Genomic DNA, 144179 nt, shown 5'->3' on the forward strand with positions numbered 1-144179 from the left:
CTCTGCTCAGATTTTAATATACATTAAGCCAGAGGTTCTTAGTTTCAGTTGCACATTGGAATTACCTAATATACTTTATGCCTGGGCCTCCACTTCTAAGGAAGGGTGAATTATAATTAGTCTAGGATGCTGCTTGGGCAGAAGAATGCTTAAGATCTTCACAGTGACTCCAAGATTGAGAACCACTTTCCTTCTTTGGTCAATGTTAAGGAAATTCTTTGGTCAATGTTAAGAAATTTCATGGGGGTGCTGCAGGACCTCTGACCTCTGAAAGAGTCAGAATCTTCACATATCAGGCAGGAAACCATCGGGGCCTACCCTAGGAGTTACTACCTTTTCAAGACACTGGGAGGAGCTTCATGAAAAGGTTGAATGATCTGCTAAAAAGGGAGCAAACCCCGCAGATTAAAGATTACAAAGTGCTCAATGGCTGTGCCTCATGTGGGTGTAGCCTGGCCCCAGTGTGCACTTGGCATGGTGCCCTTTTTGAGATGCACAGCTTGGCCCTGGATTGTCATCTATTTTTTCTATGCCTGTCTCCCCAGCTAGACTCAGCTTCCCTGGCATTTTTAAACACCCAGTTAAACTTTGTGAAATAGATTTGGGACACTTTCCCGAAATGTCTTTCAAAAGTGCTTGATTCTAACCGACTTTAGAGTATGATTGAGGAAAATGTTTAAGCAGGCCCAGGAAGAAACATTTTTAAACATATCACCAGTTTTTACAGGACAATGAGGATGTTTTGCCTTTAAAATATCAACAAATAGATCTTTAGGTCTTGGTAAACAAAATTAAACAGCAGCTAATGGATAGATAATTGTATTATTAATTCTTCTGTCACTTTAAACATTTTCTAGAACAACATAAAAAATAAATTAATTTAAAATTGGCAAACAAGGAGATAGATAAATGAATTAATAACACTGATTTCTCATTCCCTTACAATACTGTTTTCAGAATCATTTTAAAACTGTTCTTCAAAACAAAACAAGACAAAATAAGACAAAACAAAAGTGTTTCTTCTTGTAACATTTTCAGGATTCCCACTTGTCTGATCTAGCCCTAGGCAGAGTGTCCCTACACTAAGAAGTCAGAGCTTAACGTGTGGATATATTGGATAGCTTGTTTTTAGAAAGAGACATTAAAAAGTTTCCTTTTTCAAATTTTTTAATCTAGTGCCTGTCAAAAAGTTATTTACTTCAGTTAAATTTAATCTTACCTACTGCATAGTAATCATGGCATTTTAGGACAAAAAGACACCTTAGTTTTGTCCATCAAATGGCCTTACTTTGCAGATGAAGAGACTGAAAACCAGAGATGCGGAGGAATTTGCCCAGAGCTGCCCATGAGCTATTGACAGAATAGGGCTCTGAATTAAGCCTCCTCAAGACCCCATTCCTTGCTTGATTCATATCACATATTGTAGATTTTCAAGTTATTTGTTTTGAAAAAAAAGGGGAAGGGAGGAGCAGGAATATATTTTACATCAAGTATGGACTTGTGAACTCCTGGTTATTAAGTCATCTTCTTCCAGATAATCCTCTTTGAGAAAGTCCCTTATTTTTAGAAGACCATAATTGTGCCCACGCCAACCCACCCTGGGTGGCATCCATCTTTTCTTTCCTTTTCTTCCTTATTATTGCATTTGCCTTGAGAATACAGCACAAGGCCACACCAAGAAAAGATGGAGAGAGAAAGAAGCTATTGTGTAAAAAAGAGTAATGAGGCTGACCTCTTCTGAGTGAGTGCAGTGCTGATCTAATTGGTAAGTCTATGTCATGTCTACCTCTCTCACCCTGTCTTCATCATTCTCGTTGAGTTCCCACTATGTACGTGGCCACATGTACTTCTGAGGCAATTCTTCCAGCAACTGAAATAAATAGCAGCGAACTCAGCCAAGGAATCTGCAGAAATTGATAGCCTCCTAGAAGAAGGGTTGGGCAGCAATGACGAATCAGTGCCGTCCATCAGCAGTCACTGGGAACAGGGAAAATATTTCGCCCAGTGTCTTAATCAGTCAGAGGGATGTCGTCTGCCTGATTGAGAGCAAGAAGAAAATGAGTAGTTGTTTCAATTATAATTTGCTATCAGCCACTGATCTAAACAGAGAAAGTTAAGTCACAGCAGCTTGACCACAGATCAAGGCAGGTGTTTTGTTTAGCCCTGTGAAGAGATGCTAATTCAGGAAAGAGAGAAATGAGAGCTTTCTTCCAGATGCTCTGTTATTACATTTAATATAAAATTTATAGCTTTGCTTACACAGAGGATCTAGACCACTAGAATGGAGATCAGAAAAAGGAGCACCACATTACTTTCTGGGTGTGGGAAGAAGAAGAAGGGAATTTTGTCCTTTCCATCCTGTATTCTGAGCTCATTCCTAGCACCTTTCCCTGGCTTCCCCACCCATCATGCCAGGGCTGCTGCTTCTGGGCAGGGCGGCCTTCTCTGACCACTCTGTGCAGGGTGTCCCTGGTCCCAGACACTCCTATCACATCGTCCTGTTTTCTTGTCTTTGTGGCATTGATCATCATCCAGAATCATCTTAATTTCTTAACCTGTTTCCCACTTTTAGAAAGTAAACTGCACAATAAAAAGGGAACCGATGTTGCTTTTGTTTTTCCTGTCACGTACAATGGAGCCTAGAAGACAGCAGCTATTTGATAAGAATTTGCTTAATGAAATAATTATTTCATACGTGGTATTAGCTTAATTCTTTCCAAAGAGCTATCATCGGGTTGGTTGTAGAAGCAAAGGGAGGGGGTTTGCAGAGCCAGGCAGGCCTCAGAGCTCAGGTGATCAGGATGTTGAGAATGGAGGGGTACCATCTGATTTAGACTCTGGGGTAAGGAGTGTTGGGGAGACACTGAGGAGTGTGAGAGCAGCTCCAAGGCAACTGAGACCAGAAAAACCTGGAAACAAGCAAACTCATGCTTCACCTTAGAATGTTTCTACCTTTATTTGTCCTTTGAAGGCAAGAAAATATCACTAGGACTCACTAGTGTAAGACTTGCCTTTGTTGGTTCGGTGAAATTCCCTGGCTGGAAAGGGAGAGAAATAGAGAAGAAGAAATTCTAATAGCAGGCCCTTGTTAATCTTCAGTAGGCTTTGCATAGACTGCTACTCCCTGGGTTCACGGTCTTTCATGACTGGACACTGAGGGAGCCACAAGATAAAAGCTAATCAAAAAGAGTATAAAGCATTCTGATTGGCATGTAGCAGTCAAGGTGTACAGACTAATACTCAGCAATGGTGCAGGCTTTTCAAATTAACGGTGACATTTCCCCATAACTTAAATGCACCCTCATCACCACCATTTAATAACACTAAACATTTAAAGTGTTCTCATTAAACTAGGGAAGTCAGATTCTTGGGAGGGCATATGTTGTGCTAGGAGATAGTCTAAGCATAAATATGTGTCACCTTCTCAGCATTGGTGAAACGAGGTTGAAATTTTATATTTTTAAACTCATGAAAAGTTTAGTTCTAAAGATAGGCCATGAGAATTTCAAGAAATGTGCTGGTGGCTAGGCTGTTTAGGATGGAGCCTCTGGTCTCAACAATTCTTGCCTGAGCCCCTTCATAGTCATTTAGAAGCAAGCTACATCCCTCATTACCTTTATCATTTTGGCACCTCTTTTCTCTTATGGATTTGGAATGTCTTTGTCTATACCAATTATGAATGAGATGTTCAGGGGCAACAAATATTTTATGTGTTCATTTGAATTTCTCAGCCCTTGCCATTAGGATGCAGACAAATAAGCTTTAATTAATGGATCATAAGTAGCAGTGAGGGATGTCAATTTATAGCTGAGGCAGTGAGGAGAAGAAAGCAATTTCTCAGCTCCTTCTTACCCTTCTGCCTTCCTCAGTAACCTTGGGAATTCCATGTTGAGATGGTGGAAATGGGACATGCAAGGAGCGTGGATCCCTGAGTTACAAGGTGGAGGAGAGATCCCATCAACCTGCTTCAGATTCTTCATGAGCCAGAAATGCACTTTTATATATAAAAGTTTAGTAATGAACCACTGAGATTTTATGATTTTTCGGTTGCCACAGCATGGTCTAAGCTATTTTTTTCTAATACTGCACTTGTAATCACATCAAATTATAGGTACCAGCTGAGGGTTATAAATCTTTGTTTTCTGACTGATCATGGAAATGTTGGATCTCAGTGTGTCTGTAGAGACAAGTTTGTAAAGTTCTGCTTCTGAGACATAGGAGACTAGGCAGGTTTATTCAAATGCCCTGGTAGGAGTTTCAGTAGACCCCCAAAGTAAACTTTAAGTTATTCTTTGCTTAATTTTTCAAACTAGGTCTGACAATTCTTAAGTATTCATTTAAAATTGTCTGAGTATTAAAGTCCTTGAGCTTTAAATAAAAAGGGTAGTGAGGGACTAGAAATACAAAAAAAAAAAAAAAAAAAGTTAGGCCAAGTATATCAGAATCACAGTTGCTGTTTGAAAGGCCTCATCTCAACAGAGCTGAAAGAGCATGCAGAGCTTTCTCCATAACAAGGGGACTTAAATCATATTCCCCATTGGCGAGAGTTCCCAATCTATTCTATTGAGCTGCTGCTATGCCCAACAAGAATATTATATTGCCTCTCAGGTTAAATTGTATTGCAGGAGGCTGGCAAGAAACTCAGTGTGCAAATCAAGCTTCAGATGAACACACTTGATAGAAAATAACTGAAACTTGATAGAAAAGGTGAGGAGTTGTAAGAGAGTAGCAGAGCTTTGGAAACATAGGGCCCTCAAATATTTCACCATTTGTCAGAGGCAATAACGCGGAATTATACACTTTAGGAAATGAACACAGTGAGCTAATCTTCCTCTTGAGAAGTGAATTACTTGCTCATCTTTTGATGCGTGTATTACCTTTCTCCAGGCATAGGATTCCCTTATAAGCAAGGGCTATGTCTTAAAAATTTATCTTTGCAGAAACCCAATACCAGAAATATACTTATAACAACAATGACTATTTACAGAGCACTTAATACAAGTCAGTCTCTACTGTATGTATTATATGTACATTAATTCTCAGAATAAGCCATATAGTAGGGGTTATTTTTAACTCCAGTTTATAGACAAAGAAACTAGGAACCTCAAGTACAGGAACTTTAAGTAAATCGCCTGAGGGCACGCATCTAATGAATAATGAAAATGGATGTGAACCCAGGTAGCCTGACTCCAGAGTGTGAAACTTAACTATTGTGCCCTAGTGCCACTATTAAGAATATTAATCAATGAGAAAAGGGAAGAACATAGGCTGGATCAATGGATGAACGTAGGGATTTTAAAAGATGATCAAAAAAAGAATGAAAGAAAGGAGGAAAGGAGTACTGGAAAAAGGGATGGAAAGTCGACTAGAAAGCAGCATGGAGGGAGGAGTTAAAGGAGGGATAAAAATGGATGAAAGAAGGGTTGGAAGGAGGGCTAGAAGGCATGATGGATGGATGGATGGGTGGATGGAAAGAAACTGATATAATTGGATGGATATACATAACAAATAGAAATCTTTTTTTTTTCTCTGCCTTAATAGAGTGTCCAATATTGCTGCTGAGAAGACTCCTGATACCCACAAAATAAAGATTCAAGGCAAAGATGATCGGAGCTTTCTCGAGAACCATGCAGTTTGATTAGCAACTTTTCTCTACCCCTCTCCTCATGAATATTAAACCTGTCTGTTATCTACTGCCCAAGATTTTTTCCTTCAAGGCTACCCTGGTTTATTTTTTAACTGGATATTATCTTCATAAAAGGCACTGGAGACCCCAGGGTCCTGACTTTCCTGTGCTCCTCAAGGATGCAGAAAAAACACCTTAAATACATCAGTTCTGGTAGTTACAGAGGAAGATTGTACAGCTCTCTGTACAGAGGTGGTGTTATTAAACTTTTCTTGTAAAAAAAAGATTCTCTGCACTTAACACCTCGGCCTTTTGATTCTCCATTCAATCTCTCTCCATCACCTGCTGCCAGTTGCTCAACACCCTTTAAAAAAAAAAAAAAAAGAATGATTTTGTGTGGACATCTTACACAAGTACTAAGAGATTCGTAGATAAAAAGGCAACAGCATAAGAGTTGTTTATCAAGTAAAACTGCTTAGATTGGTTAAGTTAAATATTGCTATGATTTGAATATTCCCTCCACAACTCATGTTGAAACTTAATTTCCAATGTGGCAATATTGAGAGGTGGGGCCTTTAAGAAGTGATTAGATCATGAGTGCTTTGCCCCCATAATGGATTAACTCATTTATGGATTAATGGATTAATGAGTTAATGGATTAGTGAGTTATCCACTAATTGCTCTAATGGGAGTGGAACTGGTGGCTTTATAAAAAGAGGAAGAGAGGCCTGAGCTAGCATCACACCCCTTGGCATGTGATGTCCTGCGCTGTCTCTGGATGCTGCAGAGTCCCCCCAGCAAGAAGCCCTTCACCAGATGGGCCCCCTCAACCTTGGAATTCTCAGCCTTTGTAACTGTAAGAAATAAATTCTTTTTCTGTACAAATTGCCCAGTTCCAGGTATTACGTTATAAGCAACGGAAAATGGACTAAAGATAAGTATTAAAGGACAGAGTATGTATTGACAAATGTAATGATTGAATGGTCTTTCAAGGATCTGAAGAGGTACTGCAGCTGTCAAAATAGAACCATTTCCCTTCCCCGCTGTGGCCCATTGCAGAATTTTAGGTGAGATAGTGAAGGGGGGATGTCAAAAAAGCTAAGCTATCAATCAAGTTACACTATGGGTGACTGGAACTTAATAGCCCTAGAGAACACTGATAACATGTATAGATATGGACCCCAGGGCTATCCCACCTAAGGCATGAGGGACCTGGTAAATTTACATAGCAATTTCCATTCATCATTAGTTGAAGGCTGCTCTGATGAAAATGGGTGCCTCGCTTTCCAGCATGTCCTTCATGCTACATGGGTGTCAAGGGAGGCTCCAGCAGCCAGAAAAAGACCTCAGGCAAGGAAATGTAGGTGCTGGGGGTGGTAGTGGGACTGGCATGCCCTGAGTCTATAAGAGCACAGCCATATGGGCAGAGCAATTAGTGTCCCAGACAGGGCTTACCCAACCTCATTCAGGACTGAATGAAGAAGAGGAATAATTATAACTGTTGCTTCTATAGTGTCTCCAAATCACTTAATGTCTGTAGAGTCTTAACACAGCATTGTGAGCCCTGTATTATTAAATCCGGCTTAAATATGTGAAGACTCAATTCTTCAAGAAGTTAGTTGCCTTCCCCAAAGTCACAAAACTACAAAGTGGTGGCATCAAAACTGTGTCTCAAATCTTCTGAGTTTGCATTCAGGCAAAGTCAGTATAAAATACAGTATAAAATACTGTACAATACAGTATAAAATACTATATTTATATGGTATTACACAGACAGTCCCAAAGTTAGGATGGTTTGACTTATGATTTTTCAACTTTATGATGGTGCAAAACTGTTATACATCTATTGTACTTGAATTTTGATTTTTGCTCTTGTCCCAGGCTAGTAATATGGGGTAGGATACTCACTCCTGATGCTGGGCAGTGGCAGCAAGCCACAGCTCCCAGTCAGCCATGTAATTACAAAGCAAACAACCAGCACTCTACAGCGCACTGTGTTGCCAGATGATTCGCCCAATTACAGGCTAACGTAAGTGTTCTGAGCACGTTTGAGGTAGGCTAAGCTAAGCTATAACGTATGGTGGGTTAGATGTTTTCAATGCATTTTTGACTTAGGATATTTTTTAATTTATGATGGCTTTATCAGGACTTGACCCCATTATAAGTCAAGGAGCATCTGTATGTATGCTGTCTGTGCTAAACTCAAATGGAAGGTATACCAGAGCCTTCTGCCCTTCACTAAAATCTAAACACGGAAAAGGACAGTGTTATTCCCAACTCCCAAGTATGTGCTGTGATTACTCAAGGTTCATGGAGGATGTGGCCATGCTGCTGTGGATGGTTCAATCTCCATGATGATTGCTTTGCCACTTCTTAGTACTACATCCTATTACAGCTTTGAGTTCTTTGGGAGAAGTATTTAATTTTAGTTTATACTTTAGATAGAAAGGAAAGCAAAAAGGCTGTGAAATTGAGACATGGGGTGCATTACATATGAAGCTATTTATCAGTGTATTTCTGGGAGACATTGGGCAGGGTAGACAGAGACAATAAATGGTAAGTGGAGGTTGGGTACTGGGGTCATGTAATTGAATCTGAAGGGAGAAGCTGCTACAGCGCAGCCTCCGTTGGTACTCCCTCTCTCTCTTGACCACCCAGGGCTTTCTCCCAGAGAGTCCATTTGGGCCTCCCATACCCCTTGCAAACACTCCTTCAAACACATCTGTCTATTTCCTCCAGGGACCTTGCTCTCTGCCTCATAACTGGAATACCAATCCATGTGCATCACCCACTGCCTAGGAGGTTTCCCTTCCCAAGACATTCATCATCCTTACCTGATACTTTCTAGAGATATAAAGGCTTCCACCAAAGGAGGAGATGAGCAGGACATGAGGTGCAGGAGAGAGCTCTCTGGAGCTCTCTGGAGTCAGGAAACCTTTTGGTACCTCCGCAATCAAATAATCTTTCAGGCTATAGCTACTATTGTATAAAGCTACATAATCTCCTGTCCCAAAATTCTCACGACATTCCAAATCTTGGATAACCATAATCTCTCTCTATATATATATATTTAAGAGTGTATAGATATGTATGTGTATATATATTTATATACATGTATATATATATTTATAATTTCAATAACTTTTGGGGCAGAAGTGGTATTTTGTCACATGGGTGAATTATGCAATGGTGAATTCTGACATTTCTGTGCAACCATCATCCAGGTAGGGTACATTGCACCTAATGTGTCATTTATTTTATCCCTGGCCTCCCTCCCACACTACCCCCTTCTGAGTCTCTACAGTCCATTATATCACTCTGTATGCTTTTTTATATTTGTACCTTAGCTCCCACTTGTGAGAACACACAGTTTTTGGTTTTCCACTCATATGTTATTTCACTTAGAATAATGGTCTCTAGCTGCATCCAAGCTGCTGCAAAAGACATTATTTTATCCCTTTTAGTGGCTGAGTAGTATTCCATGGTGTATCTAGAGCACATTTTCTTCCTCCCCTGATTAGTTGATGGGCACTTAGGTTAGTTCTGTAAATTAGTACTGTGCTATTTTCATAAAAGTGATTTGTTTTGTCTCTAGTCATGGGTTGATATCTATACTTTTGTAAGTCTTTTGATGGAAGCAATCACACATTAGAACAGATTCTTTAACCAGACCATATCTTAATTTATATTTATAGAAAGTCATTTCAGATGCACAGGTCCACACACCTGGACATTCTGCCCTGCTCATTCTTCACTCTTAACTAAATTACCCAGCTTTCCCGCAGCTCACATGTGACTGAAACCAGGAGAGTCTGGCAGGGCAGAAGGAAGCCAGACCTGCTGTAACTCTGGGGTATGCACTGCCAGAAGGCTAACGTTACAGTTTATAGATGTTAAACTGGCAAAATGCATAGTGTGTCTTATGTACATTCAACAATTTCTAACTACTGAGAGTAGGATGCATGTGTAATCTATATGTTTCCTCAGTGCCACAAGTCATGAAGAAAGGAAAGGAGGAGGGGCGGGGGGGGCACAGGAGGGGCGGGGGGGGGCACAGGAGGGAAGGGAGAGAAAGAGGGAGAGAAAGAAGGTCAGAGAGAGAAGAGAGTCCTATTTCCTATGGCAGTTCTCACACAACAGTTTAATACAGATTCACTCCACCTGCCTTCTGCAGCTTTTTTTTTTTTTTTTTTTTTAACTTCTCTTATGTTCTCCTTCTAGAGGTTTGACCGAGGAGGAAAGAATGGCAGTTCCACATCATGACTGTCAACTGAGCATCTCAGCTAAGCCATGTAACAGGTGAACTGGAAGTGTCTTTCCTGGTGGGTGAGCCAGGCTTCTAATTTTTTAGTTTTTATCCTATTGCTGTGAACAAGTCTGTGACTGTTTTCTTTTAGGCTACACCTGCTCTGGGTAATGGAGGGAAATTGCATGAAAAAGAAGTTGCCCATTGCAATTTCCAGAGTAACAACGGGCTTGGGGAAAAATAAAATCTATTTAAAACAATGTACTTTTCAATTATCTTGTGCCTTGTGTACTGCCAATGGTACTGCTTGTCAATTGCTATTAATGAGGATAATTCTAATAACAGTCACATTCATCTGTGATGTTTCTCAACCAACTATGAATAAACATGCCATAGGTCTTCCCTGTTTCTCTTGATGGCACAGTCTTGGTGATTCTTGTAAATGTGAATCTGCCTCTGGGCCAACTCGACAGACCAGTGTACTGGGGACAGGTGCTGAAGCCAGGCAGGAAGGCAGCTGTCTTCCTCAAAGAACAGGCACCAGCCTAGTTGCAATTCTCTTCCCATCACTAGAGGACTCAGGACATTTTTGTTCCTTTCAGAACAGGTTGGGGAGAAAAGGAAGAAGCAGCAGCAAGTTTTCCCCAGAGAAAGAGGACTGGCAGTGTCTGCAGCAGGGAGGCAGCACGCTGGCTTGGTTTCCATCTTCCTATAATCCCAAATATATCCATGAGTAGGGAGACAGTAGTGGCTTTCCAGGGGAGATGGAGAAATGATGCTAGTCAATGTCCAACACAAGACATTAAAAAATAGAAATAGTGCCTCTCCCTTATTCACTCTGTCATAAAATTACCAGAAGCTGAAGTCTTGAGAATGGCTGGGGAGCTAGGGGAGAGCATGGGTGTGACCATGCAGGACCCATGGCTGGAGCCACCTGGGGGCAGCCAGTTATGTCCTGGCCACACAAACTGCAAAGCCCACTACTCTTGTTTCTTTCATTTGAAGTGTGGAGGGGACGTGATAAAAATGGAAATGACCCTTTTTTCAACCAAGAGGCTGACCAAACCACCAACTGAGGCTTTGATTTAAAACTTGCCTAACTCACAATCAATTGTGGTAAACTGAGGCCCACTGAGACAGTAGTTTATTTGTGAGAAAATAAAAAATAAGGGTTTGTGCCTATTTTTAACTGGCTTAGGATTATTAAATATCCCACAGCACCTGGGGAGGGTTGGGGTTAAATTTCATTTACTTTCTTACTATCGGCATTTAGTAATTAATTTAAAGTCTCTTGGGCATTCACTATTAAAGCTATTTGGACTGTATAAAAGGTGATATGAATACTGATTTTTAAATACATGTGCTATATTTGCCATTACTGTAGAATTTTTTAGGTGACAAGGATGAACTACATCACCAGGTTGACATTCCAATTCAGTGGGTATCATGGAGGGACTCTGTGATGTTCCAGAACCTGCAGCTGCTATTATTATCTGATCTGTCTCATGTGCTAAAGTGGATATTTGCCCAAACTCATATAAATTTCTCTGCAAGGTCTATTGAATGTCGCTGGTATTTGTAACATAATAATCAAAATGAATTGTTGCTCTGGTGGTAGAATGAATACACAGGGCTGATTAATCCACTTGCAGAAACCCTGAAATGAAGATGAAAAACATAATAACAGCCACCCTTAACATTAACCCTGTGGGGCTTTTTATTAATTGGTCCAGATTTAAGCACAGCTTTTAATCAAATTGGAGGCTTTTAAGTCTACATCACCAGAACTGCTTGTTCATCTCCAAGAACAGTGAATTAAATGTTGAACAAATGTCAGGGAAGGTCCTTTTAAGAGAGCTCATCTTAGGACATTTCATCTACAACCACATCTTATAATTAAGCAGTACAGCCATGCACCTGATCAAGCCCATGTCTGGAGACAATTTGCTTTCAATTTTTCATAGAAGAAGGAAGAAGGGATATCTCCATGCTGTGGATGAAACATTCCTGAATCTATACCTGGGTAATTTAAGCCAAAACAAGCACTCTTATGAGAGAGTGGTGTGGGGAAAGAAATCTTACCCAGACAATGGATTCAAAACACCAGGATAATAAACTGGCCAATAATGTTGATTTTAGCAGAGGTCCTTACATGTTTGAGTTTCAAGGAAATCTTTGAAACGTTCTCTCCGGAACAATGAAAATATGAACATATATATGTCCCAAATGCAAATGAAATGCAGGGGGTTATGGATACTTGAATGTCTACCCTCTGACTGAAAGGTAAGACCCAAGTCAGATATTTTCATAACAACTAGTGGTGTTTATTTGATAGGCCTCTCTACATCTGTTATTATTGGTTTGTTGCCTGTCTTTCATGTTGGCCTATAAGCTCTCTGAAGGCAGAGGCTATGTAATCTGGGTTCCAAACATGATACCTCAAGGCATGGTGCCTTGGCATGCTGCATATTTTTGAGCTGAAGGAGATTGTGAGGGTTGCAGAAACACAAGATCTCTCTGCCCTTCTCCCACTCTACTTTCTCCTGTCCTCCTTCTCCCCCTTTTGGGTATAAAAACTAGAACCCCTTTCCCCAGAGAACCAAGCCATACAACCTAGGAAGGTCACTGTTTGGCCTCCTCCATGTGCCCCTGAAGATCCTCTTGTGACAGGTGTCCTGTTCTTCGTGGGAAGGAACACCATGCAGAGACACAGACAAGCATACGAACTTATAGACCTTGCTAAAGTGTCCCACAGTTTATTACCATTAGATCACACCCCTTGTGTCCAATTATATTTCCCCACAACCATCACTTATTTCATCAGACTTCATATAAAATACATCGTTTTCCCTGGGTCTTTGGGTCTTCATTTCTGAAGACTCCCATGTCACATCAAATATTGTTAAGTAAATTTGTCCTTTCTCCTGTTACTCTGTCTTTTGTTATAGAAGCGTCAGCCATGAACCTTGCAATGGGTATATAAAAGATGTCACTTTTTCTCCCTTACAATCTTTTTTACTGAATCCCCAGCATATAATGCAAGGCCCAGGACATATGTAGAAGTCAACAAATATTTATGAAATTATAAGGAAGAATATTTCTCTATTAAATGTTTAAATTTCTTGTCTAAGACAAAATAATGCTAAGATTAAAAAACAGAAGAAACAAATTTCCAAAATTAAGAGAAAATTGATTATTCCCAGGCCTCCAATACACATGGTTAACTTTCACTGTAGCTGATTTACCTAATGATAATGAACTCATGGAAAGCAGTGTTTGTAATTATATCTGATTCATTTAGTTCTCTAATCAGCACTGTTCGAACCTCAGCATGCATAAGAGCTACCTGGAGAGGTTGTGAAAGCATAGATTGCTGGATTTTACCCTCAGATATTGTTATTCTGGAGGTCTGGGGCTTGAAATTCTGCTTTTCTAACAAGCTCCAGATGATGCTGACACTGCTGGCCCAAGGACCACACTTTGATGAGCAAGGTTCTAAATTAGCCCGTGAAGCAATTCTAATGATCTCATTTTACAGATAAGAAATCTTGAGAGTCACATCAGCCCCAGGTAACACAACAGAGCTGGAGGTCTGAAGACAGACCATTAGACTATAGTTTCTGTTTGTGAGCTATTACTCTATGGTGCAACTCTACATGTTGGCCAGAAAAACATCTTCTTCACATCTGTACTTTGTATTTCTCATAAGGTTCTTCTTTAGGAGATATGACTACAAAGTAATTAAGCTCTTAATTTGTTTTATTAGAGAAACACTGTAGCAGAAACACTTATAGCAGCATTAACTCAATTTTAAAGAAAAAAAGTACATCTCTCTAAATCTCTCAATTTTATCAGAGGTTTATTTTTGCATTTTTGTCAAAAGCATGGTAATTTTTAAATGAATGTAATCATGGTGAATGTAGAATTTATGCTCAATTTTATTTAACATATTGAGCATTTTTCATTGGGTTGCATTTTTCATTACGTTGTATTATTTTGATGATGGTTAAATAAATATACTAAGATATGCATGTGCAACTGAGTGTTATCAGTTCAATATAATTACCTTGAGGGGCTATATAGGTCTACTCCACTGCAAGGGAGTTACTCAAACATATTTAGGATACATCTTTTGAAAAATTGTCTGATTTAAAATGTCATTCTTATGAAATACTAAATTCAAATTCATTCGTGAGCCGTTTTCTCTTCCACTAGCCCTCTTTTATGCATGTTTTAGAGAACTAGTTTTCTAGAATAGCAGTGTTATTCAGCCTCAATATTGGTTTTGATTATAAAAGGATTACTCAAGTTACCCATAATTATTAAGCTTGCTTGGCTCTGAAGGACTTTTGCCATTTCCAAAATGCAAATGTATCTTCAGGGGGTCAATACTGGCCACTACTGAGGATGTTTTAAACATGCCCTGGGGACATGGAGAAGACTTACATGTTGTGGTGTGGACGGTTCCCTATTTTATGGTGTCACTCCAAAATTGACCTGTAAATCCCTATAAAAATGTACTTTCTTTAGAGTGGACTAGTCTAAACTTCTTATGAAAATATAAATATATGCAAATGATATATTCTCATGTATTTACATGAGCAATTCAGTAGCCTAGGTCTACTGGACTCCATAATGCTGCAATAATGAAATCATTTTGGTACAGGAGCATGCACAAAAATAGGGTGAATGAAAGAGAAAAGGGCTCACAAATGAGTTTGAATTCACTATTTCATAAGAATGAGATTTTAAATCAGTGTGAATTGATAGATATTTTAGTTTACGGAATTGAGACAATATTAGCTGGATATTTGGAAATAATGTAGAGGAACTTTATCTAAATTGCTGCATTGAAAAATAATGCAGATGGGTGGGAGTGGGGTGAGGGTTAAAAATGTACCTACTGGGTAAAATGTACCCTATTTGGGTGATGGGTGGATTAAAAGCCCAGATCTTCATCACTATGCAATATAATGCCTTTGTACTCCTTGAATCTATAAAAATATAAAAATAATTTAAAAACTCAGATGCAACAAAGATTTGAGCACTTAAATAAAGCTAAACTGTAAAACTACCCAAAGAAAATATGAAAGACTAATACATTTGACTATACAAAATGCAAAAGTTCAGTGTGGCAACAATGGCATATTATAAACAAAGGTCAAAAAATGATAAACCTGGAAAAAATATTCTTAACATGTAAGAACAAAGAGTAATTTCCCTTAATATATAAAGTATATACCCAAAGGATTATAAATCATTCTACTTTAAAGACACATGCACACCTATGTTTATCGCAGCACTATTTACAATAACAAAGACTTGGAACCAACCCAAATGCCCATGAATGATAGACTGGATAAAGAAAATGTGGCACAGATACACCATGGAATACTACACAGCCATAAAAAAGGATGAGTTCACGTCCTTTGCAGGGACATGGATGAAGCTGGAAACCATCATTCCCAGCAAACTAACACAAGAACAGCAAACCAAATACTGCATGTTCTCACTCATAGTGGGAGTTGAGCAGTGAAAACACATGGACGCAACACACATTGGAGATTGTCAGGGGGTGGGGGGCGGCTAGGGGAGGGATAGCATTAGGACAAATACCTAATGCATGCGGGGCTTAAAACCTAGATGATGGGTTGATAGGTGATATGCTGCATTAAGCTGGCTAATTGGCCAGGGTTTGAACTTATCTGCAAAGCCTGGAATGGCTGGACCTCTCTCTCCACATGGCCTTTCACCTGGGCTCCTTCCCGGGGTGTTTCTCCATATCATGGTGGTCTCAAGATGGCATTCCAAAAGAAAAGCCTCGATGCACAAGAATTTAGCAGGCTTCTGCTTGCTTCAAATTCATAAGTTTCATGACTTATAGGAGAGTCAACTTGGAAATGGAAAGCAGGAGGTAAGATTTTCTGGGAGCCATTATTGTATAAAACTATGGCAAGATTTGTATAATCTCTTCCTTTCTTACTAATGAGAAAACCCCAGGCTTAGAAAGAATTAAATGACTTGCCAAAGGTCACATTGCTACTAAGGAGCAGAGTGGAAAGTTCACCCTTGATCTTTTGGCTCCATACAATGTACTTTTGACCAGTACTCTGTATAGAATCCCACTGTTTTCCCTAACTCAAACCACCTACTTTCTCTTTGTATCTTTAATTTTAACTTCAGTTTCCTTTGTGTACCATTTTAAACCAGCTGTTTCCAAAGCATACTCCAACTTCTGCTTTCTTTCACGTTTGGTTGATCCGATTAGACTTCTCTTGGAGCCTTATTGTTGCATTTTGTTGTTGTTGTTTTTGAGACAGAGTTTCACTCTTGTTGCCCTTGCTGGAGTGCAGTGGCATGATCTTTGCTCACTGCAGCCTCTGCCTCCCGGGTTCAAGCTATTCTCCTGCCTCAGCCTCCCAAATAGCTGGGATTACAGGATTCCACCACCAAACTCAGCTAATTTTTGTATTTTTAGTAGAGATGGGGTTTCACCATGTTGGCCAGGCTGGCCTGGAACTCCTGACCTCAAATGATCCACCCACCTTGGCCTCCCAAAGTGCTGGGATTACAGGCGTGAGCCACCGAGCCTGGACATTGTTTGTTTATATGCTCTGCTGATAATGGTTTGAATTGTACTCCTATAATTCCCATGTGTTTTGGGAGGGACCCAATGGGAGATAATTTGAATCATAGGAGCAGTTTCCCCCATACTGTTCTCAAGGTAGTGAATAAGTCCCACAAGATCTGTTGGTTTTATCAGGGGTTTCCACTTTTGCATCTTCCTTACTTTCTCTTGCTGCCGCCATGTAAGAAGTGCCTTTCACCTCCCACCATGATTCTGAGGCCTCCCCAGCCACGTGGAACTGTAAATCTAATTAAGCCTCTTTTTCTCCCTAGCCTCTGATATGTTTTTATCAGCAGCATAAAAACGGACTAATACACCTGCCTTTCCTCAACTCTCTGCATTTAACTGCCTACTGGAATGTCTTCTCCTTTCATAACTGCCTCTCAGAATCCCAGCAATACTTCAAAGTCTATTCTTCATATCATACCTTCAACTAAGTTTTCTAACCCCAAGGCAATACTGATTGTTGCTAATGATCTAACACTTTATATTAACACTCTTAACATACATCACAATATTTAGGTATGAAACTTTTATGTGACTTTCAGCCAGCAAGATTGCAAGCTCCTTAGATGTGAGAGGTCTGGAAGAATACATTTTTGCATGCACCATTTTGCTGACAATAACATCTTATAAATGTAGGGCTTTGACTGAATGACTGTGAAGATGCCTTTTTTTCTGATTTGTAGTCCCTCTTTAAATATTCTATAACAGTGATGTTTAGACTCCATTGTGCATAGGAATCAGTTTTCAATGAATGGAATTGAGACAGGTTAGTTAGATATTTGGAAACTTAATTTAGTTGTTCTGTATCTAAATTGGGCAACTTATTAAAATGCTAGTAGTTTCTGATTCCATAGATCTCTTTTAGGGTCCAATATTCTGAATTTTTGACAGACTTCTAAGCATCTAAGTGATGCCGATATTTCTCATCCACAGACCATACTTTGAGTAGTAATATCCTATAAGACACAATTCTTGGGGCCCAACCCTAAAATAATACAGCAAGAGTACTATAAAGCAAGCTAGTATCTATAAAACAACCAATAAAATAGTTAAAGTGAGAGTATTCAAGGTAAATTCAGTACAATTCCCACCACCAATTACAATCCAATGTTTATGGCCTTTGAACCCTCTGCTAATCCTGGTTTTTGTTTTGACTGAAGATGTAAAAAAAGCCAATAATGTAGACTTGAATGTCTCGCTAGTTTATATTTTTCTTAGTTTATCTGAGATGATTTCAAAGATGAACGTATCCTTACAGTTTTCCCACCTTCAGTGTAGTCCTGTGTTAGTCTAGTCTCCTAACTGCAGCCAACATGGTCACATTACAATGCAAATATGATTATCTCTCTCTCTCTCCCTCTCCCCTTAGTTAAAAACCATTGTGTATTGTTCATACACAGAGTATGAACTCTGTGTATGGCTGGCATTGCCACTGCTTACCTCTCCAGTTCTTTATATTCCATAATCCAATTGTATCATATGTGATAGTCTAGGTTTATGTTGAATAAATATTCACACATACCTCCTCAATGAGGGAAGAGTGTATTCCTCCATCTCATGGCTTTGGGCTTAGACACAATGACCTGTCATGAGAAGAATATGTCTGAGTGATTGCTGCCAGTAACTGCTGGGTAATTTCAGCATGGTCCCTAAAATAAACACATGGAATAATGCCTGACTGCAATCCACATTTGGACCTAGACCTAGAAGAATGACAGTCTAAATCTGAGACATCCTTCTGAGCTCATTGTAGGTCAGCCAACCTATGAATGCAAGAATAAATGCTTATGGTAGGAAATCACTGAACTTTCAGGTGACTTGTTACACAGCATTCTTATAGTCATAGCTGACTGATACATCACCGGCCTTTCATTTCCTATCATTTTTCTATCTCTATTTCTCCTCTGGGATTTTATACAGACCATAACTTCTGCCTGAACCACTCTTCCCCTTACCACTCCTGGTTTGGCTATCTTCTCTTTATCTTCATGGTCCCAGCTTTGAAGAAACTTCTTCCTCTGAAAAGACTTCCTTGCTCTGAGATCTAGATAGCGTATCCTCATACATACCTCAGCATCATGATGTACTTCCCTAATAGTTTTTCTTATCCATTATAATTGCATAATTAATTTTCTTTCTCTCTCACTCAACTGTAAACTTCCAGAGAGCAGGAGGTATATCTGCTTTGTTAATTTTGGAATCCCAATGCCTACACAACAGGACTGGGACATTTTAGAACTATTGATGAAATCTTGTTGAAACACTTCAATTTAGAGTATCTGCATTTTATTGTGTGACCTTGTTTATGTCCCATAATGCCTTTGCTCTTACCTGAAGTTAAAGCAAGGTTGATAACTGTTAGTAGTAATTTAATATTGATAACTACTAATTATAGAAAGCAGAACTATTTGGCATTAAAAAAACAACAAACAAGCAAATAAGAAAATGAGCAAAAACAAGGAATGCATTTGAATAATAATATACCATGTACCTTATACCTTCACATGAGCTGGGAAGAAGGAGAGCTATCAACTACTCTATAAATAAGACAGCAGCTGGTTGCATTGGAGATACTCATATTTCATCACTGTTGAGAGGTGCGTTTTGAGCAATGAGATTCACGGAGACACGAGTTAATTTAACTCCTGTCAAAAGGCGATAGGATAGGAATGCCAGTTTGTCTAGGAAAAGAGATGGTGACCCCTTTGGGGGAGACAGCAATGGATTAAAACATCCCATATTTTGTTGAGAGAATCTTCACGTTAGATGTTAACTTTCTCACTGGAACTTGCATTCTTATATAATTTCATGATATTTCAAGGCATCTAGGACATTTTATCTGCTCCAATTTTAGATCTGCTTTTTGTGCTGAATTTCTTTAAGTCCCTTGGGAGCTGCAGTCATACCCATGAAACATGCCATATAATCAATAACCAACCGGCCAGCCAACCAACCAAAGAAATAATATTTGCCTGTATTTTTAAAGTATGTCATTGTTACAAAAGACAAAGAAAAGCTGAGCAGCTATCACAGATTAAGCTCTAAAAATAAACAACAGCTGAAGATGGTATATGATGTTGAGTTAGGTTCAAACTTTTAAATTTTTTTCATGAAAGATATTACTGGGACAATTATTGAAATTGGACTATGGACTGCAGATTATTTGGAAGTGTTAAATTTAATGTTAAATATCCTTATTTTGATAACTGTTTAGTTTTAGTGAGAAATTGTCTTTGATTTTAGGAAATATGTATTAAAGCATCAAGAAATAAAAAAGCATGTTGTCCTCAACCTACCATATAATAGTTCAGACAAGAAAAACAGACTAGTATAGCAAAATGGTAAAAGTCAATGAATATAGGTAAAGAGTGCATGAAAGTTTTTGTACTATTCTTGTAAGTTTTCTGTGAACTTGAAATTATTACACATATTTTTAAAGTTAAAAAGGAACAAATTTCTAGATTTGTTAGCAGGTCTACAGGGCCCATTTTAGTGAGCTTTCTGCTTTTGGAATTCAATGAACCACAAGGGGGCTCTAAATCCTATGTTCCTATACAACATCAAACTCCAGGGGTCCCATGCCAACGTCTGCATAAACTTCAACAGTCTAGTATCTGCTCTACTACTGGAATGTGCTGATTATTCTCAGATAGCTGGAGCACAGCAGAACAGCTACAAAGCCCAGAGTTTATGCTGGAATCACAAACTAGATCCAGATAAAGCAGTGGTTCCAGAGTTTCTGTATGATGGGAGTTTGGAGGCCACAGTCACCATTGGATGAATGTTTAGGAGTGCCTTGGGAGATAGTGAGAGAATAAGGGGATAAACCCCTGAAGAACACTTACTGGTGCTGCTGCTGGTTCATATATTAGAATAGATTTTTTTTCTTTTGCCCAGATGTTACTGCAAGGCCAAAAACAAAGAGCAAGTACAGCACAAGGTTCAGAGCAAGGAACGAGCTGAGACTATCTGAAACAGAGTTAGCATCGCCGAAGTCATTTCATAAAAAGAAATTACTAGAACCAAACAGTGCTCCTAAATGAACAATAAAATATACAATAACGTTAGCTCTCATTTTCTATATATGCAAACATCCCCATCAAATAAAACTCTTAGAGCTACATGCTAGTCTGTTAGCAAGTAATTTACTTTTTTGTGTAACTGATCCAAAAACTTATTTTGCTCTCAACTTTAACTGTTTACTTTCTCTAAGGCCGTTCTGAAAACAAGCACACAGACACATACCAAAAAATTAAAATCCTTTATAACACTTGGCCTGTAATTTTAAGGATACATTATATGTTAATATAAAAAGTTTTATGTTGCCTTTATAAACCATTCATTTTACATTTTCCTTCAAATTGGGCGATTTATTTACTCATTTAACATTTATCCAATACCTACTCTAGTAGATATGTAAGTGCACCACCATAGCCCCTTGGCCTTCCCTGGAAATTGTCTACAGATTTATTAAACAATTCCCACTTTTAGCATCTGGGACTCTCAGAAAAGTTAAAGGCTTTCTGTGGCTGCAAGCATGGGCTGAAGGGATAGACCAGAAGTGATGAGAAGTTAATGTTCCGTGTAGCAAGCATCAACCAATGAGAGGTGGGAACCGGTGGATAAGAACTTCAGCTTTTCACTGCCTCAGTGAAATAATTCTGAGGTGTGTCCCATGCAATTTTCCCAGTGGGGTTATCCAGTTGCACATGATGGAGACCTGCTCAACACCACACCCTTTATTGGCTGTCTTCTCTTCCCTCTTTCACTTTGCCAATCCCTCACCTCTGTTTCCTGGGTTGCATCTCAAAGAAATTACCTGAACCAAAGTTATTGTCTGTGTGTATTCAAACCAAGCCACCTTCTCTGCTCAAGAGAGTGGTCTAAGCATGAGAGAAAAAGTCTCTGCCACAAGGCGGAAAATGTTTCTCCTCTCCTGGATCTTACCTTCAAGTGGAAGAAGCAAGCTCAACCAAGTAAACAGTTCAGAAATAGAAGATATTAGGAGTACTGAGGAGTGAAGATGTAATATAGGATAATAAGAGAGAACATGGGTATGGAGTATCTATTGGAAGAAATATTGAGCAAAACTAGAAAGTGGAAAAAGGGTAAACTTTGCTGAGATCTTTAGAAAAGAGTTCAGGTAAAGAACCCAACAAAGTCAGAGTCTTGGGTCAGAAACAAGGTAGGGCATTCCAAGGGGAAGTTTGGCTGGAGAGTAGAAAAAAGAAAGAAAATCATCACATGAGCTTAGAAACACTGGAACCACTGATATACAAAAATATGTTTATCATAAACAATTATATTTATATTTTGGTTGGTTTGTATGGTCCTACAAACAGTTAGTACAATAGTAACTAACTTGGAATATATATATTCATTCATTCAACAAACATTTTCTAAACATTTACTATGTACAGATACTATTTTAGAAATGTAGAAAACATTATAGAGAGTAGTAAACCATTAAAAACCTTCCCTTTTATTTTAAATCACTGTTATTAAACACAGCACTTTAAATCATCTTTTCCTATCCCATTGAAATTTTGGCTCAATGTCATAACCATTCTAATCAATTTCCATTTTTAAAACTTAATCAAAACTGGTTTGATACTTAATATTTATAATCTGTGTGAAGATCTCTTCTTCCCTTAACTCTCCTAGATTTTAATGTTTCCAGTAGAAAAGAGAAACAGCAAGTGCCTCCTCATGATAAGATACAGTAATTATTATTGTTGTGGGGATGTGTCTCTGTTCTTGCTCTCAGCAGATCTGTTTCCATCTTATATAGCTGGTCTTCCAGTAGGTATCTGTGGTTTTCCTGGGATAATGCTCAGGTTTGCCCTGGCTCTTCTGTGGAAAGCTCCCTTAAAGAGAGACAGCTGAGTCTTCATTTGGCCCTGCCACTGATCTATCCATGCTTCCAACTCCTTTTTATGGTAAATATTCCACTACTTTACCAGATAGAATCTCTGTAACTCATGCACCTCCATTAACCTCCATGATCCTACACATGGAGCTACTGGAACAGTTAAAGTTCTTGTTCTCACTCTCTAAGGGTTACGAAAACAACAGTACTACATAATATTTCCCAAGCCTGATGCATGGGAACTCTATCTTTATAAATCACTGAACTAAAAGAGGACACTGGACTCTATGTTCATGTACAATGCCAAACTCTTGTGAACCTATGTCAAGAACTTCCATGAACTCTAACAATAAACTCTATTTCAATCAGAAAGTTTCTGCAGGTTCTAACCCTTGGTACAAATCCATCCTGAGATGATATCAAGTTCCCTTTTTTATAGCAGCCCAAGACTTCATAAGTCTTCCCTTGGAGGGTCCCAAAACTTGGCTTTAGAGCTTAGGAAATCACACCTTTCCTCTTGGTTATTGTAAGAGAATTGTAGTAGATGCTGTAAGTGCCATGGCCTCATCCCCTTAGCTGCCACCATTCCAGTACACACGTACAGCATCCTACCAAAGACACCTGACTTTCATCTAAGGGCTTTCTTTCAACCTCATATGGGGCAGATCAGAAATGTTGAGATGTTGACACCATTGAGAACAGCCCTCAGAAGAGAGGATAGGAGTTGGTGTTTAAATACCCCCACTTCCACACCCCTCAGGTAGGACAACTCGGTGGCATATTCTACGCTCTGTCCTGGAGTTCCCCAGAAAGACAGGGACTCAACTGTTTTCAGTGGTAGCCTGTTCCATAACACACTTAGTTGAGTGTTCTTTTCTTTCCTTTCTCTCTCTAACTCCTCCATTGGGATTTCCCAGGATGGATCCCAGGAAATCACATCCCAAATAAACCACTTACATTTGAAATCTACTTCAAGATGGACTTTCCCCCAAAAAACAATGGGGCACCACATTTTATGTGTCCTTCTCTGCTTTGAGAATTAGCTAGAATTTTGTCTCATTAGGAGAAGTTTCAACTTCATTTGTATTCACATTTACATTTATATGTAAATAAATAAATATCTGACAAGTATCTGGTTACTTAGATCAGGATGAAACATCTTGTGGTTCTTCAATCTCTGAGTTTTCATGAATAGTACCCAGTAGGTTTTCACCACATTGTTTTCCTCTGTAACAGGGCATCTGAACTTCATGCTAGTGCCTTTTCGAGCTGAAGATTTTATAGCTCTGTGAAAGTTCTGGAGCTCCCAGCACACGGGGATTGAATATCAGAGTGTATTTTTTCAGTAACACTCTCTGAATTTAAAAGAGTGGAAAAGACTTCAAATGAGAAGGGAAATAAATGTTGTCTTCCCAGCTTAAATGACTCAGCAAAAATAGCCACAGAAGACTACAGCCTAGGTTCATGGACCAGTGGGCAGATTTTTGACACATTTCTGATGCCATTACTGGCTAAGCAAATACTTTGTGTTTTTCAATTGTCTCTGTAAGAGGACACAGCCTTAGTCCTTTAATGTCATGGGGTAAGTCAATGTATCAGTGACATGCATGGCACCAATTTAAAGACTAGTTTAAGGGATTATATCAGGAAACAAAGAAACACATACTAGAATCTTATTTTGCAACAACCATTTGGCTCATAAGAACATCAATAGCAAAGATTGGGATGTGCTATCCATATTTTCAACCTTGAAAGGGAATTCAGAAGATGATCAGTGCCAGCTTTGCCTTCACCTGAAAAGACAAAGCCAAAAACATCCTTGATTTAATTGGATAACCCCCAAGATCTGGGATATCTGCTCATCTCAAGATCAAAGAGTCTAGCTTTATTCTACATCATAAACTTTATTCTCACAAATTGATTACTTTTTTCTTGCCGGTGGAGAGCCTTGGCAGATGATCAGAGTTTCTGACTCTCAAAGCTAGTCATATTCACAATCTCAAGGACACTAGGCACTTTCCACAGGAACTTTACCTGCCCTTATGAGGCAGAACATGGTGTATATCAGAGTAGGGGTCCATGAGCCAAAATCTTTTCTTATTTCAGAATCGTAACCAAAATCCTACCATTATGGTCAGATTGGATTTTATCTTTAATACTTATTCTAGTGGCATTTTCCAATATTCATCTCCTCCATCGCTAATAACGTTGTTTTGGGATTTTGTGTTTAACCAAAACAGCCAAACAACTTTGACCCTGCTAAGGGGATAGAAAAATGAAAGGTAAGAGTAACTGTAAACCAGATGACATATCAGTTGTATTTCCCTTTGTTTTTGAGTGGCCTACTTGCTAGATGAAAGCTAAGATCAAAATATCTCATATACACTGGAAGACTTAAGTCAGATGAAAATATCTTGTAAATTATATGCCCCAGGGGCTTAAAATATACCCCTTCCAGTTCCCAGAAACAGTGAAGCTTGAAGCTTTTGATGAGGACACAGATGAACCAAAAGACAGAAACCCCAGACTCAAGTATCAATCAGATGGCAATATATTTAGGGAAACACTAGGGAAAAGGAAAGTAATGTCTTAGTCATCCGTCCTGATTATGAAGGCTGTGATATAAAATCCTCTCACTAACCTTGACCTACACCTTTAGCCCACTTCTGACATAGGACTAGAACCCCTCATTCAAGGTGTCCTCAAAACTCCATGGTCACAATTTCCCTTTCCATTGGTATCAGAATCCTGTCTCACCTCAAGTCTCCAAGTCCCTGATTGAAAAATAAGAGGTGCAAGTTTACGAGGTGTTTTTCACTGAGCGTCGCATTGTTTATGTCGTAAGAGACCCATCAATATCAAGGCCCTGCCTTCCTGCTCTCAGCTGATCACATTCTCTGCCATGGTGGCAGCTCCTCAGCAAGAAATGTTGAGGTCCAGAGAACATACAGGCAGAGTCCTGTTTCTAATGTTGCCATCCCGGTTGTGCATTTCTCAGGACCCAACGTAGGCAAGAGTGTCCTAGAGCCCAGAAATGATCAGGCTGGAAATGCCTCCTAGGCTTGGAGAAGACTCATTCAGGGACAAAGCTGTACTCCTATCAACACAGGGCAGGGCCCAGGTAACTGTGACATAACTGTCTTAGCCTATCTCCTTCCATGAAGAAATGGAGAACTAGAGGAGGCTCAAACAGGGCTCTTTAGGTAGAAATAGTGAGCTCATTACCAAGAATGTGTGGCAGTCATTAAATGATATAGAATAATGCAGTGTCTATCGATAAAGCCCAAGGAAATAGACTCTCTGGTTGACATCCTGAAGGGCAGGTTACCACTTTAGTACTTTGGTAGATGCTGCTATAGGGGTATCCAAGTTACCTTTGTTTGTCCTTTGTCAAAGAATGAGCCCTGTCCAGATTGTGAACCTTCTATCAATTGGAAATTCCAGAACAGTATTAAAACAATGAACAAACTGCCTCAGCCCCCATGTTAAACTGATGTTAAACTGATTGCAGGCACTACATAGGGGGAACTCAGAGGAAAATATCTCAGATTTGCAAACAGTTTGGATTAGAGAATGCCCCAAAGAGGTGCCCCAGACCTTAACCCATTGACATCCATTGATTTGAGTTTGGGGAGAGCTCAGAAGGGGAAAAACAAACAAACAAACAAAAACAGAATTAAACTCATCTTTCTGTGTGGCAATTCTTTCTGTTTGCTAAATAAATTAATGGAGTAAATAAAAACATAGAGCTACCATTCACCTTAAAGGAATAACTTAGGTTCAAGTACTTTAAAAGCCCTAATTTTGACATGTTGTTAATCATTCTTATTTGTTTTGCATAAGGAATTGCCTACAAATCAATACTTCAATCCCTAATTCACTTTATTTTATGCACTTGAAACTGCTTTAAACTGCCTTTCCATAGCAACTTGTCCATAAGTCAGGGTTTTATTAAAATAGCCAGTGCCCCTCTGAAGGTTTAAAACTCAGAGGGGCACTGGCTATTTCAGGATTTACCTCCCAGCCACGCTAACCAGAATGTTCAAGTCTTGAGAAGTATAAAATCTACTGAAAAGTGGGCTACTGCTTCCCTTTCTAACCAGCAATTTAAGGTGCGTCCCTCTCCCCACTGTGTTCTGTGTTGTCATGACAGAACACAAACAAAAATCACCTGCAACTGTTTCTGGGTGAGACACCTCAGTGTTTCAGGATTAGAGAGTTTTAGAAAATAAAAATCAAGTTCACTAAATACTTCCTTCAGTGTATAAACTCTGCCATCAACCATTCCAAAAGCAAAGAAGCAATATTTGAGGTATCATGGAATGTAAATACTAACTGGCTTGTGAAGGAGCTTTTTACCGCATGCACAGTTTGTAAAGGGGCCTGCAATGCACTGCTATCATTACTTGGATCACCTGTGCAAGATTGCAACTAATAACTATGATTACATTAAAAAAACCCTTGTCAGAAAATGACAGGAATGCATACCCCATGACTTGACATTATTGCATTCTACACTCTGCTCCTGGGAGTCACTTTTTTAAGGTCTGTCGGTGAGAAAATCTCTATTTCCCAATAGAAGCCCACATTTTACTAAATGAATACATTTTCTTTGATCAAATGTCTATGTTGTTTTCCAGATAGACACTGTAATTTGTTTTTAAAGTGGGTAAACATTCTGCAGCCTTTCTCATTGCCTCTATTCTTTTATTATGGTCATCCCTCCAAAATAAACCTTAAAAATTACAACCTGCAAAGGTAGCATTTTTTTCATACAGTCTCCTAATTTTCCCCACTGCTAAGGAGCATGCCATTTTGGTTAACTGCTGATAATAGCACATTTTGTGTAAGATTTGATAAAAGCATTCGCATAAATTACAGATCAAGAGACGTGTGTTTCTCTATCTGTAAAAGAGGTGGGTTAAACTAGAATAAGCTTTAAGATCGCTTTCAAGTCTTACAGTATGAAAGTGGTCTTTAGGACTACAAAGAGCTCATCTGTCCTCCAATCTTTATGCAGATTCTTGCTAATCTAACCCAACATGGAGGAGGAATTCTTCAAAAGAATTTGTTTCCACAACCTTTCTCAGAAACCCTCGCCGATTACCTTATCAAGGAGACCACTTTCTTTTTGAAGTGGAGTATTCTATGCATAATTTCAGGCTAAATGACTTTTTGTTGGGTTATTAAAGTGGGAGATGGAAAACAAACGGTACTGCTTAGAAATCTCTCTTAGAGATGAAAAACACTAAAGTTCAAAAAGATTGAGTGATTTTCTCAAGTTCACATAACTGGGTAGGGATTTTTGGCTACACATTCACTCACTTCTTAATGAATCATGCATTGAGTCCCTATCCCATGGCAGGCCCTGTACCTAGTGGTAGGAATCTCGGGGATGTAAAAGGCAAGAATTTGTTCTTCATGGATTGTGGTGTAGGTGAAGGAACTTACACTAACAAGATAATGAACAATTGTCATAGAGAGTGACAAACGTTTCGAAAGCTTATTGACCCCAAGGTGCAGCGGTGCACATTAGAGAGCACCTAAGACAGCCTACAGGGGTCAGAAAAGATGTCTCAGAGGGGCTCACACCTGAGCTGAGTTGTGAAGGAAGAGCAGGATACAATGAGCCAAAGATAAGGACTCCAGGCAAAAGCAAACGAGCCTGAGGGAAACTGCAGCCAAGGCAAGAGCTGCAGAAAAGAGCAAATGAGGAAGTTGGCCAAGTAGACATGTTTCAGATCATGAACATCCTGTGTACTAGATGCATTGGAACTTTTTTCATCCCCTCAACTCCACCCAGCCTCTGTCCACTCTTGGTACCTCTCTCCAAGTAGACATATTTCAGATCATGAACATCCTGTGTACTAGATGCATTGGAACTTTTTTCATCCTCTCAACTCCACCCAGCCTCTGTCCACACTTGGTACCTCTCTCTATTCATATCTCTGGCCTCAAGGAGGGTACTTGGCATTAGTAAATAAATTCCAGAGATACTAAAGTCAGATTTTCAAAGACTGGGTGAATGACTCCATGGAAGAAGTGAAAAAGAGGAAGTTGTAATAGGGAGAACTCTTCGGAGCAGATGCAAGAAGATAAGATGTCTCTGTTTCCCCACCAGCTTCAATTCTCTCCTTGAAATGGGTAAGCAACTCCCCTGTGGGTTAGCTGAGGAGAATAGAGAAGACAACAATAGCTAATGTGCAGGCATTTTAGCAGGAGCTAAATGAGAAACACAGACACCAAACAGCGTAATTAATAAGGGAGCTATGAATATAATGTCTGATGCAGTATTTTCAGGAAAGGCCACTGGGACCCACCCTGTTGAGTGCAATGGGAGGAGAGACAAGCAGGCAAAGCTAATATTCATTCCCCTACACCAGGGGTTGGCCAACGCTGTCCTAGACTATAAGGTTGATAATACCTGTAACATCTATTCCCAGGGTAGTGGGAAAATTAGGGGTGCCATTGTTCAAATTAGGAGTGCCATTGTTCAATGGGAAGTGTTTTGTTTGCTTATGAGGCATGGTGGCTCATACCTGTAATCTCAGCACTTTGGGGAGGTAGATCGCTTGAGGCCAGGACTTGGAGACCAGTCAGGGCAACATAGAAAGACCCCATCTCTACAAAAACTGAAAATATTTAGCTGGGCATGGTGGTGCATGCCTGCGGTCTAGCTACTCAGGAGGCTGAGGTGAGAGGATTGCTTGAGCCCAGGAGTTTGGGGGAAAAGTGAGCTATGATCATGCCACTGCGCTCCAACCTGGGCAACAAGCAAGATCCTGTCTCTAAAAAAATTTAAAAATTTTTAAGTGAGATGATGGACACCAGCTACAGAAGTCAGGTCTTCCACACTTCTTCTTAATTGCATTATGGGAATCTCCACAAACTACCTCACTACACCATTAGTAAAAATAGCTCCTGGAAAAATCTTTACAAGAGACATATCTTCATCTTAAATGAATGAGGACTGTGAGTGACAGAACATTTACTCAGCAGAGTGACAGGAAAAGTGGTGTGCATTTGCCCACGAAGTTATAGCTACAGCATAGATTTCTGGTGGCAAAGCAAGCACTGACATCCTAGTGGTGGTTTTTGCAGAGTTCATGCAACTGAAACATGAGCAGTGACTGTTGTAGGGCTTTGAATCAACAAAGTGATATGCCAGTAATTACGTTTCAACTGACTCAGATCCCATTCTAGGCATTAATTGGGAGAAAATATGCAGATTGCTAGTTAAGAATAGAACAGTTATAGTTCCATAGTTATTTTCTTTCTGTTCATCAATTTGTTTGATTTCTTGTGTGGCAAACACTTGCTCTTCCCTGTATATGTTTAGCTATTTCAGATGATTTTTTTTTTTTTTAAACAGCCATTTAATAATTAAATTAGAGACGTCCTTAAAGCACAATGGTATGTCCCTACAGCCTATGGGAGATTTTGTTTTGAATATTGGAAGCTTCTGGGATGACAGTGTTTCAGAGAACCCCAGAATGGGAGGAGGAAAACCTGCGTCTCCCACCTCTGTGTGTGCTGGGGTGCGGGGGGAGGAGGCGACACTGAGGCAAGGCTGAAATTCTTGAAATAAATATGTATTAAAGGGTCAGCGCATAATGAGTCCTACAGTTTACCCATATTTAGATAAAATTATCTGCCCAGTCAGGTTGCAGAAATTTCTGTCCACCCTCGTATTTCACACACTCCTTTTGTTCACATTTATAGCTCTGATTAACTTTACTTAATAGGCTTTTCTCTTGTAACTTTCTGGCACTTGCTCCTCCCGAGGCCTTTTCTCCTGACTAGGATTCTATGACTTGATTTAGTTTGACTCCTGGCTGGATGAGGGTCTATTAATGTGTCTGGCTCCGTGTTAAGGGATACACATACAGCAGGTGCATGTCAAGTTGGTGAATGGTACAGAGAAAATGTAGGAATAAAAACTGTTCATGAGTTCAAAGTTTAAACCAAGGGTCATAAAGTCAATTGATTTTAGGTAACATGAAGGAAAGAAACAGACTGTCATAGAGAATAAAGTGAAGTAATGGGCAAAAGAGAGCAGCGGTTCTCAAACCTACGCATGCATTGGAAACGTCTGGAGTACTTACTAGGACCCAGGTCCTGGGCATACCCTCAGATCTGGGTTGGGCCAGAAATTTGCCTTCCTACAAGTTTCAGAGTCATGGAGTAACCTCTGAGTAGAGCTAAATTAGAGAGCACATCCTTCACAAAAGCATTCAAATTACCCAACAAAAAGTTTTTAAAAAATGCAGCTCTGGAGCACACAAACAAACACATATACTCACACAAACATAGTAACTGCAGGTCAGATTAGATTCCTGTTTATAAATTCTGATACAAACAAAATTAGGCAGGAGAGTTATGAAGAACTAGGCAGTGAGCCTGAAACAAATCAGTGTTAATTTGGAACTGCTTCTTTTACCATTTTCTTTGTTGCTCAGGGAAGCCTCATTGAGAGATTTAAGAGTAGTTGCTATTATACTAGGCCTGTATCAAAGAGCAGGTGAGGACTAGGACAAGAAATATTAAGAAACCCTCAGTAATCCCCCCATTTTTTTTTTACAAAGATGAAATCGAGCCAAGCCAGCCATTCATCAGACGAAGAGGTAAACAGGAAAAATCTTCCTAAGGCAAATTTCAGGGATTTAGAGAAAAAGACATATCTTTACTAGGAAATTAGAGGATAAAAGACCAATTCTGGTGGTATCACCTTAGTCAGGAAATACATTTTGATTTCTTAAAGCCATAGTTGCCCTATCTAATGCATATTATGTACCATGTACTATCTTAAGAACATTACTTCATTTCATCCTCACAATAATCAAATTGTGCAGATATTGCTATTATTTTCACTTTACAATGGAGAAAACTGAGGCAGAAGGAGGTAAAGAAATTTGTCTAAATGCAAAAATCTATCACGTGACATAGCTGGAATTAATATCTTGGTTTGTTTTCTACTACTTTAACATTGTAAGAGATTACATTATATTGTTCCCTCTCCTTATATGTTCATGATTTTGAGATCTCCTGGAAGCATTTCTTCCCCCACCTCCCTTTCTATCTATCAGCAACATAGCAATCCCCACAAAAAATGCTGAGCAACAGGTTCTATTGACTGTATCCTGAGAGAAAATCTACATGCTAGTGAAAGTTTGCCTAGTTAAGGCAAGTATATATGCAATTGCCCCAGAAGTGCAGACAGTGCTATCATGAGACCTGGTACAGGTTTTAAGTCTGATATTTCCTGAAAACATATAGGGGGCTGTAGTTTTGAGATATAACTCTTATTCACATCCATAAATATTGGTTTCACTAAAAATCTTTCTTGGTATACTCAGAGCATCATTACTCCCTGTAGGATACAGTTGACCACAAGTAACATTAAACTTGACCAAACGTGGCTTAAAATCAGAAGTCGGCCAGTTGAAAACAAGATGCCTGGAGGTGAATGGTCTAGGGCAGGTTCAGCCACTTGGTGATGCCACCCAGGACCCAGGCTTTTTCTCTTAAGACTCCCAGCCCATTCCCTTTTTTTTTTTTTTTTTTTTTTTTTTGAGATGGCATTTCACTTGTGTCACCCAGGCTGGAGTGCAATGGCATGATTTCGGCTCACTGCAACCTCCGCCTCCTGGGTTCAAAAGATTCTCCTGCCTCAGCCTCACATATAGCTGGGATTACAGGCCTGAGCCACCACGCCCAGCTAATTTTCGTATTTTTTAGTAGAGACAGGGTTTCCCCATGTTGGTCAAGCTGGTCTCAAACTCCTGATCTCAGATGATCCACCTGCCTTGGCCTCCCAAAGTGCTGGGATGACAGATGTGAGCCACTGCACCCAGCCCCATTCCCTTCACTTTCTGGGCTATCTCTACATCCTCATCATGGCAAGCCAGGTAGAAAGGAAGAACTGAGTTGGCATAAAGTGACTGTCTTTCCATCTAGGGTGAGAATCTTTCCTGGATGCCCTCTTCTACCCATAGTTACAGTGGAGGACAAAAAAGAAGTAGAGGATAGAAAAGACTGGCTCCAATCAATCAAGCTTTATTTCCTAGGTTTGGGCACGTAGTTCATCTGGGAAAAATAAAATTGCATCATGTTACAAAGATGAAGAAGTGTGTGGCTGTGGAGAGAAGGGCCACCGTGTCTACCATAGCCACTGTTTCCCAAATATCAAGTCCTTTTATACATAAGGTCTCTGGTTGAGGAATGTAGGGAATAGATTAAATAGGACAGTGTTTTCCTTCTAAGAGTTCACAATTTAATCCAAAACAAAATGGCACTGCAGAAATCTAACATCACAATTAAAGTTAAAAACAAAAGATAAAACAAAAACCTTACATATATTGTAGAAAAACAATTTCTCATTCCATCTTCTCAGATTTCAGATTTCATCATGCAGTAAATGCTAATTCCTGAGAAGGCTTTTATTTGTCAGATGAATATCTGATAGCAGAATCAGAATGTGCACGGGCAGGCCACACATTTGCATGTTTTAATTTTTGAGAGTTGCTCTACTAAAGAGAAAAAGAACTTCATTTTATTCTGGGTCTGAAAATTATCATGAGTCACTCACAATAAATGTTGCACCATTACATATTAATAATAATTTTTAAAGTAGGCCCGCAGGCTGGGTCTTTATTGGATTCTCTTTCAGTGCTATTCAGTTATTGAGAATGTCGGCTTAAAATAAAAGGAAATTCATGAGTGATTGCTTAGGTGCCACATACATTGTCTGTGATTTGGAGCACTGGGGTTTAATTTGCACTCTACACTGCTATTACTGTATACTCCTGACCGCTTCTCTGCTTATGGGGCTTGTGATGACCTTCTTAGGCATTTCTATTCTGCAGTATTTTAAATAATTTCCAAAATTCATGACTAAGTAAAAACAATTTTTCAAACCTGTCTCTTTTGCCTCCTAAAAAGAGTCCATTTCATTTACACTCCTAGCCAGCCATTCAACTTGCATTGCTTATTAAAACAATTCACTTGAAGTCCTCAAGCATGGTGCCTGGCCGAGAGTCTGAGTAAGTGCTAAATAAATGCTAGTTATCAGCAGCAATAATTTTAAGATTTCAACTGTCTCCAAATTTTACCCATGTACTCAAATGTTTAAGTGTGTAGACCCTGAAGCCAGACTACATGGAGCATTATCCTGTCTCTACCACTTACCGAGAACTTGGAGATTTTTTGTCTCTTTACACTTCAGGCTTCCCCTCTGTAAAACAGGGTTAACAAAAGCACTATCTTAATTTTTTCTTTTTAAATATTATGTGGAAAAAATATATGTAATGCTACTATTACTGTAATGTTGCTACTACTGAAATGACTACTAATACTCCTACTAATGTTATTCTACATCACTCTTACTGTTAAATTGGACACTTTTCCATCTTCTCTACGAACTTGTATTCACCCTGTAGTCCAAAATTCTTTAAAGGTTGTATAACAAATTATCCCCAGAACTTAGAGGTGTAAAGCAAAATTTCAACATTTGCATGGCTCATCTCTGCTCAGCCAGGTCTGGACTCTGAACTCGGAGACTCAAAGGCTGGCGCCAACTGTCAGCTGGGGCAGCCACAGGCTGGGGGCTGGAATTATCCAGGCTCAGTCACTTGTATGTCTGACACCTGGACAAGGAAGACTCAAACAATTGAGGGCTGGAACAGATGGAGCTCTCTGGGCATCTCTTTCCAAATATATGGTCTCCCTACATGAAGGTCCCTTCACAAAGACAGCTTCAAGTAGCTGGACCCTTTACCTGACAACTTAGGGGCCCCAAGGTGTGTGTCCTAAGAGAGAGAATGAAAATGGCAGAAGCATTATATTTCTTTTTATGTCCTTGCTTCAGAACTCATTCAGCCTCAATTCTGCTATAGACACAAGGCCACCGGTTTTAAGGGGAGAAAGTGTGGACCCCACATCTCGATGGAGGAGTGTCAACGCTTCATTGTAAAAAGAGCAAATGAGGTGGGAAACATAAGTGTGGGCTTAGGTGTGAACAGCTCTAAAAAATAGAATTGGTCATGCCCAGTCAAATCTGCTCTTTAAGACAAAGAGCAACAGCTTGTTCCCTTTGCAGATCTTGATTCTCTCACATAGTACATTACTTTGGGAAAATGAAGGTCCTTCCTTTAATTGGTCTCTCAGCCTGTGTTTTCTAGGGCGTGTCCCATGGGGCCTGGGGCCTGAGCTGACAGCACCAAAGAGGTTCCATGTTGGTTGGTTGATGGCCATTTTTTTCTGCCTAGTGAATTCAGATGCTTACTTTTCTGTTTGGAAGACACATCCTTAAAAAGAGCCCTTATTGTCCCCATTAATTGGATTTTAGCACTAGGTCTTAGGCTTCTAGTTTTCTGGGAATTTTTTTCTACCAGCTAAGATTTTCTTAAAATCATTCCTCACCCTACAGATATCTTCTTATCCCAAGACTTCTTAGCCTCCTTGTAAGAGGAACCATTTACTTATTTGCACCACCTCATCAGCCTAACTTCTTGTTACTTTTCTTATTAAGACCCTCCACAATTGCTTGTCTTTCCTTCACTATAATGCCTCATCTGGTTTCTTCCTTTACATTTTCAAGTTATTTGCCACTTTAAAGCCAGATTCAAAGTTCTCATCTTCCCCAGGAAGTTATTCGTTCATTCTCATATTCATCAATACTAACAGAATACACACACACACACACTCTCTCTCTCTCTCATACACACACATGTATATAGTACTTATATAGTCATTTTATGAGATATTTTTAAATAACTGAGATGCTGCACCATAAATGGAGTTTAGTTGCCTGCCATATGCTTACCCTCCCAGGCACGACCATAGGATTCTTGATTTTTAATGTGGCTTTGGTGTTCTCATGCCGCAAGCACCTCAGATTGCATTCCATATTGTGCATCAAATGTATTTACTGCCAGGTGAATTATATGCCTGACAAAGAGGCTGGGTTATGCATGTCAGTGTTAATGAAAATAAAGGCCTTCATCAGCTAATATAAATATTTTACCAGAAGAGGAAATCAGAACTTAGTCTAGTAGTAAATGTTTAGGAAAAAATGTAGTTTGGAAATGTCACTAAAAAAAAAAAAAGAACTGCTGTCATGTCTCAGAGAACTTGAATATGGTTTATCTCCTCTCTGTATTGGCCTCTGCCGTGTGTGTTAGACCATGGCTAAAGGTGTGTATTGTGTCTCTTGGTTTTGGAGAGAAAACTGAGAAGATAGTCATAAGGAAGAGAAGGCACGATGGATCTTGAAAACAGTTGTGAAGAGTTGGTTGCCTGATGAAACTGTGTGTCTGCCCTTGAATCTGGCCATGCCACCTGCCTTAGAGCACTGGAATCACTGCCTCCCATCATTCTGTGTCTAGGCCCCTAGTTGTACATGATGCTTTGGGGAAAGAGTCAGTGTGCTTTCATGAAGGTAGATGTGGTGGCTTTGTTAACACATAAGCATGGCAAGGCTGCACTGTATTTCCTAGAAGTCCCTTTCTCTATGTTTCTGGCTAGGATGAACCACAACAGATGTGTTTGCAGATTTGGAGGGAGGTGATGAGGCATTGGCCATTTGCTTTTACTCTTGGAAGGCTGGGGAACAAGCTTTTGTCATGCACATGCCTTGTCATTAATCTGTTGGTTCACCTTGTTGCTGTGAGGCAGCAGCTGGAGCCTGCAACTTGTCTGTCTTCCCCACATTCTTCCTATAGCTTCCCTGACTCCTGGACCAAGCGTGTGTTTAGTGCAGGATAGAGCTCCTATTTCTGCAGGACAAACACATTACCAAGATCAGAGGCAACAAGACTGACATGGTTTCCAGTTTATCCTTGTGGGTTTCCATTTGTCTTTAATTTCTTCCATTTTACATCTATCTTCCCTTTCATACATATATAATCCTAGTGGTCCTGCTTCTCTTATTAAACCTTGACTGAGACAGTCGGTTTTAAGCCTTATTTATTATAAAATGGAAAACATATCAGATTTCAAGACTAATGTGTTCTTTCTAGGTAAAGAAAAAATAAACATTTGGGATTTGGGTCAAATGTTGTGGGCTCCAGACTTCCAGGTCATAGGTCACTCTTCCAAGATAATCCAACTCTATCTTCTGCATGTGGCAAGAAAAAACAAAAACAAAAACAAAAACAAAAACAAAAAACAAAACAAGGTAAGACAAGCAGTTTACAAAACTATGATCATACTCTTTACATTTGATCTTCAGGACATGAAACTACCTATTTTTTGCTGGGACTTTTTTTCCCTAAAGAAGTCTACTGTTCACAGTCATATTAAAATGATGATGTCTTTCCAAACCCTGTCCTATTCCTTCCCGTATCAAAATGTATATCAAAGAGGTCCCATCTATTTATTTATTTTTGAAATTGGCTTTCGAATAAAAAGTTTTATCTCAGTTTAAAAATAATTTTTCTGCATTGCATCTCAAGCAGAGAAATGAATCTTAGCAGAGAAAGTTTTGCTAGGCTGGTAGTCCTAGGATTGGAGTCATCTATGTGGTAGAGATGTTCAGTTCTATGTTGTTCCCCTATGAAAAGGCATTGCAGAAAAACTTAATAATAACTCCACTAGTTTTCCAAGTTTATTTATCATTTTCTGTAACACCAAAGACAATAAGGAAAAAGCAAACTTCTCCTACCAGCTTCTTATTTTAAGGCTCATGGCTGGGGAAATATTCATGGTGGCACCCTCTTGAATCTCCTTATGTGTGTTAAATTATTATATCGTCTGACTCACACAGATTCCAAGAAAACTTTCTTTTCTATCATGTTGACAAATCATTAACTATTTTCAACGTGTATCACGGTAGCGCACTGTACTGTATGCCATAAATTTGCTATTTGGAGTCCACTGGTTATATAGTATGGAACAGTGGATGGAATTGGGTTTTTCACTTATTTGTGCATAGGGCAGGAGATTGCTACTAGACAGGGACTGTTCAGGATCCCTCACAGAATCTTGATTCTGGAAGGAATTAGGAAGAGCTCATCTATCCTCCCACACCCCTGTTGATTGGCAGTTTACAATCCTAGATGATGAGGAGATGGCTATGCTGATATAGAATCAACTAGAAGCCAAACATTGGTGTACCTGGAATCCAAGCAATAAAGAACTTTATTTCCCAAGACACCCAAATGAGATATAAAATGTTGCAGTTTCATTAGTTTCTGAGGTCAGCAGGCACTTTGGAGAGATCACAAGCTTTGCCACTGGCCTGACTGCCTGACCTGAGCTCAGATTACAGTCCCACAACTACCTGTGACAGTTCTGTTGGGCAAGAAGTTTTACTTCTAAACCTCCATTCATTCATTTGTAAAACTGGGATAATAATGCCTATCTTTCAGGTTTGTGGTAAAGATCAAAGAACATATTTGAAAAATAACTTGACCCAAGGTTTACACATCCTAAGTTGGTGGTTTGTAGAACTTAGTCAAACTAATCAAAGAATTAGCTTGCCGTGATAGGCGTTTGGTGAAATGGCTTGCAGACTGGAGGGGAAAGAATAACATAGAGCAGCTGGAAGAGGCTTCTGTTAGTTATAAACAAGAATCAATATCATAAAGTGACAATATATAGGTGACTATTCACTTCATTCCATATGATGCATATTTGGTCTATCCTGCCCCTTGTCATGTTAATTTTATCTCTCTGAACCATTAAGCATAGTCAAACATTATGCCAAGCATCTATTATTTCCTGAGGAAATGACTTACTTTTGATTATGTCAATGAAGAGTAAACCAAACATCTGTCTCAGATAGGGGAAGTTTCTTTGCCTTATTTTGACACATGAGTGAGCCTCTCTTGTGTGTACAGTAGTGCTGGTCATCTGCAGGGGACTGGAATGGAATTTGGATGCTCTCAAATCCTTAGGGTTTGAGGTTAGTATTTTATACCCCTCAACCAAGTCCATTACTTTTAAACTGTGAGGGAAGGGTTTCAAACATTCTGACATTATTTTTAAATTCATGACACAGAAAGGAGGAAGGTGTGTTTTTTAATAGTCATGAATGAGTTTTTCTTTGTAGAGATTATTGCTTGTTCTACTGCTTGTAAATCAGGAAAGTGTTTCATATTGACTATTGGGTCCTGTATGTGAATGTCTGGTTTAGCTTTAAATTTGCTATTCTTAGAGTCTAATGGGACAGAATCATTCACTTTTTCATTATTTTTTTCTTGAGAACCTTGCTATCTGATTTGTGATCTTAATCCCTGCTCCACCTCTTGCTAGAAGCATAGTAGACACTGACTGATGTTCAGTTCTGTAACTTCCTTAACTTCAATAACCTTCACGTCTACTAATCTTTGACCACACATTTCCATGAAAATACCAACAACCTGAAGTTGATCTACCTCAAAAGTCCTAATCTTTGACCACAAATTTAAAGCTTATTCTCTCTGGCCCTTTCTACGTCAGTTACTTGTCCTCATTATTCTGCTGGCCCTTGGTACCTCCCAACTTTCTGCTTGTCCTCCTAGGACATCATTGTGCATCACTGTAGCCCTTTTCTTTATCCTATATTTTTAATTCTGTCAACACTTATTGCAAAATTCCAGACCTAGATCCATTCAAACTTGCATCCTCATCGTTCCTGCCAGGGTATAATAGAATACCACTGAGGAAAGTTAACCAGTGATGAGCATTCGTGCTACACAGCAGGGTGCTCACTGATATCCAAGGATACTATTTCATGCTCTCGGTCAATTTTCTTCTACTCAAACATTCACAGTCTCCTCCATGAAGTTTGCCTCTCCATCTAAACTGTCTGTTGCTTGAGGACAAGAAGCACAGTTATATCTACAAAGATGCTGCCCAATCTTCCCAGCACCAGTGCCTAGCACAGTGTCAGGCATGCTTTAGACAGTCAACAAGTATCTGACAAATAAAGAAAGTTTTACTACAATCAGGAACCTCTCAGAGGATAATTCCTCATGTCCCACAAATAAAGCAAAGAAATTAGTTATAACTATTTTACCAATTCCCATACCATGACGATCATCCCCATCCCTTATAACCAAACTTGTGTCCACTTTCCTAAGTTAATACTTTAATTTGAACACTTTAAAAGCCTTCCCTCATTAGTCACTTATTTTCACTTCTAAATTTTCAACTATCTGTTCTCTGAATCTCCTTCCTTTCAGTGTAATCACACACTCAACTTTCTCCATCTAAAGAAACTCTTTTATTCTTTTACCCTCTCCCCTTTCCTTTCAGTCTTTTGTTTTTTTGCTTTTGTTTTTGCAGAGGAGCTGCTCCATTTTCTCTTAGATTAAACCCTCTGCAATATAGCATGTGTATCAAATATTCCACTAATGTCGTTTCACAAAGATTATAAATGATCTAGTTTGCAAACCAAAAATATATCTTTTTAGTTCTTAGGTTACTAGACCTCTTCGCCCTTGGTTATCCTCCATTTCCAAATATTCCTTGTCAGTTTCCTTTGCGGGGTGGTTTTACTCTCTTCAATTAAACCCTGGTGTCTTCCAAATATCCACCCTCAGATCTTTTGTTCTCCTACAGCCTATACCCTCATCCTGAGTAATTTCATCTATAAATGTAACTTAAGTTATAACTTTCTGGCAAATCAACAGCATGGATTTCTTTCCTTCCTGTAGAGATTTTAAACTCAACAAATCCAAAAATGAACTATTCATCTCCCCAACCCACAACCTGCCCTACCATCCCACTGCCCAAGTCAGAAACATGAAAGTCACCCAGACACCTTCCTCACTTTCAACATTTATAGTGATCTACTTAGTTCAATCAATGCAAACTCTTAATACCTCCCAACTCAAGTATTTCCCAAGGTGTTCTCTCATTAAATGAGCTTGAAAATGCTTTGTATTTTATTGGCCTCTTGGGATATCAAAAGATCTGAGAATTTCTGCAGTAAACAAGGTTTTTAATTTCATTCAACTCGGCAATTTCAAACTTATAACCACCATTCCCATTGCTAATTCCTATAGAAATTTCACAGAATTAAATGTCCCCAGAAACATAGTTTGGGAACTATTGTTCTTTGTCCCCCTTTCCCATTACAGCTGTGTAGTGGATACCCTTGGTATCCCATTCAGATCCTCTAGGGTCTTTCAACCAACTGTTTTTCACCATTGCCCAGTTGTGCTCTTGCCATTAAAAGTTTATGCCTTTGACCTTCAGAGGACTGACCTTGGGCCTGTAACCAGCCTCACCTGTAGAGAGAGTCAGAAGTGCCTTAGAGTTTACATCTCCCTTAGGATGGATTCTAGCCCATGGCTAGCTGGTGTGGGATACAGGGTGAGGAGTAATTAATGCTACAGAGTGACGAGTAATTATTGCAACAGAGTTCATCCTAGGACCAAGCTGAGGGTGATGCTATTTCTGAACTCACACCCTTGCTTGACTTTTTCGCCTTCTCTGTTTTGCTTTTCATACTCCCTCACACATTCTGCTGAAAGTACTGCCTTCATAAACCACTTACACACAAATCCTTGGCTCAGGGTCTGCTTCCCAACAAGCAGCAGCACAATACCTTATTTCAGGCTCTCACCATCTGTGATGTAGACTCCCGCCATATGCCATTACGTGGCCTCCCTGCTTCTAGACTTACCCTCTCCATTTCTTCCAGGAGAAAATCCTTATCATGGCATCCCTAGGTTATCCACCATCTAACCCAGACCTGATTCTTCAGCTCCAGCTTCTCTTGTTCTTCCTAGCGAGTGCAACCTCTAACCACACCAAAGAAATTGCCGTGTCCCAAATATACAAAGGTCCATCATGGCATCATAATACTGCATAAGCTGTTTCTCTCACCAGAGCTGGTCTCCCCCAGCTTTTCTGGTAGGCATATTCATACTCTTCCTTCAAAAGTAGCGTCAATATCCCAGTGAGAATTTTCTTAATTCCACCTCTTTTGCAGTCCAGCCCTCTCTTTTTCACTGCTAATAGCATTTTTTACATTGTAGTTTAACTGTTTGTTACTTTGTCTGATTTTCCTTCTAACGTTGATTCCTCCAATGTTACCTGTTTCTAAAGATAGGGAATGTTTCTCAATCATTTTGGCCCACACAGGGTCCCATTACATGCAGAAGATACTCAGTAAATATCCATTACAACCTAGAAATCACATGCCCAGTCATCACGACTCCTGTGGTTAGGGCATTCTTGTTATAGGCATTGTGATCAAACTAACCTGAGAGAAAAACATTATTGCTTAGTTGTCCCAGTCTCCCACACTGTGGACTGTGAAGTATCTAAATCAAACTCACATACACCGACAACACCCCAAAATGAAATATTTTATGTGTCAAGTTGCCATCCATAAGCTTGCTTGCCAAACTTATTTACAGACTTTAACAAGATTAAATACCAACTCAATTTTTTGTGGAATAATTAGATACTATACCCTTAGGCACTTGTCTTACAGAGTTGAACAGTTAAAGCACATTTACGAAAGGACTCTGTTGAAGAGGAATGTTGGTAGTTCTTCTTATCTCTATGAGGGGTGGATGAGATCACCTGGGATTTCAGCACTGATAAGTGCACAGTGACACTAGCTCATGACCTCACAGTACCTCCCTTTGTGGGCTTTCCAATAGCTCTATGAAGATAAATGCTATGTGTCCATGTTCCTAGGAGGCAGTTGCTTTAAAAAGCACAATTAGTTGTTTCCTTGCTGCCACCTTTCCTCAATCCCCACTACTTGGGTGACTTTGCTGATAGGCCTGTAACTGGTAGGTTCTGATAAATCTTATAAGCCTAAAATAGGAAACTGGCACTATCTATTATTGCTTTAGCCTTGTCTATGACCTACACACTAGAAATGTCATCTGTTTCTTGTCTGGAACAGAATCTACCAGGAAGTCTTCCCTCCTGGAGACTTCCTGGGTGTCTACAGACTGTTGACTAAATTTAACACACACACACACACACCCCTCACCTATTCTTCAACTACATTACCAGAAAATGTGACAAAAAATGTCATTCAGAGACCCCAATGTGATATAATTTATTTTTGTGAAAGTAAATAAATGCTGGCTCATTCAGGTTATACGTAATATGCCCAGATGACCAACCCTAAACAATTTTTTTGAAATAGTGAAATGTGGCTTCCATTATTCCCAGTCCCTATTATCTTCACTTATTTAAAAATAATCTTTTTACTTAATCTTCTATGTCAGTTAGCTAGTGCCATATAACAAACTATGCCCAGAACGTAGTGGCTTAAAACAACAACCATTTATTATTTCTCATGAATCTATGAGTTGGCTGGGCAGTTCTGCTGATCTGAGTTGACTATACCTGCATCAGTTGTGAGTTATGGATTGACCAGGAGACTTTGTTGATCTTGGCTGTGTTCTTTGATGTACCTGGGGCCTCAGTTGGGACAACCTGGTTGACTTGGCTCTGCTCCCCATGTTATATATGCCGGCAGGCCAGCCTGGCATGTTCTCATGATGAAGACAGAAGAGCAGAAGAGAGAATAGAAGTGTGTAAGGGCTCTTGACGCCCAGGCTCCGAACTTGCTGCCAATCACTTCCACCACATTCTATCAGCTGAAGCTATTCACAAGACAGCCCAGATGCAAGAGGTGGAAAAAGAGATCTATTCTCCTCATGGGAAGAATTGCACAGTCACATTGCAGAGTGTAGACACAGAAAAGGGTAAAAGGTTGGAGTCATTTTTGAAAATAGTCTCTCCTCCAGCTTTGCAGGTGTTCTGTAACACCAAGATTTTCGGTCTACATCCTTCTTGTCTTTAAAACTTGTGACTGGGAAATTATCTGAGAAACATATTCACAAAGACATGAATGATATTTAAAGCTAAATGTACTATCTGTCTATATGTAAAATAATGCTGAATAATCATCCTCAGCCCCCAAAACACCCACCACATAGACTCTAAAATAAAGAATATCAGGTGTAAGGAAGTAGTTGGAAATAGCATTCTGCATGGTAAGGAAAGAAAATGCAATATATACACACCATGGAATACTATGTAGCCATAAAAAGAAGAAGATCATATCTTTTTCAAGAATATGGATGGAGCTGGAGGGTATTATCCGTAGCAAATTAATGAAGGAACAGAAAACCAAATGCTGCATGTTCTCACTTATAAGCGAGAGCTAAATGATAACAACTTATGAACACAAGGAAGAAAACAACAGACACTGGAGTATACTTGAAGGGGGAGAAGGGAAGGAGGGTGAGGTGCAGAAAAGATAATTATTGGGTACTGGGATTAATAGCTGGGTGATGAAATGATCTGTACAAAAAAACCCTGTGACATGAGTTTACCTATGTAACAAACCTTCTCATATACCTCCAAACCTAAAATAAAAGTTAAAAAATAATTAAAATTTAAAAAAGAAATATTTTTATTAAAATTCTTTACATAATGACAATTATAATAACAACAAATGACACAATGGTAACAATATATCCATGTGCATTTATTGAGCATTTACTGTGTATTACCCTTTGTGGCAAAAGCTTTGATTTTTTTTAATCTCATTTATTTGAGGAGAATACTATTGCTATAATACCCATTTGATAGATGAGAATACTGAGGCTTAAAAGGGTTAGGTAATGTGCACCCAGGCTCTCAGTTATTGGATGGCAGAGTCAGGATTGGAACTTGCATCTGCCTATCATAAAGTTAATGCTTTTCACCATTCCATGTTTCCACAGGCGGCTCCCTCTAAAAATTGAAGGTAAGATTGATGTTATATTGCTCTCCACCAGTGATTCTCAGCCTTAACTGCACACTGAAATAACCTGATTTTTTTAAATGCTGATGCCTTTGTCCTACTTCCAGAGATGCTGGCACTTGTTCTGAACATGAGATTTTAAAATCTCTCCAGTGATTCTAATATGTAGCTATACTACTGTTATATTGTATTAGTCTGTTCTCATGCTGCTAATAAAGACCTACCTGAGACTGGGTAATTTATAAAGAAAAAGAGATTTAATGGACTCACAGTTCCACGTGGCTGGTGAGGCCTCACAATCATGGTGGAAGGCAAAGGAGGAGCAAAGTCATGTCTTACATGGCGGCAGGCAAGAGAAAATGAGAGCCAAGTGAAAGAGGAAACCCCTTATAAAACCATCAGATCTTGTGAGAGTTATTCACTACCACCAGACACTATGAGGGAAACTGCCCCCATGATTCAATTATCTCCCACGGGGTCCCTCCCGTAACACATGAGAATTATGGGAGCTACAATTCAAGATGAGATTTGTGTGGGGACACAGCCAAACCATATCATATATAACAGGTAATCTATGAACAAGCAATGTCAGCATTACCTGAGCTTTTTAGAAATGCAAATTCTGGGCTGGGCTCAGTGGCTCATGCCTGCACTCCCAATGCTTTGGGAGGCCTAGATGGGAGGATTACTTGAGCCCAGGAGTTCAAGACCATGCTGGACAACATAGCTATAACCCTATCTCTACAACTAACAATAATGAATGCAAATGTTTAGGTTTCTCCCTAGACCTGCTGAGTCAGAACATCTGGAGTGAACTCAGGAAACTGTGTTTTAAAAATCCCTCCAGATGATTCTGATGCTTATGAAAATTTAGGAATTAGCATTTTACACCAATGATGTTCATCCCTGTGTATCAGAATCCCCTAGAGAGCTTAATTAAAATTGGAGAGTCCAGATTCATGCCCCAGATCTATTAAAACTGTATTTTCACATAGCCCTTCAGGCAATTCTGATAAACTCAGGATTGAAAACCACATATTTATACAAAATAAATTGTACTGCTTTATATGCTTTCAGTGTTTGTATATCAGAATTTATCAGACTTAGATAGTTTTTCTCCTTCTCAGAGAGAAACATAACATAAATTTTTGTTCCAAAAGAAAGATCTGATGATAACACTGAAGAACTCTCACTCTTCGTTGAGAGCAGAGCTAGATTCTGCAGAATTCCAGAATGATAGATTGATTGGTATCTCATCTATAATTAATAGGATGAATGTCAGAAGGACGGCTGAACTGTGAGCCCCGGGATGAAGTCACCTACAGCCCTAAGACCTGAAATGCACATCCCAGCGGAAGCCTGACTGCAGCCATTATCCTTGCTATGGAGATGAACCAAAGGCCCAAGCGTGAGTGACTTTAAGATGAAACTCAGGAGCTGAGGCCCAGTGTGGACATTAAATTTTCCATGCCAGATAAGAAATCACATTCTAATTCTTCACAAAATGTCCATCTTCAATTTCTGTTGGCATATCTGAGAAATACTGGCGTGTTACTAATTGGCCCCTTAGCTCTGTGTCCTAGAACAGAAGAAATTAAATTCAGCAAATATTTCTGTTGCAGGCTATCTAGAAACTTAAAAAAAAGCATCCCTTAGTAACTTTTACTAAGAGCCATTGATGTAGGAAAGAAAATCTATATTTAGAGAACATACTTTTAAAATCAGCTTTCTTTTCAATAAAATGCCTTCAATTCCTATGTTTTTCAAGTAGTTCAGAGTCTAAGAACAAACATTTACTGAATGCCTATGGGATAGAAAGCATAGTACTAAATTCTGTGAGTGATTTAAAATAATTGATGTGTAGTAGAACTTGTTACTGAAAGTGTCATACACAGACTGACAACATTAGCATCACTTGGGAGCTTCTTAGAACTACAGATCTCAGGTCTTAATTTAGGTCTACTAAGCCATTTTGATAACATCTCTAGGGGATCTGAATGAATATTAAAGATTGAGAAATATTGCAATAGAAGATGTGGTCTTGCCTTCTCAAAGCAATTGGAAAAGCACCTCGTAAATACATTAAAACGTAAATCATATTAAAAATTAGGGATAGACCAAAACATGGTTCCTCTTCAAGGAATCTTACATTTATTAGAGATAAACGAATGTGACAAGTTTAACAATTATCTTATATCAAGTTACACAACCTAGAACCTGAAAAAGAGATTCGAGACTCTTGACTTATTGAGAGAAGCTCTCAGGAGAAGAAAAATAAAAGTGAGAGAAACAGGATGGAGCAGGAGAGGAGCGCAGTGAAAATCTCAGCTTGGGCCTGATCACATAGGCAGCTCGGGAGTGTGAATTGTGCCACAGGGCTGATATTGCCTCAAGGCAAGGGAATAAGCCTCTTGTTCTCCATGTGAGAAAATGAGTTGCAGACATTTGATGTGGGCTGCTCCTGGGTGGAAGTATGGGACACAAATTTCTGGCCAAATGGCTGAGTTCAGCTAAGTTCTCTGAGGAAGGAGAGCAACTGTGAGATGTTAGCAGTCAACTCTCACAGCTGGTGGTGGGGGAAGGGTGCACTGGCCAGTAAAGGGAATCTGGATGAGGCACCAAAAGCATTGCTATGTTCTGAATGTTTATGGCCCACCAAAATTTATATTTTCAAATCTTAACGTCCAAAGTGATGGTATTAGGAAACGGGGTCCTTGGGAAGTAGTTAGGTCATGAGGGCAGAGCACTCATGAGTAGGATTAGTACCCTACAAAAATGGCCCCAGATAGTTCCCTTGGTCTTTTCCACCATGTGAGGATACATTGAGAGTTGGCAGCCTGCAACTTGGAAGAGGATCCTTACCAGAACTTAGCCATGCTGGCACCCTGATCTTGGACTTCCAGCCTCCAGAACAATAAGAAATAAATTTCTGTCATTTATAAGTGGTTCAGTCTATGGTACATTGGTATAGTGGTCCAAATGGACCAAGACAAGCATCCCCTGGAATAATCTAGGATGTAAAGAACAGTACAAGGAATTAGGAGACTGGCTGTCAGGCAAGCACATCACTTGCAGTATCTTTTGTGTGTTGAGAGGGAGAAGTGGTCGCTGTGTAAGATGTGTTCTGGAAAGATTTGCCAGAGAAAGTAGAATTTAAACTGGACATTGAGGAATGTAGTCATCTTCCCCTTTCCAATAATTGCATTTGATTTCCTCCTGGGGAACTCTCACCTCCTCCACCATCATCACATGTGGTTTATGATGGGGACTATATCCCAGACTTGAGGGGTGTCCATAAGACTCAGGTCTGACTGGCCAAGGCATCACATCCCCTTGGTCACAGGAATTGCTTCTTGGATGAGGACTTGACTGAAACCACAAGAGGAAGCCTAATAAACATGTTCAGCTGTTAGGAAAGAGAGCCGCTTCTAGGTTGTAGTGCCCAAAGATTAATGTCAACTGAGAAGAAACAAGATTTGAAGATTGAGAAAAACTGAGGTCTGACTATGTGAAGCATGAATCCTGACTCACTCCTGGGACTTCTCTGGATATGTGAGCTAATAAATTACTAAATTCAATTTTTTGCTCAAGTCGATTTGATTAGCCTGGTTTTCTGTATCTTGCAGTTAAAAGTGCTCTACGATTTAGATATGAGTATAGCTTTTCCTTTTGTGTATATATATATATATATATATATTCTTGTAGTCTTAACAAGACGTCTTTCTTGTTCATCTTTTTTACAATTCTTTTAATTTTATTGACATCACTATAGAAACACCTTTTTTTCAGCTGTAATTATGTCCTGTGTTCAGATCTCTCATTCCCAAAACCGAATTGAAAATGCTTTCTCACCAGTTACTTCAAACCTGGACTCTCGTTTTCAGTCCATAAACTTCATAGAAGGTAAAAATAAGGTGAAAGCTAACATATTTTAAGGAAAGGTGATATCTTTTAACACTTAATATATTAATTTATTTTTTGACTTTGTAAAGTAAAACATTTTAAAGAAACTTTTTTCAGCAGCAACCTTTATCAAATGATGTCTTATTTTCAAATAATGATAGAAATAGTCTCACAAATAAGCTGAAAATTCACTAACTTAAAAAAGAGACCTAATGAACATGATAGTTTAGTATTTTAAGACAGCATCAAAATTTGACAATTTATTGCCAGTGTCAAATAGCATAAAGCAATCAGAAATACCTCAAGGAAAAAAACCCTGAAAATAAACAAACCTGAATTTTCAAAATTTCCCTTAGAACCAACTTATAGTACACAGTTCTAAAATTTGTGTTTCTGGGATTACTTATGGCAAAGTTCCAGAACTGGCAGAAAAGTGACCACTGTTTGTTTTAGATTATGCTACTCACAATAATTGCCATCAATTGAGTGCTCACCAAGTAGATACTTCATATACCTGTCTGTCTTTCTTTTGTTTTTTTTGAGATGGAGTTTCCCTTTTGTTGCCCAGGCTGGGGTGCAATGGCATGATCTCGGCTCACTGCAACCTCTGCCCCCTAGGTTCAAGCGATACTCCTGCCTCAGCCTCCCTAGTAGCTGGGATTAAAGGCATGCACCACCACACCTGGCTAATTTTGTATTTTTAGTAGAGATGGGGTTTCACTATATTGGTCAGGCTGATTTCGAACTCCTGACCCTCAGGTGATCTGCCCGCCTCAGCCTCCCAAACTGGTGGGATTACACGCATGAGCCATTGCACCTGGCCTCTTTCTTAATCCTTATAACCAAATCTGAGCCTTCATTGAGTAGGTAAGAAACTGATGTAAAGCGTTAAACTTTCCTGACCACACATTGGGAATAAACAGTAGAGCTGGGGTCTAATCTCAAGTCCCTCTGGGTCTAGAGCCTGAACACTCTACATCTGCCATTTCTAATTTGATTTTCCTCCCTCCCTCTTGCCACACACCTCATCCTTCTGCAGTACCTTTGAACTCAGCACACTGAAGAGGCTGAAATTTACCTGGAGTGACCTTTTCACCTGGATATATCAACACCACCACCAAGAGCAGCCTGGCACTGTTTTTTCCCCTTCAAGCCTGAAGGGGGCAATGGGCAGTACCAGAGCAGGAGGGCTCATCCCTGTAGCTTTTGGCAAGGCTGAGATTCTCTTGTGACAGAATTAATCTACAGTAGGCTTCTATCCGACAGGGGTGCAGTGAGGAGTGACATTGGTGTTTCAGCCAGAGTTCCCTCATTCTCCTGTCAAAGACAAGTCATCAAAGCAGCAGCTGCATCCAATGACCTCTCACTGTGTTCTGGTCCACACTGCGGTTCCACACTTCATTAAACACTTGCCTTTCTACACTTGCTCTTCCATACCTACCATTCACACTTGGGATGAAAATGCAAGCGACTCCTTGTTATGTATGGAAGAGTATATATCTTAGCCTGGATATGCTCTGCTCTGCTCTAGGCTTTTAAAACATATGGAATACTTGCTGGAATGAATGAGTCCTCAGATTAGGAGGAATGGGCATGGCTGTCCTTTGGAAGTTAAGCATCTTTTTTGAAAATGTGTGTGGCGATAGAAAATCTATTTATATGGCTTTATGAACCACTTTTTTTTTTTTTGAGATGGAGGCTCGCTCTGTGGCCCAGGCTGGAGTGCAATGGCACAATCTGGGCTTACTGCAAGCTCCACCTCCTGAGTTCACGCCATTCTCCTTCCCCAGCCTCACGAATAGCTGGAACTACAGGCTCCTGCCACCACCACCACGCCCAGCTTAGTTTTTGTATTTTTAGTAGAGACGGGGTTTCACCGTGTTAGCCAGGTTATGAACCACTTTTTAACCAGTGACTTGTTGAATATATTTTCAAAACTGAGTTTTCTGTAGGCTACTTAGTCCTAGAATTTTTAGATAATTAATTGTTGTGTCTTTTTATCCTGATTTTCTAGAATGTTCTCATAAATGTGTAAAAACCATTGCAATATAGCCCTCTTTCCCCACCATCTAGCATAATACCATATAAATATGAATTACTTATTAAACAAATAACAAAAGACTTTGTATTGGTCCACACTGAATTTAATAATCTTGATTTTTCCCTAAATGTGTACTCTGGTAATGGAGTGAAAGCTCCTACTATGCTTATAGATGGCAAGGACAGAAAGCAGCATTCTTCTTAAATCCTGAGCTCTACACATTTTCTTGGAGTTTGCAATAGAAATCACTTGTTTCTGCCAGCTTGATAACACCTGATAGACAACAATATTTGAAAATTTGAAATAAATGTCCACACAGGTGAGCACCCCCCCCCCCTTTTATTTTGATTCTCCTGGTTGGCACTGCCTTTACTCCAGGTCAGACCAATTCAGCACTGGCCTTAGTAACTGGCTAGAAAATAGGTGCATGAACCAAGGCAAGCCCCTGAGTGCCCTCACCAGGACTTTTGATGGAGCTACCAGAAAAGTTTATTTTTACTATGTTAGTGGCACATAAGCCTGGAGCTAATAGAGGCCATCCTTGTCCTTATTTGAAGAGATGTTGCCTAAAAAGAAATTCAGCAGAGAAAAGCAGCAGGACTGAGTGATGAAGAGAAGCTTTCCTAAGACACAGTTGTCATTGTGGCTGAAGTTGGGCTATTTTGAACTTTACATAATGAAACACACACTCCTATTTGTCTAAGCTCACTAGAACTAAGTTTTCTGTTACCTACAGCCAAAGTGTCATACTAACACAGGAATTCTAAATACAATCTACTCATGTCCGTAACCCACTGGAAATTTTCTTTGGGATTAGATCTTTCAAGAAATATTCTTATGCAAGTGGGTTGATTTGGGTACTCTTTCATGCGTTGAAGTTTTTCTAAGTCTCTCTGGTGCAAATCCAGGCATGGTAAATATTTGGGATTCCCAAGAATATGCCTGAGATGTGGGGTGAATCCCTACTTTTTGCAGGAACCACACTGAACTCAGCCAAGATGACTTCCAGAGATCTTGACAGTATCTGAGGAATACTGGCTTAGACAGTATCTCTCAACTTCTAGGGGTCAGAAGTGTGATGAAAAAGAATTGAGAAGGGACTTAAAGGTTTTCATATTTACCTGAAACATTCTTTAGCTTCCTGAATTATGTACTAAAGTTAAAATCAAAGCACCCTTTTCTATTCTGAATACCCTAAATACAAGAAACTTTTCTGAACCTTTACAGATAAATAAAAAGTCATCAGTCTTATCCCTTATACATCATTTTTTATTTCATTAGTTCTCAAACTTCAGCATGAATCAGAACCACCTGGAGGGCCTATTAAACCACAGTAGTGTTTTCTAACAATTTGCATTCAACAAGTTCCAGGTGATGCTGATCTGGGGGACCATACTTTAAAAATCACTGCCTCATCTCAATACCATTCACATGATAAATGACAGTGTTGGGTGAATGGCTAACACTGAGAGGGTAAGCTGCACATTTGATGACAATTACTCAGTAGAACCCATTGCTGATGAAGAAGGTAAAAAACATGTTCCTGGATATATTGATTTAATCATTTCTCATCTTTTTGGGGTGCAAAGATGCATTTCTATGCCCCTGAAGATAGCAACCTTCTCTCCTAGATGAGCCACGTTCCCTGAATAGCATACACTGGTGAAGTAAAGCCATTCTGTTGCCTGCTTCTCCTTCTGTGGCGTAAACAGAGTTTGCAGTGGCCTGAAAAGTCATCAGTCATGAGAAACAAGCTTTTCTAAACACTAGGCCAGACAGAACAGATTAGGAAATCTCCAAACTGGATAATTAGTCAAGAAAAATAAATATCCTTTAGCAAAAACCATAATAACCACATTGAGCTTTCAGCTAATCAATTTACTAGGCCATCTGTCTAAGGAACATGGGCAGAGGTCTATGCCCAATCCGTGAACCTGCAGGGGCGTTGGGGGAGACTGTGACCAACGGAAACTTGTGGACCTAAAGGAAACTGAAAAAGCAAGTCTTCCACCCACAGCCTTTCATGCCTAGAGGTTGTGGGGAGCCTCACTTTCAGAGAACATTTCTGTGAGTGTTGCTGGACATTGAGATGCACATTTTCAGGCTGTCACCCAGTTTGCACATGAGATGGGCTGCATCTGTTCGTCTAAAGATTGTGCCAGCAGCCTTTCTTAGGAAAATTTTTATATTTTAAATGATAATTATTTTCTAAAATTGTATAATTTTTTGTTGATATTATTTACTTTTAATCAGGTGGCCTTACAGAGCTCCTACTATGTGTAATCTTCCATATGAAAGCATTATAAATGACCTGAGATAATTGTGACTTCAAGGAACTTGTGGAATGATTAGGGCAAGAAAACACATGAAGGGCATCATCTCCACGAGGCCTCCAGCCTTAGCCCAACAGTAATTAGATGCCCTCCATCTAGGGGCTTCTATGCATGGGAATCATCTCATCTGTCTGTAGTTCAGCAGACTGGAAACAGATTCTAAGAAAAGAGGAAGGTCTTGTTTGTATGCTCAGCATCTATTACAGTGACTGACATATGGTAGACAGTCCATTAGTGTGTCAAGAATAAATGAGAATGCTCTAGAATACATGGCAGCATGCACTATCTGCATCAGCACAGATTTTAAGTATCTTAAGAGTTAAGAGGACAGGACAATTCATTAAGAGTCCTCAGGGAAATCTACTCCAAACATGCACTCTGTAAGTTTAACATAAGAGAAAAGAAGATGATCTATGTGGATGGTACAACATTCACAGACAGGGGAAGGGAAGTGTACCCAGAGCTCTGTGACAATAATGATACTGCTTCATATAGTGGAGACTTCACCTTGGAGTAGGAAAAGATGATGGCGAAAGCCATGTCAAGTAACTTAATGGATTATTTCACAGGCTCTACAACAATGCCACGAAGCAGCCAATATTATAGCTGAGCAAACAAAGGCTGAGAAAAGATAAGCATCTGCTCCACATCCCACAGTGAGACGTAGTACAGCTAGGCTTGGAGGCCAGTTGTTTGCTCTCAGGTCTGAACTGGTGACCACTGCAGTATACTGCCACCCTGTGAGATCAAGCAGAAGCCTCCTGGACTTGAATCAAGAATCACTGATCTAAAACCTTTTTCTTCACCTTTGAGATTTACTGAACTGTGAACGAGGGACTGCAGTTGGAAGTCAGGTGGAAGTCTAATGGTTTGTAGAGAATTAATGGTTCCTATATGATCTTAATGGTACTGGCTGGTGAAGTAAGCCAGCCAGCACAGGAGATCAAAGTCAGCATACTAGGAAGAAACAAGCCACGTTGGTCTGTGTCAGAGTCTGGGTCCTGGGTTCAGGGACTGGATTTGTCACAATCTTCCCAGGAGTGTTAAGGGTATGGTATTTGTGTGGGTCTGCTGAGCCCATCATTGGTTTGAATACATGGACTCTTGCTCTGTAAAGCATTGTTTCAGTAGTGGGGATCTCAGCCATCTCAGTGGACCATGCTTACTGGTTCTGATGGTCTCTGGCTTTCTACTTTGTACAAGAGTTACCATGTTGCTTTGAAATCCCCAATGCCATAGGCCAGGTGGGCTATACTCTACCCATCTGTGTCCATCATTTCACAGGTACAACTTGACGTGGTTACTTCTTACTAATACAGGAGTTATTAAGAAATAATTTTTAGGCAGCTAGAAAGGGTGAAAGTTCCTGGTGGAATTTTCCTTTAATGAAAAGCAACCACCAAACCATTTCTTCTCTAACAGAAAGCAGCCTAGAAGTCAGGCATAGATACGCACACTAGAAGCTTTTATATGTAAATGCCAGCAGCTCTACCTGGAAGACAGGTGCATTCAATATGGAGCCTCTTGCCCTCTTTTCCTTGTCCCTATGTGTGCCAGGTGTCACAGCAGCCTCCAGATAAAGCAACGTGTGCAGGACAACATGGCAACAGGCCAGGAGTATTTGCATATTAAAACCCTAGAGTGGGAGGGCCAGTTTTTTTGTGGGCTACGTGAATGACATACCTCGTCAAACCAATCCCCTGGGCCCTATGCAAATCAGACACCACCTCCTCCAGCCTCCCACTATAACCAACTGCTTTTCACCATAGGTGGGACTATTCCATTCGGAGCCCACCTCCCTCTTTATGGCGGAGCTGTTTTCTTCTTTCTTGCTTATTGAACTTTCTTTAAACCACTCCACGTGTGTCCGTGTCACTAATTTTCTCCGTGCGAGACCAAGGACCCTGGGCGCTTCTCCAGACAACACAGCCATATCATTACTTTCAATGTTTTGCTTCAACCATCTGAGACTGTAGATAAGATGAGTGTCCTGGAAGCTCTCCATCCAAGGACTGTAGGTACATGGTGGGCTCTGCTTCCCCTGGCATTTCAGCTTTTCTGACACGGACTGCTCATCGGTTTGAGCCACTATATAATTGGAAACATGGGTATGATACATCAGGATGCCCACGGCCTGAGTTCATAGTTATTCCTCAGACATCAATGGTACATGGCAATGGATGTAGGGGAAGAGGCAGCTGAAGTCAAGCATCCAGTTGAAACATCAGCACTGGAAGCATTATATTTTATTCGAGTATTAAGCTCTCTCCGATGTATTCTGGGACAGGAAAAACTACCCTTGGTAGATGGAGTGATATTCACTTATTCAATGTCAAATATTGTTAGAGTACCCTAGGCACTGTCCTAGATGGTGGAAATACAGTGATAAAGGCAGAAAAAGCACCCATTTTCATGAAGCTTATGATCTAGTAGAGAGACTGATAATAAACTTTAAGAAATATATATAACTATATAATATATAATATGTATATGATTATTATATAATAATGTAAGTTACATTATATAATTATAATGTGTAATAATTATATAATTATATCACATAATTATATAATATTAACATGTTGAAAAACAAGCCAGCTGGGAATAGAAAGTTATGAGATGAGCATATTGCTTTAGTTAGAATAGTCACAGAAGCTTTTTTTAAAGAGCTTGAGATTTGAGACAAGACCTGGATGAAGGAGAATGAGATGGAAATTTGGGGAAGAAGAGTGCTCCAAGAGGGGAAGTCATAAGTGCAAAGGTCCTGAGGCAGAAATGAGAGTGACATGTTTGAGAACTGCACGGTCAGAAGGGCTAAAGAAAAATGAAATGTCACCACTCACGTGTCCATCAAAATCTAGCTTTGATATATCAACGCCACAGTTTGAAATACACATACTGCAGTCTTAAGTTCAAGCTCAAAGTAAATAGTAAACAAATAATCAGGAAGTACCCCAAGCAGTAACTCTGAGACTGGGACAAATGCAGAGACATGGAAGCCAAGAGTTTCCGGAGTGGAATCAACAATAACAGGAACCAAGAACATATGAGCCTATGTTTAGCAAATGGAGAAGGTTGTATACATTCAGCTGAGTCTTAAAGAGTAAGACTAAAAGCCATCAGTGAATGGCTAAACTGTACGGCAGAAATGAAACAGTGTATAGAGAGAGCAGATAGTCACACAAAGGGGAAAGAATTAGTCAAGAGAGGAAGACCACAGAGGTAAAGTGCCACTTTCATCACACAACAACATTGACATTGATCACCAGGCTGAGGTAGTGTTTTTTAGGCTTCTCCCCTCTAAAGTTACCCTTTTTCCTCACAATTTCCATAAGGGAAGTAACTATGCATAGCTCATACCAAACAGTAGAAGTTGATACCCACCTCTTCCTTGAAGGTTGAGAATTTATATAAATTATTTGGAATTATTCTGTACTTGATATTTGTCCATTTCCTTCATTTAATTATTTATGCAATCATTTATTTATATTAATATGGGCTCATAGATACTTTATACTTTGGGTTATAATCCAATATTTTTCTATTGATTTTATTGTTTAAATTTCTCTAGCTTTGATCATTGAGAACTCTTTAAGTTGGCTTCTGTGTCCCTTTGCCATATCCCCATCAGAGTGAAGTATTTTTCCAGGTACTTGCGTACTTTCTGGCAATACCACATTTTTAAGGCTCATCCTATATATTTCATTTGCCAATCCTAGAAGCTACCATTTTTACAAGAAGCACTGTACTGTTAATGGTGAATTGTATGATGAACCAGTGTCTGGGTCATAGGTGTGCTCATTGCTACTGTGGTGTCATTGCTTCCAGTAGTATATTTACATATTTATAAAATTTATATATGTAGCCATATGTATCTATATTAAGCTAAACATCAGTTTGCACTGATGTCTCCTACTCTAATTTATTACCATGTGGAACATTTGACTCTCCTCTCCTTATGTATTTATAATTTCCCCTCAACATCTAGAAATCTGGTTCCTGCCATCCACTGAATTGTCCAATTTCAGGATACATGTGTATTGGCAACAGAATTGTTAACCCATATATTCATGAAAATCAACTCTATCCACCACAGTATGGTGTCTATGTACACTCTCTTTTGTCTTTAGTCTTACAGACTCTACTCCACTCAAAGAGTGGACTCCACTTATATCCAAAGTTATTGAGTTCAGCACCTTTTCCTCCACCCTGCTCAGTGAAGTTGTTTCACAGATTTGTAATTTAGATAAATTATTTTGTCACATGCTACATTCCATCTCGGGCTCTCCCAAACTCCTAAATGATTTTTTAAAATTTTCACACACTAATGTTTGTTCTTCTACAGTAAATTTCTATGGGATTTAATATATGCATAGTTTATGTTTCCACAATTATAGTATTAAACAGAAAAATTCTACTTCCCTAAAAAATTTCCCTGTGTATCACTTGTTCAACCTTCCTTTTTTCCCTCTAAACACCCCTGGCAAACATTGATATTTTTATCATAACTATAGTATTGCCTTTTCCAGAATATCATATAATTGGAATTATACAATATGTAGTCTTTTCATAGTTTTCTTTCACTTAGAAATATGCTTAGGAATTGGTTTTACTTAGAGATAGAAATTTCAGTTAGAAATATATTTGTATGTGCCTTTTTATAACTTGATAGATTATTTCTGTCACTAAATAATATTCCCTGGTGCAGATATGCCACCATTTGTTTGGCCATTCACCTATTAAAAGACATCTTGGTTGCTTCTATATTTTTCTGACTTCATAATCATAAAGCTGTTGCTATAAACATTCATGCGCTGGATAGAAGTTTTCAAATCCTTTGGGTAAATACCTAGAAGCAATGAAGGCTGAATCATATGGTAAGACTGTGCTTAACTTTATAAGCAACTACTAAACTGCTTCTAAAGTAGCTATACCATTTGCATTCCTACCAGCAATATGAGAATTCCTGTTGCTCCACATCCTTAGCAGTAATTTGTATTGTCAGATTTTTGGATTTTTGCCCTTCTAAAGCAATATGCATTAGGTATATACTGATACCTCATTATTGTTTTAATTTGAAATTCACTAATTGCAAACGATATTGAGCATGTTTTCATATGCTTATTTTCCATTTGAATATCTTCTTTGGTCATGGATCTATTCAGATCTTTCACTCATTTTTAATTTTTTTTCCAATTATTGAGCTTTAAGAGTTCATTATAGATGTTGGATACAAGTTCTCTACCAGACATATGTTTTTGCAAATATCTTCTTCTAGTTTGTTGCTTGCCTGTTTCTCTTGACAGTGTCTCTGCAGAGCAGTTTTAATTTTAATAAAGTTCAATGCATTAATATTTTTCCAAGGGTTGTGATGTTGGTGTTTTATTTAAAAACCCATCACAAATCCCAGTGGTCATAAATATTTTCTTTTATATTTTCTTCTGTATGTTCCATAATTTTGCATGTTACATTTTGGTATATTATTTGAGTTAATTTTTGCATAAGATCTATGTTTAAGATTCCTGTGTAGTTTTAAAAAAAATTTCATTATTTGCACATGGATGTCCAATTGATCCAGAAGTATATGGTGAAATGACTATTCTTTGTCTATCTTATTGCTTTTACTCCTTTGTCAAAGATTAGCTAACTGTATATGGGGGCCTATTTCCGGACTCTGTACTGTTTCATCATTCTATGTGTCTGTTCTTTTGCTAATACTGTACTAACTTGTTATTGTAGCTTTGGAATATCTCTCCATTTATTAAAATCTTCTTTTATTTCTTTTGTAATAGTTTTGTAGCTTCCCATTTATAGATCCTGTACATATCTTTTTAGGTTTATACACAAATATGTCATTTGGGGGGCTATTATAAGTGCTATTTTCTTTTCAAATTTTAAATCCCAATTGTTCATTGCTGGTACGTAGAAAGTCAAATGACTTGCATATTAACCCTGTATCCTGTGAGTTTGCCATTCCTACTCATTATCTTCTTTCTTTCTTCCTTTTTTCCTTCCTTCCTTTCTCTTTCTTCTTTCTCTTTCTTTCCTTTCTTCTTTCTTTCCTTCTTGTTTCTTTCTTCCTTTTTCTTTATTATTATTTTTTTTAGACAGAGTTCTCATTGTGTCTCCCAGGCTGGAGTGCAATGGCCAATCCCGGCTCACTGCAACCTCCGCCTCCCAGGTTCAAGCAATTCTCTGGCCTCAGCCTCCCGAGTATTTTATACATAGACTGTATTTTATACAGGGATTTTATACATAGACTGTCATGTCATCTGTAAATAGGAACAATTTCTTTCTTTTACTTTATAAAGTTTATAGTTCTCTTTTTTATCATTGCATTATCTAGAATTTCAAATAGGAAATTAGATATGAGTAATGAGAAGGCACATCGTTGACTTGTTCTCAATCTTATGAGGAAAGTGTCCACTTTGCCACCATTAAGCATGATGTTAAATGTAGGCTTTTGTGGGCATTATTTTTTTTTTTATCATGTTGAGGATTTAACAGCATTCCTAGTTTTCTGAAAGTACTGATCATGAATGAGTGTTGAATTTTTGTCACATGCTTTCCCTGCATCATTTGGTATGATAATGTGATTTTTTAAAACCTCTCAGTGTGGCAGATTACATTTATTGGTTTTTGAATGCTGAATCAGTTTTGCCTGCTTCAAATAAATACCACTTTCTCACGGCGTATAATTCTTTTTATACTTTGTTGGCATCAATTTGATAATATTTTATTGGGAATATTTGCAAATAAGTTCATGAAATATATTAACCTGTACATTTCTTGTAATTTATTAGTTTAGTTTTAGTGCTAGGAAAACATAGAATGTGTCAGGATGTTCTCCCTCTGATCATATTACTTTGATGCAAAAGTAATTGCGATTTCTGCCATTACTTTTAAATAGCAAAAATCACAATTACTTTTGCACCAACCTAATAGTTTCTGGAAGAAATTTTGGAAAACAAATAGTATTTCTTTTCTATAAAGATTTGGTAGAATTCACAAGTGAAGCCCCCTGAGAGACTGGTGTTTCATTTTTTATATATTGATCTAATACACACACACACACACAATACAAATATTGATACATTGGACTTTGTTAAAATTATATATATATATTATACATAGTATGCATATTATACACATATTACATATTATATATATATATATAATATATAGGTGCCTATTCAAAGTGTTTCTTTTTGTGTGAGTTTTTGTACCTTGTGTTTTTCAAGGAATTGGTCCATTACTTCTAAGCTATTAAATTTGTGGCCACAGAGGTATTTATAATAGTCTTTCTAATCTTTTACTCTCCATTGAATCAATACTGATCATCCTTCTTTCATTTCTTATATTAGTAATCTATGACTTGTTTCTTTATTCTTGATAAGTCTGGCTAGATATTTATTAATATAATATTAATATTTTCAAAAACCAGTTTTTGGTTTCATTGTTTTTTCTCTATTTTTTTCTTTCTTAATGTCATTGGTTTCTGCTCTAAGTTTTATTATCGCTTTTATTTTATTTATTTCAGGCTGAAGTTGCTCTGTTTTCTCTAGTTTTCAAAAGAGAAGTTTAGGTTGCTGATTTTAAATCCTTTTTTTCCAATACCAGCATTTAATACTACACATTTTCCTCTAAGCACTGCTTCTGTTGCATCCCATAAATATAGATACATTTTGTTTTCATTTTGATTTGGTTTATTTTTTCACATTCTTTAAGGTATCTCATTTGCATGTGTCATTTAGAATTGTGTTGATTAATTTCCAAATACTTGGAATTTTCCAGCTGTCTTTCTGTTAGTAATTTCTTGTTTAATGTTATTGTGGTATGAGAACATAAGTGTTTTGACATCTAGCCTTTTAAATTTGTTTAAAAGATGTTTCTTATGGCCCAGAATGTGGTCAGCCTTGGTGAATATTCCATTTGAGCTTGAGAAAAATCTGTATTCTTCCATGATTGGTTGAGGTATTCTATAAATGTCATTTTGTTCAAGTAGAGCGATAGTCCTGATCTAGTCAACTACATCCTTGCTGGTTTTCTTCTTTCCTCATCTCTCAATCACTGAGAGGGGTGAGCGGTGTGTTCAGCCTCCAACAAAAATTGTAAATTTGTTAAATTTTTTTTTTAGTTTTATCAGTTTTTGCCTCATATATTCTGACACTCTGTTGTCGGGTACATACACATTTGGCTTTATTATGTCTTTTTTGGACAACTGACTCATTTATCTATGTAATGCTCTTCTTCAATCCTGATAATTTATCTTTGTCTGAAGTCTGCTTTGTCTGAAGTTAATATGACTACTTCAGCTTTCTTTAGTTTACTTTTAGCATAATGTATCTTTCTCTATCCTTTCACTTTTTAAAAAATTAAACCTTTTTTCAACAGTTTTTTAATGAAATTCATATACCATGCACTTTTTCCACTTAAAATATACAATTAATTGAGTTTTAGTACATTCCTCTTTAGCTATTACTCCCATCCCCTCATCACCCCCATTCTTATGCAACTACTAATCTACTTTTTGCTTTTTGTTGTGTCTTTTAACTTTTTGTCAAGAGTTGGACATGCATTGATTAATAGGAAGAGTAGTAAATAGGCATTTAGTGAAATAATTTGTTTAATCTAGCTAGAAATTGGACCATGGTTTAATGTTTTCTGAAGCTGTAGGTGCCAGAGATTTCAAAGACCTCTTGTGTCATTGCTTTTGTCTCCTTCTTTTACTTTGGGCTTCCCTAAGTACTCTTCCTCAGAGAGGCTGCCTTTTACAGCTGTTTCAGCTTTAATCCACTGTTCTTATTTGGAATGGTATTGGTGTGATGGTAAGGTGATTGCATGTGTGGTGGGGTGGGGGGTATTCTAAAGTATTATAATTAAATGTCTGCATCTTAGTTGGCCTGTCTCTGGATGGTAACCTTCAAATATGCCACTCCAGCGTAGATTTTCCCCTTCTTTCCCTTACTCCTTTCCCTAGTTAAAAGCATTTCAGATCTGTTTTCTTCAGCCTGTGACCCCTGTCGACTATGTGTTTTTATTCCCTCTTAGGTGAGATAGGAATATTAGAGGAGGCTGGAATAAGAAGAAAGCCCTTTGGAGCTGGATAAGTCTCTCAAAAAGCATTTTCCCCTGGATAGTAAGATTTTGTTATGGAGAACACTCTGGGTGCATTGCACAATGATTGTTCTTCCTCTGCCTTACCAGGGCCTAAAGGGGATCTTTCTTAGATCTTCATCCCAGGAACCTGGTGGGTCTCATGGAGGTAAAAACTCATGAAAATAAGGGGTTTCCTCAAGACTGGTCTTCAGGAGGTTCTTCTTTTCACAAATTGTACATACTCAGTTTCTAGCAATATTTCAACATTACCAATTGAGTTTCTTCTAGTTTATAACTAACATGGTTTCTCCTGGTTTCTCCTCCAAGTATGCAAACCTTAGCTGTCATTCTTGATTTACCTGTCTTTCCAAATTTCAGAAGGGTGGTTTGTCCTGCAACCTCAGTTCTCTAATTGGTCCAAGAAAGGTCCCTGACTTATTTTTCTCAGCTTTGTTGTTGTTGTTGTAAACATGAGGGTAACAACTACCATCTCTTTGCCTGTGAAGCTAAAACTGGAAGTCTATTTACTTATCTATTTTTATATTAATAGACTTTATTTTTATTTTGGTAAAACACACATAACACAAAGTTTACCAACTTCAAGATTTTTTAAGTATACAGTTTATTAGTGTTAAGTACATTCACATTGTTGTGTAATCAACATCCAGATATTTTATCTTTTCTTTCTGTATTTTTTAAAAATTTTTTATTGATGCATAATTTTATTGATACATAATAGTTGTACATATTTAGGGGGTGCATGTGACGTTTTGATACACGCATATGATGTGTAATGATCAAATCAGAGTAACTGGGATAGCCATCTCCTTAAACATTTATCATGTCTTTTTGTTGAAAACATTTCAAATCTTCTCTTCTAGCTATTTGTGTAAAACAGAAATTCTACACCTGTTAAACAACTCCCCATTCCTACCCTTCCTCCTGCCCTTGGCAACCACCAGTTTACTTTCTGCCTGTATAAATTTGATTATTTATGCTTTATATTAGTGGAATCTTACAATATTTGTCTCTTTGTCACTAGCTTTATTTACTTAGCATGATGTCCTTAATGTTCATTCATGTTGTAGCATGTTTCAGAATTTCTTTCCTTTTCAAGACTGAACAACATTTTATTGTATATATATGTACCACATTTTGTTTATCCATTCATCCACTGTTGGACGTTTGGGTAGCTTTTACTTTGTGGATAGTGTGAATATGCTAAAATAAACTTAAGTGTACAAATGTCACTTTTGTTTTTCTTGTTTTTGTTTCTTGGGACAGGGTCTTGTTCTTTCACCCAGGCTGGAGTGCAATGGCATGATCTTGGCTCACTGCAACATCCATCTTCCGGGTTCAAGTGAATCTCCTGCCTCAGCCTCCCAAGTAGGTGGGACTACAGGTGTGTGCCACCACACCTGGCTAATTTTTGTATTTTTTTTTAGTAGAGACAGGGTTTCACCATATTGGCCAGGCTGGTCTTGAACTCCTGACCTCGTGATCTGCCCTCCTCAGCCTCCCAAAGTGCTGGGATTACAGGCGTGAGCCACCGCGCCTGGACTACAAATGTCACTTTAAGACCCTGCTTTCAATTTTGAATATATACCCAGAAGTGAAGCTGCTTGATTAGGAAGTAATTTTATTTTTAACATTTTGAGGAACCACCATACTGTCTTCTGTAGCAGCTGTCTGACTTTATATTCTCTACAATAATAAAAGTTAAAATTGCTCTCCATCCTTATCAACACTTACTGTCCTTATTTTTATTACAGTAGTCATCCTAATTGGTATAAGATGGTTTTGATTTGCATTTATCTAATGATTAGTGATGTTGAACATCTTCTTTTGCCTTTGTTGGCTATTTATATAACTGGTTTGTAGAAATATCTATGCAAGTTCTTTGTCCTTTAATAAAAAAACAGGTTGTTTTGTTATTAATAGACTGTAGTTTGACAGTGGTTTTAAGTTAAAAAAAAAATTTTAAATGAGCATAATCAGAAAGTGCAGAGTTCTCATATATCCTCACCTCTTCCCACCCAGTTTCTCTATTATTAAAACCTTGCATTAATGTGGTATAATTGTTATAATTAATAAGCCACTACTGATAATTATTTAGATTCCATAGTTTACATGAAAGTTCACTGTGTGTGTTTTATCTTCTATTAGTTTTTATGAATGTATAATAACATTTATCTAGCCTTACAGTGTCATACAGAATAGTTCTACTGCCCTAAAAATCTCCTGTGGTCCACCTATTCCTCTCTCCCTTTCTCCCCACAGACAACTGGCAATCGCTAATCTTTTCAGTTTCTCCTAGTTTTGCCTTTTCCATAATGTTATATGGTTGAAATTATACAAGATGTAGCCTTTTCAGCTTGGCTTGTGTTACTTAGAAATTTGTATTAAAGGTTTCTTTTTGTCTTTTTGTGGCTTGATGGTTCATTTCTATCAACAAATAATATTTCGTTGTATGCACGTACCACAGTTTGTTTATCCATTCACCAATTAAAAGACATCTTGGTTGTTTCAAAGCTTTAGCAATTCTAAATAAAGCTGCTATAAATATTCATGTGCAAGTTTCTGTGCACACATGAGTTTTCAATTCATTTGAGCAATTACCAAGTAGTGTAATGGCTGGATCATAGGCAACAGTATGTTTAGTTTTGTAAGAAATTGCCAAACTGTTTTCCAAAGTGACTGTACCATTTTGCATTTCCACCTAAAATTCATGAGAGTTTCTGTTGTTCCACAAGTTGGTCAGCCTTTGGTGTTTGCAGTGTTTTGGATTTTAGTCATTCTAATAGGTGTGTAGAGGTATATCTCATTGTTTTAATCTGAAATTCCGTAATGGCATATGGTATTGACCATTATTTCATATACATTTTTCCCATCTGTATATTTTTAGAAAGTTTCTGTTAAGATGTTTCACTCATTTTTAATCAGATAACTGGTTTTCTTATTGTTGAGTTTAAGAGCTCTTTGTATATTTTGGATACCAGTCCTTTATCAAATATGTGTTTTGTAAATATTTTCTCCCAGTCTATGGCATGTTATTTCATTCTCTGAACAGGGTTTTATATAGATCAGAAATGTTCCATTTTAATGAAGTCCAATTTGCCAATGTTTTTCTCTCATAGATAAGGCTTTTGTTATTATATCTGAAAAGTGATTGGCAAAACCATGGTGACCTGGGTTTCTCCAATGTTATCTTCTAGGAGTCTTATAGTTTTGTGTTTTACACTTAGGTCTATGATCCATTTCAAGTTAATTTTGTGAAAGATATAAGATCTATTTTTTTTCTTGTGAATGTCCAGTTGTTCCAGCACAAGTTGCTGAAAGGATTATTGTTTCTTCCTTGAATTGCCTTTGCTTCTTTTTCAAATATCAGTTGGCTATTTGTGTGGGTCTGTTTCTAAGTCCTTTCTTCTATTTCATTGATCTGTTTATCTATTTTTCACTAATCTGAGACTGTCTTATTTATTGTAGCTTTATAGTAAGACTTAAAGTAGGAAAAATCAGTCATCTATTTTTTAACTCCAAATTTTTCATTTTGAAAGACATATACGTGTGGATATTTATTAATGCACATTGTTATCAGGGTCTGCATTGGTAACAAAGATTGCCCATACCCTCTGTTTCTCAACATACTCCAAACTATGACCAGAATGTAGGAACTTGGGATTTCTGATATCAAAATGAATACACCAAGCCTTCCACCTTGTTAAATGTTAAAAAATCCTGTACATCTTTCTATTCCCCTGGAGCATCTCTGAGGCACAGAATGCAGCTATGCCTCCAGGCACCTGGAGGACACTCAGATGACATGCCCAGAGTATGGGTATGTTGGGGGAAGCAAGAGTAGGGTAACACTTGTCTTTTACATGTTTACCCATGCTTAGAGAGATCAGTGCTGAGAGGGGTCCTTTTAGCTGGGAGCTGCTATCAGGCCTTGGCCTGCCCATCCTCTGAGGGCCTTCTGTCCTCACTGACCCCATCTTTCTGTGGTCAGTCTAAAGGTCAGCATCTTCCAATACTTAACTTTCATTATCCCCCTCTTAGGATGCCATAATGCCTCCTCTTAGATCAAAAAAGTTTTCTGCCTGAAAAGTTTCTGCCTTTGACCCATGGAGACAGATTAGACACACACACACACACACACACACACACACACACACACACACACACACAATTTCCTTACTTTGTCATGGGTGACGGAAAGAAATAGGTTTTGTGACTTCAAAATGAGGGATCATCTCTCTCCAGAGCATAGCCAATAAAAAGAAAAGACATTTAATCTCTGATAGAGCATTCTCCCTGTTGTATACATTTTTATTTGCTAGTAATCCTAACATAATCCACGCTACATATTGAAGTGCTCATTTCTTTCATTTTCTCTGTCTCCTGAGCATCCACTCCTGGCTATACGCAGCAGCATTGGTTTTATACTGGCTTTTTAAATCAAAAGCCATCCTCCATCAAAGCTTAGACAAAAGAAATAGACAGGTGCTGAAATATTTACAGATAGATTATGCCTCTGGCTATACCGTGCCTCCAAACAGCACAGTCAGATAATGTATTCCATCAAGGCAAGAAACTCAAGACCTTTGCCTCATTGGACAATTAGACAAAGAGGAGTAATGGGTATTCGCTTCACCTTGGAGGAGAGAACAAAAGGCAGTAGTATTCTCTCACAGCCAGAGAAACATTCCCACTCCCAATACCAATGTCATTCCAGATAAAATGCTCTTTGTAAGATTCAGTATCGTTAACTGACTCAATCATGAGTAAGTGGAGTTAGATCAAAAATGAGAGGAATTATTTTTATGATCATTAAATACCACAGAAATCTGTGTCCTCTCTAAAGAAAAGTTTTACAGTACCTTCTTTATAGTACAGGACATATTTCCATTAAAAAGAAGATGGGCTTGGTTTTCAGATTAGTATTCAGTTCATAACTCTAAGTTACATACTATAAGTAAAGAAACTTTTTTCCTTGTCATCACAATGAATAGAAACTTTCTCTCACACTTATTTTTTTCTTAGAAATGAGGCATGGAGGATGATGCATTATGTTTGTTCATAATTGCTTTGTGCCTGTGTGACATCAAAAAGGTATTCATCCCCAATTTGAAACATGAACATTTTACTGCTTTTTTAGTTGTCGCAAAAGTATAGAATGGACAGCAGAATAAGGAGCATATTTTCAGTTCTGCCTTTTTCAAGTACCAGTTAACTAGTTGGTGGCTCATACCATCCTCTTCATTCTCTTCTCATTTATCCATGGTTTTGCCATTTCATTTTTTCATCACATCAGAAGAGAGATACAAAGAGGTAATAAAATTCAGAGTAATCAGTTTTGGTCGCATTTAGTATGTCTTATAAAAGGCTGAATGAAATGGATTTTGACATTACTGACTAAAAAATTGAGAGAAGAATATTTGTATTTCCTTTGGGTCCATGTTCTCCTGCTTTTGCCAATTCTTCATAGGATGAAGAGGATGTGGCTTGCACATATGCACACTCAATAAATAATATTTGAATGAATGATGTATAATGGTGGGACTTCATACACTTCTCACATCTCACCTGACTCTCTTTTCTCTCTCACTCTTTCCATCCTTCTCTCTGTGTCTCTCACATGCACATACACAAGCACATGCACATGAACACATACACAATGACTTTCAAATTTTAGTGCACATTAGGATTACATAGAAGAGTTATTCAAAAGCACATTCGTTACTGGGCCCAAGACCTGATTTTCTAATTCAGTTTGTCTGAGATTGGCCCAAGGATTTGCATTTCTAACGTGTGCCCAGGTGATGCTCATGCTACTTGTCCAGGGACCACACTTAGAAAATCAGTGCTCTAATACATGTGTCTTCTCCTTCCTACGGCCTTTCCCTCTACACAGAAATGCTCCTCTGCAGCAAACAAGTATACTTCCCTTTGTCACATCCTCTCAGTCCCTCTTGGATTGGTCCATTCAAGTCTCAAGCTGCCAGAGGCCACCTTCACCTGGGAATTTCTCTGCTCTTCTGTCTTGGAGCCACCTTCAAAGAGGCAGAAGCCACTCAACACACAGCCCAGAAGTATAGAGGAGGTAAAGTCCATGAGGGATGGGAATGTGCCCCAGCCTCTTGTTTGTCATGAAGACAATTCTGAGATGTTTGCTGTAAGTGAATGTGGCCCATGGAATCAAGCCCCCATTTCCTACAGTGATGCCCTTGATACAGCACATTCCTATTTGCTGTTCCACCTTCCCTGTCTCATCTCCTTTCATCATTCCTGTCTCCTACATCACATTCTGATAAGCTACCTCTACCAGTGCCTTTGCCCTACATGTTGCTTTCAAGAGAATCTGAACACAAACACCTGCCCTGAATCCCAGAGGCTATAGGCTACTGTCCTACTTCCCTCACTCCCTTCATCAACAGCTATCTCGATGACTATGCACTCAATTTCTTCATTTCCTCACCTTTTAGTTGCTTCTCAAACTTGAAAGAAAAGATGATCTCTATCTGATGCATTTTCCCAAAGCACATGCCAGGAAATGAATTTTTTCTATTTCAGATTCTATGTGCTTTTTCCAGACTCCTTTCTCCTCCATTCTGCAAGATTTTATGATGTTCACTCTCCCTTGCTTTTGAAACTCAGAAAAAGTGCCATCTCTCTTTTGAATTTGGACAATCTGCTTTTCTGCCAATATAGCATTCTTTCAGATCTCTCTCACACTTTATTGTGCTTGCTTGGCATACGTCCTGTCTCCTTCTAATGAGCTCCTTGTTCAGATGCTCCCAGATTTTCTAGATTCATGACATCCTTGGTATCTTGGTAATTTGTTTCACAATGCCCTTAGGCCAAAGGAAACAATAATGGTTCCATTCATTAAAGAGTTATATCCGAGCAACTTAATAAGTATCTATGTCTTAACAAATTAGTAGCAATTTGAAAACATGACATACCTAAATACTGTCTCAGTTCTAAACAAGCACAGTTACTAATAGGTTCTGTGTACCTGTTGACCACTGCAAAACTTTTCAAAATTCAGGATCAGATCAAACATCCTCACACTCACTCCATTTTCCACATTGATTTCTATGTTTGCTTATTTGAAATCTTGTATTTTCAAAGTTATGGCATCATTAACAAGAACATAGCATGAGTTAATGTTGAAACTGTGAGCTACTTTGATTTAATAATTTGTGCGGTCCAATACATGTTAAGTAGGCCTGTGTTTCCCCTGAAATTTTAAAATATTCTACTGTACCTTTGTGAATTCACAATAGCACTGTGGGTTGCCTCAGTGCAGGATTTGGAAACCTTTGTCTTGAGAACACAATATGCTCTGTTATGGGTTGAATTACTTTCCCCAGAGGAGATATATAAAGTCCTAACCCCAGTACCGCCGCATATGACTTTATTTCTGTCTTTGCAAATTTAACCAAGTTAAAATGAGGTTATCAGGGTAGGCTTTGATCCAATATGACTGCTGTCCTTATAAAAAGGGGATATTTGGACACAGAGGCAGATGGACACAGAGGGAAAACTATGTGAAGATGCGTAGGGCAAATGCCATGTGAAGACAAAAGATTGAGGCAATGCATCAACAAGCCAAGAAATGCTGAAGACTGCTGGCAAGCCACCAGAAGCTAGGAAAATGCAAGGAAGGACTTCTCTTCCAGTTTCAGAAGGAGCATGGCTCTCTCAACACCTTGATTGTGCTGTGGACTTTTAGCCTGCAGAATTATGAGATAATAGTTTCTGTTGTTCTGAGTTATCCCTTGTGTCATACTTTGTTATGGCAGTCCTAGGAAACTAATAATACAGCACTCACAAATAAAACCCTCTCTTCTCCATACAAGTGTAATATGAACTGCTAGGGGCAGAGACTACAATATTCACCTCCCCTGTTTCTTTAGTTATAGAACTCATATTTTTAGACACATCAATGATCAGCTAGATGTCATTTTTTGCCTTCTTTTGCATACAAGGTGACCAATGAAATACAAACAGAAGTCATTAAATAGGACCTTTTTTTGAAAGGTCTTAAAATAGGCTGATTCATCTGAGAGGCAGGTCCTTTCAGCTCTTCATCCTCATTTCTACCTAAAATGTGAATCTGATGGCTGGAACTTCCACAGTCCACTTGTAATTATTAGAAGACCTTAAGGAAGGAAGCCATGTGCTAAGGATAGAAGATGGCTGCATCCCTAGGCTGTCACCTAAGTTCTAAACAGCTGACCTTCAGACTTTTTGTTTAGGAAAGAAAAATAAGCCTTTATTTATCTTATTTAGGCCATTGTTAGTTGGTTTTGTTGTATGCCTAAATTAGTCACTAGCCCTAACCTTTATTTTAAAGTTCAATTCCATATTTATAACTGCATTATGGACTTTTCTACCTAGGTATAATGTTTATTGCTGCAAATTTAATAACACTGAAGCCAATGCTCAACCACTGTCCAAACTAGGTCAACATCTGGACTATATTATTTCTATCAATGGAATCATCATCCTTTTGGCATTAAAACTTAAACTTTAGAGCCATATTTTGCTTCCCTGTTTGCCTAGAATCCGTCCCAATTCATTGATTTACTATTGAATGAACAAGTAATTATTAACCAGCTACTAAGTCCCCAGTTCTGCTGGTGCATGTGCTGGAAACAGAGCAGTGAGTAGCACTGACACAGTCTTACTCTCAAGAATCTTATGTTTTAGTTGGGATGATGGGTAATAAACTCATAAGCAAACACTTGTGTAAAATAATGGCAAGTTTGGATCAATGTTATATAATAAAATAAGAAATTATATTACTTTGCTTGAGCTGCCATAAGCAAGTATGACAGACTAGGTGGCTTAAATAACAGAAATTTATTTTCTCAAAGTCCAGGAATTTAGAAGTTCAAGGTCAAGGTGTTCACACAGTTGATTTCTTCCAACTCCTTTCTCCTTTATTTGTAGACATTCTCTCTCTACCTTTGCAAGGTCTTTTCTTTGTATCTGTGTCCTAATTTCCTCTTCTTAAAAGATACCAGAGCTGGGCATGGTGGCTCATGCCTGTAATCCCAGCACTTTGGGAGGCTGAGGCAGGAGGATCACCTGAGGTCAGGAGTTCGAGACCAGCCTGACCAACATGGAGAAACCTCATCTCTACTAAAAATATAAAGTCAGCCGGGTGTGGTGGCACATGCCTGTAATCCCAGCTACTCAGGAGGCTGAGGTAGGATAATCGCTTGAACCCAGTAGGCGGAGGTTGCGGTGTGCTGAGATGGTGCCATTGCACTCTGGCCTAGGCAACAAGAGTGAAACTCCATCTCAAAAAAAAAAAAAAAAAAGACAGCAGTTGCATTGAATGAGAGCCCACCCTAATGACCTCATTTAATGTTAATTACTTCTTTGATGGCCATATATCCAAATATAGCCACATTCTGAAATGCTAGGGATTATACATATAAATTTGGTTAAAAAGTGAAAACAACCCAAATGTCCATCAATTGGACAAACAAAATGATGAATGGACAAACAAAATGGTTTTAGCTTTACAAAAGAATATTATGTCTTTAAAGGGAATAAAATACTGGCTCATGCTACAACATAGATGAACCTTGAGACCATTTTGCTAGGTGAAAGGAGCTAGCATAAAAGGTCACATATTATTTAGCCACATTTATATAAAATGTCCAGAATAGGCAAATTCATGAAGACTGAAAATAGATCAGTGTTTGCCATGGTCTGAGGGAAGGAGAGACTAGACTGACCACTAAAGAATATGGGGAGGTAGGGGTTTCTTTTTGGAGTGATGAAAATATTCTGGGACAAGGTTGTGGTAATGTTTGCACAACTTTGTGACTATATTGAACATCACTGAATTGTCTACTACGTAAGGGTTGAACTGTATGGTGCGTGAATTGTATCTCCATTGAAAAATGTCAAATCTCCTAACTCCTTGCCCTGGCTCAGTGGTTCAATGAACTTCATCTCTAAAGGGGAGGCTTGAATTTTCAACTACGCCTCCACTAAGACTCACAACCTAAGGTGGTTCCATTGATGTTGAGTGAGAGTGAAGAAAAACAGATAAGTTAGTCATAATCTTCTTGGCAGAAAATGGTTTGCAAGGACTAAAGAGGGTTTTGCTTTGTCCAAATTTAGCAAAATCTGCTGAAGCATGAGCTGACCTTTTCTGTTAAGCTCCACCTTTTAACCAGCAAAGGATAGAATGAAAGATTAACGAGGGAGGGAGGGAGGATTGGCAGAGCAAAAGAGTGAAGAACCCAGATTCTGAAACCAGGATTTCTAGGTTTTAATCTCAGCAGAGCCATTTCTATCAGTGGAAGCTTCAGGCAATCACTAACCACTGTGTGCCACAGTTACTTCATTTCTAAACTGTGGAAGTTAGTTCTACATATTAGAATTGTTATGCTGATTTAGTGAGTCGATATTTGTAAAGCATTTACAACTGTGTCACACACATAGTAAGCATGATATAAATGTTTGTTAATATAACATGTTATATTAACAATAAAAAATGAGGTGATGGTGAGCACAGTTATAATGTAGAAAATATAACTACAGATACATGTAGTATATAATGTAGTATTTATTAAAATAAAGAATAACACAACTTGCTATTTATTAACCCTTATAGATTTAGCTTAACTTGGCTCAAGCCCCTAGTTTTGCATGAGTCTGATGCCTCCATTGATCTCAGAATTTCTGGACCTACATCTCCAAGGATTTATCTGCCTCCTCCCCTCCGTCTTTAAAGGCTACCTGCATTTATTTATTTTTCTGTCTTTCTTTCTTTCTCTCTTTTTCTTTTCTTTTCTTCTCTTTTTCTTTCTTGTTTTGTTTTGTTTTTTTTTTTTTTTTGAGACAGAGTCTTGGTCTGTTGCCCGAGCTGGAGTGCAGTGGTGCAATCTCAGCTCCCTGCAACCTCTGCCTCCCAGTCTCAAGCGATTCTCCTACCTCAGCCTCCTGAGTAGCTGGGATTACAAGTGCACACCACCACATCTAATTTTTTTTTTTTTTGTATTTTTAGTAGAGATGAGGTTTCACTATGTTGGCCAGGCTGGTCTCAAACTCCTGACCTCAGGTAATCCACCCACATCATCCTCCCAAAGTGCTGGGATTACAGGTGTGAGCCACAGCGCCCAGCCCCTGCATTTCATCTCTTGCCTATGTACTACACTACAGAAACCTTGCATAAACCCTCTTCCCCTGTGCTATGGACTGAGTTGTGTCTCCCAAAATTTACATGTTGAAGCTCTAACCCCCAAGGTGGTCACATTGGGATGGGAGGTAATTAGGTATAGATGAGGTAATGGGAGTGGGGCCCTCGTGCTGGAATTAGTGTTCTTATAAGAAGCGACACCAGGGAGCTTGTCACTTGTCTCTCTCTCTCTTTCCCTCTCTCCCTCCCCTTTTGCCTGCCCCTGCTACCCCATGCCCATGCACGCACAAAGAAGAGCTCATGTGAACACATAGGGAGATGGAGGCTACGTATAAGCCAAGGGAAGAGGTCTCAGAATGAAACCTACCTTGCCGGTACCTTGGACTTCCCTGCCTCCAGAACAGTCAGAAAGATATTTGTAGTTCAAACCACCCAGTCTATGATATTTTGTTTGGCAGTCCACGCTGACTACCACTCTCTGCTTCAGTGGCAAACACCACTGTATGGAAAATAGCTCTTATTCTTGAAAGTTGGATAAGCAAAGAATGTTACATTTCTTTATTTTCTCTCTTATTTTCTCTATAACTCAAATTGAATCTAATTCTATGTACATGATCTGTTAAGCTGGCAAAAAAAATTTCCAGAGCCCTCTTGCTGCCTCTCCACTCAGCGTCATGTCCTGTTTTCAGATGCATGGCAGACACTCGTGGAGGGTCTTCTGGTGCCCAGCCCATTAATGATGTCTACCCTGGGCTTTGTGAGCTCAAAGTCTGGCCTCTCTGCTACTCTGATGACAGTCTCATGCCATGGGATTCCTGGGAGTGATTGAAATCTCCAATTTTGGGGTCAGCCTTCTGACAGTCACCACACAGTCCTGATATCTGAGTTTGGTGACTTCCCCAGGGTGCAGGGTACAACTCTAATCCCTGGTGTCCTGCATGTTGGGGATCTGACCAGAAGAGACCAAGTCACATCAGCATCCCACTGGTTATCCAAGCCTGGACCAGGGCTCTCTATTGAAACCTTGCTGGCCAATCCATCTTACTCCTTGAAAGCTGCCAGCACCACAGCCTCTTTCTTTCTCTCATTTGTACTTCATAGAGAGTGAGAATTCTAGAATCTTCTTAGATGACATCCAAATTATCCAGCATTCTTCTTGGAACTAATAATTCCAGTCCAGCCTGATTATCCAAAATATACACTCTGAACATGTGTTATACTTGCTACACAGTTTCACATCTTAATGCATATAGACTTTCACCTCCCTGCTCATTTGTGATCAGCAAATAGATATAAAATCCACACAATTCTTCCAGTTGCCACCCACCTGGACAAGTATTATTAGGCATCTCCCTAAAGAAACAGGCATAGGGACATGGATGAAATTGGAAATCATCATTCTCAGTAAACTATCGCAAGAACAAAAAACCAAACACCGCATATTCTCACTCATAGGTGGGAATTGAACAATGAGAACACATGGACACAGGAAGGGGAACATCACACTTCGGGGACTGTTGTGGGGTGAGGGGAGGGGGGAGGGATAGCATTGGGAGATATACCTAATGCTAGATGACGAGTTGGTGGGTGCAGCGCACCAGCATGGCACATGTATACATATGTAACTTACCTGCACGTTGCGCACATGTACCATAGAGCCTAAAGTATAATAATAATAAAGAAAAAAATAAAAAAAAAAACAGGCATCTGGAACTTGGAGACCACAGAGCGATATGGTCCAGTAGAATTGTCTGTGATGATGGACATTATCTACGTTTGTTCCGTCAAATGCAGTAGCCACTAGCCACAGGTAGATATGGAACACATGAAGTGTGGCTGGGGAAGGTGTTGCAACTGAAACATTTGAAATGTAAGACTTCTTTTCATTTTCATTTTAGTGCATTTATACTTGCATTTAAATAGCCCCCTGTGGCTAGGGGCTCCTATATTGCCTGGTGGAGGCAGCAGGAAGCATTCCCAAAGTGAGAGCACACAGCTTTTCCAGCACCTTCTGTCCAGAGGCCTGCCCCTCCTGCAGCATTTCAGTGGCATATTCTAACCCAGTATTTCCAAATATGAGTAACACACAGATATCTGTTAAAGAAAATAGAATTTCTATACCATAGCATTGCCTCTGAATTTGATATGCCTTTAGTGCTTCCTGTAAAACTGATGGCTCAATTCTCTCACCAGTTTTCTCTTGTTAAACAGCCACAAAATCTTTATTGGTAGCATGTAAAGATATCTTAGAGCTATTACTTGTCTTCACAAATGCAAATGCTGACACTGCAATTGCAGGACAAGACTTACTTATGCAGGCTTATCTGGGGGATCCAAAGTAGCCTTTAAAATGTTACTCTTTTATTCACTTATCAAATGAAAACCACAAATGCAAAATTTCTGCTAAAGAATTCGTAAATCCCAGTTTGATTGAAACTATTCTAACATCAATTTTAAAATATCCCATTTCCTGACACTGCACTCCTGGCAAATAAATATCCCCAGTTTCTGAAAATGAGTAGCCTTCACCAGGGCCCGGCAGTTACTGACAACCAGCAGTTACTGACAAGCAGTTACTGTGGGACTGACACAGTCCAGTGCCTAGGGTACAGGGAATCCTCTCCCAACAAATGAGGACCCACTATGGAGCTCCTTTCCCTTCTAGAATGCTCTCCAGTTTCTACAACAATAAAATACCTTAGTTAAACATTACCAACTTCCAGTTTGGAATTTCATGAGTCACTCTGGTAATTTTACATCATTCGCCTGGCTCTCTCATGCACCTGGATCCTTCTGAAGCATCCAGTCTTGGAAGTGCTTCCCCAGGGGCTTTAATGCTTGTCTCAAAATAGTTTCCACATCTCTCCTGTTATAAAGAACACTGTGTCCTCTATGGATCAATATTTACTACCTGCACGATGAGTTGCAGTTTTGCAGTTGAGGTTTGGTGGACTCAGTTCCAGGAGAGTGATTTAATGATACAGCTGGACATTACTCTTTAAGATCCATATTCTGGAGAAACCCCCGCCAATGTATTGCCTGTATAAATAACCTGGAGTCATGCTGCCTGTCAGAAATTTAGGTAACCCTAATTGGAACATTCAACTTCACTATGTGGGTGGTTCCAGTGTCTCTCCCCCAATTTTATAAAATCCTCAATGGTACCATCCCGTTGTGGTTTTCTCTCATCTCCATACTCAGTACTATGTCAGCCATTTAGGCTCACTTCCTTTACCAGCGCCCTCAAGAAACAGTCACAACTTGCCTGTTTGGAGACAAGGATTCTGTAGCCATGGGTTCAGCTCTTACCATATCACTCCCTCCTCCACTTTCTGCCCATCTTCTCCTAACTTCCAAAGACCCATATTCCTAGCACACATCTTTCCCACCAGGCACCACACTATATAAACTATTGCCCAGCACTCCTACCCCAAATTCCTTTTTGTTATAAGGAGAAAAAAAAAAAGTCAATCCACAATCTGGTTTGCACGACCTGTATCTCCATCCATTGATTCAGACTTTTATTTAAAGGAAAATGTTCTGTAAGGTCCCTCTGCCTTCTGTGTGTATTTAAAGTAGAATGCTTATTTCCTCAAATCTTTAGTATAGCCAAGTTTCATATGACACATCACCTTCTCATTCAATTCCAGCCACATTAAAGCAGGCACAATTTCTCTGAAGAGGAACAGAACTCCAAAGAGCACCCTGATTATGGCATTATCCCACTCAAACGGAAATAATATCAGCAATTTGTCTGCTAGGGGATGAAGTTTAATGACTGAACTCAAATCTTTGGAGGGCATAATAAAACACTGAAAAACATTCTGAAATGATCAGAATCACTGAAGATGTGATATATATATATTTTATAACAGGCTTTTTCAGTGATAACTTATCTAGAGAGAAAATTGTTTTAGAACCTGGAAAATCAGCTGACATTAAAAGCACGTAAAACTAGACTATTTATAGCCTCCCACTTTCTTGTCTTCTAAATTGTCAGTATCATCTAACGTTAAATTGTTTTTTGAACAAGAAATATGTTTTCAATATTTAAATAGTCTTGCCACTTAAAAGTTACAAAGGAGCTAATCAATATAGTCACCCAACTTTAGAAACTTAGGTTCTATTGTGTGAGAGGGAAATAAAAGAATTCAAGGGCTCTATCAGTTAGCTTTTGCTGCATAACAAACCATGCCAAAGCTAATCATCAATTTAGTACATCATTTTGTGAGTCAGTAATTGGGGTTGGGCTCAACAGGGTTGCTGTTCTGGTCTCAGCTGGATAACTCACACGTGTACAGTCAACTACCAGATATTTGACAAGGGTGACTGTTCTGGAATGATCTTGCTTGGAACAGATTATTTCTGTTTCATACTTAAAAAAAAAATAAATCTTTCACCAGGATAGCTTGGACTTGTTCTCAGCTGTTTTGTGGTTTCAAGAGAGAGACAGGGCATGCAAGGTCTCCTGAGATCCGGACTCGTAGCTGACGCACAGTTACTTCTGCCACATTCATTAAAGCAAGTCACCAGCCAGATCAAATTTACAGGATGGGGAATTAGGTTTCACCTCTCAACAGGAAAAGCTACAGTCACATGACAAGTGAGCATGGATATAGGAAGAGGAATTTTTTCAATCTACCACAAAAACATGTCCTAAGTTTGAAGCATTTAAAACCTACAAGTTAAAAAAAAAAAAATACCCGGGAAACTCCTGAGAAAAAACAACAGGGTCCTCATCCATGATTGCTGTTGATTGATAAGCAGTTACTCCAATCACTGTGTCTCTCTGAAGATACTTTTTATTTGCCCACTCAATCATATCTCTACTCCCACCACACCTGATGTCTTCTATCTTCTTCTCTGGTTTTCTTCAGTCTTCCTCAAACTAAACAAAGTTAATGGTTGATTACTGGTGATTTCTGTCTAAAACTTTATTGTGATAGTTGATGTCCTGGGCAATTTGTTTTGATATTTGACCTAAGTAGACAAGTACTACAACCCTAGAGATTTACCGATAGGCCTATATTCTCCCTTAAGGAACACTGTCCCTAAAGCTTGTCACACTCTTGTCCAAAATGAAAAACTTACAAAATGTCTTTATAAACAGTATTGCACTTGAGATGCAAGCTTAGATAAGGACTTTAAGAGTCCTGTATGTTCAGACTGAAAAGCTAAATGCTACCCATTAAAGATCCCTGACCGTGTATTTGGTCTGCCAATGAATAATATTGGTAATGAAGCCTACTTCTGGATTTTCAACAGTGTTGGCAGATCCCTTTAGACCAGTGTTATCCAATGAAAATATAATGTATGCCACTTACGTAAACTTAACTTTTCTAGTGGTCACATTTATAAAGTAAAAAATAAAAAAATAGGTGAAATTAACACTAAAATTGTGTTTTATTTAATTCCATATTTCCAAAATATTAGATCTTCAATGTAAAATATAATGTGACCCTCATTTTGCCTTTAAGGGCTAAAAGTAGGTCATGGACTTCTTTTTATGCTCTGTGTCTAACTCAGTTCTTGGCACATAAGATGTGACTAATAGATGTAAGATGAATGAAAGAATGATGTCTAAATCAACAAAAAAAAGTGAGGGCCTATTATCTGATATTAAGTAATTCAGTCTTTAAAGACTATGTTGTCATTACTTAGAGGGATAACCATTTTTTCCCCCATGAATTTTGGTTTTAAATGCTTGAAACTAAATGCCAGCCCAAGTGGTTTAATCATACACTTTTAAGCCTTAAACAACCTACATTGTTACTGAATTCCACTTGGAAGCTGATTTAAAGACAGAAATTCCTTAGACACAGGGTAAGTTTTGCATCAAGGCTAGTGTTGAAATAACCAGGAGTGCCTGGTAAGGACAGTCCTTGCCTGCCTCAGGGTCCTTCTTAAGGACGTATATTTATTTTCCAGTAAATGGATTTCATGTAGTTTACACCTACAACTCCCACTTGACTCTCCGTTCTATGACAGCTATTTTTTCCTGCTATAAAAGCACTTAGTCTCTTCACTCCACTTGATAGGCATTTCTTCAAATATTCATAAAGTTTTCTGTAAATGTCCAAGTTTTCTTTCTGCATCCATAAATATATCAGTAAAAGAAGAATCACATATCAAACTAAGACAGGTTTCAAACTTCAGCCTGAGATTCGCTTTGAACTTAAAAATCTCTAAAATGTACATCACAGTTTGTTTTTTCTAGTGCTTTTTTTAATGCTTTTTCTAAACAAAGAAAGTCTGGGTCTGAAGTGAGGAAAACCATGAGCAAAAAGAAGAGTTATCAGAGGTTGGTAGACCCAAAATACTGCATCCACCAACTTGACCAACTCAAATGGCGTATTTTAATGGGTATGAATTCATATGCCTAACAAATCCGCTATCAACAAGGGACAGCTCTGCTTTTTTACCTCATCAGTCATTTAGTCGTTAAATAAAAAAAAAAAAAAATACTGAATATTTGCTATTGAACAGTGCTGGACTAGCAGCAATGTGGAGCACTCTAGAAGCATAACTCATGATCCCTTCCTCTTTCCTTCAAGTTGTTTAAGTTCTATTTGGGCCAGGCACAGTGGCTCATTCCTATAATCCCAGTCACTAAGGAGGTAAAGGCAGGAGGATTGCTTCTTGAGGCCAGGAGTTCGAAACTGCAGTGAGCTATAATCACACTACTGCACTCCAGCCTGGGCAACAGAGTGAGACCCCATCTCAAAAACAAAATAGTTTGTTTTGGGAAATAAGCCCGAGGTCATCTCAATGCCACTGTTCCTCCTTATTTCCTTTTTGCAAAATCCCTTTAGGGTGAGTGGATTGCTTCCTTAAAAAGACTTTCCTATCACCTCAATAATATAATGTACTACAGTTAACTTTATTATTTGTAATTATTGCTGTTATCAATACCTGGAAAATATGATTGATTGATAGAGAGCTGTCTAATTGCTGATCTGTCTCTAGTTTTGCTACAGTCATATAAAGCTAAGAACAAAACAATAGGTGGCAGGCACTTGCACATTCTAAAATGAAGTATTGGGCTATTTATGCATGACTTGCAGAGGAGATGGGGGAAAAGAAACGTTGTCATGGCCTGAGCCCAATACTCACAAGTGTAAGGCAGTGTCAATTAAGAGTAAACTATCAAAGAAAGAGATGGGGAGAGTCATTGGTTTGCTGTGGATTTTCCCTCCCTCACCCAGTGTTGGTGGGAAGCAGGGTGGTTTGACGCCAGTCTGAAAGAGGCTTCAGGAAATCTGGTGGAGACTGTGTTCCCTAGGTGGTGTTAGACCCTCAGGTGGAAAGTCTCAGGAAGAGAAACTGATTATGGCCGCCCCAGCTGCCCTAACAATGAAGCAAGGAGAGTCAGCCATAATGGAAATGGCCTGGACTCTCACAGATCAAGAGGACCAGCCAAAGAAGATGCCTAAAGTGGAATTCTCTGAAGCAGAACTAGAGGCAAGTCTCTCAGTTGAAAGGACCTTAGCAAATCGAGGCTGCAGGCTGCACCTGCAGAGAAAAAGCTGGGAGTTAGTGTCATCCATGTCAAGGACCCCTGAAGATTCCTTCAGTACATGTGCAGAAAAAGCTTTGTGCATTGGCCAAGCCCAGAGCATAGCAAAGCCAGGGCATGAGAGTCTCACAAGGAAGACCTCCCCTGCCTCCCTCCACCCAGCTCTAAAGAGGTGAGAAACTACCAAAGGAGGTAGGAAGGAGGAGGAGGAGGAAAGGAGAAACACAAGATAAGAAAACAAATCAACAATTGTCTATAATCCCTTTTCCCTGTTACAGGGTTCTATCAGTTGGTGAAGTGAGAAGCTTTAGCTATACTTGAAGTAGTTAAGAGTTTTGATTAGTCCATGGGGCTGGGTACTTTCATTACTGAAATGAAACTGTTTTGTGCTGTAAAGTGATTAGAGAATTTTTGTAGTCTGAGTTATGATATAAATTAAAGACGTTTTGGGGTTGGACCAACATTTCATCCAGGAAATGATGCAAACTAATATCACACTATTTGGATAAGTTCTGAAGAGTAAGAATACAGTTATTTTGTGATTCTTCCTTCTAGATCTTGCTTTTTCAATGTAGTAGCGATATACATTTATGTGCTTGCATATTTTCCATCTTTCTCACTGGAACATAAGCTCCCCAAGGGCAAGGACCTTTCTCTTTTATTCATCATTGATTCCTCTGAGCCTAGAAACATGTCAAGCACATTGTGAGTGCTTAGCAAATATCTGTTGAATAAATACATAAATTAATAGCTGTGGATAGGGGATTACAGGCTCTTCTACATGATTTTTCTTGGGGAAAATGTCTTGGCTGAAATTTTTTTAAAAGGAAACATAAAAATCCATAAATAATCCCTGCAAAAAGAATAGTCCATGAATAGTGCTTACCCAATCTAGCCATAATTAACACTGGCTTCAGTGGAGGAGGCTCAAAAGTCACATTTAGGCTTCCCTTGTCTAAAATCTCAGCTGCTTACAATATTCAGCTTATGTAACTAATTATACTGTGGCAGCTTTTCTTCCTCCCTTGCATTTACTCATGTGATATTCTACTGCTAATAAAACTGTCAATTTTCTTTTACTTCAATAAAAGGTCACACATGACAACAACCCCTTTTGCCTACTAACAGCAAGAGCCTTTATTAATATTTTAAATGTACACAGTGATATTTCCAAAAGGTCAGATTTTTTAAAAGACATAAAATGTCAGTTCTAATTCTTTTTCCTCCCCTTCTCTGCCCCCCACCCTATCACCACCACGTTGCTGTTCAGCCTTAGAGATTGTGCTTACTATAAATTGTGTTCAACCAGGTAAACATCAGGTGGGGATATCAGATTGGGGGCACTGCACAGGAGGCGCATGTCTTTACCATCCATAGTTGTCCCATGGCTAAATGTACAAACATGGCTATAATGGGCAGCTTTCTGAATATAAATATTTTATGAGCTAGCACCAATAGTCTTTTTTTGCAACACTATACTAATCTATGCCATGGAACAAATTGCCCCACAATTTAATGGCTTAAAACAACAGACACTTTCTGAGTCAGAAGTCTGGGTATGGTTTAGTGGGTGCTCCACTTTTGGGGTCTCTCACAAGCTGCAGTCAAGTGGTTGGCATGGGCTGCAGTCAGCTCAAGGCTCAAGGGAGGGAGGACTTACTTCCAAGCTCACTCAAGTGGCTGTTGACAAGATTCAGTGCTTCTCAGGATGTTGGACTACAAGCTGGATTTTGACCAGAGGCCGCCCTCAGCTCCTTGCTACCTGGACCTCTCCACAGGACAGCTCCAGCATGGCACTGAACTCCCTCAGAGCAAGCAAGTGAGAGGGTAAGGCGTAGGGAACAAGGTGGAAGTCACAATCTTTCTGTAGCATGACCTCGGAAGTGACGGCCGTCATTGTTGCTATATTCTGTGTATTTAAAGTGAGTCACCAGGTTTAGTTCACATTCAAAGAGAGGGGATTACTCAAGGGTATGGATACCAGGAGGCAGGAATCACTGGGTCCCATCTGAGTGAGGCTGTAGAGGCTGCATACTACAAAAGGTGAGCTTGAATTTTCACCAAATACTTAAAAAAAAAAACGAAAACAAAAACAAAAACAACAAAAAAAAAACACCATCTACTATGCGATAAGTACAGCATTAGCAATTTTATGTAAAATAATCCATTATTTTAGAAAAAATTTATAAAGTGGATGGATGCTACTAACATCTACATTTTATAGATGAAGAAACTGAGGCTCAGCAACATAAAGTAACTTCTCCAAGATCTCATGATTGGTTTGAGGCAGCCCCTGCTCTTATTCCTTGCATGACACAACTTTAATCTGCTCCCTCTCCAGCCTTCCTTTGGGATCAGTGATAGATATTTACAGATAGTCAGCTAGGAGCTAGGTCACATCTGTGGCTATGAGAGTATGAAATGAGCTAGATTCATGCATATGGTTCAGGAATTGGACTGTAACTTACATAGAGCAAACACTATTGTTTTTCTATGCTGAAAACTAGGGATAGGAGTGAGTCAGACATGACCATTACCTACAGAATGCTACTGTGTGCAGGGGACTGAGATGTAAAGACTCTGATACGGGGCAGAATGATCAGTAACTAATCCATTAAGATTCAATGAATCTTACCTGGGAAGGGATATCATGAAAGGATTTGCCAATTTTATTTGTCTAAGGAAGCCAAAACGTGGTTTCTGCCTAGGAACGATTTGTTAAGGACCCCACCTTGCTCCTTGTGGGGACATGATTTAAAACATTACTTACTGCTAAGCTCTACTAAACTAGTGCCAAATTGCCGAAGTGCAAAAGAAGTTTCTTCTGCAGCTTAAATTCTCTAGAGTAGTAATTTTATTTAATTTGGGGTCCACAGAACCCCTTAAGTAGCTAATAAAAGCTAAGAAACTTCTTCTCAGACAAATTAAGATATTCTCAGCACTACAATATCAGAATTTCCATGTCACCAGTTTATAAACATCTTCTTTAGCATTAAGATAAAAATCAGGCCAGTAATCCCAGAACTTTGGGAGGCCAAGGAGGGAGGACCACTTGAGCCCAGGAGTTTGAAACCAGCCTGGGAAACGTAGTGAGACTTCATCTCCACAAAAAAAACAAAAATAAAAATAAATTATCAAGGAGTGCACCTGGATATATAAATTATCCAGGAGGCACCACCTATCCCAGCTACTCAGGAGGCTGAAGTGGGAGGATTGTTTGAGCCTGGGAAGTGGAGGATGCAGTGAGCTGAGACTGCAGCACTGCACGATATTTCTCAAAAAAGAAAAAAAAAAGGAAAAGATAAAGTCACTTGACCACTTGATTTAAACATCAAGATACCAATGAGAATTACTTGATAATCATCATCTCTATCTTTTCCATCCACCCTGAAGAATCAGGCTTATAAAATCATATCTAGTACAGGAAGCAGTAACAGTATATTCAAGGAGGAACTCTTGTACATTTTGTCTTTAATACCATGCAAAATGAGGATGGCATCCTACCGGGGTATCAGTAGAAACCATGAGGAGAAATGGAAATCCTATTCAGCTCAGAAGTAACAAGAACAAACATTGAAAGAATAATCAATACCAATTCTACACAATCTTTTCCAGATAAATAGAAGAGAAAATAACACTTTTCAGTTTATATTGTGAAGCTATATTACCCTGATAGCAAAACAAATGTAGTATAGAAATGGAAAACAACAGTTCACTATCCCTCAGAATTATAGATGGCCAGGTGCAGTGGGTCACGACTATAATCCCAGCATTTTGGGAGGCCGAGGTGGGCAGATCACCTGAGGTCAGGAGTTTGAGACCAGCCTGGCCAATATGGTGAAACCCCATCTCTACTAAAAATACAAAAATTAGCTGGGCGTGGTGGAGGGTGCCTGTAATCCCAGCTACTCAGGAGGCTGAGGCAGGAGAATCACCTGAACCTGGGAGGCAGAGGTTGCAGCGAGCGGAGATCGCACCATTGCACTCCAGCCTGGGTGACAGAGCAAGACTCCATCTCAAACAGGCAAACAAAAATTAGTAAATAGAATTCAGCAATATATAAAAATAAGTATGTACTATAAGCAAATAGAGTTCATTTCAGGGATGCAAACCTAGTTTAGTATTTAAAAATTCATACATCCCATCATATTAACAGGCTAAAGGAGAAAAATTATATGATTACATCAATTCAATGAAGAAAAAGCATTTTTAAAAATTCAATATCTATTCATAATAAAATTCTTAGTCAAATAAGCAAAAGGGGAGGCTCTTCAATTAAGTATATCTACAAAAAAAACCCATGGCTGGCATTATGATTAATAGTGAAAAACTGAATATTTACTCTCTAAGATGGAGAATAAGTCAAGGATGTCCTCTCATCACTTTTATTCAACATAGCACTGGAAATTTTAGCCAGGTCAATAAGGCACATATAGATCAATCAATCAATTGATCCACCAATCAATGGCATATAGATCAGAAAGAAAAAAGATGATTTCTATTTTCAGATAATATAGTTGTCTATGTAGAAAGTCTAAAGGGATCTACAAAAACACTCCTACAACTGATAAATGAGTTCACAAAGCTTGCAAAATAAAGATAAACATAGAAAACTCAATTGTATTTCTATGTACTAACAATGTATATTTGGGAACCAAAATTAAATAAATACTGTTTACAGTCACTCAAAAACTAAAATACTTAGGTGTAAATCTACCAAAATATTCACAGGACTTATTTACTGAAAACTACATAATGCTAATGAAAGAAATAAGCGAAAATGTAAATAGATGAAAATACCATGTTGGTGGATTGGAAGACTCAACATACCAATGATATCAGTTCTCCTCAAATTGTTTTACAGCTTTCATGCAATTGCTAGCAAAATCACAGCAAGTTTCTTGGAGATATAAAAAAGATTATTCTAGAATTTCTAAGGAAGAGACAAGTGACTAGAATGGCTACAACTGAGTAAAGAGTACAGGGGATCTCTCCATATTATTTCTTACAACTGCATGTGAATCTACAATTATCTCAAAATAAAATGTTTAATTTATAAAAGTTGGGAGAAAATCATTAAAAGAAAAAAATAAGAATGGCATACTTATCTACTGTGGAATCCCAAGATTTGTGCCACCCTACAAATTCAGAACTACCCTTGGTAATCCACATAGAGGGAAGCTAAGTCCTGCAGAGCAGAGATTCTGTTTTACAACTTTATTTAGAAACGATGAGCTTAGGCAAGTTACACATCATTGAACCTACAAAGTAGCCACACAAAATAATGACATGAATACAATCACCAACCTAGAGATGCCTTCCAGACACTGCAACTGATATTCAGTTTTACAGACATTCAGTAACTATATACATCATGGGCAGCTTCCATTGACACTTCTTTTATGAAACATTAGAAAATTCTACTTCACTTGGCAGCCACAGGACAACTGGTCCCTATTCCAAACAATGAGGAATTGCCAATTGATATACAATCATGGGTCACCTTGAAAAGAATTTAAAAAGAAGTAGTAGAGTTTGAGGCTCAGATGAATTAAGTGAATAGGATTCTGCATTGGAGGGAAGACCTATAAGGAAAATGGAGCTGATATTTAAGCCCATTTTTAGTCTTTAGTTTCATGCTTTTTCCACAATACTATACTGTCTCTCTCCAGAGGCAATAGTAAGTCATATACCAGTGTTGGTCTACCTTATTTCAATTACTACTGCCTCACACTCAAAGATAATTTATTTTAAAATAAAAAGATGAAATACATGTATAGCCATCTGCAACCTGACATAGAGGAAACAAAAAAATAAATGGATGAAACTGGAAGCTATTATCCTAAGCGATCTAACACAGGAACAAAAAAATACCGCATGTTCTCACTTATAAGTGGGAGCTAAACTTTGAGTACGTATAGACACAAAGAAGAGAACAACAGACACCAGGACCTACTTAAGGGTGGAGGTTTGGAGTACAGTGAGGATAGAAAAACTATCTACTGGATACTGGCCAGGCGTGATGGCTCATGCCTGTAATCCCAGCACTTTGGGAGACTGAGGTGGGCAGATCATGAGGTCAGGAGATCAAGACCATCCTGGCTAACATGGTGAAACCCCGTCTCTACTAAAAATACAAAAAATTAGCCGGGCGTGGTGGCATGGGCCTGTAGTCCCAGCTACTTGGGAGGTTGAGGCAGGAGAATGGCCTGAACCCGGGAGACTGAGCTTGCAATGAGCCGAGACTGTGCCACTGCGCTCCAGCCTGGGGAATAGAGCGAGACTCTATCTCAAAAAAAAAAAAAAAAAAAAAAAAAGAAAGAAAAGAAAAGAAAAAGAAAAACTATCTACTGGGTACTACACTTATTACTTGAGTGATGAAATTATCTGTACACCAAACCCCCGTGACACACAATTTACTTATACAACAAACTTGCGCATGTATCCCCGAATCTAAAATAAAAGTTGAAAAAACGAACCAAAACCAAAACAAATGGAATTTTGCAGCAGAAGACCCAACACCACATCTCATTACTGTTATTTTATTAATATTCTTATGACTTTATTAACCCCATTATTTTTCGGAGTCTCCTGTTCTTTCAATGAGCTTTATGTCTTTGCTGTTAGAGTTTTTAAGATCAAATGAAATTAAACAAATAGATGGAACTTGAAGAGTTAAAGGTACCATAATGAAGACCCATCTATCATTAAGAAATAATTATTGCAATAAACAGAAATTAAAACACCAGACAGTAAGAAATGGATCTCCTGCCTAAGCATGCCTATTCCAGATTATGCCTGAATGTCTTCCTTCCTCTGCCATCTGAAGTCTCTCAGTCGTAAATCTCAATAAAACCTTTAAAAAGCAATTTGGTAGAAAAATGTTTTAGCTAAATGCCTTCTGCAATGATACGTTGAGAGGACTTAATTCCTCCTGCTTATGCTTCTCTCATCTTACAAGGATGTTGAATACCCAAATGTCCCCTTCTAGATAGTTCTTCAAGCAGAACAGAGTTGGCTTCCAGCTGATGATTAATTTAACTCCTGGGCACACTAAAAGATATTTTCAAGAACTGCACTGAAGTAAAAAAGAAAAAAAAAGAAGGTATAGGAAAAAGCTTGTAAAAATTGGAGTTCTTGTTTTTACCCATTTCTCAAGAATAATTCAAATCTATTCTTAGAGCAATGTTTAATGGAAGTGACATTATATGCCTTGCTGCATTTGCCACCTATGTTACCCACAAGTGATTTGAACCAAATCATCAGTGATTAAGCTAAGAGAATCAATATCATGGATCTGAACAGAATGTTTTCAGAAATAGCATATGACAAGGCATTGAAATAAACCAGTTTGGGCTTATTAAGAGAAATGTACAAGGCAAAGTCAGTGAAGTTTAAAGTAACTGGTAATAGATATTAAAGAACTAGAAATTAAAGAGACCATGAATACATCCTGTTTTCCTATGTGTCATCTTTGCCTTGGGCACAGCTGTGGAGATGTCTTCAGGTTTTCACATTTGTGTCCTCTCTAGAAGAGTCATTTAAGATTATCAACCTAGAAGTGTGGCAATGGCTAAATGGCTACTAGGAGTTTTCAATGGATGGAAGATGCTAGTCAGAATGTCAGAAAATGACCTTAAATGGTGAAACCTTAGAGCTATATTTTTCCCAAAATGGAGTGACATCATCTCATCCTAGCACATCTCAAATTTTCCCTATTTCCCTATTCCATCCCCTTTGAACAACACCACTCTCTGGAGACACAGAAAAGGAACGTTTTCCCTGTAGCAAGACAGAATTGATATTGGCTCTTCTGATTGAGTCCTTGAATCTACATAGAATAAGTGTGCCATCTTTCCCACACGGCAGACTCTCAAGTATTTGAAAAAACCCCTTCTTTTCTGTTCTCTTTCTCACATCCATATAAAAATATGCAAATGTATACAAATTATCATATTCACTATGTAAAAACCATGTTCATAAGAAAGAATGAAAGATGAGTACGAAAATAGAGTAGAGGGGATATGGATATTTTTTCCCTGTTTCTATTTTTCATATGTTTTCTACGTTTGTGATGTTGCTTTGGTAATGGCTAAAAAAGGGATATAAAAACAAAAAGAAAAATTATCTTTCCCCCTGAAAAAATGTAAGCAGACAAAGAAGCCAATAAATGTGCCGAATTTTTGGCACCAAAAGTGATCATATAATGAAGACTTTTCCTCTTCTCCATCTTAAAACTGAGGCCAGGAGAGATGAGGAGTAGATCATGGTTACTGCTGTAGATGGAGTAAACAATGGACTCAAAACGAAGTCTTCTGACCCCCAATCTAGAGTTCACTAATACATCTACAATGGTTTAAAGCAACAGGATTGCTGTTTCCATTTTCTTAGTCCCTGCTCGTTCGTGTTTCTTAGATTGCCCTTTTAATTTTTTGTTTTTCTTATGACAAAGATTGTTGTTATGAAAATTTTGTTCCTTATTTATCAAGGAATGGAATTTGGAGAGATGGTCCTGCTTCCCTATATCTCTCCTTAACCTTGGGTACGTCTGTGGAGATGTCTAAGGGTTTTTCCATTTTTGTCCTATCTTGAAGAGCCATTAGTAAGAACATCAACCCAGAAATTTAAAAATGGCTGCTGTAAATTTGTTCATGGAAGGATAGTATTAAAGACTTTATATAGATAGAAAGCAACAGTTCAAAAAACTTTCTAACATTTCTGTATTTTGAGTTACAGAGATGCCCATTTTAATGCCCACTTTCCAGAATGTCAAGTAATAACTAAGACTTTACACATAAGCCCATTTGTTCCAACTTATCAAGCAACTGCAGTTTTTCTTTCTTTTTTTTTTTTTTTTTTTTTTTTTGAGACGGAGTCTCACTATGCCACCCAGGTTGGAGTACAATGGCGTGATCTCAGCTCACTGCAACCTCTACCTCCTGGGTTGAAGCAATTCTCCTGCCTCAGCCTCCTGAGTAGCTGAGATTACAGGCGCCTGCCACCACGCCCAACTAATTTTTGTATTTTTAGTAGAGACAGGGTTTTACCATGTTGGTGGGGCTGGTCTGGAGCTCCTGATCTTAGGTGATCCACCCACCTCGGCCTCCCAAAGTGCTGGGATTACAGGCATGAGCCACCGCTCCTGGCCTCACAACTGCAGATTAACAAACTCACAGGTCTATCCTGAGAAGGAGTAAAACAGCCTGGGTTGGAGAGCATCAATCTATACAGAGATGCTATCACCACCCTGCTGGGGACAACCCTGAGGCACATGCTCTACACCAGCTCTCAGGCTTTCCTGGATGGATTCAACCCAAGTGGCCCACAGTGATTACCACTCAACAACACACCCTTTTCCTTCCCTAGCTCACTTCCCCACATCTCAACCACTGCTTTGTGGGATCACTTTTTAATATGTTGCTGGCACTCACAACTTTTTTTTAGGGTCTGCTTCTGGAGAAACTCAATCTTTGACAACCTCTTCACATACTCACACACACCTGGTCATATATCCCAAAGACCAGAAGACATGTTATCACATACACCAGTTAGAGCTAATCCAGACGTTAATTCAGAAATAAATGCCTCATCTTTCCTTGAGCATGGCTGAACAGGGCCCTGACCTGTTCATATTCCACTGAAATTTGACTAGGAGGCAAATGATGTGGGGAAAGAATTAAACCCATAGATATCAGCAGCGCATCTCTAGTTATTCCATAACCCCCTTATAGGTGCGTCCTCCTCCCCACTGTACTATGAAACAGCTCTATTTACCAACTTGGATGAAAGACAGATTTAGCTTGTCAATACAGTGATTACAGGCAACTCAATGGAACTCACAAGAGAATGGAACTCACATAGCTATAAGCTGCATTGTACTAAATGGTAACAGACTGCCTTTCCCCCCACCCCCAACCTTCTCAGAGTGTGTCACTTTAAGAGTGAGTCACAGGCTGTTTCTCTGAAGTTTCCCATTAAACACCTGGGTTTGGAAAAAAGCGAACCCAGTTGCCATTGAGAAACTTTACTAAATCAGTCCAAGGACATTACTGAAAATGTCCCAGACTTCCTATATAAGGAAGAGAAATTCACCTACAAAAATCCCAAAATGTGCTGCCTTTGCTGCTCTCATCATGCTTTGGAATTTATCCCCATGAGGGCAGAGTTTAGGGACCTGGATACAATTTTATTAAAGGATAGACTAGCAACTTAACAATGATGATGTAGAAAACCCCATTCATAGGCGATATCCTGAAACTTCAGCCTCTGAGACTGGCCACTGGACAATCAGATAAGTAGCCAGCAGCCTTTACGGAGATCTGAAGGGCCTTGGAGGTGGGCTTGAGACAGCATTGTGTTTATCAGGCATTCAGAGGGCCCGAGGCAATAGCCCTTTACCACCCTGTTGCTGTACAGAAGTATTTAAATAGAACATCAATTTTGACCATCCTCGTGGGTGCCAACTGAATATTATGCCACGAGTGGTCATATCTCAGCTCTGGTCAGGGTGACTGACCTCCAGCAGATATTCTCCATTCTGTTTCTGGTTGCTGCCATATAGTGCGAGCTGGAAAGTGACAATGACTTACCAGTGCTGAGTAACAAAAGCCAGTTTCCTTATCTCAAGAGAAGCAAAATCCTAGTGCAAGCCAGGCTGCAGAGCTCCCCTGAGATCAGGCTAAGGTTGGGGTTTCTAATATTGTGATCTTGCCTGGCTTCTGCCCTTCCCTTGCCCTGTCTCTCTTCCCCATGTCCTCAGCAGTATGTCTTGGGAGCCTACAAATTCTGACCTCAAGGTCTGATTCTTGAAGACCTGATCTAACAAACTTTCTAAGTCACAGATTTGGGATTTATTTTTATTTTTTATTTTCTCGACTCTGAATCCCATCGATTCCATTGGTTCCTCCTCTGTTCCTCTTAGGAGCCTCCACTGGTCCCTGTTCCACACAGGTCTTACTTATTTGTGTTGTAATGTTTGCTTTCTGATTCAGAGTCTATGTTCCAATTCCAGAGGACATTGTGTCTCCAAGACTGAGTTCAGTTTTGAAAAATTACCAAGCCTGTGTCTATTGCTTTAGCTATTTCTGTTCTGAATTGTTACTGCCAAATTCCAGGCAAATGTCGAACTGCCAGAGCATGATGTTCCCTCTAAACAAATGGTACTCCTATAGTGTCCTTAACCAATGTATGAACATTTTTCATAGTTATGGTAATACTGTTACAAATAACAGTAAAAATTATCATGTATTGAACACTTACTAAGTGTGGTCTCCAACAGGGATGTTTTATGCATTATTTCATTTAAGTCTCATAGAAGCACTTTAAGGTGGGTACCATTTACTGCAAATACACTTTGGGGGAAACAAGGCAGAGAGAGTTAAGGAACTTGGCAAATGTCTCACTACCACCATGTGAAAGAGGCAGACTATGGGCTCTAATCTATCTGGTACTAAAGAGTGGTTCTAATCACACTCTGGTTGTGTCTCCTCATAGGGAAGACTTGGGCAAAGCTTCCTAGCATTGATGGGACAAAGGTAAAGCCCAGGTTACTTTTCCAGATCACGAAAAACCCCTTAGGCTCAGCAAACCTCTGCCTCTTCTTTCACATTATCAAGGCTATTGCTCTTGCTACAGCAGCCCAGAACACAGCTGTTCATTTTCTGCCCTGCTGGGGTCATGCTGTACAATTATCTGTCTTAACCCACTTTTTGTTGTGGTATTAATGTAATCCCGCAGAATGAGTAAAATAAAATAAACAGAAATTTATTTGGCTTATGGTTCTGGAGGCTGAGAAGTCCAAGATCAACCAGCTGCATCTGTGAGGGCCTTCTTGCTGTGTCATAACATGGTAGAAGGCGTCACATAGGTAAGAGAGAAAAAAGAGGGCCAAATGCATCCTTTTACCAGGAACCTGTTCCTACAATAACTAGCCCACTCCAGAGATAATGTCATTAAACCATTCGTGAGGGCAGAGCCCTGGACCTAATCACCTCTTAAAGTTCCCACTTCTCAATCCAACACATGAACTTTGGGGGACACAGTCAAACTATGGCACCCACTCTCATCAAATCACATTATTCCTTTATGTGGTTCAAATACCCAGCCATTTCATTATCCTCTTCTAAGTTTCTCAAAAAGAACAGTCACACAAAAATATTTCTTAGTAATGTAGAATTGACTGAAGCGAGCATTTTAACAATGATTTATACAGGGAACAATGCAACAAGTCTCTTTAGGTGTAGGGGTCATCTCTCTCCTTGAACTTTCTGTATACACACTGCTCAGCTGACCTCTGCCCCTTCTTTCTACAAAATTATTAAAATTCTCTTCTTTTATGTGAATGTGGAAGAAAGCTTAAAGCTAAATTCCATGCAACTTTGTTTTGGCTTCTTGCAGAGTCTGAATGATTAACTTCGTACAAGTAGAAAACTTAAATATATAACTTTACCACAAAATAGATAAACTTGTCACCAATAATTTTGGAGAATAAAAATGTCTTTGATATTCAAAAATAAAAATAAAAAATAAAAAATAAATTCTATGCAACTGCCACATATCAAAGGCTTTTTTCAGAAGATACAGTTTTCCCAAAAAATGAGTTTCTTCCATCTCCAGCTAAGATGATCATTTTTTCCTATGTGACATATGTAAGTTAAGTAGAACAATCAATATTGGATAGAGAGAGCAGCCATTTTTACCGCTGTCCTGGCCCCCAGAAAATGCAGATGAGGGAGGTTTGTGGCTTCTCAAAGCCAAGACAAGGTCTTGCCAACTCTTGAGATGCTCTACATATTAATAAAAATGAAAAAAAGGTCAAAACAGAGTTCAAACATTGTGGCCAATTGGATGTATTTATCTTGGAAAAAATTCTACAAGTTTAATATGCACATACAAATGTGTAACAATATGATGGTGCTGTTCACAGACAGTAGAATATTTAGTTTTAGCTGAAAAAAATCGTTATGTACTACAAGTTTTGTAATGGTCTGATCATGAATTTGGGTCCAGTACTGGAATAAAAGTCTTTTTAATCTGTGCCAGGTTATCCTCCTGACTATATGCCTATCTTCATTTGGAGAAAACATCTAGATTTAAACTTAAGATCTTTTGTGAATGTGAAGCCCTACTAAATGGACCTCCCTTTCCCCTACCTGCTCCTCATTGTAATATCCCTTGAGTACGGATCAGTCCAAACAGCTAGATCAATTCTTATTTGAGTAAGAACATTCCTTCCATATACATTGATTAATATAATACATGGATAGCTATAGATACAAAGACAGAGCATTAAGGGGAAACTATACAGCCTGGCTAAATGAATGGAGAGACACATTTACACAGATGAGTTGCTTTCAGGAGTTTCCCCGAGCAATGAATCAGTCTGTCCAATTGCTGCTTTCATTCAATCCCATAAGTCCTGAAAAACCCCCACCAATAAGCACACTGCCTTGTTGTATGTGTTGTATGTGCTTGCAGAATCACATCAATCTTGAATTAAGGAAACACCCTGCACTGTACAATCCCATGGTTGATGAAGTTACAAAACATATTGAGTTACTTAACAAGAAATTGCCACCAAAAAATAAAGCAATTGCAACCTTAAGCCATCTTAATGCAGCTCCTCTCAAAAAAAAAAATCATAGTGCGCCGTAGTTTGTAGTTTCCACTTTTCCACTGGAAATAGTGGCATCAGTATCTTATCAGTGAGAAATTAAAAGGGACATGCCATCCCTTTATTCTTTATAGACTGGAAATGATGGAGCTTCTTAGATAAACAGGTACCATCTAGCTGTGGAGCATGGCAGATGAACTCCAAAGATACAAATAACAATTATTTCCCTCTCTGTGCCCTCATGTTACCCTTCACATCAAGAAATGGAACCTAATTCTCCTCCCCTCAAAACTGAGTTGGCCTTAATGACTTGCCTGACCAATAGAATGCTGTAGAAGTGACATTCTGGACTTCTGAGGCTAGGTCTCTGGAAAATTCCACTTGGGACTTTTGGATACTTCTGCTTGGATGCCAACTCTATGCTGTAGGAAGCCCAAGCAACATAGAGGGGCCACTTGTAGATTTTCTAGCCAGCAGTGCCAGAGGAGCTCCCAGTCAACTGCCATCCATGCAGATAAACCATCTTAGATGTCCAGCCCAACTAAGCCTTCAGATGACCATATCTTGACGTGCCATCTGACTACAACTGCATGAAAGACCCAAGGAGAGTGGGTGTATTACACTGTTGTTTTAAGACACTAAATGTTAGGGTGGTTTGTTACACAACAGTAGGAAGAGAAGAGGAGGGGAGAAGCAAAAAAGAAGTCCCTGGAAGGTCTATCAAATTATAAGACCCACCTTACACCTAAAAGACATATCTCAAGAGAGAGGACCTAACTAAGGGATCTGTGTTTTGAAAAAATGTCCCAGATTCAGTGACTTTTAGAGAAGACCTAGTTAATGTGGAACAGGGTTGCAGCTTGCAAACCTCACATATTTTAATTACTAGATAATTGTGACACTCTCTCCTTCAACTAAGAAGCAGTGACTTTAATCTGCTCATTTTATAAATAATAGACTGAGATTGTAAGTGATTCTATGAGGTTAGAAATTCTTCAATTGGTATAGGCTTCAAAGTTATTTTGAGACAATTAAAGCTGATCTTTATTTCATCCTATTTTAAATGTTGCCTCTTGATATGGAATTTAAATTTGAGGGTTTAGACTCTCAAATTTAGGAGCTCCCTGAACCCTTTTATCTTTTCATTGTCATGCTTTTCATTTGAGTAATTAAATTTTAAATTCTATCATGAAGTAATCTTGATTTTTATTTTTTTTTTAATTTGTAGAGTTGGTGTCTCACTGTGTTGCCCAGGCTGGAGTGCAGTGGCACACTCATAGCTCACTGCAGCTTTGAGTTCCTGGGCTCAAGTGATCCTTCTGCCTCAGCCTCCTGAGTAGCAGGGACTATAGGTACACACCATCATGCCTAGCTAATTTTTATTTTTTATTTTTGGTAGAGATGAGATCTCACTGTGTTGCCCAGGCTCATCTTGAACACCTGGCCTCAAGCAGTCTTCCCACCTTGGCCTCCCAAAATGCTGGGATTATAGGCATGAGCCACTGCACTCAGCCTGGAGTTAGGGTAATCTTTAAAGTAAAAGATGAACTATTACTTTATTCTTTTTAAAAATTATTTTATATAATTTATAACAAGTAATACATCTTTATTAGCTTCAATTATGTGAACTTTTTGGTTTAGATTAACAGGAGTGGGCAAATTTCCTATGAAGGACCAGAGAGTCAATATTTTAGGGTTTGAGGATCACATGTAGGGTTTGAATGCCCATGATGTACATTCTTCCTTTTCTTTGCTTTTTATTTTTTGTCTTTTCCTCTTTTTTCCTTCTTTTTTTTTTTCCTCTTTTTACAATCTTTTAGAAATGTGAAAAACATTCTTAGCTCCAGGATGTACAACAAGGCTGTGGTTGCGCTTGGTTCACGGGCATGAACAAAAGTTTATATACAGAATATATAGTAGGATGAAAAATTAATGATATTTCATGAATAAAAGGAACTATTATTGGTAGAATATGGTTATTGTTATTATTAATATTTTTGACGTGCCTACATTTGCTTTTAATTCCTAGGTTTCTCAACTTATCCTAATAGGGACAAATGGAGAAAGAAATATGTTCCAATAACATATTTTCAAAGTTAGTTTACAAACATGTTCCATTCACTGAAAGAAAACAGTTTATGATGCATCTTATTCAAATATTACTTTGAAAATGCTGGATTAAACAAAATTAAGCAAGTTTGTTTATTGCAGGACTTCTCAGGGCCTTGAATATGTGACTGTATGTTGCAGATTCCAAGAGATGAATGTAGTATTCAGCATTTCCTAAAAGTATTTTTAACTTTAGAAATATTATTTGCAAGATCATTTTAAGGAGATAGTGGTTTCCATAAAGCACTTCTTTTATTTGTGTAAATTTAAGGGGTGCAAGTGTAATTGTGTTACATGGCTATATTGTGTAGCAGTGAAGTCTGTGTTTTTAGTGTGCTCATCACCCAAATAGCATACCTTATACCCATTAAATAATGAAATAAAATCTGAGTTCTAAGAAAATTAGAGGTATGTGTGAACTAACGAGAAGAAACAGTGGGCTCTGGTTAGTGTGCCACTGGGAAGCATTGTTTCCCTGCTACAATTTAGTTTCTAAAACCATCCTAGGTTAAATATTTCCCATACACCACTGTGAAGCCTATCTTTTCACAGGAAAGTCTTTGGAGAGGTGTCTGACAGTTTCTTATGGATGGTGGGCTGATGTTTAGGTCAGACCAAAATAGCATTCACACTTAGGAACTAACTGCCAACCTGGAAAATTACCTCTCTGACCAGAAAGTTGCTGAAAACCTTTCTTTCTTTTTAATGTGCCTGACAACTTTAAAATAGAAACTAATAAGAATGCTTCCCCTGATGTGATAAAAGGCTTATAAAACGGGAATTAAAATGATTGACTAAGATGTGAAATGTTGATGTTCTCAGCTTTTGTTGCCCATGGAATTTTTTAACCCCTTTACTTAGGGTCATAGATATTTCACTCTACTAATCGCACTTTCATTTCTTTGAAGCTCTTCATTTTGTCATTTGAGTTACAAGATAGCTTAATGGAAAGAACACAGGTTGATGTTGCAATTCAGTTATGCATTAATAATGTGACTTTAAGGAAGTCACTTAACTTCACTGACCTCGTTAGTTCTCTGTAAAATTGATGTGATAAAAAATAACATAGCATATGAAGAGTTTTTATCATGTCATATACATAGTAGGTGGTTAAGAATGATTTATTTTCTCTGCTTTCTTTCTTTACTTCCCTGTTGCCTAATTAACTCTCAGTTCTAGGCCTGCACAGCACAATACACTTTGAGTAGTTCAAAAAAATCGACACTATAGGAATTAGCTCATGATCTGAGATGGTAAGCAGAGGCAGCAGAGGGTTTCTTTTTGGTATTTGCAAGGATGTACCAAAGCTTTGTGACAAACATCCAGAAATTAGTGATTTCCCCAGGGTGAGAAACTGAGTTTTAAAATAATAAGTGATGGAAATACTGGTTTCTGCCAAGCGGCTTTCTCACAAAGAAGACTCTATCTTTGTGAGCTATGCAACATCTTAAGAGCTTTCTACAAGCTCTGAAAACCTTCCCTGTCTTTTCCTGTCAGTCAAATATTCCTGCCAATTTCCGTTATTGGAAGGTAGTAGCACATTTACAGTCAAGACACTTCCCTATGCTTGTTTTAGCAATTCTGTGGCACGTGTTTTGAATTTATATTTTTTATATCTCTGACTTATAGAAGCTCACCAAGGAAATACAAGGTGCCCAAACAGCTGTCAACAATGCTTCCAAAAATATGATTTCTCTATAGTTAACAGATTCTCCATGGCCATTGCTGAGCAAAACTTGACCAGAGCCAATTCAAGAAAAGATAGAGAATCCAGGCAACCCAATTGCCATAGGGGGTGAAATATTTCAAAGACCCGCCTTTCCAAAACAGCATCAAGCACAGATGGTTTCCCAGGACACTTCGACTAAACTTTGTAAGAACAGATAATTCTAATGTTTATCATTGTAGCTTTGTCTAAAGCACAAGAAAAAAGAAAGAAAAACTTCAAATTTATTTTTTTCTTTGAAAATACTGTAACACTGCTACCAAAACCTGACAGTCAATACAATAAAAGAAAACTCTAGATCAAGTCCACAATAAAAAGTGATACAAAAATCCCAACAAAACATTAGCAGACAAAATGCAGCAACACATTAAAAAATAACACAGAATAACAAGATGGGATTCAATAGAAAAATTTAACGAGGAATCCATACTAATAAATGTATTAATATAATTTATCATATAAATAGACCAAAAGTAGACATTCATCACCATAAATTCTACAAAATGCCTTTATAGAATTTATAAATGACATTTTATATATATATACATATATACGTACACACATTTATAATGCCATATATATGTCATACACACACATAAAATGCCATATATGCACACATATATGTTAATAATTTATATATACACATACACACATACACCATATCAAAATCCACTCTTGATTTAAAAAACCAGTATGAAGTAGAAATAAAATAATGCTCTGAAATATGAATGATTATAGCCTAAAGTCAGCAATAGGTTTATTGGGGAAATACTAAAGAGCATTCTCATTAATGTTAGCAATAAGACAAAGATGCTGCTATCACCATTATTAGATAACATTGCTCAAGAAATACCAGCTAATATAATTAAAGAAAAATTTAAAAATTAGAAACCAAGAAATGAAATAATCATTGCAGAAGTTCATATGAGAAACTGGAATCTAATTTAAAACAAAAATAGATAATTCAAGAATTCAAAAAGTATCTGGGCACAAAAATATAATAATACACAGACTTTATTAACCTTCATACATTCAAATTATTAGAAGATATGATGGAATAAGAAATGTCACGTAAAGTAACAATCGAAAAAAGTACATAAATAAATTTAACAAAAATATGAGCAATCTGTTAAAAAATACATTGTGACACAAAAACATGGAAAAAAATTCCATGTTCTTAGTATCATAAAGTTATTAAGCCCTCCTGGCTTAACTATAAATTGAGGGTGATCTAAATAAAAAGACAAGTAGTATTCTATTTGGAACAAGATAAATTCACTCTAAACTTCATATGAAAAAATGGGCAATCAAAAATAACCTTGAATATTAAGGGGCAACAGTGAGGGTGGAGAATTAGGGCAAACAAATACTGAAGTTTATTATATAGCCACAGTAATTTGCATGAATAGTAGTCTGACGCCCTTTCCATTCACTCTGATTCAACATTTCAATTGGCCCAAACTTTGTCTAATATGGAGTTGGCTTTTCCGTTTGTCCCTCTTGTTTTTCCTTGTTTCTAGTGATTTATGTAGAGAGAGGGCATATGGCAGCTAAATGCTGTCATCTTCAATCTAGAAATTTCTATTTCCTTTTGTGCCTTTTGAACTTTTCACCATATACATATATTACTTATTAAAAATAAGTAGGAATGATTCTTTAAAACAAAATAAGGAAAGGTCAAATATTTAGCTTTGGTTATTTAGCCTTTCTAATTTGGTGGTCACATTTATGATCTAACAAAGTCCTGAGGTCTCAGAGAGATGACCACAAAAGGCAAGGAGAGGCTTGGTTATTCCTGCTTTCACCTTAACAAAAATGAAAACAAAACAAAAGTGGTCCAGACTTTACCACTATACAATTTGTCCACTTAGCCAAAAACCACTTATATGCCTAAGCTACTGAAAGAAAAAAAAAAAAAGGAAAGGAAAAGGAAGTGCTCGGGTTTTTCAGTTTATTCATGTTCTGACTGGAAGATGTCAATAAGAATGTGTTCTGCTGTTAAGTGTTTGAGACCCATTGAAACACTGTCTCTGCAGTTTATGACACCATGGAGGCACTTAAAGATAAATGTTTCCTCTATGTATATGGCTGCTGAGCATAAAACATAATTTTACTATTTTAAATTCTTTGTATGATGTATCATTTTTATGTATTCACTACAGCAATTGTTCATGATTTTTTAAGAGTTACTCAATACTGAGTCCTTGATGGGAAATGCAACCCTTAATTTTACTACTATTGCTTTAGAAACATTATTTGGATTCCTGTTTATCTAGTTCATTTACTATTGGGGCTTCCCTGAATACACCTACTGGTGAAATTGAGAAGTTGCCTTTTTAATGCTTAAATTTTGGAAGAAAATCTATGGTTCAGTAAGATACACAGTGAAGTGATAAGTTGCAGTGGCCTGCTCCATAATTTATTAATATTTGGCTTAGTTGCTTCAGCAAATAATTATATATTTACTTTATACTGACATAAAGACAACACATTATGGATCCAGAATTTCATAGATTGCTATGTTCTGGGGAAATATGCCTTGAAGGCTTCTTAAGTCAAAGTTAAAATATAATTGATAGAACTCAGCAGTTTCAATCAAAGAATGAGTGTTGTGATATGGATTGCAAATCAGAAAAGTAAAGGTGAATAAAATTTGCTCTGAATGTATAAGTTTTCCAATTGTTATCTCTCAATCCTCCAATAGGTGTGGAGTCCAGAGTCACACAGGGAAATGGAGTGCAAGATGGGGTTCGCAGATACAGTTCTTTTGATTCCTTTTCAAATGCTAAAGTCCCTAGATTTGATGTTGCAGTTAAGGACTAAAGAAAAGGCAGATGAGGTGGCATATCGTCTCCTTTGCATTTTATATTACTATTACTTCCAGATAGTAGCCCATGGCTGGGCTTAGCGTCTCATGTCTGTACTCTCAAGCACTTTGGGAGGCCAACGTGGGAGGACTGCTTGAGCCTAGGAGTATGAGATCAGCCTGGGCAACATGGTGAGGCCATGCCTCTATTATATATATATTTTAAATGTTAAAAGAATTCACAACTTATGACTTGAAGGTGGGTGGCCTGTCAGAAATGGCTATATTCGGTCGGGTGCGGTGGCTCACACCTGTAATCCCAGGACTTTGGGAGGCCAAGGCAGGAGGATCACCTGAGGTCAGGAGTTCAAGACCAGCCTGGCCAACATGGTGAAACCTCATCTCTACTAAAAATGCAAAAATTATCCCTTTGTGGTGGTGAGCACCTGTAATCCCAGCTACTTGGGAGACTGAGGCAGGAGAATTGCTTGAACTCAGGAGGCGGAGGTTGCAGTGAGCAGAGATCACACCATTGCACTCCAGCCTGGGTACCAAGAGTGAAACTCTATCTCAAAAAAAAAAAAAAAAAAAAAGAAAAGAAAGAAAGAAATGGCTACATTCTTCATTAACTGAAAAAAGTAAAAAAGAAAAAGAAAAGAAGGAAAGGAAAACCCCAGAGCTGATCAATATTGGATTTACTTCAAAATTCCCTGGTGCTAGGGATTTAGATAACTGTCTTCCTTTATTCCTGATTTCTTCAGCAAACTTCTTTTGAGCTTCCATCATGTGGAACTGCCTACAAAGTGCAGGAGACCAGATGATTAAATGCACCATGGTTCTTGCCTTCTAAGTATCCCACAGTCTGGTGATGGAGACAGACATGATATCACTTCATAAAGCAAGAACTGGTGGTTTTCTTAGGACCCCACAAAGTGTGTGTGTGTGGAGGAGGGCAGCTATGATGGGATCGCTGGGGGTAGTTAGGGAAGGCATCCCAAAAAATTAAAGAAAAGCTGCATTTAGAAGACATAGACATGTGATATCAAGAAACATCTTGGGCCAAGGCTAAACAACTACACAGAGATCTCTTTGATTGTCCAATTAGGCAGAGACACAGGAGTATGTGCAGAAGTGAGAGGAACAGGACCCAACTGAGATCTCCAGCCTGGCCTGTACAATCTTGTGGCAGAAAGTTAAGGGAGCCCATGGGGTCTGATTTTCTTCCTCTCCCTTTGGAAGGCAGAGAGGAAAACAGCAGGGTTTCTTTATTCCCCCAATTAGTGGTAAATTGTATTGCTGAAACTCTCTGACACATGCCTACCACACTAGCCTAGAGTTACATCAGTTTTAACTTCTGGTACTAATACCAGCAAGAGACAAAGGGAGAGAGAGAGAAAAAAATAAAAGAGTATTTCATTTGACTATTCTTTAATCACCACCTGCAATACCAACCTTGGGGGAGCTTTAGCATTTGATGAGAAATCTGCAGATTCAGAAATGCTATATCTGCAAATTCAATCATGTACTCAGTTTCGTTCTGTGACTCTGGGCTTCACACATACTTGGTAATTATAAAGCAGCAACTGGAAAACCTATAAACTCAGAGCAAATTTCATCCACTTTTAATTTTCTGATTTTCAGTCTACATCACAATATTCACTCTTTGGTTAAAAATATTGTACTCTACAAATTATATTTTTGCAGATCATCTTTTTTAAAACACGCATTCAGCATTTTCATCTTAGAAGCTACTCAACATTAAGTAACACCATTTCTGCAAACCGTAACTTTAATCACCATTTCTCAAAATATGTAAATTCACTGTTCATGGTGGATTTACTTAATCAAGTATCCATGGTATGTGAGTGTGTTTGTGTGTATGTGTATAGGTTGTACATTGCATTTCATTGACATTATTCTCGGCACTTAGAAAAGGGGTTGTTTGCACATAGTAGGAATTTAATAAGTTGAAAATATGAAGGACATGTTATTCCCACTAAAAGGATGTAATCATATTGGATTAAATGTGAATAACCATCTGGATCTACAATTAGCCATCCAGGGTAGACACCCAGATGTTATCAACCTACCACCTGCAATGAAGAGAGGGGCATTGGAGGGGCGATTCAAATCAGTTTCCACATTTTTAAACAGGAATTAAAATAGAAATGTATTTTGTCAGACTGGAAAATGCCATTTTGAAAACCATAATTGTGAACTGCATTTTCCCAAAAAGTTATGATGGTAGACACCCACAAACAGCTGTTTGTGGCTTCCTTGAGTATAGGAACAACACAAGAAAGAAACAAGCTAACAGTGTATATAGTCTCTCCCAGGTGCTCTAGCCACCACCTCCAGCAAGCCTGGAAACCAGCTAACCTGTGAAAGTCCAGCCAAGTGACTGCTTCAGAAGTGATTAGAGATGGCCAATAACCGTCTCTCAGGAGTTCTGCTGAACTCAGCTAATGCGATGTTGCTTGGAATTTAAATCAAATTTTATTCTGTCCATTAGGAGATAAAGAAGCAAATGTATCTTAAACCTGTCTTGTCTCTTTCTTCTCATCACTCTGCCCACTATCTTGGCCAATACTTTTTTTTAAGATAATGGGAAAACAGCCTGCATTTATTGCTTCAGGTGCTGAGTTCCGACAAAACTTTTCCTTTGTCCACTGGGATGGCTTTCATGTTTGGAAAGAAGTCTTGAAAATGCAGAATTAGCCCATCTGTTCCATTTTCAGTTTTCTGTGGAGACTCTGCTTATTCTTTCATAGACTCTGGTTCCAAACTATACTCATGTTATAACCATTGTCATCTCCTAAATCTGTACTTACATACTTCCCTGTTCAACAAATTGCTACTGAAACAATGGGAAAAATCTAAAACTATAAAACTGACTACTTTCATTTGCTTTTTTATTCTATAATGCAGTTGTTATAGAAATGATGCAGAAGGGCTGAACTCCCGGCTAAACCCCACCCTTAAGCCTGGAACCACGGCCCTAAGTGAAAACAGCTGACCCCATTTTTCTGTGCAAATGTTGCCTTTTTGGCCTGCCCCGCCCCTATCTTGTGCCCATAAAAGACTTCAGCTGGCAGAGCAATACTAGCGGCTGAGCATTGAGGATACAAGTGGCTGAGTGTTGGAGACTACAGATAGACAAAGCTAACTTCAGAATGTACAGCTTCGGAAAGGGGCCCAGCTGGAAATAGCCGGGCTTCAGAGGAAGATCACCCTCCCTTCCCCTTTCCAGTCTCCCTTTCTGCTGACAGCCACCCACCGCTCAGTAAAGTCTTCCACATTCATCACTTTTCAAACATTCCTATGACCTGATTCTTCCTGGATGTCGGACAAGAACCCAGGTGCCAAGAGGGCAGGGGCTGCCACCCTGACCCTCCACTGAGCCAGTTGACACTTGGCCATCCCTAGATGGCAGCTGAAAGAGCTTTGGTTGTAACACACTTGGAGGCTGCCGTGAGGTCTGCAGAGCCTGCTCCCACCAGAGAGGAGCCATTGACTGGTTCTAGCATTCATTCACTCTGGTTCCTGCAGTCCCTTGCTCACATACTCCCTCCTGTGAGGAATGGCCAGCAGCAGGCTATGATATGAGCCACTCCAGTTCCAGCCTGTGAAGGGAGTCAAGGGAAATATCCCATCTCAGTACAGTATTATATAGTTACAAATTTTCAGAGTATCTTAACTAAGAAGAAAATGGCATTGTTTTCCATACCAATTAGAATAAGAAATGCTTGCAAAGAATGACAGTAAAGGTGTGGTGGCTCATGCCTGTAATCCCAGCACTTTGGGAACCAAAGTGGGCAGATCCCTTGTTGCCCAGCCTTGGCAACATAGCAAGACCTTGTCTCTACAAAAAAATACAAAAAAAATTAGCCAAGCGTGGTGATGCATGCCTATAGTCTCAGCTACCCAGGAGGCTGAGGTCGGAAGATCACCTGAACCCAGGATCGGGGGTGAGTCAAGGCTGCAGTGAGTGAGCCGTGATGACGCCGCTGCACTCCAGCCTGGGTGACAGAGTGAGACCCTATCTCAAAAATAAATAAATAAATAGTATTACATCTTAAAAGCTTTACAAATGCTTCCATACAAATGTAAATTTCTTACAGGAGAGTCCATCTAAAGAGTACCTGTATGTTCATTAAAATACTCTAAAGAATTTAAAAGTCATTACCTCTAATAAATGATATCTCTGCCCTCAGTGTGTAAAATTATGTTTAGTTATTTGAATATTTTGTTTAAAAATACTTCTCTACCTGTTGTAGTGTATATAGGCTAAGTAATTTAGTAATAAAGCATTGTTTTAGAAACTCAATTTGGGAAATTTCCAGTTGTATGATTAGTGTGTTTCTATTAACACATGATAGGACCTCTAGTTAACTGTTAACGGGCAGCATTTATTGCTTGCTTAGTGTGTGGAACATCTTGTCCTAGACATTGTACTTGTATTAATTGGTTTATTTTCATATCAACTTTCTGATGTACATGTTATTATTTGATCCATTTTATAGATGAATAATTTGAGACACAAAAGGGTTAAATAGCCCAGGTGCAGTGGCTCAAAAGCCTGTAATCCCAGCACTTTGGGAGGCCGAAGCGGGCAGATCACTAGGTCAGGAGTTTGAGACCAGCTTGCCCAACATGGTGAAACCCTGTCTCTACTAAAAATGCAAAAATTAGCTGGGCGTGGTGGCGTACCCCTGTAATCCCAGCTACTTGGGAGGCTGAGGCAGAAGAATCGCTTAAACTCGGGAGGTAGAGGCTGCAGTGAGCCAAGATTGCGCCACAAGAAAAAAAAAGGGTTAAATAATCCACAAAAGTTCTCATGGACAGCAAGAGGCCACGTGGGATAGAGTCCTAATTTTTCCAGTGTTAGCCTGTGCTGTTATCCACTCTAATATGCTGTGTTCTCTATGCAGCCTTGCTAAGGAGTGACCTGCAGTCATTACCATTTGTTGGCTCTTTAGAGTGGTGTAAGGAATGCCTCTGTTGATGAGGCTAATTGTCCTAGGACTCTGGGTTTCTGCTACCAGGAAAATATATATACACATTTTTTTTTTTAAAAATGGAAGCATGAGATTTCCAATTCTTTATTTTGCTTTGAGAAAGTATTTTTCTAAAAAAAAAAAAAAAACCCACCCATTAAATTGTCACATAAAGGAGAGAAAATTTTAATGTCAAAATGTTGAGAAGATATCAAACTAGATTTAGCTTTACAAGAATTTTACTACACTGCCTTTTTATTTCTCTTTCTGCCATGGACTAGAAAAAAAGTTGTCACAGTTTAACATTGGCCCATAAACCCATTCTCAAAATTTTCTGATCTAGAGTATATCGTCCACATTGTCTTTTGCTCTCTTCCTCCTTCTTAATCTTCTTCTTCTTCCCCTTGTCCTCCTCTCACCTTTCTCCTCCTCCTTCCCTTCTTTTTCCTTACTTGTCCCCTACTGGTAGTCATCAAGGATTTGGTCAAATAGAAGCCAACAGGAAGAAATAAAGGATCAGGGCTTGGAAAACCTACATGCTTAATAACCATTCTGTGGCTATTTAAAAATTAATAATAGTGGGTGGTTATTATTAATCCAGTACTGTCCCTTGCTCTTGAATCAATGTATCAAATGTTCTCACGTTTCTGTGATTTTTTTTTTTTTTTTGGCTCCATCTCTTTGCTTTATCTTCCTATGTGCAGGATTTCCTCTTGCCCTTTTGAAACTCATCCCAATCTCCAAAGCCCTTTTCTGATATCAGTTCCTTCATCAAAATGCCACCATCTGTAGCACACCCTGCCATTGCCTCCTATTTCTCTTCTGCCCTGACCCTCCTTGCTCCTCATATAAGGTAAATCTGAAGCATATTCCACATCATTTCCTGGAGCTTCCCAATGAGATTGAGCTCCCATTGTCCCCAGTGATAATTTACTTAAAAACTCATGCTTTATCAATACCCCCTCATGCCTCAGTGTTTCCTGGGAGTGCTTTCCCAATAAACCACTTGCTCTTGGATCCTCATCTCAGAATTTGCTTCTAGGAAAATTAACTAAGATAGTATCTGTATGAGTCAGATTTCATGCTGCTGACTGTCAGGCCTCTGAGCCCAGGCCAGGCCATCGCATCCCCTGTAACTTGCATGTATACATCCAGATGGCCTAAAGTAACTGAAGATCCACACAAGAAGTAAAAATAGCCTTAACTGATGACATTCCACCACAGAAGAAGTGTAAATGGCCGGTCCTTGCCTTAAGTGATGACATTACCTTGTGAAAGTCCTTTTCCTGGCTCATCCTGGCTCAAAAAGCACCCCCACTGAGCACCTTGCAACCCCAACTCCTGCCCGCCAGAGAACAAACCTCCTTTGACTGTAATTTTCCTTTACCTACCCAAATCCTATAAAACGGCCCCACCTTTATCTCCCTTCACTGACTCTCTTTTCAGACTCAGCCTGCCTGCACCCAGGTGAAATAAACAGCCATGTTGCTCACACAAAGCCTGTTTGGTGGTCTCTTCACATGGACACGCATGAAATTTGGTGCCGTGGCTCGGATCGGGGGACCTCCCTTGGGAGATCAATCCCCCGTCCTCGTGCTCTTTGCTCTGTGAGAAAGATCCACCTACGACCTCAGGTCCTCAGACTGACCAGCCCAAGAAACATCTCACCAATTTCAAATCTGGTAAGCGGCCTCTTTTTACTCTCTTCTCCAACCTCTCTCACTATCCCTCAACCTCTTTCTCCTTTCAATCTTGGCACCACACTTCAATCTCTCCCTTCTCTTAATTTCAATTCCTTTCATTTTCTGGTAGAGACAAAGGAGACACGTCTTATCTGTGGACCCAAAACTCCAGAGCCAGTCATGGACTGGGAAGACAGCCTTCCCTTGGTGTTTAATCATTGCAGGGACGCCTCTCTGATTATACACCCACGTTTCAAGGGTGTCAGACCACGCAGGGACGCCTGCCTTGGTCCTTCACCCTTAGCGGCAAGTCCTGCTTTTCTGGGGAAGGGGCAAGTACCCCAACCCCTTCTCTCCTTGTCTCTACCCCTTCTCTGCTTTTTCTGGGAGAGGGGCAAGTACCCCTCAACCCCTTCTCCTTCACCCTTAGCAGCAAGTCCCGCTTTTCTGGGAGAGGGGCAAGAACCCCTCAACCCCTTCTCCTTCATCCTTAGCGGCAAGTCCCACTTTTCTAGGGGACAAGAACCCCCAATCCCTTATTTCCGCGCCCCAACCTCTTATCTCTGTGCCCCAATCCCTTATTTCTGTGCCCCAACCCTTTCTCTGCTTTTCTGGAGGGCAAGAAACCCCCACCCCTTCTCCGTGTCTCTACTCTTTTCTCTGGGCTTGCCTCCTTCACTATGGGCAAGCTTCCACATTCCATTCCTCCTTCTCCCTTAGCCTGTATTCTTAAGAACTTAAAACCTCTTCAACTCTCACCTGACCTAAAATCTAAGCATCTTATTTTCTTTTGCAATGCCGCTTGACCCCAATACAAACTCGACAGCAGTTCCAAATAGCCGGAAAACGGCACTTTCAATTTTTCCATCCTACAAGATCTAAATAATTCTTGTCGTAAAATGGGCAAATGGTCTGAGGTGCCTGACATCCAGGCATTCTTTTACACATCAGTCCTTTCCTAGTCTCTGTGCCCAGCGCAACTCGTCCCAAATCTTCCTTCTTTCCCTCCCACCTGTCCCCTCAGTCCCAACCCCAAGCGTCGCTGAGTCTTTCTAATTTTCCTTTTCTACAGACCCATCTGAGCTCTCCCCTCCTCGCCAGGCCCAGCTAGGTCCCAATTCTTCCTCAGCCTCCACTCCTCCACCCTATAATCCTTTTATCACCTCCCCTCCTCACACCCAGTCTGGCTTACAGTTTCCTTCCCTGACTAGCCCTTCCCCACCTGCCCAGCAATTTATTCTTAAAAAGGTGGCTGGAGCTAAAGGCATAGTCAAGGTTAATGCTCCTTTTTCTTTATCCCAAATCAGATAGCGTTTAGGCTCTTTTTCATCAAATATAAAAATCCAGCCCAGTTCATGACTTGTTCGGCAGCAACCCTGAGACATTTTACAACCCTAGACCCTAAAAGGTCAAAAGGCCGTCTTATTCTCAAAATACATTTTATTACCCAATCTGCTCCCGACATTAAATAAAACTCCAAAAATCAAATTCCGGCCCTCAAACCCCACAACAGGATTTAATTAACCTCTCCTTCAAGGTGTACAATAATAGAAAAAAGTTGCAATTCCTTGCTTCCACTGTGAGACAAACCCCAGCCACATCTCCAGCACACAAGAACTTCCAAACGCCTGAACCGCAGTGGCCAGGTGTTCCTCCAGAACCTCCTCCCCCAGGAGCTTGCTACAAGTGCCAGAATCTGGCCACCAGGCCAAGGAATGCCTGCAGCCGAGGATTCCTCCTAAGCCATGTCCCATCTGTGCAGGACCCCACTGGAAATCGGACTGTCCAACTCACCTGGCAGCCACTTCCAGAGCCCCTGGAACTCTGGCCCAAGGCTCTCTGACTCCTTCCCAGATCTTCTTGGCTTAATGGCTGAAGACCGACGCTGCCGATCGCCTCGGAAGCCCTCTAGACCATCACGGACGCTGAGCTTTGGGTAACTCTCACAGTGGAAGGTAAGTCCGTCCCCTTCTTAATCAATATGGAGGCTACCCACTCCACATTACCTTCTTTTCAAGGGCCTGTTTCCCTTGCTTCCATAACTGTTGTGGATATTGATGGCCAGGCTTCTAAACCTCTTAAAACTCCCCAACTCTGGTGCCAACTTAGACAATACCCTTTTAAGCACTCCTTTTTAGTTATCCCCACCTGCCCAGTTCCCTTATTAGGCTGACACTTTAACTAAATTATCTGCTTCCCTGACTATTCCTGGACTACAGCTATATCTCATTGCCACCCTTCTTCCCAATCCAAGGCCTCCTTTGTGTCCTTCTCTTGTATCCCCCCACCTTAACCCACAAGTATAAGATACCTCTACTCCCTCCTTGGCGACCGATCATGCACCCCTTACCATCTCATTAAAACCTAATCACCCTTAACCCTGCTCGATGCCAATATCCCATCCCACAGTATGCTTTGAAAAGATTAAAGCCTGTTATCACTCGCCTGTTACAGCGTGGCCTTTTAAAGCCTATAAACTCTCCTTACAATTCCCCCATTTTACCTGTCCTAAAACCAGACAAGCCTTACAAGTTAGTTCAGGATCTGCGCCTTATCAACCAAATTGTTTTGCCTATCCACCCCATGGTGACAAACCCATATACTCTCCTATCCTCAATACCTGCCTCTACAACCCATTATTCTGTTCTAGATCTCAAACATGCTTTCTTTATTATTCCTTTGCACCCTTAATCCCAGCCTCTCTTCACTTTCACTTGGACTGACCCTGACACCCATCAAGCTCAGCAAATTACCTAGGCTGTACTGCCACAAGGCTTCACAGACCGCCCCCATTACTTCAGTCAAGCTCAAATTTCATCCTCATCTGTTACCTATCTTGGCATAATTCTCATAAAAACACACGTGCTCTCCCTGACAATCGTGTCCGACTGATCTCTCAAACCCCAGCACCTTCTACAAAACAACAACTCCTTTCCTTCCTAGGCATGGTTAGAGCGGTCTGAATTCTCACACAAGAGCCAGGACCACACCTTGTAGCCTTTCTGTCCAAACAACTTGACCTTACTGTTTTAGCCTAGCCCTCATGTCTGCGTGCAGCGGCTGCCACTGCTTTAATACCTTTAGAGGTCCTCAAAATCACAAACTATGCTCAACTCACTCTCTACAGTTCTCATAACTTCTAAAATCTATTCTCTTCCTCATACCTGACGCATATACTTTCTGCTTCCCGGCTCCTTCAGCTATACTCACTCTTTGTTGAGTCTCCCACAATTACCATTGTTCCTGGCCCAGACTTCAATCTGGCCTCCCACATTATTCCTGATACCACACCTGACCCCCATGACTGTATCTCTCTGATCCACCTGACATTCATCCCATTTCCCCAGATTTCCTTCTTTCCTGTTCCTCACCCTGATCACACTTGATTTATTGATGGCGGTTCCACCAGGCCTAATCGCCACACACCAGCAAAGGCAGGTTATGCTATAGTACAAGCCACTAGCCCGCCTCTTAGAACCTCTCATTTCCTTTCCATCGTGGAAATCTATCCTCAAGGAAATAACTTCTCAGTGTTCCATCTGCTTTTCTACCACTCCTCAGGGATTATTCAGGCCCCCTCCCTTCCCTACACATCAAGGTCGAGGATTTGCCCCACCCAGGACTGGCAAATTAGCTTTACTCAACATGCCCTGAGTCAGATAACTAAAATACCTCTTAGTCTAGGTAGATACTTTCACTGGATAGGTAGAGGCCTTTCCTACAGGGTCTGAGAAGACCACCGCAGTCATTTCTTCCCTTCTGTCAGACGTAATTCCTCAGTTTAGCCTTCCCACCTCAATACAGTCTGATAACAGATGAGCCTTTATTAGTCAAATCAGCCAAGCAGTTTTTCAGGCTCTTAGTATTCAGTGAAACCTTTATATCCCTTACTGTCCTCCATCTTCAAGAAAAGTAGAATGGACTAAAGGTCTTTTAAAAACACACCTCACCAAGCTCAGCCACCAACTTAAAAAGGACTGGACAATACTTTTACCACTTTCCCTTCTCAGAATTCAGACCTGTCCTCGGAGTGCTATAGGGTACAGCCCATTTAAGCTCCTGTATAGATGCTCCTTTTTATCAGGCCCCAGTCTCATTCCAGACACCAGACCAACTTAGACTGTGCCCCCAAAAAACTTGTCATCCTATTCACCATTCTCAACTACTCATACATGCCCTGCTCTTGTTTACACTGCCAGTTTACACTGCTTCTCCAAGCCATCACAGCTGATATCTCCTCCTGCTATCCCCAAACTGCCACTCTTAACTCTTGAAGTAAATAAATAATCTTTGCTGGGAGGACTATGCTGAATCTCTTTAGGCACTCTCTAATCAGATATCCTGAGTCGTCCCAATTCTTAGACCTTTTATACCTGTTTTTCTCCTTCTGTTATTCCATTTAGTTTCTCAATTCATCCAAAACCGTATCCAGGCCATCACCAATCATTCTATACGACAAATGTTTCTTCTAACATCCCCACAATATCACCCCTTACCACAAGACCTCCCTTCAGCTTAATCTCTCCCATTCTAGGTTCCCACGCCGCCCCTAATCCGGCTTGAAGCAGCCCTGAGAAACATCGCCCATTCTCTCTCCACACCACCCCCCAAAAATTTTCACCGCCCCAACACTTCAACACTATTTTGTTTTATTTTTCTTATTAATATAAGAAGGCAGAAATGTCAGTCCTCTGAGCCCAGGCCAGGCCATCGCATCCCCTGTGACTTGCACGTATACATCCAGATGGCCTAAAGTAACTGAAGATCCACACAAGAAGTAAAAACAGCCTTAACTGATGACATTCCACCACAAAAGAAGTGTAAATGGCCGGTCCTTGCCTTAAGTGATGACATTACCTTGTGAAAGTCCTTTTCCTGGCTCATCCTGGCTCAAAAAGCACCCCCACTGAGCACCTTGTGACCCCCCCCCAACTTCTGCCTGCCAGAGAACAAACCCCCTTTGACTATAATTTTCCTTTACCTACCCAAATCCTATAAAACAGCCCCACCCTTATCTCCCTTCACTGACTCTCTTTTCGGACTCAGCCCGCCTGCACCCAGGTGAAATAAACAGCCATGTTGCTCACACAAAGCCTGTTTGGTGGTCTTTTCACATGAACGCGCATGAAACTGATAAAGACATACCCGAGACTGGGAAGAAAAAGAAGTTTAGTTGGACTTACAGTTCCACATGGCTGGGGAGGTCTCAGAGTCATTGCAGGAGGCAAAAGGCACTTCTTACATGGTGGCAGCAAGAGAAAATGAGGAAGAAGCAAAAGCAGAAACCCCTGATAAACCCATCAGATCTCGTGAGCCTTATTCACTATTACAGGAATGACCAGCCCCCATGATTCAATTACCTCCCCCTGGTTCCCTCCCACAACACGTGGGAATTCTGGGAGATAAAATTCAAGTTGAGATTTGGGTGGAAACCCAGCCAAACCATATCAGTATCTTAATTGACATCAGTGTCCTCGTGGTCTCCTGCCAGTGAATGATACCTACTATTACTAAAGTATGTCCCTCAAAAATGAGTGCCATAGCAAAAGACCTTTGTAAAATAAAAATAAAAAAAAACTGCTCTCCTATGGGAGCTGAACAGAAGTCTACAAAATAGGCTGGGGCTCACCATGACCTTCCTTTAACTACATACAAATCACTCTCTTTGCTGAGTAACTTACCATTGCCTCTCAATTTTGTTTCATTTCAGGCATTACACCGAAGTAATTTGAGCACCTTGAGCTTAGAGCCTACCTTGGCTAATGTGAAACACTCCAGCTGTGCTAAGATGGTCCTCAATAGTCAACAAGCATTTCTGAAAGTCTGGTAGGTGTGGGCATTTGAATGAATCCTCAGTCTTCTCTAATTCTGTCTGGAAGGATTCATTAAAGGCCTTTCTCATGTCTTGATTAATTGCCCTTCAAGGATAAATTTCATGATCTATAGAAGCCGTTTTTCTCTACAGCATCGATTTTTCTGCTATAAATGAGCAAAATGAGTGTCCCATCTCTGGACATACCTGATTATGCAAGAACTTAACATCCCCTGATGCTTTGTGAATAGAACATTTAAGATCTTTTGCCCATGTAAAACGGAATCCATCTATTAAAATTGTACCTTGAATTGCTAAGTTTGAAAAGGTCACACAATATCTCATCTTTGGTTTTTGAACTGCAGAAAGTTAATCTGAAATAGTTCAATTTGGGTAGTAGAATTTCCAAAAGCTGCCCAAAAGACAAAATCTATTTGAAAAAAAAAAAACAAACAAAACAGCAAAGTGGGAACAGGTCAAGTTGTCTTTCCTTTGGTCAGTATCATTCAGTTTGGATTATAATCCATAATTTCTAAAATATAACTTACTTCATATGCCCTTAAAGACTAAGAGCTCTATTAAAAGCAGAGCATTCCTTGTCATTCTTTCCATTGTAATGACCACTGAGCGATTCATTAACAATTGATCAGCATCTCCTTGAAAAAAAAAAAAAAAAAAGCCAGGTCAATAGGAAGTCAATCTGTTGAGAAGGAATAGAGGAAATATGTGATGCAGCAAGTCACATCTGTAATAAGACTGGAGGGATGTAGGCAATGGAGAGAACACTGACATGGCCCCTACAAAAATCCAATTTCTGAAGTCAGACAAACAGACTAAACTAGAGTTTAACACAGACAAACCTTTATGCTAGAAAAGTTTATTTGCCACCTACTCCTGATTTAGCCATTGTGATTTCTCTTTTGCACAGTGTTTTGAATGGAAATTCACACGTTACAATGTTAAGAAGTTACTAAAGAACAATTGAGGACAACATAACTGAAAATGGGGTGGTAAAAAGAACTGTTAAACTATTTCTTCAAGCCTTAGTAAACCATTTCCCACAACTATTCTAAATTCAGATTGGTCACTGATGACAAGCAATACTTTCAAACAAGTTTTGTTCTCCTGTCTAAAACTCTATTTAACATTTGAGATAATCATTAGCTAAAATAGATTCTCTGACTCGAGGCGACATTACCTTCTGCTAGCCTTGGCATTAGAGTGGTTGGAAGAAGGAGGCCTCATGTTCTACTGTTGTCAGAAGAAAACAAACCACTTAAATCTATAACAAGTTACCAGCTAGAATCTGTTGTAATAATCACAGTCTTTTGTGAAAATCAGTGAAGTGCATGGCATTTTAATTCACTATCTCTGATCCTCATGGAAACCAAGCAACTGGGTATTATGATTACTCTGTCTTAGATAGAAACAAGGTTTAAAGAAGTTACATGTGCCCCACATCGAATAGCTCATAAATCCTAAAGTTAATATTGGAAGTCAAGTCTTACTGTTTCAAAACTCATGCTCAATCTACTGCTAACCTGTAGTTGTCTAGCTTTAATTTATAATATACAATAAAAACTTACCTGGAACTCTAATAAGTAAACCAGATAAAATAAAAGAGGCTCTGGTTGAATTGGGAGGAGAAAACCTGGAGCTTGACTACTTAGATTCCTTCCCCTTTTCCCAACCCTCTCTGTAGCAGCCCCCAGTGCTCTGCTCTGTAGCACTGGGGGCTGCTACAGAGAGGCTCTGTAGGAAACCCTATAGTTGGCCTTCTGTTGGGGCTCTGAGGAGCCCCTGTGTTATGCCTTCAATCCCAGCAACATCTTGCTCCATAAACACAAGCACCTGTATGCATATCAGGGGTCAGTCACAAACTCAGATGCTTACAGGTGCCCCAAACACAATCCTGCTGCACCTTGGGAGTGATGGAAGTTTCTTTTCATTCCCTAGCCATGAGTTTTAAAGTTGTTGGTCTCTCAACCAATGGGGGTTTTTTTTTATTGAATTTTAATTTCTGAATCCAAATTCCAAACTCAGAATATCGAGGAATGATATTAATGGAAGGCCATGGAAATATATGATAGTCAACAAAAAGAGAAAGATCTCATTTAATAAACATGGTACATAACCTATAAACTTGACATTGTGCATTTTTGTATACTGCAAACCCATATATAGTATATGTGCTATGTGTATTTCAAAGTATAGTATGCATGTACCCAAACGTAAAAAGTAAAATTAAACTCCTCTAATATTTCTGTATGTATTAAATATGATTTTTTGTAAAAAAAAAAAAAAACAAAAAAACTATCGCTAAGGAATTCTCCCCTGACAATGCTACTCAGGGCAGAATGATGTTATTTTAAATTCTTCTCTCATTAAAAGAAAAAAGAGTTTGCTTCTTCAGAGTTTGTGTGTATTTATACCGGAGCTTAACTGGCATTTTCATTGTGGTGTTTATGAATCGTAATGCAGTTCCACTGCAGTTCCTGACACACTCATTAATTTGTTCCCAGCGGCAGTTCATTACCAACATCACAAGCAAAACATGCGCTCTCCCTGGGCATTGAAGGTCCACCGGAAATTAAGCAGACAGGGCTGCAAAGCACCTCAGAGTGAAGCCAGCCAGCTTCATCTGCCGCAGCAGGCTGGAGGCAAGCACAAGGAGGCGGCAGGAATGAAAGGCTTCAGCGCCTTCCCTGGTGTCTCTGTGCCTTCTGAATTTTCAGCTGACATGGAGCAGTGATTCCCTGAAAAGGATGGGATCTTGCTCCCTCAAAGATCAGCCTTCTTTGATCAGCCTGCTCCAGGTGGAGTGGAGCAACCACTTTAGCTTTTTAGTGCAGAGAAGACTTAGGAACTTTCATTTTCCTTGACTCCCCGGGGTTCTGCTTTCTGCACTGACCCTTCCTGGTCAGTGGGGAGCTCGGAGCTCTGAGTTGGAGCACCTTACCAAAATCTTCTCTGAGTGGGGTTAAGTAAGCCAGCAGACTCTGCAAGAACAGAGCCTTGCTGAATTTAGCTTTCCAGAAAGCCCTATTTTAAGGGAACTCAGTATTTTAGCAAGATGCTAGATTAGGGGGAGAAAACGAGTAGTCTGTTAATTCTTTGTTGTTGTCAGCAGCCTTGCAGGTCCCTGGACCATGACACATCAGCACAGTCCTAAGTAACAGAAGACTCAGGTCCTCACCATGACCCCAAACAGCATGATCTCTGTGAATCTCAGTACATCATTCTGAGCTTCACTTTCCTTGTTCACACCATATAGCTATTTATATCTGCTCCACATGATGGGCAAGGTCACTGGGAAGTGTAGATTATATAAGGCATGGGAATGGCTTGACAGGTTCATGTGGGACATCACATGGTGAGGCACAGAGATCAGAAGGTTTGGGTTCAAATCAGCTCTGCCGAGCTGGAGAAACCATGTTAGCACTTGACCCTGGTGTTTCAAACTCAAAATCAGAATAAGATTAGGGATAGGAAAAAGACCACACGAGATACTTCTGAGTTTTAAATGATTTATTTGAATGAGGTCAACTTTTGTTCACTTCTAAAGGAAGATAGAAATGTGAGTTGTGTGATTAGCCTAGAGAACTGGGGGAGCGAGACCCTACTGAACAAGCCTTCTCCAGAGCTCACCCCAAAGTCTGGAGTGTAAAATGTCCACCACTTTATGATTAATGAAGCCTCTGGATATAGATCAGAAGACTAGAAATGTCTGTGAAAGGAGCTCTTCCAGGGGCTCAGCCAAAACCAGGAGAATTGCCCTCGACTCCTCTCTTTCCTTGTATCTAAGCCATCGGCAAATTTGCTCAGCTCCATTGTCAGGAAGTCCCAAATCAGACCACTGCTCCCTGACTCCACAGCTTCCGTCCTGGTCCAGGCTCCATAATCTCCCCCTGAACCTCTGAAAGAGCCTCTTAAGCAGACTCCTGCTGCTCCCCACCCTTGCTTCTCTTGTCTGTTTCTTCAAGCAGCTAAAGGGATCCCTGTTAAAATGTTAAGTGCAATCTCATCAACCTCTGTTCAAAACCCTCAGATGGCTTTAAGCAGAGTAAAATCCATAATTCTCACCACAGCCAGGGGGACTTGGTGACCTCATTTCTCTATGAGGGTATCTCCCTCCACTCTCCCCATCCCGTTTTCTGTTCCAGATGCACTCACCATCTAGTCCTACGTGGGAACATGAACACCAGGAATGCTCCTGTCTGGGAAGACTTTCACTTTCTGTTCTTTCTGCCTGAAACACTCCTTCCTGGGAATCCACATTAATCCATATTCTTTCTTTGCTAGAGTCTGACTGAAATATCATCTGTGCAGAGAGGCCTATCTTACCACCCTATTTTAAATAATAAATGTATGTGTACGCACACCCACGTGTATGTACTCTCCATCTCCTTACATGCTTTATTTTTATTTATTCGCTCATCATCTTCTTCTATATATCCATTCATTTACTCTTCTATCATCTGTTTTATACTCCTGCCCTTGATTAGAATATAAATTTCCTAAGAGTACAGACTTGGTCTGTTTGATTCACTCTTCCAGTGCCCAAAATAGTGTCTGACGCATATCAATTATTTAATAATTATTTGCAGATATGACAGCACGAATGAATTAGATCAGATAATCTAAGAACTGTTTTGCAGTCATCACAGGGCATTGTAATAAAGCCATTAGAAAAATAATTAATTGATCTTGATGATGTAGCAGGTAGTCATGACTGTAGCTGGCAGGTCCCAGAAGATAGTCACATTAACTATGTTGTCATGAGAACAAGCCTAGGTTGTAAGGCTAAATCCTCTATGATCTTGTAGAGAGGCACCCTCCTCCACAGCAGGAAAAGCCACCCCCTTAATATTCGTTATGAAGCAAAAAGACTAAGTGAATAATTTATATGCTACCTGTGTTCTCCTCCATGCTAGCCCTGATATATTTTCAATATTCCATTCCTCTTGCTCCCTCAACTCTGTTTCAGGCAGCAATTTCATGCCACACAGAATATGAATCTGACAGGTGAATTTCCATCCAGGGTTCAATTCTCTTACTATTGATGTGGAGGAAAACATAAACAAAGCCACAGTAAAGCCTCCTTTTTGAGGCTGAGTAAAGCCAGATGAAAGGCAAGAGAGACTCAGCAAAACATATTTAGGAGATGGGAAAGTAAATAAATATCCTTAACTCATTTTCTTTAAAAGTTGCATAATGTTCAATAGCATGTATCCACTGTTATGTATTCAATCTTTACCTTGTTGGTACATTTTCCAGCTTACTTTTCATTTTCTTCCTCAGCAAAGCCGCAATAAATATTCTCCTATATATATCATTACCTTCTTGTGTTTTGATTTCTGTAGGCAACATTCCGTAAAGTGGGATGGCATGGACAAAGGATATCAATATGTTCAATTTTAAACCATATTTCTAGGTAATTTTCCCAAATGGGTTAGCAACTTACTCTCCCACCAGAAATGTATGGCAGTGGCTCCTCGCCTTGCTACACTCCCCCTACAAAAAAAGCTCATCTCATCCCATTGGATTGTAATTATGACGACTGAAAAAATGGTAACTCATTTGTAATTTGCAATTTCCTGCATATGGTTAAGCATCTTATTGGACTTATGTATATTATTTTTAATTTTATCAATTGAAGGAGTTCTTTGAACAGCAGTACCAGTAACCTTTATCATGTCATTTCTGTTGTAGTTATGTTAACAATCTATATGGTTTACATTTCCACTTTACTAATGATGTATTTAACATATTACTTTGGTATTTAGATCGTCAAATATTTCCACTTCGTGATGGTTTCTGAGATTCCTGCCCTGGTTAAGAATGCCCCATGACCTCAAGGTTATGAAAATATTCCCCTGTAATTTGTTCCAAGATTATTATTTTTGTTTTCATTTAGGTCTTTTATCTTCTGAAATTTACATATGTATGTGGAGTGAGGAAAGGACCTCATGTTTTCTTCCATATAGGTAGCAATTATTTCAGCATGGTATTATTTCTTCCATATAAGTAGCAATTATTTCAGCAATCATTTCAGCATATAGACAGGAAACTATTCTGAGTAAAAATGCACTCTTGGTCAAATAATAAATTCCCTATACACCTGGATGTAATTTTCCAAGTGCTCCCACAGAAGCAGCTTCCCGGAGAGCTATTAAGATTAACTGAAATAAAATGTAATTTGCTGGCAGAATCTGACCAGATGGTGGTCCATACACTTTGTCAAACTTCCAAGCAGAAAGTTCTCCATTTTAGCTTTAATGTAATCCAGGATCCTTGATCAGACACACCCATTGGGCCCACAGTATGCATCAGAAACTTTTCTAAATACTTTTTACAGATTACTTCTTTTATGTCTTAAGTAAATCCTATAAGGCAAGTATTACTTTTATCCCCATTTTCTGTATTTTAAAAACCTAAAATTAGGCCAAGGCTGGATGGCTCATGCCTGTAATCCCAGCACTTTGGGAGGCTGAAGTGGATGGATCACTTGAGACAGGAGTTCGAGACCAGCCTGGCCAACATGGTGAAACCCCGTCCTTACTAAAAACACAAAAATTAGCTGGATGTGGTGGGGTGTGACTGTAGTCTCAGCTACTCAGGAGGCAGAGGTGGAGGTGAGACAATCGCTTGAACCTGGGAGGCGGAGGTTGCAGTGAGTGCAGTGAGCCAAATGGCACCTCTGCACTCCAGCCTGGGAGACAGAGTGAGATTCCATCTAAAACAACAACAACAACAAACTTAACAAACTTAAAATTAGTTGCCTAGGATCACAAAACATGGTCAATGTTGGGGCTGAGATTTCTAGCTTCCAGTGTAACCAGGGTGACCCCAGGAGCTGGATTCTGTTGAGGATGCTTTTTTGTTTTTGTATCTTAAACATTCCACTTATCACAACACAGAAGGTACACTGGATAGAACTGGAAAAAAACACTTTTTATACTGTAGAATCTTATTCGAAAATAATGACTTGAAATGAGTTTGCTTCTTGAAAACTTTGAGTAATTTCAAAATAGTGTAATTTCAGTAACTGCAAAGGAACAGCTCTAATGAGTTCTGCTTGAGAATCTTCTTCTCACCAGGAAATGATTGAAGACAAGGAGATAACCTCTCATTAAATCCTTATTAACTATTTTAATCAGGATTACATCACTGTCTCACTCCAAGCACGGACAATTGCCAGCAGGCTATGGCGCTGAAATTTATTAAACTGACAAGGTGGAAAGGTCTGGACAGCCGGAGGGGTCGTCTCTGTGCCCCGGGGAGGCTCATTTGGTAAAGATCTGACTCCCTCATTTCTCAATAGCGATCTCCACTTTTGGTTTCTTGCCACGCGTCCCTCAAAAGCCCAGCAGAAATGGCTTCCATCAATGAGTTCTCAAATGTCTGCGCTGTGGCTGGGAGCAGAAAGCCTTACAGGGAGGGAAGGCCGAATGATCCAAGCAAGCAGTCAATCAGCTCCTACAATGGGATGGAGCCCCCACGCATCATGGCCCATGGAGTCTCCCCCACTTCCCAAGGTCACAGAGGATTCAGCCTGTTCAGGCCCTTCACTCTGCCAGAGGGACTGGCTCTCCCCCACCGCCTCAAGTTTCAGGGAACCTACGGCATATCCGTAGGGGAGTCCATCCCACCCCAGTGACAATTGCCAAGCCGTGCAACTTAAAAGTCCTCTGTAGCGAACATTACAGCTTTCACTCTACTTAACAGCTCTAAGAGGACCTCCTGGCTGCTATTTTTGTCCATGCAATGTGGACAGGGAAGGATACAGCAACTTTTTTTTTTCTTTTTTGAGACAAAGTCTCACTCTGTCACCCAAGCTGGAGTGCAGTGGCGCGATCTAGGCTCACTGCAACCTCCGCCTCCTGGGTTCAAGCGATTCTCCTGCCTCAGCCTCCCGAGTAGCTAGGATTACGGGTGCCCGTCACCACGCCCGGCTAATTTTTGTATTTTTAGTAGAGACAGGGTTTCACCATGTTGACCAGGCTGGTCTCAAACTCCTGACCTCAGGTGATCCACCCACCTTGGCCTCCCAAAGTGCTGGGATCACAGGCGTGAGCCACCCACCAGGCCAGTATACTGCAATTTTGGGATGCCTCACTGGACTCAGGCCTGAGTAGCCCAGCCCACGGCCACAGGCATTGGTTCAGGAATTGCCGCACATGGGCCAATCAGAGCCAACGAGATGCAAAAGGCCTTCTGGATGATCACGTGATATAGTAGATCACGTGGGAGATCATGTGCGCAGAGCATGGGGAGCCTCAGCTTGAGCTGAGGTCTGTTCTCTCCCACTTACTAGGCCTGTAGCCTTAAAATGTTATTTAGCCTGTTTGTCACATTTGCCAATTTCCATAGTGTGAATACACCCGCCATGGTCAGTTTCAAGCTACCAACATAAGTGAACTCAGATTTGGTAAAAGATGTGCAGTAGTACAACATTATGTTGAATTTTTAATCTCCAGATACCATAGGTGAAAATTACCGCAAGCACACAGATAAGAATAAAATGTAATAAAGCAATTAGAAAGTGGTGAGGATTGAGTATTGCGCTTGTTTTCAATATGATGAATTTAATTATAAGCTTATATAATTTAATTTATAGTGCCTGTTTCATTTTAAGACCATTTCTCAAACTTTTTAGAAATTTAAGAGTTGGCTCTAATTCCTATACACCAACAACAGTCAACCTGAGAGCCAAGTCAGGAATGCAATACCATTCATAATTGCCACAACAAAAATAAAATGAAACACCTAGGAATACAGCTAACCAGGGAGGTGAGAGATCTCTACAATGAGAACAACAAAACACTGCTCAGAGAAATTAGAGATGACAAAAACAAATGAGAAAACATTCCACACTCATGGAGAGGAAGAATCAATGTCATTAAAATGGCCATACTGCCCAGAACAGTTTATAGATTCAATGCTAGTCCTATCAAACTACCAATGACATTCTTTACAGAAATAGAAAAAAACTATTTAAAAATTCATATGGAATGAAAAAAGAGCCCAAACAGCCAAGGTGATCTTAAGCAAAAAGAATAAACTGGAAGCATCATGCTACTGGACTTCAAACTATACTGCAGGGCTACAGTAACCAAAACAACAGAGTACTGATACGAAAACAGATACATACACCAATGGAACAGAATAGAAAACCCAGAAATAAGACTGCACACCTACAGCTACCTGATCTTCAACAAAGCTGACAGAAACAAGCAATAGGGAAAGGATTCCCTACTTAATAAATGTTGCTGGGATATCTGGCTAGTCATATGCAGAAGATTGAAACTGGACCCCTTTCTTATAATACATACATAAATCAACTCAAGATGGATTTAAAACTTAAATGTAAAATTCAAAACTATAAAAACCCTGGAAAACAGCCTAGTCAATACCATTATGGACAAAAGAATAACCAAAGATTTCATGATGAAGACTCCAAAAGCAATTGCAACGGAAGCAAAAATTGACAAATGGGATCTAATTAAAACAAAGAGCTTCTGCACAGCAAATGAAACTATCAACAGAGTACATAGACAACCTACAGAACGGGAGAAAATTTTTGCAAACTATCCATCTAACGAAGGTCTGACATACAGCATCTATAAGAAACAAACAAATTTACAAAAAAAAACCATTACGAAGTGGGCAAATGACATTAACAGACACTTCTCAAAAGAAGACATACATGCAACCAAGAAGCATATGAAAAAATCCTCAATATCACTTATCATTAGAGGAATGCAAATTGAAACTACAGTGAGATACCATCTCACACCAGTCAGAATGGCTACGATTAAAACGTCAAAAAATAACAGGTGCTAGCAAGGTGGCAGAGAAAAAAGAATGCTTGTACGCTGTTGGTGGGAGTGTAAATTAGTTCAACCATTATGGAAAAAGATGTGGTGATTCTTCAAAGACCTGAAGACAGAACTACCATTCGACCCAGCAATACCATTACTGGGTATATACCCAAGCCAATATAAATCAACCTAAATGCCCATTAATAGTACAAAGGATAAAGAAAGTGTGATATGTATACAGTATAGAATACTATGCAGCCATAAAAACAGTGAGATAATGTCATTTGCAGGAACATCGATGGAGCTGGAGGCCATTATCCTTAGCAAGCTAATGCAAGAACAGAAAACCAAATACCACATGTTTTCACTTATAAGTGGGAGCTAAATGCTGAGAAAACATGGATATATAGAGGAGAAAAACAGACACTGGAGTCTACAAGAGGGTGGAGGGTGGGAAGAGGGAGAGGATCAGATCAAATAACTAATAGGTACTAGGCTTAATATGTGGGTGACAAAATAATCTGTGCAACAAACTCCCATGACATGAGTTTACCTATATAACAAATCTGCACATGTACCCCTGAACGAAAATTAAAGTGGTTTTTTTTTTTTTTTTTTAATGAGAGTTGGTTCTTGCAACCTAGTGTAAGCTGGATACAGCATACCAGTCCATTCTCTAATGGCACTTACATTCTAGAAGAAGATACTGAAAATAAACATATAAACAAAACATTAATAAGTAAAGCAACAAATAATGTAACATAAATGTTTAATAAAATGTCTGATGGCAATCAGTATCATAAAGAAAAGCAAGGCAGAATTAAGGGTATATTGGGCATCAGAAAAAACTGGGTTTATTTTAGGTAATGAGAACAAGAAAGTCTTCTCACAGGAGTGGCTATCTCTCACATAAATTAAATAAGGGAGCAATAGATGAGAAAATCTAGAAAAGTGCATTCCAGGTTGTATTCAGGGCTCAGCAAGAAGGCCAGTGTGGCTAGAGTGAAGTGCATAGGGAAGAACGCTAGGAGAATTAATTGAGAAGACCCTCATGGTGCAGATCATGTAGACCATTGGAAGCCATGATAAGAATTTTCTCTTTCAATAGAAATAGGCTACGGAGTTATTCAAGGTTTTGTTTAAGGAGTGGCATTGTTTGATGCATGTTTTAAAATATTACTCCCAGATGCTATATGAATAATAGACTGCAGAAGCACAGTGAGATAGAGGTAAAACATTTATGTAAGAAGACCAGAAAACACATCATTGCTGAGTCCACACAAGAGATGAGAGTAGCCTGGACTGGTTTGGCAGCAGTGCAAATGGAGTAAAGTCATTGGGACACAAACAAATTTTTGAAGGCAGAAACTTGCTAACAACTTAGGTTTAAACTGGAAGGTTGTAGAAAAGAGAAAAATAAATAATGACTTGTAGATTTTTGGCTTAAGCAAATTAGTGAATGTTGATGTCATTTACCAACATAATAAAGACAGAGGAAGAGCAATTTTGGGGAGTAGACATGGGAGAAACTAAATTTTAAATCACAAACAATTTATGTTTATCCATTAGATATATACCTGGAGGTGTTAAGCTGGCAGTTGCAGTCAGAAGAGAGAACAGACCTGGAGATTTAAATTTGAATGTTATTAGCATACACGTGGTATTTAAGGTGATAGGACTGATAAAACCATGTAGAGAGTGAATAAAAGCAAAGACAAAAAGAAAGTGCTATGGGACTCCAATATTTAGAGGTCTGAAAAAAGAGGAGTATCCCCACATAAATTTTGTAAAGAGGTAGGAGGAAAACAAGCAAAGAGTGTTATCCTGGAATCCAAGGGTAGAAAAGTATATCTAGAAGAGGGAATGTGCAACTGTGTCAAAAGCTAATGAGAAGCTAAGTAGAATAAGGATTGAAAATTTACCATTGGGTTGCAAGATGGTGATGGGTTTTATATTATATATTATTATATATTATATAATATATATATTATATATATATATATATTTTTTTGAGACGGAGTCTCGCTCTGTCGCTCAGGCTGGAGTGCAGTGGCATGATCTCCGCTCACTGCAAGCTCCGCCCCCCGGGTTCATGCCATTCTCCTGCCTCAGCCTCCGGAGTAGCTGGGACTACAGGCACCCGCCACCACGCCCTGCTAATTTTTTGTATTTTTAGTAGAGACAGGGTTTCACTGTGTTGGCCAGGATGGTCTCAATCTCCTGACCTCGTGATCCACCCGCCTTGGCCTCCCAAAGTGCTGGGATTACAGGCACTTTATCATTCTTAGGACTTTGCGTCCTCATAGCTTAGCTCCCACAAATGAGTGAGAGCATACAATGTTTGGTCTTTCATTCCTTAATTACTTTACTTAGAATAATTGTCTCCAATTCCATCCAGGTTGCTGAAAATGCCATTATTTTATTCTTTTTTATGGCTGATTAGTATTCCATGGTGTATATATATGTATACTATATATATATTACATATATATCATATATATGTAATATATATATAGTATAGTGTATATATAGTATAGTGTACATATAGGATATATGTACACTATATACTACTGTGTATATATAGTATAAATATATCATATATTTATATATCACATTTTCTTTATCCATTCATTGATTGACGGGCATTCGGGCTGGTTCCATATTTTTGCAGTTGCAAATTGTGCTGCTATAAATGTGTGTGCAAGTGTCTTTTCTGTATGACTTCTTTTCCTCTGGGTAGATGCCTAATACTGGGATTGCTGGATAAAACTGAAGGTCTACTTTTAGTTCTTTACAGAATCTCCGCACTTTTTTCCATAGTGATTGTACTACTTTACATTCCCACCAACAGTGTGAAAGTGTTCCCTTTTCATCACATCCATGCCAACATCTGTTATTTTTTGATTTTTTGATTATGGCCATTCTTGCAGGAGTGGGGTGGTATCACACTGTGGTTTTGATTTGCATTTTCCTGATCATTAGTGATGCTGAGCATTTTTCCATATGCTTGTTGGCCATTTGTATATCTTCTTTTGAGAATTGTCTATTCATGTCCTTAGTCCACTTTTTGATGGGATTTGTTTTTTTCTTGCTGATTTGTTTGAGTTCTTTGTAGATTCTGGATATTAGTCATTTGTCGGATACATAGATTGTGAAGATTTTATCCCACTCTGTGAGTTGTCTGTTAACTCTGCTGATTATTTATTTTGCTCTGTAGAAGCTTTTTAGTTTAATTAAGTTTCATCTATTTTTGTTTTTGGGAAACAGTAAATTTAAATGGCTCTTCGGGGACTGTTGCTCCAAAGAGAAGGTTGGGAGGAAGGGACTATTTGTGGTTTAGGGGAAAGTGCTTTTTGTTTGTTTGTTTTCTAAGATGCTTAAAGTAAAATGATTGGGGATAGGAATCATCCGAGAAAAGGAGAAACTAATGTTGGAGAAGAGAGAGATTTCTAAGGATGAAGTTCTTAAGTAAGCAAGAGAACATAGGAGCCAGTACAGAAGAGGAAGTTCCATCCTAAAATAAGAAAGGAACAGTTCATCCATTGGAGCAGGAGGGAAGGTAGGGTACAGCAGCATAGACGTATGTGGGCTGATAGATTTCCTGGTGGACAGATGAGATTGTTCCCTTATAACTTTTATCAATGAAATAAGATAAGAGATTAACTGTGAAATAAGAGGCAAAATCTTGGGATGCCTTAAGTGGTAAAATAGAGGGACCTGAGTTTCAACCTTGGCTCTGTGGTTTTCTTTCCTCAGTTTTTCCACTGGCCCTTGGCTTTGAAAGGACATTGTATCTTCATTAATTTTCAAACATAGAGCATCTATTTCTGATTCTTTTTTTTAAAAACATGGTCTGATAGCCTGGCATCCCAGAAATTCTCAAAATTGTTTATCATAGTTCTGTCTCTGCTGTGACTGAGATTCAAGTTCCTGAAATTGCAATATTTTTCAACAGTCACTGAATATACATAGCAGGGTATATTTCTACAATGTGTTTGACACCTCATGGAAAATAAAGACAGGGCCCCTTGCCCTGTCATACTCCAAGTCCAGTGGGAGGAGGAAATGAGAAAAGATCATAAATAATTATTGCAACATATAGTAGAAAAGGGAGAGTACAAAACAGCTGGTCAAAACACAGTGGACTCTTCTATAAGAATAGCTAAAATTAAAAAGGCTAATGATATCAAGAAGAAAAGCAGATGTAAACCATATGTAAACAAGTAAGTGTGGTTGTGTTTCAATAAAGCTTTATTTATAAAAATAGGCTGCAGGCCAGATATGGCTCATGAGCCATCTTGCCAACCCCTGCTCCTGAGCAAGGTTGTCCATTAGAAATACAATGTGGGCCACAAATGTAATTTTAACTTTTCTAGTAGCCACATTAAAATAGTAAAAAGAAATGGATAAAATTAATTGTATTTATATTTAATCCAATATTTCCAAAATATTATTACTTCAACATTATTATGATATTTGGCCTTGGCAACTTTTAACGTGCATTTGAAAGAAAATTGGCTCTTTAGCTATTTCATAAATGATACTCTTTTTATTTCATGTTTTATGTGGGGGATTTCAACGTTAGCAGTTAATTCTAATTGAGAAAACTCTATGGGTTTTATTCAATATATTCCTATGTCCAGATTATAAGAAACTTTAGAGACATCATCTTCTACCCATATTGTTTCAAAAATCACAGTTTGTAGCAATAAAACTCTATCAAAGGGAACACAAAGTCATTAGGCACTTTCAGCCCCTATGATGAAATAACCAATAATGGGCAGTTAGAGGTCCCTCTCTCTCAGCCTGGAATGTCTCTCTTCCTCAGGGTCTCATTGGAATGTGGCTCATACACAGGAGGCTTTTATGGTGCATGAAAGTAAATTCTTAACTTAAACAGCCTCTTCTTTCCCTTCTTTATAAAAATACAGTCTTAGCACCCATCTTTCTATTGAATTGCTGTCAGGGAAGGCTTTGCTCAAGGTCAACATAGCAAGCCTCTCTGCCAGGTACTATGGCTGACTTTAATACATTCAGAGGATTTGTGTCAGACTCCAGCCACTAAAGATTGAGCTGATAATCGTAGGTATTTGGCAGAGGCATTAGCATTTCTGTCTGTGCAGATTTCAACGCCCTATTAACTATTCTGAAGAATCATTTACCCAGTGGGGAAAAGTACCAAGTTGAGTTAGGGATTCCTCGTTACCCACCACAGGCAATATCATAGGAATTTCTATTGCTATCGGCATGGGGAAATTAACCAGGGTGGCAGATTGCTTTGACTCCTAATGAATATGAATGCACAAACACAAAGATTTCAAAAAACAACAGGAGCACAGAGAAGAAAAAAAAACAGGCTTTGATGTGAGATCTCTCTGTGAAGGCCCCTATGAGTAATTTTCTTGGAAGAGAGTGAATGATTTTCTGCTCTTTGAGAGAACATAATCTCTGTGCTATCATCCAGGATGCCTCCCAATAGTACCTGTAATATAGACCTCCTTTACAAAAGTTGTTTTCTGTTTAAGTGCAAATGCTACAAAAAATGATAAATAATAATTCAGAAGAAGACATGGAGCAAAATGAAAAGAAGAGCAGAGTCCTCTATTTTCAAGAAAAAATAGCCAATTTAACTATTTTTAACGGAAATAAAGTGCTTTCTTAAGTGCCAGAAATGAACATTGATCTTGATCATGCTTGGTTTGTTGACTCCATATGTGCTTTATGATTGGCACATGATAAGACTAATATTTAATTCTAGCAACTGAATTCTGTGGGAGAAATAGATGCAGCTACTACAGTAGTAATTTTATGATCAATAATATAACTCTTTAAAAATGTAGTTCACTCTTTCTTCAATAATGTCAAATAATCACCCATTACATGAAGAAAGAACTAACATACTCTGGATTGGCACCTTTTGGAAGGTGAATCAGTTCTTGTGAGTCATCAAGCTGATCCCAACACATTACTGTGTGCTCTTCAATGACATTTTCACCCCATAAGACACTAAGTTCCTGGAAGACAAACACAGGAACTATTTACTGTGTTTTTGTATCTTCCATACCTTCCAGCACATTGCTATGCACAAAGCTGATCCTCCCAAATAGGTCAAACACAGAATTATTATTATGGAAGTTTCTAATAGGAATTGTAGGAAATGCAGATCTGATTCTTCATGGTTGAGCACTTATTGAGGCCTGTTTTTCTTTACCTACTCACAGTCTTAACTCAAAATTTCTATTTATAATACTGCTTCTGACCATGAACTTTGTCTATTCATGTTGTTATTGGGGATTCTAAAAGCTGTAAGGAGCTTTGCCAGTGTGCAGCTAGAAATTGCTTTCTCCCATAAAATGTACCCACTCTGAGGATGCTCCCAGGAGTGTACCCAGTTCCCTGCTTTGCAAAATGAGAAGAGGCAGCTGGGAAAATCAAATATTTGTTACATACTTCTCACAGAATGTAGAAACTTAAGAACATTTGCTCTTCTTTTAACTTCAATCCAAGATAGCGCAACACAGGAAGTGTGCTTCTTCTAATGTTTTGGATTCTTTTAAGCACTCTGCTTTCTACTTCAGCAAATGGGTATGGATTCTCCATTACAAATAAGGCAGGATGCTTGATACTACAGTGTATTTAGAGATGTGCATTGCAAAGTCCGACCTCATAGAGTTAGCCACACAGTAGGAGGCATAAGACATGAATACATATTACTCCTATATGAGACGATTTGAGAAAGCATTTTTATGAACAAAGGAAGGCTGACTCAGAAATGTTATATAACAACAAAATACAAAATATATATTCAGGATATATGTATTCAAAAAGTATATAACATATAACCATTCTAATCATTTATATGATGTTCTGGAATGGGCAAAATTAATCTATGGTGAAAAAAATGAGAATAGTGGCTTCTGGGGCATGGTCATGGCTGAGAACAGATTTGATGGCACTTTCTATTTTCTATCTTGGTGGGGGTTTGGATTACACAGTTACATGCATTTGTCAAACTCATCACATGATATACTTTGCATGTGTGTGTTTCAGTGCATGCAAATCTTACCTCTATAGGAAACTACAGATGGTCCACGACGTACGACGTTTCAACTTAAGATTTTTTGACTTTATGATGGTGCGAAAGCAATATGCATTCAATAGAAACTGGATTTCCAGTTCCCACACAACAAATCTGTTTTTCACTTTTAGTATTCAATACAAAACATGAGATATCTCAAAACATGAGATATCTCAAAACACGACATAGCCAATACTGTTATAAAATAGGCTTTTTGTTAAATGATTTTACCCAATTGTAGCTCATGTAAGTGTTCTGAACTCATTTAAGGTAGAGTAGGCTAAGTTACAATGTTCACTAGGTTAGGTATATTAAATTCATTTCCAACTTATGATGATATTTTTAAGTTACAATGGGTTTATTGGGATGTAGCCCCATCATAAGTTGAAGAGCAGCTGTATAAATATTGAATTCTGGTTAATGATATGCGGCTGCACTATTTAGGAAGAAACGTATAAAATTCACAATTTACTTTGAAATGTATAAAAAAGAAGATGGATTGATAAAATGATAAAAGATGGATGGATGGTCAGATATATGATAAAGCAAACATAGTAAAGTGTTAATGGTAGAAACTAGGTGGGATATATGAGCATTCACTATACAATTCCTTCAATTTTTCTATATGTTAGAAAGTTCTAATAATAAATTGTGGGAAAAAGCAACCTCCTATATGAGGAGGAATTTTGAAATGTTCTTTGAAAATACAAGGAGGATTTTGAGTGGTAGAAACAGAAATAAAGGGCATTCACTACTCAGGCATTAACAAAATCAGAGGCCTAAGAAAGTGAGAGGGTGCACTGGGAAGTAGAAACATTTCTGCATGGTAAAACATTAAAGGGAAAGGGTGGGAGAGAAGGCAGCTGGGGTCACACCGCGGAGACTTCAAGGCCAATCAACCTGGCAAACTATGTGTCTCTGGATACACAGGGCAACCACTGCTGAGGCTTCCTGAGCATAGCATCAGTAAGAGTAGAATTCCCATTTAAGAAGGGGACTTGGATGGTAGGAGAGGACTGAGGGGCAGTGAGAACCACTAGGATGTGAGTAACTGGGGTCTGAATTGGAAGGCAGCAGAGGAGCTAGAAAGGAGCAACACCTGGAGATACAGCACGCTCAGGGTGGGGGATGGACAGATCGTGGGCGTTAACAGAGAAGGAGGTGTGAAACATGAGTCCAGCCTTCAGCCCTGTGATACTGGGGGATTCCCTGATCATCTGCTTCACTTCAAAAGAGCATTAAAAGCAGCTGATTTACACAGTAGAACTTGATGAACTTGAAATGGACAATTTATGAAAGATTCGCCGAGGGGCAGTAACAATACAAAAAGATGCTCAATCTCAATAGTAACCAGGGGAATCCAAACTCAAATAAGAAGAAAACATTTTCATCCATCAACCTGGCAAAAAATAACAAGAATAATAATAGCCAGGTCACAGGAAGGTGAAGGAAGAGGCAAAGGACAGACTAACATGCTGTTCACAAGAGTGTAAACTGGTAATGACATTTATGAGAAAATGTGGTAATCTTAGCAAAACTTCTGTTTCTATTCTCTGATAAAAAAGTTTCATTATGGAGGAATGTATTCTAACAAATTACTGGCACAGATGCCTAAAGATGAATGGAGAAGCAAGTTCATTTTCAGCATTGTAATAGAAGAAAATTGGAAATAACTTTATTGTCTATCAATAGAAGGGATACATTACAGCTTACCATCTGTATTAGTTTTCTATTGCTGCCATACAAAGTACTACAAACTTAGAGACTTAAAACAACACAAAGTTATTATCTTACACTTGTATAGATCAGAAAAGTCCTATATGATCTCAAGGCCAAAATTTAGATGGCAGCAAGTTGTGTTCCTTTATGGTGGTTTTAGAAGACAATCGGTTTTCTGCTCTTTTCATTTGTGGGCAGAATTCGATTCCTTTAAATTGTGGGACTGAGATCCTTATTTTTCTGCCAGCTGTATGCTGAAGGCTGTTCCCAGCTTCCAGACGCTGACACATTCCTTTGCTTCTAGCCTCTTTTCCATCTTTAGAGCCAGCAGTGGGGAGGTGGGGTCCTTCTTGTGTCCCATCTCTCTGACCCATCTATATCCCTTCCTCTTCCACTGATAAAGACTCCTGTGCTTAGATTGGGCCCAGCCACATAATCCAGGATAACCTTCCCATCTCAAGCCCCAAGATGATTTATATTCCTTTGAGTATACTCAAAGGAATATAAATCATTCCTTAATCACATCTTCAAAGTCCTTTTTGCCACATAGGGTAACATTTTCACAGATTCAGGGACATTGTTGGGGTCCATTATGCCACCTACCACACCATCATTACTGTGGAAAACACTGCAGTCATTGAAAACAAAAATATAAACCTAAATTACTGATGCTGAAAGATTTCTAACACATATAAAGTGAAAACAAGAATTCAGTTGTTATGATATTGCCTTATACTAATATTTTGTCCTATATTACACTATATTATGACCTTATTTATTTAAAAATATAAAAATTATTATAAATTAAAAACAGTGTATGTATGTAAATATTTAAAAATAGAAGTAACGGAGGAACACCAGTGGACAGAGAATACATCTGAGAAGGGGTCTGGGCTTATTAAAGGACTTATGGGGTTTTTTGTAGTTAATTCCATATGCTTATATATTTTTAATTGACTAGGAAAGTATGCTGGTATATTAATTATACTCTTTCAAAAGTGCAAAACCATTGTTACTGCAAAAAGGAAACATAGACGAAGTAAAGCTGCTCTTATGATAGTTGGAATAAGAAGCTTAAAGTCCTGTTGACTAGGGCCCCTCATGCCCTGATGCCCTTCTGAGTATGGTAACCATATAATTTGTCATTTCACTGGGACCCTGCTGGGAGTAAAGATGGACACTATCAATAATCATGCCAGAACAATAGGCATAGACTGGGACTCCTTGATCACCTACTTCTAAGGAAGTAATTGCTCATCTACCCCAGCAGAATGTCAGCTCCAAAAGAGCAGGGACTTGATCTGGGATGCTGACTGCCTGAAAAGAGTGAATGGAAAATAGGACTGAACTAGTAGACTTACCCAGTTTTTAGATTGAAATGTTGCCTTTGTCTTACAGATTTTTAAGAAGTTTTTCCCAACTTACAACTATAAAACCATTCTTTTGCATTTATCTTTTAATTATTTTTATTTTTTTAACTTTTATTTTAAATTCAGAGGTACAAGTGTAGGTTTGTTACGTAAGTAACTCATGTCTTGGGGGTTTGTTGTACAGATTATTTCATCACCCAGGTATTAAGCCTAGTGCCCATTAGTTATTTTTGCTCATCTTCTCGCTCCTCTCACTGTCCACCCTCAAGTAGGCCCCAGTGTGTGTTGTTCCCCTCTACGTGTCCATGTATTCTCATCATGTATCTCCCACTTATAAGTGAGAACATGTAGTATTTGGTTTTCTGTTCCTGCATAAGGATAATGGCCTCCAGCTCCACCCATGTTGCTGCAAATGGCATTATCTCATTATTTTTATGGCTGCATATTATCCCATGGTGTATATGTACCACATTTTCTTTATCCAGTCTATCATTGATTGGCATTTAGGTTGATTCCATGTCTTTGTTATTGTGAAAAGTGCTGTAATGAACATACGTGTGCATGTGTCTTTATAACAGAATGATTTCTGTTCCTTTGAGTATACACCCAGTAATGGGATTGCTGGGTCGAATGGTAGTTCTGCCTTTAGGTCTTTAAGGAATTGCCACATTGCTTTCCAAAATGGTTGAACTAATTTACTCTCCCACCAGCAGCACATAAGTGTTCCTTTTTCGCTGCAATCTTGCCAGCACCTGTTATTTTTTTACTTTTTAATTATAGCTATTCTAACTGGTGTGAGATGGTATCTCATTGTGGTTTTGATTTGAATTTCTCTAATGATCAGTGATGTTGAGCTTTTTTTTCCTATACCTGTTGGTTGCATATATGTCTTCTTTTGAAAAGTGTCTGTTTATGTCCTTTACCCACTTTTTAATGGGGTTGTTTGTTGGGTTATTTTTCTTGTAAATTTGTTCAAGTTTCCTTATATATGTTGGATACCAGACCTTTTCGGATATATAGTTTGCAAAAATTTTCTCCCATTCTGTAGGTTGTCTGTTTACTCTGTTAATACTTTCTTTTGCTGTACACAATCTCTTTAGTTTAATTAGATTCCATTTGTCAATTTTTGCTTCTGTTGCAATTGCTTTTGGCACCTACATCATGACATCTTTGCCTGTACCTATGTGCTGAATGGTATTACCTAGGTTGTCTTCCAGGGTTTCTATAGTTTTAGGTTTTACATTTAAGACTTTAATTTTTAGTTATCTATCTATTAAATCAATCTGGAGTTTACTATGTGTGATTTGAAATTAGATGATTTTTTTTACTAAAGGGATAGCCCAGTTGTCTTAATACTATTTATGTTGTTCCTACTATTCTGAAATACTACCTTTGTCATATACCAAATTTCTATATAGTTATGAGTCTTTTCCAAACTTCAATTCCTTCAATTTGTTTCATTGTTACTGCTCAAGTACCTTACCTCTTTAATAACCATAGCTTTAGAAGGTATTTTGATATATTTTAGGGCAAATCTTTTTTATTGTTCCTATGTAATTGTTTTTAGGTTTTTATTATACATTTACGTTTTATATGTGGGGCTTCTGTGCAAATTCCATTTAGATAATTAAAAAATGAATTGATCTATCTTCTTATTTTACCAATGAGAAAATTGAGAATTAAAGAGATAAAATTATAAAAAGACATACCCATAAGGCAACTAGAACTGTGAAGAACTGTGCTGTCTGATAAGGTAGCCGCATGTGACTATTTAGATATAATTATAAATTAAAGTTAAATAAGTTAAAAAGTTAATGTCTTCACCTTGTTAGCTACATTTCAAGTGCTCTATAGCCATATGTGGCTACTGTCTACCATTTAACAGCACAGATCTGAGACTTTTTCATCATTGCAAGTATTTTTATTGAACAGCACTGAGCTAGAAATTTGGGATTGTGATTTGAGAGACCTCGGACCTCTCAGACCTGAGGTCAGTAACAAATTCGGGGTTCATCCAGATAGATATGGCAGTAAAAGTTAATTAAAACCTAAGGCCATCAAGGGAGAAAGTAAAGAGAGAAGAAAAGCAAATGACAACCCATTCCTGGAGGGCTGCCTGCATTAAAGAAGCAAGTAACAAAAAGAAGATTTAAAGTGAGAGATCAGATACTTGCTACAAGAATTGAGGTCATATCCCAGTGGCTCAGAGAAAGTAGTCCATCAGGAGAAAAGGTCAGTCATGTCACAGGCATCAGATGGTCACATAGAATGTGACCAATGTGTAACTTTTGAGTTTGGCAGCTGGATGACCAGAGAAAGTCTGCAAGTGGTTGTTGTGCTCTTTTGCAGACCTGAGACAGTGATTTGGGGTAAAGAGGTATACTATGGATGCAATTCCAGGAAGTACAGCAAAAGAGAAGTATAGAGAAATAGGGAAAGAGGGAAGGCGAATACAGGATGATTAATGAGGAGGTTACCACTCTGGGAAACTGATGCTCTGAGACACCCTGATCTTCTGGAGACACCCTAAGGAAGTGTGTAGAACACACTTCCCAGGTGCTCCAACTAAGAGAAGAGAAGGTTTAAGCAATTGCCCACTACTTTTTATTAATAGTTCTCTTTTAATGAGGGTTGTTTCTTGGGATGTCAACACCCCAGCAACTGTGGCCTGCCTCTTTGTATGAAGCAAGCCCGCATAGCCACAGAAAGCCCACAGGCAGATCGACTCAGGAGCTTCAAGTAGCAAGAAAGTGTGCAGGAACTATCCCCCAAGGCTGTGATGACATACAAAGTTGACTGAGAGGATTATGGGGGACACTGACAGCATCTACTACTGCTAGGTTTAGGTACATGGCAATAGAAACTGAGTTTCCCTCCTCGTTGCAAAAGGAGAGTTGCAACAAGAGAAATAATCTAATTTTATCAGCCATGGCCACCAGCTGTTTAGAGAGAAAAACATCGAGATGCCTCAGAGTCTATCTCAAGCATGTGATGGATACATCCTAATTCTACCAGATTCTACTGATACATCTGCTGGCAACTGCCACATCTTCTTTGGCACCAAAGGTCTGTACCTCTCTTCAATGTTGAAGAAATTTCAGTTTTTGTTTAAGTTACCCATTCCCCTCATGGAACCTATTTTAATGGAGCCTGGGCAGAAGACAAATTGAAAGTCATACACTATGTACCACCACATGTATAGATAGTGTCACTCCATGACCCTATGTCAAGGTCACTGAGTCAGGATCACCTACCAGATTCTCCTGTCTGTAGAAAGAGAAGTTATATGAGCCTGCTTACAGCTAGACTTCTAGAAAACCTGTCTTGTCAGTTTAACATGCTACCCCTCTGAGTTCCAGCAACAAAGCATTTTCCCCTTCATTTTCAATCTAAAGATATGATTATTAATCATTCTCATTAGGCTTCTCATTCTGCTAAAGACAGAATTTTTTAACTTCAATGGCCAAACCTGCTAATAGGAAGAAGAAAGAGACACCATGTGCACCATTATCTTCGCACACCACCAACACTGTGCCATAGTACCAGAAGAGGACCTCAGTCTTAACCCAAACACAAGGGCCTGGCACAGCTTGGGACATTGAGCTGGCCATGCCTTTGGCTCTGATAGCCCAAATGACATTTAACCAGTCCCCCCATTTCACTTCTTTGGTGACTTGATTAAAAAATTATCCCAAAGTTCCCATCTCTCCCTGTATTCACATCCTTGCCAATGTGGCCTTTCTGCTTGGTCATCAAGAGTTAATGTCTGTTCTCTTCCGTTTAAATCTAGTCTGGCCTTGTAATTTGAGTTTTCAACAGAACACAGTAGACATGAGGGCCTCCAGAGAGCTTGTACACATTTACTCTCTGTGATCAAGCCCAGGAGACCCTGCTAGCTAAAGGATCACCCCAGCCTTCAGCCAGCCACGGGTGTGAGGCCATCCTAGATCAGCCCACCACCACTGACTCACCATATGGCCATTATATACATGAATGAACCCAGAACCCAGCTCTGAATTAAATCAGAAGAATTCCCCTATGGACTCAAAAGTGTAAAACACAGTTCATATTTTAAGCAACGGAGTTTGGAGTGTTTTGTTAGGCAACAAAAGCTAACTGATAACAACATCTCTGGGCCTCAAACTTGTCATCTGCAGAGAAGAGGACTAAATAAAATAACATTTAAGGTTTTTATTGTTTTGTGTATTTTTCCTCCTAGCTTCATTTTTCTATGGTTTTTAGCTGAAATGAAACACTTCAAAGTGGATATATTAATTTGCTGGACACTAGAAGGCTGATGGGCATTAGTTGCACCATAAACACTCAGGTAGTTGGCAACACAGGCAGCAGCCCACAGATGGGCTTGAAGTAGGGGAGCAGAGAGCACGCTCAGTAGTACAGGATTCAGAGTACCCTGTTACCGGCATATCAGAATCAGCCATCACTCTGGCCACCCCAACCCTCTCCTCCCGGCAGGTCCTCCCAGATCTTATGTGTGAAGTGTGTTTTGATTGCTTATATTGCTTTTATACCCAAACCTCTCCTTTTTAGACATTGGCAAGACTATTTTAAGCCTTAACAATTGCCTAGGATTTATATGGCCAAATGGATTAAGCCTGTAGAGAAATCTTTTGGCTTTCTTTAAAAACCAAGTGAAAATGTCCTACTGTTTGCTTAATGGAACAAAATGGCTTCCACCCAAAAGATCTCTCAGGGACCAAATGATTCATGTAATAGCATGGGAGTTCTATTGACCCAGCTGAACACATCTATACATGCTAAGCCTGCCTCCTTTCTTTTCCTGAGAGGAGCCATTTAAAGGCACCAAAGTATTAGATTCTAATTTTGGTTACTTACTAACTGTGTGAGTCAGAACAAATTACTTAGCCTCTCTGAATACTGGATAGAGATAAATAAAATGGGAATCATATGAACCGTATTACAGCGTTATTGTGATAATTAAATGAGGTGCACATGCAAATAGCTTGAGACATTCTCATTTGCTTAGTATTCATTTTCCTTATGTTGTGCACTGATTCATTTCCTATGCATCATTCAACACCTGACTTAGATGATGTCCCTTTGTAAAGTCTTTATTCACAAAGTCAGCTCATGTTAAACTCTTTTTTCCCCACTCTTATTTATTCAGAAAAATTTTCTAAGTATGAGTTAGGCCCAGGGATAAAGCCATTAGTAAAACTGTTCCTGCCACATGGAGAGAGGTACAATAAACTAAATAGCATATGATTAATTCAACTCATCATGATGCAGGCAACCCAGCATTATTTTGGAACATTATGGGAGTATAGAACGGGGGCAAATCAGGGAAGGTTTCCCAAAGAGTGCCATTGAAACTGGGACAGAATTGGAAGCGGGTGTTAACCCTGAGCTGGGAAAAAGAGCTTATGTTAGCCAATCTGAATTCCTGATTTAATTTTTTTCCAAGTATACTAATTGGTGCTCCAACTCTACATTAACCTAAGAAATTTTCTAATAGATTAATTTGGTTTATCTCACCAATTAGATTTTACACTCACCTGGGGCAAGGCCCATATATTTTACTTTTTAGTTTTTTTATTTCTCTCTAAAGCTTAACACAGCGCCAGGCAAAGGTTGGTGTTCAGTAAATTGTTGATTGGTTGAGAACAAAAAACATTTAAGTGATTTATATCGACTGCTCTTGCTTTACAAAACATCTCATAGTGGCCTATGGACTCATGATCACTTTTTAATTATTTTTTTCTAAATATAACAAATGTACAGGAAAGAGTACAAATCATAAGCATGCAACTCTATGAATTTTCATGAAGTGAATATAGCCATGTAATTATTAGGTTGGGGCAAAAGTAACTGTGGTTTTGTAATTAAAAGTAATGGCAAAAACCACACCAACCTAATAGCACCCATTTTCAGAAGAACAACATTGCTGTTCCCCAAAATGTCCCCTAGTGTGCCTTTGCAACTACCACCTCCCCAAAGGTAACCACTACCCTGACACCTAGCAACATATTTTTGCTTGTATTTTGAAGTGTATATACAGTGCGAACTCTGTGTCTGGCTTCCCTACTCAACATTATGTCTTTGGGACCCATCCATGTTGTTACATGTAGCTGTGGTTTGTTTACTTCTGTTGCCATATAGCATTTCATTGTGAGAATAAACACTATCCATTGGCTCTTTTTGGTCCTTGAGCATGTTGCTCTGAACATTCTGGTATGCATCTTTTTGTAAATATATGCGTTTATTGCTGTTGGATATATTCCCGGGTGGAAATTTTCTGGAGCGTATGGTCATATATATTTATCCTGACTTTAGTAGATACTGTCAAAAATTTTCCAAACTAATTGTACTAAATTTTGCTTTCACCAGCAATATGCCTACTCATTTTTAAAATAATGGCCATTTTGTAAGTCAAAAGTTTCTTGGATCTACCCGCTTTATAGAGCCTAGAGGTTATGCTGTTGGCACCAGGTGATGGGAAGGATACCAGCTCACATACAGATGTGTGGACTTCTCACAATCAAATGCTCAGTTTCCTCAGCCACACCCACATTGGTGGGGAGATGCAGTAAAGTTTTATAATAGTGTGTGTTTTCCAAGATAAAATGGGTTTTAAAAGGAGTCACTGTTTTTTGATGTGATTTGTAAAGACAGGCTGTTTCTCTATCATCTCTCCTCCATACTCTGTTAACAGGAAAAATATTTGTTTCTAGAAAGTGGAAAGATAACAAAATGACTACAGTCTTGGAAATTAAAGGCAAATACATCTGTAATGTTTCCTGCAACTGTGGAATTTTCTTTGTTCTGTCTCTTCTTCCACATTTTCTTCTATGCCAGAAGCTTTGATGTAACTTCTCTAAGCTGGGGCCAGGGCAATCTGTGTTGCAGCATGGCCTCCTTTTCCCTTACCAGGCTGAGAATAAACAGGTCTCTGCCTCAGGATGATGTTCACTGCCATTATCAGAAATATCTTGTTGCTGGTGCCCATGTCAGTTGAGTTAACACACCCTTTGATAAGGTTTGGCTGTGTCCCCACCCAAAATCTCATCTTGAATTGTAATCCCCATAATCTTCACGTGTCAAGGGTGGGACGAGGTGGAGGTAATTGGATCATGGAGGTGGTTTCCTCATGCTGTTCTCCTGATAGTGAGTGGGTCTCAGGAGATCCGATGGTTTTATGAGCATCTGGCATTTTCCCTGCTTGCACTCACTCCATCCTACTGCCCTGTGAAGAAGGTGCCTGTTTCTCCTTTGCCTTCTGTCATGATTGTAAGTTTCCTAAGGCCTCCCCAGCAACGTGGAACTGTGAGCCAATTAAACCTCTTTCCTTTATAAATTACCCAGTCTTGGGTATTTCTTCATAGCAGTGTGAGAACTGACTAATATGCCCTTATTAAGGAAGATGCTGAAGTTCTGTTGAGAACAGAACAGATTGTGAGTGCTGGCTCTGTGGCCCTTGGATTTTATAAGCATCTACTTGACATTCATATGCTTTCATGGTTCCTCGAACACAGTAGGATCTCAGAAAGGAGTCACTGCATCCAAGTCTTGCCCTTCAGATCTCAGGTTTATAACGTAACAGTTTAAAAAAGATGCCCCACATTTTCCCCACATTCAGCCCTCTAAGGGCAATGCTTCCATAATATTCCTGGCATGTAGCAGAGTGGCCGGCACAGAGACTCTTTGGATACGTGTCAGATCTTTAATGACAGATGTAATTAGTGCCAGTGAAGAGGAGAAAACATAAAATGGTTTAGATAACTGACAGCCAAACAGAAACTCAATTGATGAGTTGCTTAAATGTTCTTTCTTCATCCAAGATGCTAGCTAACATTCAGCCATGGTTCTCACAGACACAGGGCGTATCTCCATGTACATGTTTTGAAGTAGGAGAGCAACACAGCAAGAACTATACCTATTATAAAAGCTGCTTCTTACAATAGTATTGTGCCAGGCATGCTTTTTTGAGCAGCCTATATACCAATTAGACAGGCTTATAGAAGTCTTTGAAGGAATGGATTTTCCTTTCCCCAATTAACTTCCTCCCAGTATCCAATAGAACCAGCTTACTGATATTCCAAAATGATCCTAAATGAAATTGCAAGGGTCCCTTGACATATTTTAGGATGATAATATAATCACATATGATTTAATCAAGTTCATTTCAAGTTTATTGCTAACGGATATGAGGACTGGCCCTGCTCCCCACATAGATTCTAAAGATGTCTTGGTTTTGGTTTGAGGAAAAGGAAAGCAAAATGCAAAGACTGCCTGAGATGTCATCTCTGGGAAAGTAAAAATAAAAACATGCCTTAATTTGGATTCCCCTCTTTCAACATGCTATTTGGGATCATCATTTTTCACCACCAAGATGTTCTGTAAGTGAAAAGCATCAGTACTTTTTTAAATGAGGCCCAGAAGCATTTTCCCTTTCCAGTACTTAATGCTGCATTTTCCCTTTAAATGATTCTAGGTTGTGATGCTAAAATTGTTAAATCTGCAGAGCTTCAGAATAAGGACAGTTGTAAGAACACTGCTCCGCAAGAGAACATGGGGACTTGTATCCCCATGATTCCTTATTAGTTTGCTATGAGTCATCAACCACCTATCGCCTCTTTTCCTAACCTTGTTTTGCAACATGATTTGTCCACACTTATTATTAAGAATATTACATTATTTACAGCTTGTTCGTTGACAGCATGTCTCTGAAAGTGACAGAAAAACAATATAATTTGTTGTCCTTCCTAAGTACCTAAGGGGAAAAAAGAAGATATTATGCAAAGCTTTTTGAAATTCACAAATGAGGCGGGATAAAATCTCTGCAGAATTTATAAAGTCTGCACGATGCCTTTGATCTTGATGTATTACATTCGCCACCCCCACTCACCCTTCTACAGTGATGCTTTCAATATTTTACCGAGCTGGGCTAACACACAGCCCACAATTTTAAACTGACAAATCTAAGTGCATCAATTTTAGATGCTTTTTGCAAAACAGCAAGACTGAGGACAGACTGTACATTCAGAGTATTATAGCCTGTCCTAATTCAAGCCATTTCCAAACACACTTTTTTACCCTTTGGAGGGTTTGGGGGCATATTTCAAACAAATATCAGTGCTTTGTGTTTGTGCCATGTAATAAAGAATATCTGGGGCCCGTCTGTAGGAGAATATCTGTTTTCCAAATTGTCTTGGTTATGGGGAGAAAATGGATTCTACTTTGAGCACAAATATAAGAGTAACCTCACAAGGAAACATTTAAAATCTGCTCATTTGGGATTTGCTAGGACCTTTAATATTGTGAACCCCAAATACCTGAGACAAATCTCAGTTAATTTAGAAAGTTTATTTGCCAAGGTGGAGCACATGCACTTGTGACACAGCCTCAGGTAGTCTGGACGACATGTCCCCAAGGTGGTCAGGGCACAGCTTGGTTTTATGCATTTTAGGGAGACATGAGACATCAATCCATGCATATAAGATGTACATTGGCTCAGTCCAGAAAAGTGAGACAAGTCAAAGCAGGGAGGGGACTTCCAGGTCATAGATAGGTGAGAGAAAAACAGTTGCATTCTTTTGAGTTTCTGATTGGCCTTTCCAAAGGAGGCAATCAGACATGCATTTATCTCAGTGAGCAGAGGGATGACTTTGAATAGAATGGAAAGCAGGTTTTGCCCTAAGCAGTTCCCAGCTTGAGTTTTCCCTCAAGCTTAGTGAATTTGGGGCCCAAAGATTTATTTTCCTTTCACAATCTATTACTAAAGTGAGCTTCACCCACAGGTGAGTGCCATGCGATGGGTGACACAAGGAAAGGATGGCTGTATACAAACACGTCCCTTTGTCCTCATCACCTTCTTGCTTCCCTAAGTCCTACGGGGAGTACGTGGCAATTAATGACTAGAAAAGGTGATTAGGGAAGAATATCTCTGGAGTTAATTCAGTACAATAGTTTCTGTCCCTGAGAATTGTGACCTACTGTTCATGGGGAGGCTTAAATTAGTTGAAAACTAGCTTTCCTGGAAAGAATACAAGAAGGGTCTGGTCAGTGGGATGACAGACGCAGCAGTTAGACACCTCTGAGTAATGGGACCATAGAGAGTGGGAAAGCAGAGATGACAACATTGTGCGATGTTGCCCCACTTATCCCGTCCATCCCTTGGAAGCCATTTTGACCAATCATGGCGTTGCTCTCCTGTAAGTCGGATGTGCCCCTGAACTCCTCATCAACACTCCCAACTGACCAGTGGGAGCTGGCAAGTGGATGAAATTATGCACCATCTCCTGTCTACTAAAGGAGTCATCAAAAAGGACAGGAGGAATAATAAGAGTGGGCTTGAAGGTAAAAAGGACAGAAAAACAAGATTAGAACTTGGCTTCAAAGCTACACTATTAAGAACAGTGACTACAATAGTACTAAAAGCTACTGTTTATTAAGTCCCTATGGTGTGCCTGGCATTCGGCTGGATGCTTTCCTTGGTGCAGTAGAGAGCACGGTTATTAAATCTGTACTCTGACTGTCAATAGTTTGAACCTTAGCAGAAAAGGGTACTATCTTAATTTGTTTTCCTTGCTTCTAACAGAATACCTGAAACTGAGTAATTTATAAAGCAAAGGAATTTATTTCTTACAGTTATGGAGGCTGAGAAGGCCAAGGTCAAGAAGCCACATCTGGTGAGAAACTTCTTGCTGGTAGAGACTCTCTCAAGAGTTCTGAGGCAACTCAGGGCATCACATGACAAAAGGCCTCTCTTCTTCTAATAAAGCCACCAGTCCCATTCTCATAGCCCATTAATCTCTTAACCTATTAATTCATTCATGCATGGATGGATTAATTCCCTCATGAGGGCTCTGCCCATTCGATCCTCTCTTGAAAACTCTACCTCTCAATACTGCCACACTGGGAATTAAGTTTCAACCTCAGTTTTGAAGAGGACAAACACTGAAACCATAGCTGGTACCTAGAGATTTAAAGCCTTAGTCTCTTATCTGTAAAATGGTGATACTAATGGTATATAGCTTCGTTGGTTGGTTTCAAGGATTAATGAGATAATGTATTGAATGTCTTTGGCATATTGCCTGGCTATCAATCACTGTTAGCTTACTTCTAAAATATGATCAGTGCTCTATAAAAGATTGCTATGCAGCAACATTATTTCTTAAACCATAAATCAGAGTGTTTTCTGCATTTTTTTCCTTTCCCTCTTCTCTCATGGGGACTTCCACAGAGCAGAGATTCCTTTCCTACCCAAACCAAACAGGGGCAAGCATTTAAAGATTTAAGTGCCTAGTGAATATA

General features: G+C 39.1%; 3 long non-coding RNA genes across 4 annotated transcripts in view; 2 read left to right on the forward strand and 1 right to left on the reverse strand.

Moving 5' to 3' along the window:
* Positions 1-6137, forward strand: part of LOC129052070 (uncharacterized) — a 10098-nt gene extending 3961 nt beyond the window's left edge. Inside the window, exons 2-3 of the long non-coding RNA XR_008516807.2 lie at positions 1663-1765; positions 5544-6137. This is a non-coding gene — a long non-coding RNA (uncharacterized LOC129052070). The remainder of the gene's footprint in view (positions 1-1662; positions 1766-5543) is intronic.
* Positions 6138-15582: 9445 nt separating this feature from the next.
* LOC129052071 (uncharacterized) lies at positions 15583-41896 on the reverse strand. 2 transcript variants are annotated; one of them, XR_008516810.2, is made up of 5 exons: positions 41784-41896; positions 36032-36150; positions 33563-33608; positions 18029-18089; positions 15583-15765 (listed from the first exon to the last, which is right to left on the reverse strand). It is a non-coding gene; the product is annotated as an uncharacterized LOC129052071 (long non-coding RNA). The 2 variants fall into 2 exon arrangements; XR_008516809.2 differs by lacking the exon at positions 41784-41896 and adding an exon at positions 40989-41115.
* A 109-nt stretch (positions 41897-42005) lies between these two features.
* LOC129052072 (uncharacterized) lies at positions 42006-97793 on the forward strand. The gene is made up of 3 exons (XR_008516811.2): positions 42006-42111; positions 45358-45495; positions 97500-97793. It is a non-coding gene; the product is annotated as an uncharacterized LOC129052072 (long non-coding RNA).
* Positions 97794-144179: the final 46386 nt, after the last annotated feature.

This window comes from Pongo abelii, chromosome 21 (assembly GCF_028885655.2).
Source record: "Pongo abelii isolate AG06213 chromosome 21, NHGRI_mPonAbe1-v2.0_pri, whole genome shotgun sequence".
Classification (NCBI taxonomy): Eukaryota; Metazoa; Chordata; class Mammalia; order Primates; family Hominidae; genus Pongo; species Pongo abelii.